Source organism: Podarcis muralis, chromosome 1 (assembly GCF_964188315.1).
Source record: "Podarcis muralis chromosome 1, rPodMur119.hap1.1, whole genome shotgun sequence".
NCBI lineage: Eukaryota > Metazoa > Chordata > Lepidosauria > Squamata > Lacertidae > Podarcis > Podarcis muralis.
In genome coordinates this window covers 25,678,420-25,822,598 of record NC_135655.1, presented here as the reverse complement: position 1 = coordinate 25,822,598, position 144,179 = coordinate 25,678,420, and the positions used below count along the sequence as shown (strand labels likewise).

Here is a 144,179-nt window from a genome sequence, read left to right as displayed (position 1 = left end):
GAGTTTTAACTGAGCCACAGCTTCCTGACATAGAGCCACTCTCACTGTAAATATGATGCTGATTTTATATGATGTTGGAGACAATGGCTATTCGAAAGAGAAGACCTTGAGACATCTTAGTCCATTTGACCTTTCCCTCTGTTTGCATTTAATTGCCATGACCACCATGCCTCTCTTTTGCACAAAAAGCCCAGCTCATGCCCTTTCATGCCATGGGGGGGGGGTGGGATATGTTGATTTCCAGCTCAAGGAACAGAAAGCTTAAACGCAAATGTTCCCACAGGTCATCCCTCTAAAGCCCAATTTATTTAAACAGCTGTACATCAAAGCTGGAAAAAAAAGCATTACCAGGATCTTGTCTTGTTAGCAATGAGGCATCTGAAAGAACACACTCTAAAATGTCATAACATTTCACATTTAATCTGCACGAGGACTTGTAAGCTGGCAAAAGTGCCATGTCTTGCAAGGACTACACTCTGCATAAAGAGAAGAAGGTCATGACATGAATTGGTGGTTTTTCCCCCCTCTAAAAAAAGGAATGCTAATGCAACAGTGAGCTGGTTCGCAACTAATGCTAAGCCATTACTGGTTTCATGCCAGTTTAACTGTTGCTGCTGGTGCTGAGGTGCAACGCGAGACCCCAGGCAGGTGGGTGGGCAGGCAGGCAGGCTCCTCTCTCTCCCTGCCTCCCACCCTCTCTCCTCTTCTTTTTTCTTCCTTCTTCCTCCTTCGTTGCCACCACCACTACAGCTGCCGCCACTGCTTCCCCTCCTCCCTCACTGAAAATGACCAGTGTCATAGTGAGTACAAGCACCATTTTCCCTAGGAAAAAAAAGCACTGCTCTTTGGGATTGTAATTTGGTGAAATGGGAGATGTTGCGATTTATCTCTGAAAAGATCCCTGGCTTTTCCTAATGGTACTACAGATTTCCTGGAAAAGGAATGACTCTTCACCCAGTTTGTCTTAAATCTGTAGCTTTTCAAATAGGTAGGCCTGAACTCTGTTAAAGTTTAGCCTTAGACTGAAACGAAAGGTTACCATTTCAATTGTACCCCCTTACTACATATTGGATTATTGGTCTCCAAACATGAAGTACTATCTGAAGTCTGTATCAAGATCACTCCCCCCCCCCACTCACCTCTCTTTACACACACATACTTAATTTTATGTGGTGATATCAAATATCAGTCATAATCAGTGAACTTAAGTAACTTAAAATCCCTTTTTTTTATTTCCACATGTCTACACTGAGTATAACTTTCTTGGATATCACCCATGGTTTCCCAAATCTTCATTAGCCAATATTTTCCTGAAGGATCTCATTTATCTTTCTGGCATTTCTGAAACAGTGCCATAATACTGTTTTGATACATCTTATTTTACATAACTTAGAAGAAATATTGTTGGATCCACTGGCAAGCAAAAGCGTAACATTTCAAAATGGCATTTACAACGACACAGCAGAAAGGTTTAAGATCAAAATCTGTAGCATGATTATTATCTAAGATATTCTACGTGACCTCAGGGCTAAGCAAATAAATGGTTTCTTAAGCAAAAACTGCTTTGTCCTTTGCTTTTACCCCATATGAATCATGCAGATTAATGGAGGATAATACTATCAATGGCTGCTGGCCACAATGGCTATGCTATACTTCCACTATACAGAGTCAGTGTATACTAGTGGTTGGAAATCACAGGTGGAGGAGTGCAGTTGCATTCAGGTGTCACTTGCAGACTTCCCATAGGCATCTGTTTGGCCAACATGAAAACAGAAAGATGGATTATGATGGGCCATTGGCCTGATCCAGCACAACTCTTCTTATTTTCTTACTACAATGCAATGGTGGCAGAAGACACCTAGGGGTTGTGCTTGTGTTGCTGCTGCTTTCAAGAACCTTATTTTTACTTCAGAGAGTTTACACCCAGTAAATTACACTGGATACAATACTCACTTTTAAGACCAGTCACTCTCCTATGTTGATTCAAAGGCTGAACTCCTGACTGTGTTTTTACCTGGTCGGTTTTCACCTTTTCTAATGCTTCAAGAGAAATAATGTTCTCAGGTAAGGTCAACTTCCCAAGCCTTTACAAGCAAATGCAGGGTTTCTACAGTCATTTAAGGTTAGCTTCACAAAACCTGACCTGCTATTACTACTACTACTACTACTACTACTACTACTACTACTACTTTATTATTTGTGCTCTGCCCATCTGACTGGGTTGCCCCAGCCACTCTGAGCAGCTTCCAATATATATATAAACATAATAAAAGATTAAACATTAAAAACTTCCCTATACAGGGCTTCCTTCAGATGATTTCAGATTATATCGTAACTCATCTCCTTGACATCTGATGGGAGGGCATTCCACAGGGGAGTTGCCACTCCCAAGAAGACCCTCTGCCTGGTTTCCTGTAGCTTCCCTTCTACTGTCTATAAAGTTTTAACTCCCCTTGCACACAAATTAAGGAGGCAATGTCTAGATGAGACTTCCTCAACAGAGCAGAATAGAAAGGAACTGTATCTTAACTAACAATGTTAAGTCATGGCAAAGCCCCTGTGTGCCTTTGCTTTCAGGAAACTGCTAGAAAGACATGTCCCTGGTCCTGTGAGGGGCAACCATACGAATAATCAAATCTTCATTCATGAATCTATTGCTGGCGAATCAGCTGATGAGGCTTTTATCCATATGGTAAAGGATGCATGGAGGGAAGCCAAGTTACTAGCCAACATGAAAAAACGACAAATTGCATTGAAATGGTGGTACTAAATGTAGGTTGGGGCAAAGGGAGAAGGCTCATTGTGGAGGAGCAGAAAAATGCACAGCAGGAGGAGAACGGGCTTTTATAATGAATGCAACTAAACAGAAAACCCTGATCCTGCAGTGCATGGGAAAACGAACAATGATCTCCACGACTTTCCCCATCTTATTCTACACACAGCACACATGCCAATCTCAAGAGGTGGTAAACTTGTTTTATTGCCCTTCTGAGGTGCTACTGTGTCCAATTAGTTTGGTGCTACACTATTCTCTAATTAGCTGTGAAAAACACATCATAGTTAATTATGCTGTATAGCTCGGGAAAGGCTGGAAATAATTAAGAGCATTTTCTTTATTCCGCTGGTGTAGGGAAAAAAGAACATGGATTTCAAGCAGTGTTCCTGAGAGTTTTACAGACCACAAATCAGCTGGATATGAACCATTCTGAAATCCCAGAGCTCTGACATTCCAGGCCTCAGTGTGTTGTGCATTATGTACAGTAATGTTAATCACTTTTGGCTTTCAGATTTATATGTACTTTACAGAGATTCTGTAGAGTCTCCTTCGTGTGTGTGTGTGTGTGTGTGTGTGTGTGTGTGTGTGTGTGTTTTCCAGTCCTTCTTCCAAAAGAGCACATGGCAACATACAGGGGAGCTTTCCCATTTTATCCTTGCAGCAACTCCAAGGGAAAGGATCTCTTGCCCAGGTCTCAGTTGAGGGGGCCATTCAACATCCTGGTCCAAGTCGAACACTCTCTGTACTACTGGGCTGAACTGAAAGGGCTGTATTAGAACATGGGCATAGCCAGAACTTTTTTAGGGGGGGCAGGACTTTTGTTAGGCGAGGCAGAACCAATGTGATTGGTCAGTTAGTTAAGTATTTCTATTGTTTTACTTGATGGGGGGGCAGCATCCCCTCCCCCCCTTGGCTACCCCCATGTATCAGAAGGAGGGCATTCCCACCCTTACCCTCCCACACCAGAGGACAATAATCAGTCATTTGATTGGCTGAGGTCAATTTCACCAATCCAGAAAGCATTATCCTAATACACATTTGGTTTGGTTTGCCCTTAAATGAAATTGTAATGTAGCAAAAACCAATAGGTTATATAGCATCATTGTATTACCATGTTGCTATGTGATCCCTGATTGGCCAGGATCACTCTAGGAAACTTTTAACTGGGGGGGGAATGACACAGAAGAGGAAGGGGCAAACAGAGGGGGGTAAACATAGCTTCAGGGGAAATGTTTTCATTTCAAAAGCAATTCATTCAACCTGAAAAATTGAAATGGGCAAAAATTCATTGTAGCTGTAACCAGGCATTTTAAAGGAATAAGCTGCCATAAATCAGCGATGTCATAAATCAGGGAACCAGGCAGAGGGCCTTCTCGGTGGTGGTGCCCACCCTGTGGAATGCCCTCCCATCAGATGTTAAGGAAAAGACAACTATATGACTTTTGGAAGACATCTGAAGGCAACCCTGTTTTGGGAAGTTTTTAATGTTTGATGTTTTATTCTGTTTTAATATTCTGTTGGGAGCCACCCAGAGTGGCTGGGGAAACCCAGCCAGATGGGTGGGGTATAAATAATATATTATTATTATTATTATTATTATTCCTCCAGATGATGTTGGACTGCCAATCTCAAAATCCCTGACCATAGACCATGTTGGCTGGGGTTTATGGGTGCATTTGGAAGTTCATATTTTCCTCATGCCTTCTGTAAACAGGCCATAATCCACAATGGGTTTCATTAAGGACTCAGGTTTGTCCATGAGTCCATTTGGAATGGAAGGAATATACCTCAGTGGCAGAGCATCTGCTTTGAACACAGAAAATCCCAGGTCCATTCCCTCATATCTCCAAGAAGGAGTGGGAGAGACCTGAAAGAGAGCTGCTGCTGACCCTTGGAAAGCTGCTGCTGTTTCCAGTCAGCATGGACAATGCTGAGATAGATGGACCAATCTTCTGACTCAGTATAAGGCAGCATCCTCCTTTGCACATCCATGTGGATTTCTTAACAGGGGAAATCCTTTGAAAATGCTTAAATTGAGTTAGGAAGGAGATGGTCCAAGGAGTTCCTTGGACTGCTTTCTTTTTTTCTTGCTTTAAAATAATTTCTAGCTGCTTGAAGCAGCTGGGAAGGAGTATCACTTGTCATGTTTGTTCAAAACATCACATGAAAAAGCCCCTGGAAACAGTGGTACCTCTTGCTGTGCAACTGTAAACATGCCCAGGGAACTGAAGAAATGGGTACCTACCAGATTTCTCCAGATTGCTCATATTTTCTGAATTTGTCTTATCATATTGAAGATCTACTATATTTAAGTATAGAATCATAGCATTGTAGAGTTGGAAGGGACCCCAAGGTTCATTTAGTCCAATCCCTTGCAAAGGAATATATCCTTTCTACCATTCAATTCCCTCTTGAGTCTTTTTTGTGGATGTGAGGGGAAAGCCAGGTTCGCAAAAGCTGCCCACATCAGGACTGGTGAGCAGTCATTCTCCCACATTTCTGGGTTGCTTCAACCTGAATGAAGTTTTGTGATATGCCTTTGAATGGTGATGACTGGACATCACCCATGACATCACAAACACACCTCTGCATACACAGCAGTTTGGGATTTTTGAAAGTGTTTTTAAAAAATAACTAAGGTGAAGGATGAACACATAAACAAATCAAAGTACACGTCAAGGAGAAAGAAGGCCTCTTCAACTCACTTGCAAAAGAACAACATGGTATTGGGTTGCTGGTGACTTAGAGCATTTCAAATTATCTGTCATCCTTTGGAGAAATGACAGGCGAGATTTATCAACTAGCTTTTTTCCCTATTTAAAACATTCATTTGTTATTTAATCTCATTTTTTTTTATTTCATGCTTTGTCAACAGTATTAAACAAAAAACGAAAACTAAACCTGAAACAAATTGTACATCTGCTTGTGATTCAGACTGCCCCCCCCCCCACGTCATCTAGGGAATCTGTAGCGCTCCCTTCACTGTCTTGAATTCCATTATATTCATTCTGTCAACTTCTCTCTCTCCCCCCCCCCCACTTCAGTGGCTGAAAAACCAGTGAAAAGGGTGGGTGCAAGGTTGCTGAGTTATAAGCACACACAAGACGTGAAACTGCAGAATGTTTAGAGTAGGGTAAGAGAGCTGAAAATGATGCCAATATAGTTCACATCCAACAACCAATGCGCCCCTTTGGTTTTAGATAGTACATGAGTCAACAAGTCTACAAAGCCCAGGACACAAATTTTCACAGCCCTCTAGCGGCTGTGGTGGCTCATTTACCAGAAGTTGTGTATTTAGTGTTAACTCTGGAAGAGTATACAGTGGTACCTCAGGTTACATACGCTTCAGGTTACATACGCTTCAGGTTACAGACTCCGCTAACCCAGACATAGTGCTTCAGGTTAAGAACATTGCTTCAGGATGAGAACAGAAATTGTGCTCCGGTGGCGCGGCGGCAGCAGGAGGCCCCATTAGCTAAAGTGGTGCTTCAGGTTAAGAACAGTTTCAGGTTAAGTACGGACCTCTGAAACGAATTAAGTACTTAACCTGAGGTACCACTGTACTCAATTCTGACAAAAATAAGCCTCCTGTGTATATTATGCTCTAGGAAGCTTACATTGATCAGAATCAAGTACCCATGAACCTGGAGATGCTTAGTATTGAAGCTAGGGCCCTTTTCACGCAAAGCAAATTCTCTACCATTTAGCTACAGCCTATACCTCAGACCCACCTCAAATCTGGAAGTTAAGTGTGACACATCTGACCAAAAATCCATGCAAAGTCAGAAGAGAAAATGGCTGCAATGATAAAGGTTAATATTTGGTTAGACATTTCTAAAGCAGACACGTTACGATCTCTTTGCTTCAACCAATCCAGAAATGTACTATTTTTCAGCTGTTGCATCAGGAACAGATGCCCAAAGAAAATGCTACATTCAATATTTCTCTGGGCATTTCCTGAGATGTGTCCACATTTCAGGACTTGTTGGTAACATGCTAATTTCTCCTCCTTGCAAATTAATATTAAAATGCATTCTGACCTGCATGGGAACAGGAAAATAAAAAGCCTTAAAACATGAATCTGTTCATTCTAGCAAGATTGTTTTCTACAGTTTTTGCAGCCTTGTTTTTTTGCTGCAAAACCAGGTGTCTGGTTTCTCAAGGGATTGTTAAAGAGAGATTCATAGTCTTTCCTTATCTAAAACCTAAAGTAAACTCAGACGGACCCAGACATCATCTGTATTGCAAAAGGCCCCACTTGACTAATCACCGCTGTAGACCATTCCCATAAAATTCTGTGTTTTTCTTGCATGCTGCATAGCAAAAGATAGCATGCGTCTAACCTCTGATCCCCCAGCTGTCCGGAGCAAGCTGGACCTACGCTGACCTGCCAATATCATCACTTCCTTTCCAGAGCTGTTACGGAAGGGTATCTCTTCCTAAGCAAATAGTGAAAGATCTGACCCCTTCCTGAGTCACCCTGCGGTCTCAGGATGCTTCCATCTCTATTTTTACAGCTTGCCAAGGTCCCTTGAATTAAAGGTGATGAAGGTGACATGTGACACATTAATGCTAGTAGGCATGTCATCTGCTAAATTCAACCCTGTTTATATCATTATCTCAGGCAAGAGGCATCCACATTTCGTGAGATGGTTTTGAAAATGTTTACATGCAGGCCAGTGTGAAGGATCTCCCTTGATCCCAGTGGGGGGAAAAGGACTGGGGCCATTAGCATAATGGAACAGGTGCATTCCCAGCTAGCACAAATGGGTACCGCTCTGTTGCAAACAACAAAACCTGGCTGATTTATCTCACCTGTGGATCTGGCAAGAATTTAATCACAATGGGCTGTGGTAGGTAGTCACTGAGATGCTAATGTTCCATCTGGTCATTATTTTTCCCCAAGCATTGTAAGATGCAGAGAGCAGAGATTTCATGCATTCATAAGCTGCAGTAAGCTCCTCTAAGCACCCTGCAAGCCCATTGTGCGGTTCTTTCAAGGAAATTTGCCAGAGGCCCAGTATCCAATCCCTTATGCAATGCAAGCATAGGGAGACCCATGCTATGCAGCCAAGGCATTGGTCCTGATCTCTTCTTTAAATATTGGCAAACAATGTGGCATGATCACACAGAGGAAATTGAATGTAATATACCAGTATGCAGCCAAATGATCTGCTGTCTAGTTTGATATTAAATCAATGTATGCAAGTTTTACACAGATCTCTTAAGAACTTCATTTCAACACCTAAGATCTATGTCCCCTGATTCATTCAACTTAGAATGATAGCTGTCTGTCTGCTTCTGTGATTGCCTTCGAGTCAAGTCCATTTTGCACTCAAAATGATGTCTACATGATAAAGCCCTACATTCTGGTGCAGATTGCCAGAGCATGGCTGGTGCATGGTGCTCCTTATCAGATACATATCATCCCAGTGCTGATATGCACTGTGTATTAGCCACCAAGCCAGTTTTAATGTTCTTACGTACAAATCTCAAATACCCCTGGATCGGGTTACCTGAAAAACAACAACCTGTTTTCTCCTCCACTGTCCAGTAGGGCACTATGATCAACAAATGGAATACTGTTAGTTTTGACATGACCTGATGATTATTGGCTCATAGGAATACAGAAACAGGCTTTTCTACTGGTGGCACCAGTTTTATGGAATGAATTCCCTGCTGAAATATGAGAGGCCCCATCAGTACTGGCATTCTGCCAGCTTCTGAAGACACACCTGCTTAGGCAAGCTTTCCCCTGAATTTGAACTTCTGATTTTATTGTTTAATTGCCATGCATTTTAACTGGCTTACTTTATTGTATATTTTAATTGAGGATGATTTCAAGCTCTGATTGAATTATTGTTGTGTTGAAATACGCAGCAATAATTTTGTATGGATTTTATCATGGATTCTGTGGTTGTAAACTGCTTAAAATCTATTTTTGCATAAAAGTGGCATAAATTAAAATATTACTAATAATAGGTTTGGTGGTGGCAGCTTGCAGCTAGGGATCAAATGCAGCTACCTAGGTCTCTCTATCTGGTCATTATTAGACCATGACCTTCAGCTACCCTGTTTTGTACTCTCCTCAGGTACTTTGCCAGGATGGAAGATATCCTTGAGCTCTGACCAATACCTCCTGCTTGCCTGAATGGAAGATGCAGATATATGGGTGGGAATAGAAACCTCTGACTCTTGCATGGCTCAAATGTAGCCTACTGTGCAAACTAAAAAATGGAAAGCATAATGCTGGTGGTCAACAAAAGAGGTTCAAAGGCTCTCTCAAGGCAAATCTAAAAAAATGTAGTATAAACACTAACAAGTGGGAAACACTGGCCTGCAAGTGCTCCAGTTGGAGAACAGCCTTTACCAAAAGTGTCATGGGTTTTGAAGACGCTTGAACTCAGGACGAAAGGGAGAAACACGCTAAGAGGAAGGCACGCTTGGCAAACCCTCATCATGATCAACTCCTACCCAGAAACCTATGTCCCCACAATGGACGGATGTGTGGATCCAGAACTGGCCTCCACAGTCACAGACTCACTGTTAAAAGTGTGTTTGTAGAATCTTACTCGGCTACGAGTAATTGCCAAAGAGAGAGAGAGAGAGAGAGAGAGAGAGAGAGACAGACAGACAGACAGACAGACAGACAGACAGACAGACAGACAGGCTGTGCAAATATCCATTCACCTGCCCACTTTCCCCTGGCACCACCAACTAAAAAGTCATCCAAGGGCAATAAAGCCCTTAGTTTGAAAATGGTTCCCCAGTCCCACCCTACGCTCTGGAGGTACACATTTTAATGGAGTGTCTGTCATAGGAATTTCCACAATTGTTTCAGTTCACTATATTCTTAAGTTTCCACATGTTTTCCTTCTTCATGGAAGACCCAGGTAACACATTCTGTTCTCCACATAAGAAGTCTTCCTGGGTCAGGCCAGGGCCCTTCTAGTCCAGCATCCTGTTCTCCCAGTGGCTAACAGGGTGCCAGCTCCTGGGGACCGAGCTGATTTGAGATTCCTCAATATCTTTGGGGGCCCCCTACGTTGAGGAGTGGAGGAGGCTAAGCACAGATCTGAGCATAGCGCAGCTCCAGTGGCCGGCTCCTCTTCCTGCTCCTGCTGCAGAGGAAGAGGAGGGTGGAAGCAGCTTCCCACTGGTGGAGGCACCAGGAGGAGAAAGTGGAGGAGCCACTGACCATTGATGCCAGGCTGCCACTACGTTTGGCTCTGCCCCCAACTGCTCCCAATATCCTGACATCACATATGCAGTGTTGCTCCCCACATCACTATCACAAGCTACAGCCTCTATTGGCCAACCAGATGTCTATGGGAAACTCACAAGCAAGATTCGAGTACAGGAGCATTCTCCTCTCCTGTGGTTTTCAGCAAATGGCATTCAAAAGAATTTCTGCCACTCGTTATGGAGGCAGAGCATAGTCATTGTGGCTAGCAGACTTTATGGCCCCATATATATATATATATATAGGCTATACACCACACCCCTCAACAGTATTTATAGGAACTCAAACACTGAGATCCTGCTCTGTTCCAGTAACAAGAAGCCGAAAGCACCAGCCTGAAGATGACGAGTGAGACCTCGTCGAAACGTCGCCTAGACACCCCAACTTTTACACGGGAAGACACCCGAGGACACCAAAACCTGCATATATATATATATATACACACACACACACACACACACACACACACACACACACACACATTTCAATTAAATAAAATAAAGTGAAGAAGAAAAAGTAGCCTTGATAGCCATATTTGTATCATCAACACAAAATGGTCTCTGGTGCTAGCATGATTCTGCACCGAAAGCTACCTACCCTCTCTTTAGCTGGAAAATGGCAGATGCATCAGCAATCCTGTTCATCTGAATTGTGTCTGAAGGTAATTATAAATGGCCTTTCTGATTTCATTTGAGTTATATAGTGGGATGTGGAAAAGAAATCATTTTGTGCTTTAAAAAGAAATTGAAATCTGGTTCAGGTGACACTTTAATGTCTCATCAGGCCCCATGATGATCTGTCGAAACTTCAATATTTGTTTGGGGGAAAGAAAAAAAAGCAAATTCCAAAGCATATTCATCATTATTATTCTTCATTGCTGCAAAAGAGGTCTGGAGCAAGAGACCGACTGCAAAAGCCCTGGGCTATTGGCATGTCTGTTTAATGAGTGCAGAAAAGCAGCCCCACCCTCCAGACATATCATAGACCCCATTTGAAGGAATGCTTTGTAAACCCCATATTGAATATTGAAGAGCTTTTTGTAAGTCAGTGACACAGACCTGGCTTTATTTTTTGTGGGCCCTTAAAGAAAGATCTTTTGGTACACCCTCCCTCCCCGACAGTGAAAACCTATTTCCTCATCAGATACATACAGTAAAACTCTATTGAAAGGGCTGCAACTCAGTGATAGAACATCTGCTTTGCAGGCAGAAGGTAGCAGTTTCGTTCCCAGGCATCTCCAGGTAGGTCTGCGGAAAAACCCCAGTCTGAAAACCTGCAGAACCACTGCCAAGCTGTGTAGTCAATAACAAGCTAGATGGATCAAGAGTGTGGCTCATTATAAGGCAGCTCCATATATTCCTAGCTGCTATGGAAGTGGACTAGCCTGCCCAAGATTCAACCTTCTGACCATTAGGTCCAGTTGTGACCAACTCTGGGGTTGCGGCGCTCATCTCACTTTATTGGCCGAGGAAGCTGGCGTACAGATTCCGGGTCATGTGGACAGCATGACTAAGCCACTTCTGGTGAACCAGAGCAGTGCACAGAAACGCTGTCTACCTTCCCGCCAGAGTGGTACCTATTTATCTACTTGCACTTTGATTGGCTTTTGAACTGCTAGGTTGGCAGGAGCAGGGACCGAGCAACAGGAGCTCACCCCGTCGTGAGGATTCGAACCGCCGACCTTCCTATCGGCAAGTCCTAGTTTCTGTGGTTTAACCCACAGCACCACCCATATCTGTATTTATAAGGAGATGGGACAGTGGTTCCTCCTTTCTGCCAATGTCTGGCCAGAAGAAAGGATCGTGTCCCTTCCTGGTGAGACAATGTGCAAAAAAAGGAAAGAACTGGAATGAAGGCTCTTGGACCTCCCTCCCTCATTCTTACATTGTGTGTATTTGTGTGTGTGTGTTGCCAAGGATGTGTGGGTCTGAACTACCCAACTGATATAAACTATAGGAATTCAGGATGGCTTCATACAATCATTACTGAGCACAAAGTTTCCATTAGAAGTTCACACAAACCCACACACATCAACAAAGGAACTTGTGACATCTTAAAGGCTAACCAACTTATTATGGTACAAGCTTCAATAGATTAATTTCTGCTTCCTCATATGTATCTATTTGTTCACCCACACAATATTGGCATTGTATAACTATTTATCATATCCTACAATTTAAAAAAAAATATTAGAGGAAGTTCATGTGACCATTTTTCACATGGTTATGTGATTATGGGGAGCGGGTGGCGCTGTGGTCCAAACCACTGAGCCTCTTGAGCTTGCTTGTCGGAAAGTCAGAGGTTTGAATCCGCACAATGGGGTGATCTCCCGTTGCTCTGTCCCAGCTCCTGCCAACCTAGCAACCTAGCAGTTAGAAAGCACACCAGTGCAAGTAGATTAATACTTTGTGGAGGGAAGGTAAACGGCATTTCTGTGCATAGAAGCAGTTTAGTCATGCTGGCCACATGACCCGGAAAGCTGTCTGTGGACAAAGGCTGGCTCCCTCAACCTGAAAAGCAAAATGAACCCCATAGTTGCCTTTGACTGGACTTAACTGTCCAGGGGTCCTTTACCTTTCTTACCTATGGCTGTGTAGCTGTTGCAAAGATGTTTGCTGAGGAAAATCCACAATGTGGAGAAACATACATATGGGGACAGCTTCTGATAACCCCTTGTCCCATACTGTCTTTGTCAACCAAACTCTGTGAAGTGTCCTCATCAGGGGTGCCAACTTGAATAAACTATTATGGGGGCCCAGGTAAACCCTGCCCATCGATCACATGATGCAGTGCATACGCACACAATATTTGAATGGGAATGTCCATCAACTTTGTGGGGGTCCCGCCCCCTCAAATATTTTATTGTGGGGGCCAAAGCCCCCACGGCCCCTAGGAGTGGGCTCCTATGGTCCTTGGAGCCTAAGTGGAGAAAAGCAATATATTAATGAACTTTTGGGTCGCAGCTGAAGGTTGCATCAGTCCATTTTCTCCTCAGTTGTGCCTGGAAGATTTGGCTAGACTCACTTTGCACTTTAGTCCTGTGGGTTGACAAGACTATCGACACTGTTATCCATGTTAATCCCCTTCCTAACATCATAAAGCCTGCCAGGAAGGAAGGGTTGTTCCCATGAGAGGGTCACTACTCGTAGCTTATCAAGCATGTTGCCACTCTACAGGTATCTGAAGTGTATATGTTCTAAGGAAGAACAGATGTCCATAACTGGGGGAAGGAAATAGAGAGCAAGATTAAGGGTCACACTAGATACTTGCTGGATACATAGGCTGTATCTATTTTTCTAGTTCTGGTCTGAATATTGAAAGTGGGGTTTTTTGCAGGGTGGGGAGGTTGTTTTTAGGCATTAAGGTCACAGTCTTGGGGCTACTCTGGGATGTGAATGCATTGAAATTTCTTAAACCGTACCTATTGGTAAGTATCATGCTCACATTTTGGTGTGTTTTAAATGATCTGTTAATTGCTGAGTTGTTAGTGTTTTGTTACTGCAATGTTATTATTGTGCAGTCATATGAGAACTTTTATTATGCATCAAGGGCAGGCATTAGTATAACAAGCTGTTAATTTTCTTTGTGCATAAACGTATTTGGGGGAAATGTGGGGTAGGAATAAACTGACTATGACTATATTAAAATGGTGTGATATTACTTCTAACCTGCTTGCTAGAAGAAGAAGAAGAAATCCCCTGATCTATATAATTTGATTTTCTTCACAGGAAAGGAGCTTGATTTGTAGTTCTGGAAAAACCTGTAAATCTGAAAGATGGGAACAGGAAGTGAGGCTAACTGGAACAACACGGTGGAATGTGCCATACTTTCTGTTTAACTAAACTTATTTTACATTACTTAAAAGACAATATATGGCACCCAGTTGGTCGCATGGCTATACATTTGTTTGAAAGGCTATATACAAAAAAAACACATAAAGGGATAGCTTAGTTTCCTCATTTTAGGCTGCTGCTAGGGTCTGGGGAATGGGGACTCTTTTAATATTTGAACTATATTCAGCTATGTATTCTCGTTAATAATCAATGGGCCTTCTTGTTTCAATTTCAGAGGTGGCCAACGCATCAAGCACAGTCCATTTAGCTTGTTTTTACCTACCTAGTTTCCCTTATAATTTGTTCATTTTATGCAGTTACATTTATCACCTTGCCCAGCCCCTAAGGGCTCACTATGTGCTACAGCTTCGATAAAAACAAATTTCACTGCAATAAAATATAGTAGATTAAAAGATAAAAATATATGAAAATGTGCATTTAAATGCTGCTAAAAGTGACTGTTGCACTGGTCTCCATTTAACAAACACAGTTGCTGCGTCTTGACGTTTCCTTAAGGGGAGATCCTGGGGGGACTTTATACATACTTCAGGCTATTCTAATGACTGTGTTGGTTGGAACAATAAATACTGTTCATTAGAAATGCTGAGCTGAGCTCAAGCTTGGCTAGGAACATAAGAGCCTCATCCAGCTTAGTTGAAAGAAGTGAGGTTTATAAACCCCAAAATTATTCTCACATTCAGGTCAAAATCTGAAGTCGGAGCACTGGAGTCCAGAGCACTGTCTAGCCCTGTTGTGTTGGATGAGTTTCCATTAGTAAAGCTCAAGGAAATGGCCTAGGTTTTGGCCCAGTTTGGGCAATCATTTGTGCTCTTGTCTTTTCTCCATTATGGTTGAACAAGGAAGGGACAGCCAGAGAGGTTATTAATGCTTTCAAGTAAGAGGGAGTGGTCCCCACCGGCCTGGATTCTGGGAATCCCTCCAGGATTCAGAAAACCAACATGATTTGTTGAGTTGGTAATGTTCCCTTCTTGAGTGCACGGTTGTGGGGCCATATCCAGGCTCTCTTGGGTGAAACCAATTTTCTAGATTCATTTTGATTGGGATTTAGACTGGTTTTGGAATGGAAGCTGCCTTGCTCATCTGTTCAATGACCTCTGCTGGAAGAGAGACAGTCAGAGTGTCCCTCCTTGATCTCTCAGTGGCTTTTGATACCTTCAACCATGGTATTCTTCTTCAGAGTCTGTCTGAATTGGGAGTAGGTGGCACTGATTCATGGTGGTTCCCATCCCATTGGATGACAATATTTAGAGGCTGGTGCTTGGGGAGTTCTGTTCAGCCTATGCAACCTTAAGTGTGGAGTTCTTCTTTTACACACCCACACCCAATTGCTTAACATCGACATGAAACCTCGGTACTGGTCATCCAAAGTTCTGGAGTGTGTTGTCAGCAATATATTGGTGATACACAGCTCTGTTTCTCCTTTACATCTGCAGGTGCAGCAGTGGATGAGAACCAATAAACTGAAGCTTAATCAAGTTAAGACTGTGGCGTTGTTAGTAAGTAGCTCCTTAGACCAAATGGGCAAGAGAAGACCTGAGGGAAGCCATATCAGTCACCTGAACTGATAATTATTTCTTCAGTGTACAATCATGAAGAAAAAAATGTTTGTTTATAATCTCCCAATTCATCACTTTGTCTTTTCTACCACTGAGTTTCAAGTCATGTCTGATAAATGTGTACCACTAACACAGATGGCAATTTGGAGGGTGTCACCCATCCAGTGTTTTTATTTCTTTATTCTACTGTTTGTGTGAGAAAACTAAAAATCAGTAATAAAAACAATTCTCTGCACAGAACTGGAATAACAGAAACTGTGCCGAAAGCTGACAATGTATTTTATTGTGGACAAAGTGGTAATTTCTCCTGATCATTCCAACTGTGAGCTTTATGGTTGCATGTTCAGTGCAGCTGTTTTTGTTTTGCCATAGCACATACAGTAGTAGACTTGATTGACACCTCTCATTCATGCATCGCATTGCAAGTTGCTTTGGAGGTTTGTTTGTTTTTCAATGCATCAGATATTTTAATGACTATATTGGAAGAACATCTATGGCAGGCTTCCTCAACCTCGGCCCTCCAAATGTTTTGAGACTACAATTCCCATCATCCCTGACTACTGGTCCTGGTAGCTAGGGATCATGGGAGGTGTAGGCCAAAAACATCTGGAGGGCCAAGGTTGAGGAAGCCTGATCTATGGAATGCTTTGGAAAGGTGAAAGCGATTGACAACTATGCAAAACTGAAATAATATAGTGTCCAAATCAAGGGGAGTAATAGTACCACTCTATTCTGCCTTGGTCAGACCACACCTGGAATACTGTGTCCAGTTCTGGGTGCCACTCATATGATTCTATGAGTCACACAGGCCAAATTATTTAGGCAATTCTACAAAGCAGCTGTTGATTCAAATCTTATACAATCTAAATGAAGACTCTTTCTCTGCAGACATCAGAGAGAGAGAGAGAGAAGATCTGACTCATCCGATGTCAATAATTTTTGACAGTGTGCACTCATTTTAATGGCATCATAAATACCAAGCAATAACTGTGTTTAATGCAAAGATTAAGAGGAGATAAACTATTCATGATTCAGAGTAGCTGACTGATGTATCCATGCACCATTTATATCTGATTTTACTCTACATTAAATACCTCTGCATTCTATTTTTATTTCCCGCTGGCTGTCAGAGCTGCTCTCCCAAATGTCAGACTTTCCATATTTGCATGTTGAGATTTATATAACAGAAAATGCAGGCATGCAGATGTCTTAGACAAATATGTGGTGTTAAGATGAAAAGCGACATGGGCAAGTGAAAGTTTACATTCTTCTCATAACATTATAAACCCAAAACAAGATTATTTGGTTCAGGCAGTGGTGTGTTATGTACCATCCTTGTCAGGGATGTAACCTTGTGCCTTATGAAGTACCCTTTGCCCTACATTCAGATCTTCAGAGCATAAGCAGAGTCTGCTGGAACAGGCCAATGACCCCCCTGGTCCAGCTTCCTGCTCTCACTGGGGCCAACCAGATGCCTATGGAAGTCCGCAGGAAGGAGCTAAGTGCAACAGCACTCTCCTGATTTGTGATCAACTGGCATTCAAATGCATGCTGCCTCTGACAGTGGAGGTAGAACACAGTCATTGTGTCTAGCAGTCATTGACAGCCTCTGTGAATTTCTCTAGTCCTCTTTTAAAGGCATCCAAGTTGGTGGCCATCACTATTTCTTGAGCATCAAGTGTGCTTTTGCTGTTATTTTAATCAGCTTTGAACAGTGGATTTATTCCTGATCCCTGTGCACAAAGTCATGTGACAAATGAGTGTGATAGAGAAGGTGAATAGAAGAGGGCATGGAGAAGGGAGCAGCTTGGTCCCTCTTCTTCTTCTTCTTCTTCTTCTTCTTCTTCTTCTTCTTCTTCTTCTTCTTCTCAAAATAAACTACAGTGGTACCTCAGGTTAAGTACTTAATTCATTCCGTAGGTCCGTACTAAACCTGAAACTGTGCTTAACCTGAAGCACCACTTTAGCTAATGGGGCCTTCTGCTGCCGCCGTGCCGCCGGAGCACGATTTCTGTTCTCATCCTGAGGCAAAGTTCTTAACCTGAAGCACTATTTCTGGGTTAGCGGAGTCTGTAACCTGAAGCGTATGTAACCTGAAGCATATGTAACCCGAGGTACCACTGTATTCCAATTACCATAAGATCCTATGGTAAGTTACAGCAAATGAAAAATAAAATATTAAAATGTGTTTAAAACAAATTATATTCAAGAAAATAGGTGAGAGAGAGAGACTAGGTAACTGTTGCTAAGCAGACTGTGAAGGGAGGAGAGGTGGCCCATTACACCACCTTTTGAATAAACAAGCACAAACACCCCAAGAGGCACACACCATCAATGACAGTGCCAAAGAGGATACACAGTCACATAAAATGTACTTACAGTAGATTAAACATACTGATGCAAACTTAGAAAGTATCACTAATTTATGTAAGAAAGACAATACATCTTGCCATAAGGAGGAATGCTGTGACCAAATTATGCTAAATTCAGCTGCTAATGGTTGACCTTCCTACTTTCCCATTTTAAGGTTGTTTATCTTTAAACTGGATTAGGACAAGACCTTCAAATAGTGGACTGACCTTGGTAGAGTAGGGCACATGGCCAGCCTAGCTCCCTCTTACTCTCAGTCTATTAACTGCTGGAGGGAGTCCCAGTTCTTGGCCCCTTCTTTTTCTCTCAAGTCTGGTTCAAGCAGACTCATCCCATGGTAGTCCCACGACAGGTCCTGAGGAGGAGAAGGCTGTATGTGTTGGGTGGGAATGAGTGCCTGGATGGCCTAATGGGTGGAGCAGAAGTCTTGAGTAGGTTTGTCGTGGCCCAATGTATTGCTGCATCCAAGGACTGAAAGAGTCTCCATTCCTTGTGCTTTGTATAGCAAGAGCAGGATAATGTCCTGTTATTTTAACTTCCCTTTGGGGTTGACATTGGGCTGGCATTCCTCTCCAGCAGAGAATCATGATTAGGACGGTCTTTAGCCCTTTGATTCAGAGTCTCAAAGTGTTAGTTATGCCTCCAAGGAGAAGATGGATGCTCTAGCTCTAGATTCCTCACCTGGCTGGAACCTTTGTAGATGTTAAGGAATGAACTGCCAAATCCTCTGAAGGTCAAGACTATCTATGACCCATGTCCCTTCAGCTTCAAACTCTTCTGCCTAGAGGAGTCAACAGCTGTGTCAAAGAAGACTGGGCCTTTAACTGGTATGTTGCAGGACTCAGAAGGTGGACCTCTCTTGGTCCTCCAGGCTAGACTGTAATGTCCTGCAAGTTGCAGCAAGACAGCATTATGGCAGCTTGTGCTTTCTGCTTTCAACTGGAGAACTGTTGTCTGAGGGGCTGTCCAGGGTCCTGACCTCACACCAGAACAAAGATGGCTTAAGGAGATCTGAGTCTTCCTCCCACCATCTTGTTTGAGCCATCACTTCTTCTGCAGTATGGAAATTGCTATGAGCCAGGACACACTTGCATAACAAATGAGAAGGGGGACACTTTCATAAAATTCACGCTCCATGCTGAGATCATTTACCTTGGTGAGCCCCAGGATATTGGTTGCAAACTGAAGAAATCATTCCATTTGCAGAACGGTGTTTGATCTAGTAAAAGGCTCTGCAGATGGAAGATAAGGTAATTATCTTCCTTATCTCTCCCCCCACCCATTTTCCATGTTGTTCTGGAGTGTCCCCAAAACTTCTGGAACAGATTTTTAAGAGGCATAAGAGGGAAGCAGAGGAGTTGGGAATTGATCAACATCTCCCTCCCGCAACAGATCAAAAGCCCTTCAGTTCATGGAATGGCCTTGGGCTTTCAAAGACATGCATTTATGCACTAAATATGCTCTTACAGGGAATATACTTTATGTTAGCAAAATTCTGTATGATGGATTTAGGAAAACAGTCACCCTGTGCTCTTCATACTTGAGAGCATACAATTTCCCAAGTGCTGTGAGTCCCTGAGCACAGCTGGCACATGAGCTCCTAGGGGAAGAGGGCCTGGCTCATCTGCTGTACTTTGTCCAGATTCTTTAATGCCACATTGCTTTGTATCGCACTGTATCCTAGGTGCACTTGGCTAGTCATTCAGAAAAAAAGGAGAAAGTTAATCCATGTGGATTGGACATCAGCACTTTTTCCTGTTGCGATCAGATTATTTTGGAAAGTTTAGTTGGCGATTTGTGGTGGGAGGCAAGCAGTTAGTAGTATCATGCCAGACCTCTTGGTAAAATTATCTCTTAAATTTTTGGCTCACCTCTATGATGCCTCTGGGTAAAGACTCATTCACCAGTCCTGTCCACAACCAGTTTAAAATAGCTAGTGGTCTCATTGATTGGGATTCTTCTGGAGATCTTGAAAGAAGCAACAAAGGTCTTTTGTAATCACCAGTCAACTCTTTGAGGCTTAGTAAGCTGCTAGATCCAGTGCAGTTCTACCTTTCTTCCTACTCCATAGAGGGGAGAAGGAGCAAAGGGAACACAGTGAGAAATAAATGTCATTTTGCAGTCTTGTCTGGGATATACAACCAGAAAGCCCATTTCCTAAATAGTTCACCAAGTACAGGCGCGGTTGGATTACAACTTCCATTATTCCTGGCCACTGGCTATGCTGGCTGGGTCTGATGGGAGATGGATTCCTACAACCTTCTCCTACTGGTCCACTTCTAGGACATACATCCTGCCAGTACTGTCCCTAAAGGGTGTTGTTTCATGGCCCCGGTCAAACTCAGAGGCAGGGAGATCTGCCACACACCCAGGTAAACTGATAGGCCCACAATACTAATATATGCCTCCTACTGCTGTAGGTGTCAACCTGATATCTTGGCTGGGATGGTTGATCAGCCAGAAGTCAGGCTACCTAAGAGCTAGATCCTTGCTATACGCTCTGTCATGTGCTGTGGGCTGTAACCCATAAATTGTGATGCTGTGACCCTAGCCTACATGTACCCACCCCCACTTCATGCTGCTGACACAATGTTATGAAGTGGGATAGGCAACATGGTGCCCTCCAGATGTTGTTGGGCTCCATGATCCGCAGAGAACATGGTCAATGGTTGAGGAAGATGGGAGCTGTTCTGCAGTCTAACATCTGGAAGGCACCATGTTGGCTACCTCTGCTATGCATTCCCGAGCAATTAGAAAAATGGGACAGACTGCAAAAAAAGTAAAAAGGTGCACATTTCCACAAATCTCTCTATTAGTTATCTGTTTGTCACACCAAAGTGTTTCTATTTTAATATATTTTATTACTTTCCAATAGCAGGAACAGAGGCATGAACATAAACATTATCAACATTATCCAAACAACTGGTTTCCCCCCTTCCATCCCTTTCCCCAGAACAGAAGATTAATGTGTCAAATTTTACCAGAACCCTTATACACATAGTTGGTGGGTGCATCAGGGTGTTCATTTGAGTATTTTATAAAAGTGTCATATTTCAACAAAATCACCCAGATCATGTGCTTTCTTAGTTTCTCAGCACTTGTCCATATATTCTGTTTCTATTGTGTGATGCATAGATGACCAAATTATTTCCTGTTTTTTTTCTATAAGTAATCATGCTGCTACCAGGAAAAAAAGTGGTAAGTTGCTTGTATAATAATTTAAGATGGGTTTCTTAAAAATTGTTAATAGACATATGCATGGGTTGCATTGAACATCCTGGTTCATACCAAAGCGTTTCTAAACAGCAACCATCATTTTCTGATTTGGGAGCTATGTAGAAAGCTCCTTGTCTAAATGATGGTCATCAATTACACAATGGGCTTTGTATGCTGTTAAGCAAGTTGTTGATGGGGTTAATGGTATAAGGCCTCCAGATTATGAATAGATCTTTGAAGCAAGTAAACAGCAGCTCCCACACAATAGAATCCATTTTACTGCCAGGTGACTTACTCCTAAGGTCAATTATTCTCATTAAATAGCTGTGTAAATTTGATGAACTCCATAAAAAAGAAAAGTTCCTTTCACACACCAAAGTGATGAAAAAAACAAACATGTTTCAATGCCCATTTAACTGAAATAATCACACAGGCTTTGGACTACAATTCCACCAACCCCAACCATCATGCTGTGTTGATGGAAATCATAATCCAAAATATCAAGAGGGCACCAGGTTGGTGAGGCAGCTGTAATGTTTCCTTTTGCAACCCCTAGATGATGTGTCAGATAAAATACTGAGGAATCAAATCCACTACATTGAATGCAGCACAGATTACAGCCCTTAATTCTAATTGGTCAAACAGCACTGAAATGTTCAAAGCTGCTGTGCAAGGTTACCTTGGATAACTTTGTTAAGATGTGGATTAAACTACCAGCATCTTAGTTTCTAATTCCTACCTGTAGCCTATTACTATGGGATAGGAGTGTCTTGTGGCCTTGAGTTTGTTTATTTACTTAGCTCTCTTGCGAGATAGAAAGGTGCTATTACCAACATTAAACAGATGGGAAAACGAGGAACACAAAGACTCAAGTACTTGCCCAAGGTCACACAACAGCAAAGCAGTCCATGTTGATTTTATTTATTTATTTCTGCAGCTTAGTCTTCTGATAACTAGAGATTGCTCAGTGCTCATGGTGTCATCTGACAATAAAGACTGGATGCCACAGTGACAGAGATGAGCCGTACTTCAATCAAATGATAAAAGGAAAAGAGAGAAAGCCACCTGGCTCCACCCCAAATTGTACTATTTGTTTTTATTAATTATTATTTATAAAATAATTTTATTTATTAAAATTGGGACACGGGTGGCACTTTGGTCTAAACCATTGAACCTCTTGGGCTTGCTGATCAGAAGATTGGTGGTTTGAATCCCCGTGACGGGGTGAGCTCCCATTGTTCTGTCCCAGCTCCTGCCAACCTAGCAGTTTGAAAGCATGCCAGTACAAGTAGATAAATAGGTACTGTTGTGGCGGGAAAGGAAACGGTATTTTCGTGCGATCTGGCTTCCGTCACAGTGTTCCATTGCGCCAGAAGTGGTTTAATCATGCTGGCCACATGACCCGGAAAGCTGTCTGTGGACAAGTGCCAGCTCACACGCATAAGAGAAACTTCTAAAAGCCTCTCAATGCCCATTTTTTCCTGCTCTCCAGGATTATTTAGGGGAAGTCATGAGCTTCAAAAGTTCCTTGGTGCATGCACAGCTGATAATGAGAATGAGGATACCTCTCAAGAAAGCCTATCAGTCAGTGTATCTGCTTCCCTTTTTCTGGTGTCTTTCCCAGTGAAGAACTTAATCAACAGTGGAAGGAAGCACGTCTCTCTCGGTCTCCCTGGATTCAGACCAGGTTACGAGGCTGCTGGGGAATGCAGAATAGGTGGAGCTGAGTTCCCTCAGAGTGGAGCATCCTCTCACAGCCTATCATGAGGCAAGCCAACCTGGATTGTGACATGGGATGAATACTTAGCCTGCTCCCACCCATCACCACAAACACAATTTCACCAGAAGATATAGGCTGCTCTCAGCAAAGCTTGTGACAGCTTGACCCTGCTGCCCCAGGACACTCATCTCAGGATTTCCTATAGTCCAAAGGAGTTGCCTGTGTCCTCTTCTCCTTGGACTTCTTGGTGAGTGAAAACTATATTAATTTATCTTTAATTAAATAAACTAATGAACAGAAGGCAAATGGGCTCAACGTTGTTTATGGCTTCCTAGCCCTTCTGTGTCTTCCTCATGTTATTTGAAGATGACCCTGTTTTAAGAGATCAGACCACAATCACTCTGAAGTCCTGAAGAATTGAGTGACTGGGTCAAGTGAACACGCACAGGAAATGTATTTCAGCAATCTTTGTCATAAATATCTACTTGCTCTTGAGCTGTAGAGAGAAGTTGTTTAATTTTAGAAAAAATCATCTCAGATGAGGAAGACAAGCTTCCTTGTTGCTATTTCTGTTTTGACTCTGTCAGGTTCTCTTTTGTCTCTCTTGTTAGCCTCTTAAAACAATTTCTCATTTGATTTATTTAGATCCCATTTATTTTCTAATATGGGCAAGATGTGTCCACTAGCAAAAAAAACCATGTATGATGCTGACATAGCAATGTGTGTCAAGAGTGGCAGGACTAATGCAATTGAACAGATGAGGAGACAAAATTTGTACTTCAGTGATTTTTACGACACGAAACACCAACATTTGTGCTTTGTTTTATTTTTCTGGTCTGTCTGCTTGGCATAATAACTGGGATAAGAAAAACAACGTCATTGCAAATATATTGCCCTGTTCTTGGACAACAAGGATATATTCTCTTTACTTTATGTGTTACTTTTACTGGACTGGTTACATTCCTGAAACTCAAGTTGTCCACTGTAAGTTATTTCACTTATTACGCAAAGGTAAACACAAGTTTGCCAGCGAGTACACTCTCAACAGGGAGCTATAGATAAGCGTGACTCCATGGTGAATGTAACTGTGCAATATATGTGTTTTAAAATACTTGCCAAAGTTAAGCATGCAAAATCCCATTGATTTCAGTGGAGGTGCTAAGCACATGCTTAGATCTCTGTCACTGAAATCAATAGGATTGAAAAATATTTAACCTCGCCTCAGTTGTGCCTTTGGTTGACACATTCTCACTTTGCAATTCTAACTGTCAGCCCAAAAGTACGGTATAATGTATGAAATGGCCCCAGAGGTGGTTGATATAAGAACAAGCATTGTGGCTCAGAAGATGGGTAAAATCTTTTTGGCTATGTTGGGAAATGAAATGAAGGAGTTTATTGTATGTAGGCTGCACCGCATCCGTTGCACTAGGGGTGAGACACAGAACAGATTTTCAGAACAGGGATGAGTCATAATGAAATTTAAAAGGGAAGTGGGAGGTTGGGTGAGGGAGGGTTTGGTGGGTGGGAGAGTTTGGTAAGTAGGTGGATAGATGAGCCAGGAATTATTCTGTGCTTCAGATTTAAATACTCATCTCTGCTTTAAGAAATGCATTATGAAGCCCCAACCCTCATACCTGGGCTTGAGTCCAGCAGACTTTCCTGGCATCTCTGAAAATGATCAACTCTTTGAGATTTGACAAGCTTTATCATACATTCTGTAGCTTCCAAAGTGATTGAACATCGCTAATCATTACAATGCTGCCTGTCTGAGCAATTTGTAGTGTGGGGACCAAATAGAAGGAGAAAAGACAAGCCAGTTATCACACAGTGATGTCATTTTATGATCTGGTGTCTCAGAAGAGCCTAGGAGAGTGGGGATTTTTTGAGGTTTCAACAGGCTGAGACATTTATTACAGGATCTTTAGATAACCTATCTTGATGGGGTGTTCCAACAGAGGAAGCTCAAGAGATCATGAGTTTTTATTGGTGGAGTTACCAAATAATCGTTCCATGGTAGGGTTTGTCAGTTTGCTTTTTTTATTGACTGGGTGATAACTTCTGATTATGGAACTCCTAGATTTCCTACATTTGACAAAGGGCAGAAACAAGTGTCCTTGGGCCTTGGCCATTAGAGGTGGAGTGTACAAGGGTCTGAAGAACATGTCTCAGTCTTTGCTGAGTTTTGTGGGGGTGGAGTGACAAAGGTACAATTCATTCCACCATGAGGGCAGCTCTTAAGTAAAAGGAAGCTGCCTCCCCTTGGATGCACATGGATTGGTTTCATAGACCACAATTTTCTTTATGGGTTTGTGTTCATGGTTTGAAAGGTGTCTTTGAGTTGACCTAGTCTACCACCACCACCATCTGGCTCAATGGCATTGTTCAAAATGAAAAACTAGCACATGCCTCCCATACTTTGAATTATTTTGTAAAGTTTGTGTTGAACTTCATTAATGGTTTACCCTCTTTTTTTCCTGATTTGTTTCTGCATATTGTTATATTGATGGAAATGTTATTTAAATGTTATCTTCTAATGTTTTCTTATTGTCATGTCATGAGCCACTGTAAGCTCATCTGCATTGTTGGAGAAGTTACATACAAATATTAAATCACATCAGCACCAACTATAGCCATTCACACATCCACAGAGCCTCTTGGGCTTGCTGATCAAGTGGTCGGCAGTTCGAATCCCCGTGACAGGGTGAGTTCCCACTGCTCTGTCCCAGCTTCTGCCAACCTAGCAGTTCAAAAGCACCCCAGTGCAAGTAGATAAAAAGGTACCACTGCCATGGGAAGGTAAACGGCATTTCTGTGCACTCTGGTTTCCGTCATGGTGTCCCGTTGCTCCAGAAGCAGTTTAGTCATGCTGGCCACATGACCCGGAAAGCTGTCTGTGGACAAATGCCAGCTCCCTCAGCCTAAAAAGCAAGATGAGTACTGCAACCTCATAGTCGCCTTTGACTGGACTTAACCGTCCTTCGGACAATGTGTAGGAGAGGAATGGTCAGGTCTGCTCTAATTCTTACATCCCACAGAGGGAGATGGAGTTAAGGAAGCCAAATTGAGTAATGTGCCTCTTCCATCCTAGAGGCAGAGCTACATTCTGGGGTATCTCACAGGTTGTACACTAGCAGAACAATCCAAATGTTCAGTGCTACCTGCTGGTCCTCTCCTGCATCCCATCCCATGTCCCCCAAGTGTGCCTGTAAGGGTGGCAGGACCAAGAGAAAGGCCTGTCCTGAAGATCTCAAAACCCAAACCCAACTACTGTCCTTCAGATAGCTTGGCCTAAGCTGTGTAGGGCTTTATAGGTCATAACCAGCACCTAACAATTCCACCAGAGTTCATCATTTTAAGCAGGTACTCCTAATTCCTGGATGTGTAACTGTGCCTATTCCTGGATCTTGATTATAGCCCTGGTGCATGGCTACACTGCACAGCTGTATAGCCAGAGCCATTTCCAGCTTGGCTTTAAAAATCACAGAACCGCAAAGCACTTAAATATAAGAACTTTATGGCACCACAGTCATATGTTGGGTGGGTTGCCCATTTCAATACATGCTTTCATTTGGCTGGTTTGCAAGGGAAATGAGACGACAACAGCATTTAAATCCGTCCGTTTGTTCCTCTTTGGGTAGGTGGCAGGGTACTAGGCAGCAGCTGAGGTGTGTGGGTGTTTGAAATAGTAGTTGACAATTTATTGGTAGCCAACAGGGTTTTTCAAAAGTTGCAGTGGGGGGAGCAATCACATACCATAGCACGGAACTAAATATATGTTAGCATTATCTAAAACTCAGCCAGTGTTAAATAGCTTTGCCTACTTTTCTTATCGAAAAGCAGACTGGGTGGCCTTGATCATGGGCTTCAGGCACCTACAGAAGAGAAAGGTGTTTGCATTCAGAAGCACCTTATAGCAGGTAAAGGCATAATGAGATTCGGTGGTTAGAATATTAAGCTAAGCATAATTCGGGCTCCAACATAATGTAGGTCTTCTGATAGTTGCCATGATTTACCTTAGACATCTCCTTGAGTGTTATTGGTTGCACTTCCTCTGCCCGTTAGTCCTATAGTGCTGGATCCAGGCTGAATGTCACAACTTGTCTGAATGTTTCAGTATTTGTGGCTGGAGAGTTTAATGCTTATCAGGAAACCTTAATTGGGATACTTTGGCAATTCTATGATATATGAAGAGGAAGCTTTGAAGTTAGGGCTTTATAGGGCCTGGTAAGCTAAGTGGCTTTGGGATCAGCTGGCTGGCTGGCAGGGGTGCCAATTTGAATAAAATATTGGGGTTGCCCGGGTAAGTCCCGCCCTGCATAATCGATTGCATGGTGTGGTGTGCACACACCATTTGAATGGCAATGGCCATCAGTTTGGGGGGCCCTGGCTTCCTCAGATATTTTATTGGGAGAGTCAAAGGGACTTTGGCCCCTGATAATTGGCTCCTAAGATAGGCAGGTAGGTATTGCAGCCTAAGTGGCACCCTTGCCACCCAGAGATCAGTCTACCAGTAGAAATAGAACACTGGTGGAGATGGAGATAAAGTATCAAACTTCTTCTAAGGACCTTAGCTTGAGACAGACGTGCCCCTTGGCACTTTATGCATATAAGGTTCTTGTTGTTTATGTTAGGTGGCAGGGTCCCATGAGAGGCCAGTGACTATCCACAAAGTTTGGATTTGAAGAAAGGAGCTAAATTTCAAAGTCAGGAGGGCTCTGACTTCCCCATCAAGCTTGAGCTGTAGTCCGTCTTACATTTCAAAACTAAGCACCGACTCAGTAGAACACCATTACTGTTGCATAAAACCCCTTAGTTCCCCAATCCCATTCTTGTGGCTTAACCAAACTTCCTCCTGTGTTTTGGCAGGCTCTGCAAGCAGATTGGTTGTGCAGATAAACATTCTCGTTCCTTGTGTAAACAAGGGCATTTTCATAAATTTGCAGAATGAAAATGTTAATAAGCGCCATCAACATTTCTTGCCTGGAACGGCTTGAAGGTTACGAGCAATGTTGATACAAGGCCAGAAAAACCAGCGGCAGAGAGGCACGAAAGCAGTTAGCAATCAGTAATGGATGATCGAGGAGGGGTAAATAATTAAAGCGAATTCCGACAAATGCAGAAAGATGTACAGAGAGCATTCAAAATGCTAACAGATGACAGACAGCTGAATGCCGACAAATGAATTGTAATTACGACTTTGACAAGCTTTTATGGCATAAGACTACTCTTTGTTCCTGATAAAATATGATAAGTAAAGAAATTGGGTCCCCCCCCCCCCCGAAAAGTCAGGAGGCAAGCCATTCTGTACCATTAATGAATGATGTGAATAGCAGGGGGAAGAATTTGTTTTTAACAAGAAGACTAATGAGTGCATTTAACTTTTTCTCTCTGTTTTAAAGGCAAATCAGTACATTTAACAATAGGTCAGTTGTATTGGGTTGTATGCTTCACAAAATATGGGTGTTGAGACTTCGGTATGAAAGAAAAGAGAGTTCTTAAGCTGGAGATTTATTTTGCTTTTTAAACTCATGTTTGCCTAGTTGTTAGCCACAACCAGAAATTGCAGAGTTCAATTTTGTATGTTATTGCTTTGTTTCTGTAGTAAAAGCATCCTTACACAAAACAGAGCTTCTGCTTTTCATTCTTTGCATTTTTGTATATTTGAGAAATGATGGTATGTACTTTCCATTCAAACCAGACCAATTTTATTCAGATTTTACCATACCTTGTAAGTCATTAACTCTAAATAACTATGTTTCAGAAAGGAACTCCCCCCCCCCCGACTTTTGTGTTCTTTTTCCATTTTAAAAACCTCATCAACAGGGAAGACCATCAAAAGAGAACCTTCTACCACTTTTTTTTAAAACTGCTTAGTGCCAAGATTCACATTAGGAAGGGCATGTATAAGAAATGGAAGAAAGGGAAAATCACAAAGCTTGGAATGAGCTCAGGCTTGCAAGGGAGGTTAAAAATAATAATAAAGGTTTCTTTGCTATGTTTGAAATGAGAAGAACAAGAAAATAGTAGGTCCTCTATGTGGAGAAGTGTGATTGGGTGATATGGAGCGTAAGCTACTTTAAATGAATTCAAATATCCAGAGCATGAGGAGCTCTAAGGGTTCTAAAGGATTCTAAAGAACCTAAGGGTTCTAAAGGAGCTTTTGGATTTAATCTCAGAGCCTATGCCTAGAATCTTTAAAAATTACTGGAGAAGAAGTGTGGTCCATGCAGACTGAAGGCGGGCAAATGCTGTCCCCAATCTTCAAAGGGGGGGGGGAGAGAGAAGACCCCGGTAATGATTGGCTAGTCAGCTTGATGTTGGTACCAGGAAAAGTCATAGAACAGACAGCCTGTGAGTAATTAGAAAAGGTTGTCGTGATAACAAAGACCCAGCATGGATTTCTCAAAAACAAGTCATGTCTATCTAATCTTATCCCCCCCCCCTTTTTTTATTGATAGAGTTACAAGCTTGGTGGATCAGGGGAATGCTGTGGATGTAGTGTATCTCAATTTCTGTAAGGCTTTTGACAAAGTCCACCATGATGGGAGGGTTAGCTAATGTAGAAGACAGAATCAGAATTGAAGATAATGTTAACAGATTGGCGAACTGGGCCCAAGCTAACAAAATGAATTTCAGTTGGGTTCTACACTTAGGATGAAAGAACCTGTTGCACAAATATAAGATGGAGGACACCTGGCTTACAGGTGAAAAGGATCTAGGGTTTAACAGTGTGTCAGTGAGTCAACAGTGTGATGCAGCAGCAAAAAAAATCAAAAAAAAAATCTAGTGCTATTCTAGGCTGAATCAACTGAAGTATTGTATCCAGATCAAGGGAAGTAACAGTCTTGCTCTATTCTGCCTTGGTCAGACCATATCTGGAGTACTGTGTCCACTTCTGGGCACCACAATTTAAGAAGGATATTGACAAGCTGAAATGTGTGCACAGGAGGGTGACCAAGACTTATGAATAATGGTTGAAAGAGGTGGGTATGTTTAGCCTGGAAAAGAAGAGACTGAGAGGAGATATGATAGACATTTTCAAATATCTAAAGAGCTGTCACATGGAAGATGGAGCAAGCTTGTTTTCTCCTGCTCTGGAGGGTAGGACTCGAACCAATCGATTCAAGTTACAAAAAAGATTTGACAAAGTCATATAAATGACAATATCTTCAATCCAGTTAGGATTCTTAATGCCAAATTGAGCAAAGTCATGCTTTGGTCCACCATTTTGATTCAGAATAGCAACCAGCATCCAAACAAAGAAAAAGATTGATGCCTGCCCTTTGGGAATGTTCATGTCATGTTGGGCAATGGAATCTTCAGAGGCATCTAAATTGGCACAGGTTGGAACTATAACATGAAAAATCAGGCAAAGTCACACTGAAGTCATGTTTCAGTCCACCATCTTGATTCAAAATGGCAGCTGGCATCCCTCTGTTGATGGAAACTGCTTCCCCCACCTCAGAAACTCTCATGCCAAGTTTGTAATCCACACAATTTGTACCCATCATGCCAAATATTGGGCAAAGTCACACCAAAGTCACATATGGGACTGCCAAATGACATCCGGCTTCCCAACAGCAATGAAAACAGACACCTGCACCTCACGAACTCTCATGCCAAGTTTGATGATGATAACTCAAGTGGTGACTGAACCTGTTGAAAACAAATGAACAACTCATTTCCCAAAATATATAGTAGATTTGGAGTGAGTTGCAGATAGATGTGAGATATCAACACGCAGGATATATCACATCAGGGTTTGGGAGAATAATGATATCCAAGAATAACAGTTTGTAGATGTACAAATTGCCTAGCTCTTGAAAGCCATCATGCATCAAACACATTGCAGACGTACCCATTAGAGTTATCAGGGATACAGCGCTAATCCTGCTGGTTACTAATAAATTGACAGTGTTTGAAAAAAGCAAAGGTCCTGACTTCCTTTGTCTCCTCAGCCTGGTCCTCGGACCCTTGTCAGCATAAAAGAGTCCACAAGAAGAGTGTCCTTGCAGAGTATTTTCTGCTTTTATTCTTAAAAAGTCTTTATCTGCAAAACGACCGACCAACTGTACACACATCAACAATACCAGCTTTCACCAACCAACCCACACACACGCACAACACTAACATTGACCACTCTATATATACAGGTACAATTAGGTGAAAGGTTGCATGAGTAATTGTAGGCCGCTGACTCATGCTGACTTAGTTCTTTTAGCATTAAAGAAACAGCAGCCAATTTTTAGCCATGACATAAATCCTGTGTGGCTACAGACAAAAGTGCATAGTCCAAACCTAGGCTAGAGTGACATCAAACACCAAGCACAACATCACCCAAGAGGACTGAGGGATAGAAGACGTTCATGAGTCAGTTGAGTTGGACAGCAGTGCACATCCCTCTGTGCCTGAAGGCAGCGTGAAATGAACTCCATGCGGGTTTTGTAGCTAAAAAACCTATTTTGCAACAGGCCTAGCTAGCAGCCCATCCCTGAGTTGAATAACTGTTGCCACCATCCGCATGAGTCAAACTGTTAAATGTGTGAGTCAATTCTAAAGGAAAGGGGGGGGGACGCTTCCTTTCTCTCTCATGATTGTAGCCTGACTCAAAGACACATATTAAATGCTCTGAATCCTTGTATCTCTTCAGGGAGGACTTGACAGATTCTTTCAAACCCCCAAAGAAAAAGTGCAGTTAAAACCTCTTCACTGTCTTTCTGCCTGAGGCATAAGAAGGAAAGAGGCATTCGTGGTTTATACAAAAAGGTGCAACTGTCCTAGGGATATGTGACAGATCTTGATGGCCAATCAGCTTGGAACTACAGTGTGTGTGTGTGTATCCTTCTAAATAAATCCACAGCTAAGAGCTTCAAGGGTTCCCAGCTGGAAGACAGGTACTATAAATTGAAAACAAATAGGAACTTAAGTGATCAGCAAACCCTGGAGATATTGATCTGAAATAGATCCTGGCAAAGGCACCAGTTTCTGAAAAAGATTAAGGGGGCCCAATGCGGCATCCTGATGTCACATGCGTGATGTAGCAAGGAACCAGGGGGTCAGTGGCGTAGCGTGGGTTGTCAGCACCCGGGGCAAGGCAAGTAATTTGCGCCCCCTAACCCATGGATTTGCGCCCCCTAACCCGTGGATTTGCGCCCCCTAACCTGTGGATTTGCCCTAACCCCAGATGTTGCGCCCGGTGCGCCCGGCCCCCCCTGCACCCCCCCACGCTACGCCACTGCAGGGGTGGAGCCGAACACAGTGGCAGCATGGTCCCATGGTCCCTGTCATGCAAGGGAAAGACGGGGAAAGCTGCCCCTAGCCAGTCACTGCAGCAGCAGCAGGAGGAGAAGGAGGAGCTACCAACCATTGAGTCATGCCATGCCCCACTCAGCTCCAGTATTGCCTGCTTCTCCTATTCCTCCCCCTTGTAGCGGGATGAGAAGCAGCTGCTGGCAACCAAAAGCCATTCTGCGCCCAGCTCCGCATTCACCCTCTCCACCCTCTGAACATTGGGCGGGTGGCCCCTAGCAGTCGGTGCCTATTGATCCTGCCTTTCATTGGTTCAGGTGATTCAGGAAGGGGTGTGGCCTTGGAAAACTTAGATTGATAGCACTGTTCTGAACAAGCCATTTGACGCAGCTATCCAGAAAAGTATAGAACAAATCTTTCTGTTGCCATGAGCTGCTTACCTGACACACGTTCTTGAGCCAAGAACAGCAAAGTCTGGACGAAAGGGAAAAAACTGAAATCTCATTTGCTCTCATCTAGCCTAACCTTGCTGAAGCTCGCTCTTAAGATTGCACATCCTTTGGGAAGATTTTGCAAGTGTGCTTATATACACATCAGATGGGTCTTCTCAATATGCTGAAAGACTAATAAAATCCAGAGTCTTTCACAATGCTTGTAAAGAATGAGTACAATGATATGAAAAAGGTGACTCCTATCAATGTCAATGTAATCTCTATACAACATCAACATGAAAACTAGCCTCATACCTTTCAAATGTTTTTTTAGAGCTCACACTTCATTAAACTAACTCTTCCCCATCTTTCTGCCATCAGAGATAAGTTTCTTGAATGGATGATGAATGTTTCAGTGACTCAGCATATCTGGACATAGTTTTCCAACACCAAAAGCTCTCCCTGGAGAGAAAGAAATCACAGGCTTTGCTTTATACGAATTAAACCTACAGGAAAATTAAAACAATGGACTAGCTGAGCCCATTTTTCTCCAACTAATTAGAAAAGTTTTATCTGTATTAATCTCTCATTCTACCTTTCATTGCACACAATTCTTACGAAACTCGGTTTACCAACTAACCAGTAAAAATGACCTCTCTCCTAACTTTCAGCAATTAGCAAATGAACCTTTTTGTGGCATTGGGATAAGAAGATTAATACCTGAGCATGTCAGGGCAACAGGGTCATGTTTAGGGAAGCTTTTAATGTTTGATGGATTACTGTATTTTAATATTTTGTTGGAAGCTGCCCAGAGTGGCTGGGCGGGGTATAAATAATAATAATAATAATAATAATAATAATAATAATAATAATAATAATAATTATTATTATTGGCACAGTAGCAGAGGATAGTAAAAAAAGTTGGCAACCTTATATACAATCTCCACTTAGGTAAAGGTAAAGGGACCCTTGACCATTACGTCCAGTCGTGACCGACTCTGGGGTTGCGGTGCTCATCTCGCTTTATTGGCCGAGGGAGCCGGTGTTTGTCCGCAGACAGCTTCCGGGTCATGTGGCCAACATGACTAAGCTGCTTCTGGCGAACCAGAGCAGTGCACGGAAACGCCGTTTACCTTCCCGCCAGAGTGGTACCTATTTATCTACTTGCACTTTGCTGTGCTTTCGAACTGCTAGGTTGGCAGGAGCAGGGACCGAGCAACAGGAGCTCACCCCGTTGCGGGGATTCGAACCGCCGACCTTCTGATCAGCAAGTCCTAGGCTCTGTGGTTTAACCCACAGCACCACTTGTGACATTTGCTGCAACAATTTTGGGACATCAGGAGAATTTTGTGACACTTATCTCCACTTAAGGTAAAGGTAAAGGGTCCCCTGACCATTAGGTCCAGTCGTAGATGACTCTGGGGTTGCGGTGCTCATCTCGCTTTATTGGAGGAAGGGAGCTGGCGTACAGCTTCCGGGTCATGTGGCCAGCATGACTAAGCCGCTTCTGGTGAACCAGAGCAGTGCACGGAAACGCCGTTTACCTTCCCACCAGAGTGGTACCTATTTATCTACTTGCACTTTGATGTGCTTTCGAACACTAAATAATGTGATACGGGTCTGGATCTGAAATCTCAGTTCTGTCATTTGCAAAGTTACGATAAAATTAAGCTTATAACACGAACTTTATTTATGATACTTATATCCCACCTTCCCCTCAAAGAACTCAATGCGGTGTGCATAGTTCTCTCCCACTCAATTTTATCCTCACAACAATCCTGTGAGGTAGGTTAGAGTGAGAGACAGGGACAGGCCCCAGGTCACCTGGGGAGCTTCATAGCCAAGTGGGAACTGGAATCCTGGTCTTCCAGTTCTCAGTTCAACACACTAACAGCTACACCACATTGGCTTTGTAGTTTTCATCTAAAACGAAGACTTGCTCTCTTAATTTTTTTCTGCTTTCAAAAATTAATTGCTAAGCCCACAGACTATGTTTTCTTACATGAAAACTGGATTTGGTAGAATTGAAGCCAGGTTTTTTTGTGAATTCGTAGGCAAAACTGAAATAGTTCCAAATGTTTCATAAGCACAAAATTCTCCTGATGTCCCAAAATTGTTGCAGCAATTTATCCATATGCAACATAGGTACCATCTGTTGAGACAATGTTGCTTGTTTTTATTTATTTATTTACATTTCATTGACCTTTCAAGAAAAGATTTGCGTTGCGCATAATGATACAGCAAAAGTTTAGCAGCACAATCCTGTGACTGTTTTACGAAAGAAGCAAGTTCCACTGTGTCCAATGGATACACAGTGTTCCCTGGCAAGTGTGTTTAGGGTTTTAGCCTAAAAGAATCATAGAACTGCAGAGTTGGAAGGGACCCTGAGGATCATCTAGTCCAGGCACAGGCAAACTCGGCCCTCCAGATGTTTTGGGACTGCAACTCCCATCATCCCTGACCACTGGTCCTGTTAGCTAGGGATGATGGGAGTTGTAGTCCCAAAACATCTGGAGGGCCGAGTTTGCCTATGCCTGATCTAGTCCAACCCACTGCAATGCAGGAATATGTAGCTATCCCATATAGGGATCAAACCTGCGACCTTGGTGTTATCAGCACCATGCTCTCGCCAACTGAGCTATGCAAATATACACTGGATCTCTCTCCCTTCCATTTGTGGAAGGGACACTCTAGATCCAACTCTTAGCTGTCAAAATCTTAGTCTGGATTAATAGGTATCAATGTGTGAGACGCACAGAAATCAATAGACTTCAGTTAAAACTTCATTGTGTCTGCTCTGAATTTGACTGCTCTTGAATATCATGCTAAGACTATAATTTGATACGTCCACTCAGAAGTAAACTCAGAAATAATTCAATGGGACTTACTCCCAGGTAGATGAATATAGGATTGCAGCCTTCCTTTCCTTTACATCTCCTTTAAGAAACAGCAGCTTGGCTTGATTTTCTTGTTTGCCCATCTGCCTTAGAAGAACCGTTATTTCTATTTTAAATCCTTTCAAAAATAAAGGCATTTTCGCACATGACATGCAAAATGCCTTTGAGCCTCTCTTGTGCTATTTGTGTGCATGTGTGAATATTGTTAATACAGGATAGAAAGTGGGAGAGGTTTGGGTGTTGCTGTTTTTTTAAATTAAATGTACTGGAACCATTATAGGTTTTGCGTTAACGTTGCAGCTGGTGAAAAGAAGTTTTGGTGTCATGTGAAAAAAAAATCCTTAAAAACAAATAAAAATTAACATTGCCATGCTGAACTCTGTGGATTAAAACCTCTCCACCTTAAAACTGCTTAGCTGGATCAAGCATATTCTATATAGAGTGATACAAATACATCAAATAATCAGTTACTCCAAAGAAGTACTGAGAATCTGAGAGTCTTTTGCATTGGCCTTCCTTTGGTCACCCTGCTCCTCACCAGAGCGATGTGGGGGGGGGGGAGGAATTAAATTCTGTTTGCATTTGAAGGTGGAGTTACCTAATTGACGCTTTTCAAAACAATAGATGACCTGAAACAGTCATTGTTCAAAATTTGCACTTTTTTTGCAGTGCAGTTCTCCAGCCATGTAGTATCACATGTACAAATATGCATATGCTAGGGTAAAGCGTGCCTAAAAATGCATATATTCGTGAAAAATCATACTGCCCCAAAAAGCTTTATAGTAGGAAAATTGCTTTGCAAAAATGTTCGTATTAGAAGTTCACACAAAAATGCTGGTGGATGTTCATGCAGACCTTTAAAAAACAACAACCCAATAAATTGCAAACTGATGTGGAAGCACAGAAAACTAAAGTTAAGATTGGCAAAAAGAGAAATGGGGAGAAACGAATTGGCAGAAATGACCGGCAGAATCCGAGACCAGGGAGAAGAGTCGGTGGAAGAAGATTGGAAGAAATTTAAAGACTACTTACAGAAATATTGTAAAATTAATGAATGTTAGAATGATGTTGGATGAAAAGTTATGTGGTTTTTAGCTATAATGCTATAAGGAGTATGGGGGGAAAATGGACTATTAACAGACAAAAATTTAATGTTACATTATTTTAAGATTAAAGATTAGATAAACAAAGAGGGGAAGGATTTGCTGAACTAACAAATTGAGCTGGAATACAAAAAGGGAGGTGTGAGGAGGTCCGGGAAATAAGCAAATGAAAGAAAGTGATGGAAAGATGGAATTGTTTTTTATCTATTTTTACTTTGTATTTTTCTTTTTTCTTTTTTCATTTTGTAAAATTCTAATAAATATCTTTTTTAAAAGAGAGAGAGAGAGAGAGAGAGAGAGAGAGAGAGAGAGAGAGAGGAGAATGGAATTGGACAGATTTGCTGATCCCTCTGCACAAGCCAGCATTGAAACCTCCCTTTGTTGCTGCTCACTCCAACTGCTATCGACATGCCTCCAGTAACTTGGTTTCGATACACTCTGACACATTGTCCCCCAGGTGGTGCATAGGAGCAAACACACCTACACATCTGCAGGACATGTTGACCTCAAAGTTGCTCTCCCCATTTCATGTCATTGTTTTATTGGAAGGGCCCAGCTTGCAAAAAACAACAAGGGACAAGTGAAAGCTGGAAAATCATTGGCACACACTTTTGAGGTTTTAAAGATGAAAGGAAATTGGTGAGACTCCCACGATGTCTGCATCCCTTGGGAACAGACACCGAGAAATTGCCAAACATATGACTGGCCATAATTCTATCAAAAGCTATTTATAAAAAATAAAAATAAAAATGAAGGAAAGAAGGAAGAGCCTGTCAAGTGAAATAAATTGCAGCACCTGAAGGCATGGAGTGGACTGTTATTGGGTGATATCTTGGTAACTCTCCAGTTAAAAACATACCAGGCAATAAAAAACAGAAAAGCAAAAAGAAAGGTCTTTCAAGGAAAATCGATATGAGATATCCCATATATTGCAAGGACTGTCTGGTGGCTGCTAGGTGTGCCGTGCACTATACCACTTGATATATTTTTTTTAATCCCATAGGAGAAAAATTGCTTTCTGGAAAAAGAGGTATACTTTTGAGGATGTAAGATAAACAAGGAGGATGTTTGAAATGCAACAAGAAATATAAAGAAAATATATTGTATCTATTGGCTCTTTTTCTTCTTTTGCTGTGACACACACACACACACACACACACACACACACACACACACATATTTATGCTCTCTTGACAGTTTTTTCTCCTTTAATTCCAGCACCAGTAATTCATAAATATGTACTTTTCCTGCAATGCACACACATTTTATTTCATTTACCAAAATGGCATGAGGAATCTGCCTAATGAAGAATCCATCTAACAAAACGGAATGGGGAAACTTTGCTTCTCTGAAGTTTAACCAGAGCAAAGCACTTAATTTATGACCTAGTCCTATGCATGTTTCTTTAATAGGAAGTACATCTCACAGGTCTGCAACCTAAAAGCCTAAAGGCCAGTCCCATTTTGCCCAGTGGACCTTACTCCCAGGTAAAACTGCATAGGACTGACCGCAGTGTATGAGTAATAATGACAATGATGACAATAGCAGCAAAATTGTGAGGAATATGAGACTTAAATGTTACAGTGTTCTTGTACAGCATGCTTAAAAACTCTGCATGAATTATTACTATTGTTATAATTAATTTGACATCCATTCAAGTAAGTGCAAAGACTCATTGACTTCATGATATCATTATTTGCAGCCTCAAGAGAAATCCCATTATTTCTTCTTACACGTTGCTGCTTGTTAAGGCAGAAATATTACTACTGCATTTGGTCCAGTTTGGGTGGCAGGCCTCTCTGTTCTCCACTCATGTTATTTTATTTCAGTCTTTCCATTTTAGTGCAATAGAAATGCAGCCCTTATCCATTTGTTATTCACGGGCCACTGTTCCCCCCTGATCCTTCCATTTATTTACCAAGTTTATATTCTGCCCTTGATCCACAAAGAGCCCAGGACAGCAAATGTGTGTGTGTGTGTGTGTGTGTGCGTGTGTACAATTTGAAAACAACAATAAAGCAAAAACGTTCTAAAGATTAAAGCATTCTAAAAACAATTACAATTAAAAACATTTAAAAGTCAGTTTTAAAAATATTCTAAATGCAATTGCAATTAAAAATCTACTTCCATCCAATGGTCCCAGGAACAGTGTTCTTCAGCCACCAAATGCCTAGGTGAACAGGCATGTTTTCAAATTCCTCCTGAAAGTTAATAATGAGGGATACAGGCACACCACACTAGGGAGAGCATTCCACAACCAAGGAACCACCAACAGGACAGCCCCTGGTGTTGGACCACCAACAAGGTCTCACCATAGAGTCTGAGACAGTTGGCACTGGCAAAGTTGCTCAGTTAGGCCCTATAAGCTATGCATATATTTATTTCTTATTTTGCCTTCTGTGTTTCCTTGGATAGAATTAGGGAGCCACTTGCTGCAGTGCTGTGATAGGGAGGGAAAATACAATATTTTTCATCCCTATTACAGTGCTGATCTTGGAGAAACACTCCAACACCAGCACTGTAATAGGAATGAAACAGAGAAGTACTTCTTCCTGCTTTTCTGATCCTCGCTCAGACCTTCTAGCAACGCTTTCCTTGTCAGAGGGAGAAGCGGCACTTTTGAAATATAGGATGCTGCATGTGATTTTGGAAGAGGGTGGCAGGCCATTACAAATGGCTTCATGGGCCAGCATTGGCCCACCTCTGGCATAGGTATAGGCTGTTTATTTTTTTTTGGGGGGGGGGGGTTGCATATACAGTGGTACCTCGGGATGAGAATGGGATCTGTTCCGGAGCCCCATTCGCATCCCGAATGGAACGTAAGATGTGACAGTGTGTCTGTGCATGCGCGCGTTACATTTCACCGCTTCTGCGCATGCGCGTGACATCATTTTGACCGTCCGCGCATGCGTGAGTGGTGAAACCCAGAAGTAATGCACTCCATTACTTCTGGGTCGCCACGGAGCACAACCCAAAAGCGCTCAACCTGAAGCATATTTATCCCAAGGTATGACTGTACACAATTGCTTTCTGAATGGTTTGCAATCATAGACTAGAAGATCCATCTCAGAGCTACAGTTATCAGCTTCCAGCACCCAGAATAAACTACACTTCCCAGGATTCCTCAGGGGAAAGTGATATAAGGGGGCTTTAAATGCATGGTGGTTGATGTGACCTTTGTTCCAGTCCAATGAGGCTTTTGAAACTTTTTGGTGGTCGTAACATCCTAAAGCAGCCTTGGCATTTGTTCAAAATAAAAATGGCAGTCTAACTCAGCCATGCCTGCAACTGCAACCTACCTCATCCTCTGCTTAGCTTATTTTTCCAGGGTTTTTGTTTTTTTAATGGGGGGCGGGGTTGCTTGTTTATTTGGCTGGCAAATAACACCCTAAGAAAAGGCATAATCATTCCTGCTCCACTACACCACAGACTGCCTGCGTTTCTGTGTTCCCCATTCATGCTTGCAATAGAAAAATAAGAATAAAAATATTATGAAAAAATTCTACGCTGCGCTCTCTCTCTCTCTCTCTCTCTCTCTCTCTCTCTCTCTCTTAAAGGCAGCGTTTAAGGGCTAAGCAATCAAACGATACCCAAGATTAATATTTCAGAGGAGGGGAAAATAAATCAACCTAAACGAAAGGAGGAGAGGGGCGGGGCGGGAGTTTTGGGTAGGTGGTTAAACGCTGGCGAGCCCGGGCTTGCCGGCTTTCCAGCTCGGCGCTGCAAGATGCGCCGAGCTCCGCCTGTGCTATACTGCCACCTTGTCTAAACGCGGGGATTTGCACCGCAACGGTACAAAGCACGTTACGGGCGCCGCTCGCCTCCTGCACTTCTTCTCGAATAGCTATAGGTAGTTAAATAGAAAATTTCCACAGCCCTTACAACTATGATCCGAATATTCTCAGGCGATCTGCCCGAGATCTCTGCTTTGAAATCAAGGAAGCAGAGATGAGAGCATGTCAGGGACGGGCAACACCTCTCCGCTCCGTCCCAACAGGGTTTGATTATGGAGCTCTTTAGCAGGTCGCTTTGTGCAATCTGAATTGAAATGGGCCCAGGCGCACCAGGTCGCAGCGGCACGCCATCCAACAAAGCGCTTTACTTCGGCGCAGCTTCATTGTAGCTTCTGGTGCTTCCACGGAAGAAAGTGAGTTATTTGCACGCCCCAGTGCCCCCCTCCCCAATATATCTCTGCCATAGTTTTTGAGATACGCGGGGGAGAGAGAAAAGCGACCCCTCCCTCTCCTGCCTTTCCTTCGAGTTAACGCTCTGCGCGCGTCACTTCGGAAAGGCTGGAGGAAGAAATCGGGAGCTGCAGCCTGCGCGGAGGAGCTTACCGCTTGGATCTCTCGTTCTCCCTTTTAACTCCTTTTTATTCGGCGTTTGAGAGCAGGGAAGCTTTTAGGCACGAGTTCACGTATCTCTTTAGTGATGTGGCTATCAGCGTGCTGATGTTCCCTATGAACTCTCCGTTGCTCCACCGTAGCAGAGCCAGTACAAACATTAAAAGCGCATTTCCCTCGCCTCCAACAATCCCGGGAACTGTAGTTTGATAAAGGGTGCTGGGAATTGTGTAGCCCCGAGAGGTAAACTACGGTTCCCATGGTTCTTGGGCGGGGGGTGCTGTAAATATATGATGCGTATGCTGCTCTGATAAGTTAATTCTGCATTGAAGGGGGTTGGACTAGATGGCCCTTGGGGTGCCAGTTCTATGATTCTATGAACTATTGTGCCAGGAAGAGAGGGAGACCCAAGGCCTAATCCGCATTCGGAGTACATCCGGAGCAGGACTGGTTCTCTCTTCGACTTCTTCACTAAAGCCCCAACGCTGGATGAAAGAGGAAGGAGGCTCGTGGGGAGGGAGGAGGTTATCTTTGTATGCCTTCCCCACCCCCGTGCCTCAACAGAATACCTTTCCACAGTTGTAGAAGCGTACACACGTGCACGCTGTTAACGCACATTCTGCTTCTGCTTGCGGAGCCCCGAAGGCGAGGAGGTTGGAAAGGCTGGTGCCGGTTTGAGGTGTGCCGGGGGTTGGGGAAGAACTAAACAACTACAGGTTAAAGTCATGCCACACGCACGAAATCCAAGGATCAGAGGCGAAATCCCTCCGAAGTGGCTCCTAAATCCACGTATTGTTCACGGGAAATATTTTTTTTAAAAGGTCTGTAAGTGCAGAAAATAAAGATCCCAAGTAGAAACACTCCCCACCCGCCCCTATCCTCTCGAGTCCAGTGGCAGATTATGCCTGTTCTTTCTTTTCCAAACCCACCGCTTGAGACGAGACGAGGCGGCACGTTTGCAAAAGAGGCACGCAGCTGATCTCCCGAAGGATATCTCTCGTGTGTGTGTGTGTGTGTGTGTGTGTGTGTGTGTGTGTGTGTAAGTTTCCCCAGGCATGCAAGCATCTCACTTTCTCTCTCCAGACATTCTGTGCTGGGCCAGCCACAACAGAGCGACCTCTCTCTCTCCCTCTCTTGCTCTCACAGGCTCGGCTCTTCTTTCAGCGTCCCGCCCTCAAAGGGTTAAGCGGCCGCTGCCTGCCGCTCTTTGCTAGACGGCTGAGTTTCGAGGAAGGCGCTGTTTGAGGCAGGCGTCGCTGCGCGCTGCTGTTGCCGCTGCTCTTGCAGCCACCCGCTTGTGAAACCCGCCAGGCAGGCTCGCTTTGGGAAGACGGAGGGGCACGCATCTGGTGCATCGAGGATCTGCTTTGGGGAAAGAGGGGAGAAAGAAAGAGGGAGAGAGATTTGCGGGCCGGAGGCGGAGAAGAACGAGGCATTTGGTCATGCTCGGCTGTCTTTTGCATCTTGGCGCTCTGGGTTGAATGACCGGCTGGACAGCGGCTCCAGAAGATCCCTCCGCTGGGCGCTCTTCGGCGAGAGAAGCCTCTTCGGCGGCGGCGGTGGAAGCCGGAGATTATGAGGACGGCGAGCGTGGCTCTTGCCAGCTATGGAACAAAGCCAGACCTTGGCGGTGATCCTTAAATCAGTACAATGCAGGAATCGAGCGGCTGCCCTCGCCACCTTCCTGACCCAGTGGGGTTTGGGTGAGCTCCAGCGAGAGGAGAAACGCGGCGCACTCTCGTCAGGTAAAGCGAATTCTTTTTCCTCGCTGCCTTCGTGCTGCAGGCGCCACCATCTGAGATGGATGGATGGATGGGGAGAAAGAACTCGGGCCATTTCATTTGCCCAGGGTTCCAAGTTTCATTCGGGGGGGAACCAGAGAGGTGTGCAAGGTTAGATTCGGTATGACTCCGGAGCGAGCGAGGGAGAGAGAGGTGGAGGCTGTGGATTCTCTCTCCATAGGCAGGAAGAGTTGTGTATGCATGCGGGGGGGGGGGGGGCATAATAATGATAATGATAATAATAATAATAATATATCTGCGATCCTGAAAGTACCTACTCCAGAGTAGTCCCCTTCAAACCAATGACAGTTCGGTTTCTGCATGGCAGATTAAGTTTGGTGGTGCTAGTTCAAGTACACACACATTTTCTGGGTGAATTAATGACGGTGTCTCCTTTCCAGTGCCCACCATTCTCGCGCTAAAGGTCCACGTGGGTGGATTCTGATGGCTTCTGTAAATCAGGCCGTTCCGTGCCTTCAAGTTCAAGTTCTCAAGCCTTGATATAGTGACAATCGTGTGTGTGTGTGTGTGTGTGTGTGTGTGTGTGTGTGTGTAACGTTTCAAAACGGTGCCTCTGCTCCGCCGGTTCGTCTTTTGCGTCCGGAACCTGTGCGCCTTTACGCGCAAGGAAGCTCGGGCGAGTTCAACGGGACTTTACGTCCCTGACAAATCTGCACCAGATCGGGCTGCAAGAGTGAGGCGCAAGGGTTTAAGAAGAGCAGCGTCCTCCCTTCTCTCTCTCCCTCCCTGTGCAAAATAAAGATCCAGAATCAATCGGTTGGAGAGCTCTGAGTGGCTTATTCCCCCCGCTGCCTGCACTCCTTCCTTTTAGCGCCCCTCCCCATTTTAATCCAGATCTACTGCTGACGGAAACAAACCTCCTTTCTTCCCCCATCAGTCAATCACTGTCTGGCAAATGTCTTTCCTCCACCACCCCCTTTTCGCCTCCGCAGAAGAGGGGTGCGGGAGCGTTAGGGCTGGGTTAACTCCTTCGAGTCCGGACCCTCATTCATTCCGAGTTATCGGGATACCCTCCCGCACCGTCTTGATTTCGCCGAGACCCCCCCCCCCCCGCTTTCCTCTCCAGCGGCGATTCTGCTTTTGTGATAACAGTGCCAGCAGCACTGCGTGCCAGGCTCTCGTCAGCGCTTCCGTTTCAGAGACTGGCTGGATGCTCCTTCTGGCTTTCTTCTCCGGGGTCTGCGTACCAGCATTTTCATTTTTCGAAGGCATGGGGGCGGGGGCTGGACCCCTTTAGCGGGTTTAGGAGTTCCTCTGTCTTGGAAAAGTACATAGATTGCAGGCTGTGAACCCCGCGAGAGCCATGCCAGGAATGAACGTGCCATGATCCCCAACCTCACAGATGGGCTGTGAGAGAGAGGGACATATTTTTGGTCTGTGCCCAGGCTTTGATAACAGTGTGTCTCATTAGGAACATGGGAAGTTGCCTTAGTCCCGTAGCGTCTACAATGATTGGCATCAACTCTCCAGGGTTTTGGTCTCCTACAGCCTTGCCTGGAGATGCCGGGGATTGAACTCGCGATCTTCTGCGCGCAAAGCAGGCGCTCTGTCACTGGGCTACAGCCCTTCCCTCCTTGAGCTGATTCCATTTCTCCGTGTAACCTGGGCAATATCAGAGCCCTCTGCTTTGGAACAGCCATGCGTGCTGCCTTCCCTTGCCATATATGTACCCCTTTTCCTGCGTTTGGGGATGTGCCTTCGGAGGTAGCTTAGGCCGTGTCCAAAATGCCCAATGCGTCTGTATGCACCGCCAACACATCGCTGGGGATGGGTGGCTGAGGCATGGAGAGCGAGCGTGTGGCTTGTACGTATGATCGAAGGGAGAAGGGGAAAACGGAAATACCTCTAACTGGCTCTTAGCGTCAATAGGACGTTTCGCTCAAGGGAATTCTCAGTAGTTTGAGTCCAGGCCTTCTTCACTCCAGCGTCTGTACTTGGGTTTATTTAGTTTACACTTGATTGCTGTACACTTGATGGCTCTCTGCGGAGGGTGTGATCTGGCTTCGTGGAAAAGCCTCGCGCTTGAGGCCATGTGGGCTTTCTCCTCGTGGCGTTGGGTCTGTGGTGGCCCACTCACACCTTCAAGGCACCCTTTTGCGTTGCAGTCATCAGATGATGAGAAGGCAGGTGTGAAATCCTCCCTTTCCCTGCAGATGAACCAGGAATGAGTTCGCGACACTAGTGTCAATCCACTAGGCTCTTTAGCTCTAGAACCTCGAGTCCAGATGCTCGGAGGAGGGAAAACAAGTCAGCATGGAAAAAAGCAAAATCAGGAGTGATTTCAAACGCTTTTTAAAAAACTTCCCCCTCCTCCAAAAGAAGAATTTGTAGGATCCCTGAAATTGACAAATTTCACCGAGTTCCCTCCCTCCCTGGTGCTAAAAATTAATGTCAGAGACATGCAACCCGATAATGTATATTCATTTTTTACCAGCAAAGTCTTGCAGGTACAGCCACCTTTTTTTCTCCCTCCGCTCCATTTGTTTCCTAGCAAAGCTCTCAAAGAGTATAAAAACGATCAATTTCATTTTAGTCTGGTGAAAATGTGCCCTCCGTGCAGTAGCCGAAAATTTAAATAAAAGGGGTTTACTGGCTGCCCCTCTCGCGAATGTAGCATTTGGGGTTGGAGGTTATTTATTCAGTTATGAGGCAGAGACGTCTAGATTTCTTCTGTCCTTTAGAAAAGTCAAGATAACACAAAACAGATCTCTTCCTTCTCCGGGGATCGGCTGATGTATTTATTGATTTGATTTTGCCAGGTAAAAGTTCAAAGGTGGTGGTGGGGATCTCACCGTAGGCTGCAGACATTTGAAATAACACCGCTATGGTGAACATTCTGCCTCTTTCCTCCCTTCCCCATTCCTATTGACTACAATTAATTCATTTTATCCCAGCGAAGGGAGTTCCTTTCCCTGCAAGCGGGGCGCCTGCTCAGCGCAGGATAAAACCAAGTGGCTTTTTATTCTTAATGGTCGGGATCCTCAGGGGAAAAAAAAAGAGCCAGCAGAACTCAAATCCTGCCTGCCATGGAAGCCCTGCTGATGTTTTTGTCGGGGAGCCTCTATTGGGGCAATTAAAGCAGCTAATGACACGCGCGCCCGCCCGCACGTCCAGAGCCGAGCCGAGAAGTAGATCAGGCTGAGCGCCTAAGACGCCGCTTGGTGCTGTTTCCCGTATTCTATCTGATAGCTGCGCGCAAAAGGGGAGGAGGGCTAGAGACTCCTAATAAGAATCGAGGCAGAAGCGCCTCTTTGGCTAAAGAACTTGATGGTGAAGGGTGGGTTAAATAATTAAGGGGGGGGGGGAGAGAACCCGAGCCCGACTTTGCCTCTTGGAAAGCTTTCAGGCTGCAGCCCTGCCTTCCAAGCATTCTTTAAACTCGCCATGTGGGAGGAACTCCAGGAGAGAGAGAGAGAGATGGCTATCAACCCGAATTCATTACTGTAAACATCTCCCTGGGGTGTCAGGCGAGCAAAAGGGAGAGAGAGGAGAGGGAGAGAGGGGTGGGGGAGACAGAAAGGCTCGGCTGCCATTAGAGTCCGATCGGAGATCTCCTGACGCCCAGGATCAACCTGCCAGCGCGGCTGGACTTTCCGAGCCCAGAGGGGAAAGAGGCGCTCGAGCGCACACGCGCTCACGCGTGCACGTCTGCATGCGCCCGGCGCGCCCGGAGGCTTCTGGGGTGCTGCTAGCCTGCGCTTCCTCCTCGTGGGATCCTCTCTCTCCTGAGCTCGGAGGACCGAGGGGAGAAAGAAAAGAGAAAACCCAACCCCAGGCCAGGGGAAAACACCACCACCAACTGTTCTCTGCAGGCTGATTAGAGCTCGCTCCTCTCCCGGACATCTCTGTTGATTTCGAGTTTTTGGCGTCCCTCTCTGCCTTGTGTGTCCTCTCTCTCTCTCCTTGAGAGGTGGGGATCGGAGAGAGAGAGGAAGAGGTGTGTGCCTTTGCGCTTGCCTTCTCGGGGATGCTGGAGCCCCGGGCTGCGCGTTGGAGGCGAAAGGAGGAGGATGTTGCCGCTGCCTCGTAAGCGGGGAAGGCGGAAGAAAGTGCCGCGCTCGCTCCGCAGAGCAGAAGCAGCAGCAGGCGGCGGCCCCGGAGGCGAGCGCCGCCCGCAACCTGCGGGCGAGGGCAGCAGCAGGAGGCGGAGGACAACGACGACGACCCCACCGCGGCGAGGGGGCGATCCTACCGTTGCTGCTCTCCCAGCGCCTCGGACACCGTCGTTACTGCTGCTGCTGCTGCTGTGGCGGCGGCCGCCAAAGTTTGGGGGTCTTCGCTGGAGGGGGGCAGAGACTCCCCGGGGATTATGCACACCCGAGGACGACGCTTCAGGATCGGAGCCTGCAGGTACAGTCGGGCTCGCGTCCCTCTCTCAGGATTCCCCCCTACCCCGATTCAACGATTCTAACATTCCCCCCTTCCCAGAAGGAGGGAAGCCCCCCTGCCATTACAATCATCGCCCCCATAGTGCCAGATGCAGAAAGTTCGTGGCCTGGGATCCAGGTGTCGACGGGATGAGGGGCAAATGGCCAGCCGCCTGCTTAGGCTAGAGGGGTGGTGCGCGACTGACAGGGACACACGCGCAGGCATCCCCACTGGGAAATTTATCAATGGCTGTATGTGACAAGTGGAAAGGGAAAGATGCGATCGCTGTGCAGCAGCTTGTGTATTTCAGCCTGTGTGTGTGAGAGAGAGGATGAGAATCCAGATGAACGTAGAGGGCAGCTTTTTACTTTTTCTCCTTCATCCCCCACCTGACTCTTGACTGTTCCAAATGTGCCCTCTGGCCATTTCCTAGCCTTGAAAGGGACGACCCGCCTCTGTCCCCTCCTCCCATCAGTATCCTCACACCATCGAGCAAAGAGCTACTACTTGGCATTCTGGAAGCAAGTGAGGTTTATATTTTGGAAGAAAGAAGGGAAGAGATTTCCTTTTGTGTGTGTGTTATGGAATGGAGAAGTTGAGCAGATGAAAGCCAAGCTGGCAAAGAGAAGATCAGGTTAAGTCAGTGCTGACAAGCATTATGAAATTCAAATGGAGGGGTGCGGGGAGGCAGCGGTAAATTGCATCAGTATTCATCAGATTCCCATCAATAGCTACATAAAGGCGGATCTGATGGCTTGGGGGGAGGGAGGAGGAGGCAGAGATGGCATTTCAAGTCCATCAAGTGGACAGCAGCCTTATTTCATGAAGCTGGTCTGAGGGTTACTGACAAGCCAGAGAGAAAAGAGAGGAGGGGGTTGAAGCAAGCAGTTGGGGAGGGGGGAAGCAGCCTGAAAACTGAGGGAGAAGCCATCAACCTTCCTCTCTGGAATGGAGAATCAGTCAACAGGAGCTTTTAATTAATTTTAATGGAGGAAATCTGTTTTAAGGCTTACAATAAGCTAATAAAGTCCAAGGCAGAAATCCATACAGAAGCCTGGACTTGTGTATAGAAAGTGCTGATTAGATTTTTGCCTTTGTGGGATTTTTCATTTTTTATCTGTGGTTTAGGAGAGAAAAAGAGAGAGATAGAAGGAGAGAGCATTTGCTTAGCATAGGCAAAGCCTATCCTTTTACGCCCAAGCTTATTTACCTTCTCTTAGTGCTTACAAACCAATCATGCCAATTGGGATCTGGAAAGTAATCTTCTCCAGGCAGCTTAATCCTGCAGTCCTCATTGAGACAAAACTCCCATGGAGCTCATTCATGGATTTATTTACGTAGCATGTACTAGAGAATTCCTGCTCCAGTGGGACCGGCAAATCCATTCTGGATTCAAGAGGGACAAAAGGACAGTCAGGCCATCCCATCATGGTCTGTGTCACAGAAATGCACTGAAAGTGGCATTTTTTGACCAAAGACTGCAGCATCTTAATATTAACAGAAAGAGTACTATACTGGCGTGCTTTTTTGTTTCTTTGTTTTGTTATCCTAGGAGGCAGGGACTCCTGCAAGCACAGGAGGGGCAAAGCTGGGCAGGAGGCCTTCTGAGATAACGGTGATTCATTTTCCTTCAGAATTGCAATAACCTATCTGATCTATTGAACAGAACACAGAATAAAGGCAGGAAAATGTTTTGCAAGCCTTGTGCAACTAGCCTTTTGTGTTTAGATATGATGGGACTGTTTCTTCTGATTCTTTTTGCCTAAATTACTTTAAGATGCACATAATCCACACACCCCACTATGCTTATATTTCAGCAAACAAAAACCACCACCACCCGCACCTACTCAGTACCTTTCAAAGATAATTTTCACCCATCACACTTAGAGAATCTCCATTCCCTTCTCCTTCTGCCAGTTTCCCCTGCATTAAGTTGACCCATCAAAATATTGCACTTGGAACACTAGGCAGCCTCAGTACTTTTCACACTGCTCTGAGCTCACAAACGCCTTACCCAAAACTTCCCATGAGTCCCAATAAGTGGTAAAGTACCTCACTTTTTGAGAGGATGTTCTGCTCCTATACAACTGGGATTTTACCTTGGTTTTAAAACAGGCTTGGTTAGTTGCAGGTGGCATTGCAGTGGTTAAAAAGAAAACAAAAGAGGATGGTTGGACTAGATGATGGGGGTGTTGGTTCTTCCAACTTTACAATTCTATTATTCTATGAGATGCCAGCCAAGCCCCACTGAAAATTGGACCTCCTTGGCATGGTGATAATGTTCTGTTTGCAAACTGGCCTCTGATCAGAATGTTGGACACGGTGTGCAGAAGTCTAGGACTTGGATAAAAGATAAATTGATGGAATGCAAACAAGCTAAGCTAAGGATTGACTTGTTCATATGTATATGTGATTTTTATCTGCATATGATTTTCAGTCTCTGGATTTAATTTGAGCCATTCCTATAAGTCATGATTATATCCTGGTCTGCTGGAGAGCCTAATACAGAGTTAGGCTTATCTGCTGAAAACAACCCCATCTCCACCCATTTCAAAAAATGCCTTACATGGGCTGTGGTTTCAGGCGAGAATCGGCAACGCAAACATGTCTGTAAGTGGTTAGAAAGGCAACTCTCAAGTATGTAGAGCCCTGATGATTTGATTTTCCTCTCCATTCCCTGGCATCACAAAACGTAGGCTTCCTTGTTTGAAAACAAGTAGGAGATCAAGCACATTAAGGGCTGTGGCTTTTATTCTGCTGTGCTTTATAGGCGAGGGAATAGCCCCTCTTAAGAGAAAACTGTTTGTTTCCAAGAAGGACAGCTTCTTAGTCACCCCTACACCCTCTGCTCTTAATCTAAAAGTGAGTTCATTTTTCACTAGATTACTTTCATATAACTTTGTGGTTTCTGCCACAGTGATTCAAATTCAGTCCATTAGTGACCTCTATCTGTGAGAAGTATGCAATCAATGCATGCATGGTCTCTCTCCACTCTCACTCTCTATCTTGCTCCTTTTCTTCTGCAAAGTATATTATGGCAGCGGGGAAGGGGGAGAATGCAACATCTGACTTGCTTGGGTTTTGGATATGTTAAATTATTCAATTTGCTCATTGGATTAAAAGATGGTGTTCACTCCTAGCTCTTCTCATGTCTGTTGTTCTATAGCAGAACAACATTCAAATGAATATAAGGTAACTCATACCCATTTGCCACTAATGTGAAGAGCAGTGGACAGTGTTCTCTTAGTTTGCTGGTGATCATAGGTCGGCTCACTTAACAAAATCAAGAGTCAAAATGCAATTTGGTATGTCCGATAGTTCATGTTTGCTCCAGAAGTTCTGTTGATTGCGTGACTTTTATCACCCCATAGTTGTAACTAAAAAAATGCATACTTAGCAAAGATGTACAGTGACGAGCATTTAAGTATAGTAGCAAGATTAGCTTTGTAATGAAAAAGGAAATAAAATTCCATCTGTGTCTGTATTTTGAATACCCATCAGAGATGAAGGGAAAAGATTGTTATTAACAGATGGTCCCTTTTTGGGGATTATTAAACCCAGCTTTCAAATATCAATTTGTCTCTTGCTTGTATCCAGATCCATATTTCATGTTTTAGTTAATTATTGTGAATTGCGAATCGAGGGCTCCAACAACAGCATTGCTTTGATGAGGGGGATAGTTTGGTTTGACATTTTCCAGATGATATTTGATGCATTTAGTGCTGGGGTAATATGGTGGCTTTAGATGCTTAATGATTCCTTACTTTTCTTCTTTTTCTTTTGGAAGCAAATTGTGCTATTTCAAGAAAAAAGAAGAAGGAAACCTCACAAAGTGACTATTCTTATTTTATTTAAAAAACTTGCAACCTGCCCAATTTTCCAAGGAAATCAAGATGGCTAACCACCAAAACCCACAAATTACACCCAATTACAAAATCCAGATATCAACATAAAAGCACGAGCCAATTTAACGATTTCAATAAAAGCCACCAACACAAACCATGTGAAGGAAGACTGTCAGCTTCAAGCTGATGGCATCAAGCTGAATTCCCTAAAGCAGTGTATGACCTATAGATGCATCTGTCGGCTTGCTTTTAAAGAACAAATAAAGAAATACGTGACCCAAATAATTATTACATCTTTGGAGTTCTTTTAGAAACAACAGTTAAAAAGAAACCCATAAAAAAACTGACGGCTTACCAAAGGCAAATACTTTTGTGGGAGCCAGAGTCCAGTCTTTTCTGAATCTCTTCCAGTTTTGTCCTCTATGAAAATGCTTAGCTAGTACAATGAACTTAGTTATATTCAGCCAGTGGCCCAGACTGTTGCGATCTTCCTGTTCTTTGGTGCTTTACTGGTGATTTACTCAAGCAGCAGCCTTTATTTCTCTTTGATTCCTTCTCCTGACATGGCCCTTTGAATTGAATAGGAACTCAGTCTAGTGAGGTCTTAAAACAAATCTGTCATGTTACATTCAGGATTCCAGAAAACTTAATGATCCATAAAGAAATCTGTAAAACATCTTTAATCTTTTTTTTTAAAAAAACATTCTGTGCTTTCTGATCTGCTTCTTAAAGGTCCCTTGTCTACTTTGTAACAGGCCTGATACATGTGGCTTGTTTATTTTTTAAAAAATGGCTCCTTCTGATCCGGTTTAATGGGAATATTTCTTCTTCTGTGTATAAATGGGTGAAGGTAGAGTTATAGAAAAATGGATCATGCACTTAGGTAAACCAGCCACTGAGATTTAGGTGTCAGCCCCCAAATTGTTAACTCATAGGTAGCCTTAATGAGATTATTCCACAATGTGTGGACTGCAGCATTTGAACAACAGAATTTCGGAAACTTTTGCTGTGCTCATGTCTTCAGTGGCTGCAGAATCCATCTCCTTTACTATCAAATCCAATGGGATTTCATGATGGGGATGATCCTATGGAGTCTTGCAAGTTATCAGAAAAATGCCATTGGCCAAGGGCTGTACTTGCATCATTCCTGAGTCCCTATCAGCACATTTTGATCATGCTTTGAAAGGGGTGGAAGATACTCAGCACCTCATAGGATCAGTCCTCCCCTTAGATCAACGCCCCAAAGGTCACAACAAAAATTCCGACATGGCTTTTTGAGTCCTTCATAATTATTAATCACTGGGCAGCTAGTCAACTGATAAATTAACAGAGTAATTCCCTGTGACAGTTTATGGGCTAAGGACCACAGTCATAGAAATTAACATAAAGGAAAATGATTTGCAAACTTATTGGGGGTGATAACCTTTAAATAGTCATGATAATCAACACGTCAGATCCCAATAAGCTCTCACTCACGTGGAACCAGAGTCTGTGAAAAATGATTTTCAGTGTTGGGATGTTTCATTTTTGATCTCTTCAAAGTTCTGCCCGTGCAAATTTAAATAGGTTGTATCTGATTTCCCCTCTTATATTTTATCAGTTTGGAAGGAGTGGAATTTAATGCTTACTATTTGTATTTGTTTATCATTCTTTCCTGAATCTGAAAGCTGAAACAATCCTTTAAATTTAATGACAAAAGACCCAGTTTATTTGGAAGTCCTTGTGTGTGAGTCTTGCTGAACCATGAAAGCACATTTTTCAGTGGGGCACAGAAAAAACATTTCCTGTTGCATTGGGCCATATACTCCTCCTGACTTCCGAAGGCTCAGAATTCTAGCCTTGCACAAATTGCATCAAAGGCCTCTTTAAATCCTTTTGTGCTTGCCTGAAAGACTTATTTCAGACCCCTCGATTTCTGTTGCCCTCTGTGCCCATGGTCAGAGCCAGCCCTTGTCATTAGTTAAAGTAAGGCAACCATGTCAAAAAGCCCATGGTTGTGGACCAAATAGCAAGAGCCCCTTGATTCTTTGTTCTAAACTCCCTAACCGTTTGCCTCCATTGTGTGCCACACAGCAAGCCCTGGCCCTCCTAAGCTAGCCAGCTGCCTCAAGCGCCCTGGATCTCAGAATCAGCTGCCGTTCCAGTTGGTTTCTGTACGTGGAATGCATGGAATGGGGAGAGCATGGTTTTTTTCTTTCACCATGGGCAGCAAAATGCTGTGGGTTGACCCTGCCTTTGGTAAGGAGCCTCCCCTCTTTGGTAGACCTTTCATAAGGAATTATCACTAGTCACCATTTCAGACTGCGAACTTGAGGCTGATACCCACAGTTCAGACAAGGCTCCTGGAGCAAAGCATAATGTGAACATAGGAGCTTGCTGGATCAGGCCAGTGGCCCACCTAGTCCAGTATCCTGTTCCCATAGTGGCCAACCAGGTGCCTGTGGGAAGTTTCCGGGCCCAATTCAAAGTGCTGGTTTTGACTTACAGAGCCTTAAATGGCTCAGGACCACAATACCTCCATAAGACTGCCTCTTTCCATATGAACCTACCTGGACCCCGAAATCATCTTCTGAGACCCTTCTTCGTGTGCCTCCTTCATGAGAGGCCCAGAGGGTGGCAATACAAGAGCGGGCCTTTTCTGCAGTGGCTCCCTCTTTGTGGAATGTTCTTTCCCGGGAGGTTTGTTCGCTTGGTACCTTCATTATACACCTTTAGGCACCAGGCAAAAATGTTCCTCTTTAACCAGTCCTTTGGCCGAGTGACGTCCAATGCCCTTTTAAAATGTGTTGGGGAGGAGGGGGCTATTGGGTTGTTTTTGTATTGTGATTTTATGTTGTAACTGCCCTGAGACCTGTGGTATAGGGCGGTATACAGTGGTACCTTGGTTACAGACGCTTCAGGTTACAGACTCCGCTAACCTAGAAATAGTACCTCGGGTTAAGAACTTTGCTTCAGGATGAGAACAAAAATTGTGCAGCGGCAGATGGGGGCCCCATTAGCTAAAGTGGTACCTCAGGTTAAGAACAGTTTCAGGTTAAGAATGGACCTCCAGAACTAATTAAGTTCTTAACCCGAGGTAAAAAGGTAAAGGTACCCCTGCCCGTACGGGCCAGTCTTGACAGACTCTAGGGTTGTGCGCTCATCTCACTCTAGAGGCTGGGAGCCAGCGCTGTCCACAGACACTTCCGGGTCACGTGGCAGCGTGACAAAGCTGCTCTGGCGAGCCAGCGCAGCACACACGGAAACACCGTTTACCTTCCCGCTAGTAAGCGGTCCCTATTTATCTACTTGCACCCAGGGGTGCTTTCAAACGCCGCGGGGATTCGAACCGCCGACCATGCGATCGGCAAGTCCTAGGCGCTGAGGTTTTACCCACAGCGCCACCCGCTGAGGTACCACTGTACAAATTTAATAGATGATAGAAGATGATAGATAGATAGATAGATAGATAGATAGATAGATAGATAGATAGATAGATGATAGATAGATAGATAGATAGATGATAGATAGATAGATAGATGATAGATAGATAGATAGATGATAGATAAAATAAAGCCCACCAGCAGGACCTGAGTACAACTGTGCTGTCCTCCCTTGTGCTATCCAGCAACATATTCCCAGCAAACTGTCTCCAACAGTGGAAGTAGAGCATAGCCAGGAGGAGGGTTTTTGTTGGTTTTGGTTTTTTTGTTTTGTTTTGTTATTATTTTTTTTTACAATTTAGCCAGTTTTATTTTACAAAAAGAAGCTCAGAGCTACAGGTAATGGTTAGTAGCCATTCATGGCTACAGATTTGTCTAATTGCCTTTTAAAGCCATCCAAGATGGTGGCCTCTTGTAGAAGGAATGTGGCTGGAAGAGATGAGGTCCACAGATGATGTTCTTTCTTCTTGACAGGGAAGTTTAGGACTAGCACCAGGAGTGGCTGCTAATAGACATATCACGCCTGTGTCCCTGGAGATTTTTGCCCTTCGAATATTTCTGTACAGTGGGATCCTAGGCATGCCTCTCAAAGTAGCTGCAAACTGTCCACTGGCTATTACATGATACACTGATGAAAAAGGTCAGAGCCCAGAATGGAAACTAAATCCAGGACCTTATTGGGAGAGAAATGGGTTAATGCTGCCAGGAGTTACACTCCCAACAGCAGCTGGTGGTGCATGTCATTCTCATAAGCAGAAACAAATGGGCAATGGCAGTTTGCAGGGAAGGAAATGTTCCATTCCTTAACTGTAGCATTAAAAGGGTTTGTACGCACTGTGTATTTTTGACATAAATGGGATGGGAAAGCATTTCCATTAACAGGACAGCGACCAATAATACACATGTTGATGATATCTCTCTCAGTATAGCACAGATGCTGCAGAACTCTTGATTCCATCTTCTTAATTGTAGGGGTTTACAGTGTGCTACAGTTACAGTTCTTTAATTAAAAGCTAAAGTGTTTGCGTTTTTGTTTTGCATTAGAAAGTAACCCAGCACAGTGGCCTGGTTCACCCACATATAAACATTGATGCAGACCCTCTAAGTGTCCCTATTTTCCAGGGACAGTCATGGATTTATAGAAGTCATCCCGGTTTCTGATTTCATCCTGGAATGTCCTGCTTTTCCTTAGGATGTCCCTGTTTACATCAGAGAAATGCTGGAGGGTACGGAGTTATGTGATCCCCCGACCCAAGGAGATAAGTAACTATATAACCTTAAGAAGACATCTGAAGGCACCTCTGTATAGGGATTTTTTAAAAATAATGTTTAATGTTTTACTAGGTTTTTGTATATGTTGGAAGCCACCCAGGGTGACTGGGGCAACCCAGTCAGATGGGCGAGGTATATAACAACAACAACAACAATAATAAAAAAAGAATAGGACATCACTATTTTCATTGGAGAAATGTTGGAGGATATGTTGATGAGGAATCCTCTGTGTAATGGGGCACGTTCATTTGTGCTGCTCTTCTGCTACACACACTATAGGGAAAAAGTTTCTGTGAATTGGGTGCAGTACCCGCACCACAAAGTGCATGAAACATGCACTGGGAAGGGCACTTGTGTCTGTTTGTGTCATGGTGCCTACAGGATTCCTGGTCACTGGGTATGTGCATTGGCAGTCGGTGCATTTTTGCCAACTAAGTCCTACCCAAATAGAAGCAGACCCATTGAAATTAATGAGCCTAAGTTAGTCGGATATGACTAACTTAGTTGGATACAGCCCAGTATATACAATTATGTGTAATTGTAGAGCATGTGATATTAATCTATTTCAAGACATTGAATTAAAAAAACAGAGGCTGGCAACCTAAAGCTCATTTTGTTTTGCATAATGGCATCTGGGAAGTGTAGGCTGCTGGCTCTTTTCTTCCAGCCAAGACGGTAAAATACATTTAATTGGAATGCAGTTTAATAATGGAATGATACTCACCAAGGTTGGATTCTTCTTTTCCAATGGCAGGGCCTTCTTCTTACCAGGCTTTCAGGGATCCGTCTCTGAAATTCAGATGAGAGTTAACACAAACAGAAAGGATATATTTGCAGAGTAAATATATCCAAAAGACTGAAGGAATCAAGTCAGTCCACATGCTTCAGTGAAGGTAACTCCTTTTCCCCAAGTCCCAAGTTATCTAAAATGCAAGCTATTTTGACTTGGTGTATATGGTGCATCTGAAGAAAACCCATGATGATCTGAGTCAAATTCCCTTGATGCTCCTGAGAATGAGGAGGAAACTGAGAACATTTAACAACTGGGAGATGTGGTTGATGGTCCACAATTTTATCAAACAATAATATTTTAAAATTATGTGGAAAGAGATGCCATACTTTGATGTCTCATTTCCTTTTAAAGTTAGAAGCAGAGAAAGTTGGTGGCTCTTTTTTAAAATTCTTTTTCAATTGTTTTTTCACTACTTCCCATATATTTTCCAGAATAATCAAAGGTCTGTGGAGTGGCCTTTCCTGCCTAGAACAAAAGGAATACAGTCATGTAAAAACAAAAAGCAACAACAAAAATGCTTCCAATTTTCTGTAATAACATCTCTCTGTTTGGCAGGCTCTTGGGAAGTGAAGCGGCAAACTCCAGAACTGGAAGTGCAAGGTTTTTTGTAGTCTGAGCAGATGAAATCTGAGCTTTTCTGGGCATTATAAGGAAAGAGTAAGAACACTGCAAGAGAGAGAGAGAGAGAGAGAGATGTGCACCCTCTTTTCACACTTCTGGTGTAAATACCTATGACGGTGACTGACGCATCTTTTTGGCAGTGAGATGCACTGAGCTGCTAAAGATGCACAGGCAAGATGTGTGAGTCACTTCCATGTTGTCTTTGCGAGTTTCTTTGTAACATATGAACTTAGCTACTCTCTTTTAGGGATATAATGCAAAGATGGACATTGACTTTGGACTGAGGGCGGTAGTGGAACTGTGAGGGGGTTCCTAGAACAGCTCTGCTTTCCAGAACATGTTTCCACTCTGTTGGAGGCATGACAATCTCTCTCTCTCTCTCTCTCTCTCTCTCTCTCTCTCTCACACACACACACACACACACACACACAAACACATCCCACTGAATTGCAAATTGTGTGTCCCTGCACAAAGGCAGAGATGTTAACATCACAAGAAAGCTATCAAATCACAAGACTCCACTGTTTGCAATAAGGGTGTGACGAATACATGGATCCTTGACAAATTGACTACATGGAACTGGCCTTTGTAGCACTTTTGTTTCACTCCCTTGAAAAGTAATGCCTGATGATCAGTATCCACCTTATGATAAACATTGGACATATCCCCTTATCTTGGTCTTTTAATGCCTCCCAGTTTATAAGCTCTTATCAGCCTGAATGCCTTTCCTGGGATGTAATCCACGTTGGAGTTAATGTCTGATTTCTATTAAATGATTAGGGTGATGAAGAATGAAAAAAGCATATAAAGCATTGCTGTTTGGCCATATGAAATGATTTTTCTTGATCACACACTTGCAAGGAGCCAAGCAAATATATTAATGTTCCAATTTAGTAGTGCAATTTAGTAGTGCTCCAATTTAGTAGTACCTCCCAATGAATGCTGCAAAGGGTATCTTGAAACAGATTGTTTTCTAGTGCATATAACAGGATAGATATGCACAGTGAATTGCTAAATTGTTTGCATCAGATCAGCCTGTGCCCACTGGTACTTCTTGCAGTATCTGTTGCCAGAGTGCTCAGTGCAAGTCTGCCCTCTTCTTTTCAATTCACTCCTTTCACTTTCTTAAGGCTGATCTGCAGGTCACCAGTAAACTGTTAAGACATCTCTTTGCTCGTAATAGTCTGTTTTTATTTGAGAAATTACTTTCGCCATTTGATGAAATTAATTTCAGTAACTTCCCCTCGCAGAAGTCGCGTATAACACAATCACAGTCTTTGCTCAGGGTGAAAAGTGTCTACTATTACTGCTTGGAAAATAGCTAAGCAATAAAAGGACACAGAGGCCATCTCTCTTCTTAAAAATAACACCCTAGATGCCTTGGAGCAGGCTTGCAAGGATAGATCCCCCCACACCATTTGCAGATACTTTTCTCAGTTAGCATTTGCCGTGAAGCCTCAGACAACACTGTTGATTTTAATTGCCACATCCCTGCAACCCTCTAACCAAAATAATTCTGTGTATACAATAGCATCTCTAGAGAAGGAATATATAAATGTCAAAAGCTAAGCTCTACACTCTGCACAGAGGACCTTTATAAATCCGGAATAAATGAGGTGTTTAGAATTGCTGCCAGCAGCCCTGGCAAGGGGGATGGGAAGAGGGGAAAAAAGAGAGAGAAAAGTCTGTTGATCTGCCCAGATTCTGTTTTTCTTGCAGAAATTTCTTATCAGCAGATGCACACGCATCCTACATGATGCAATTGTGGATCTACCGATAAGGGAATAGTTTGACTAAATGTAGATGGATTGGACCAGTTATTTGGCCGAGTGTTACGATGTGAAACAGCTGAGTCCAGAGCGTCTGTGCATTTTCGGCAGCCAGCCGAAGGATAAGTAAGGAGTTGTCTTGCTGGAATTGTTTGGCATGGATTCTTTGCCCTTCATTTGTCCAGCGTTGTAAGTGTATAAATCAGTTTGTATGGGCCATGATGACTCCAAGATTCACAGCCACTCATCTCTCTGTGACATTGATGGAATCTTTATTGGATCAAATGCATTGGAATTCTAATTATGACTCTCTGCTCTTTAGTGTTCCCCTCCAGCCATCAATATCTCGTAAACAATCATATTTTACAAGCTTGAGGAAGATAGTTTAGGCAGATGTGTGCTGACTAGGACAAGGCGCTAACCAAATCAAAGCAGAGGGATCATATTCCTCACTTTCAGTGATTGAAGTAAAATCAGAAGGAATTGAAAATGGTACAGTCATCGTCCTCTTTAACAGGGAGGGGGAGATGGAAAGAAAATAAATAGCCCTTTGGAAACATTTCTGAATTCTCACAAAGTTACATGAACATTGACATATATCATTATTCAATATACAGCAATTTTAAAAAATGATAACGTTATTCCTTCCAAGGAAAGAACTCCGCATAAATTTATGCAACATTATGGAAGTTGTTGTTCAACAATTTCTGGAGGTCTGTGAGTTAGCCATCCCTGATGTAGAGCCATCACAAGGTTACCTACTGCTAAAAAAAACCCTTCGTTCAGAATCCCATGTACATCTATCATCATGGTGGCCTGGTGTATTTCAGCATAGTTGGCTATTATGAAGTAAAGCACAGGAGCATTAGAAGCTGCCTTATACCGAGAGCATCAGACCACTGACTAGAACTGGCTCTCTAGGGTTTTGGAACTCCCTTGCCCTACCTGGAGATACCAAGGATTGAACTAGGAACTTTGCATGCAAAGTATCTGCTCTACCACTGAGGTATACCTGTGGCCAAGGGCCAAATAAACCTAGAGCATCCTGAGAGGTGAAGGTAGGAAGACTCAACTCCTGGTACTCCCCCATCTAGAGAGGGAACTAGTTAATGAGGCTCTGGCCAAGAATATATAGCAATTTATTATTTATACCCTGCCCATCTGGCTGGGTTTCCCCAGTCACGACCCAACAGAATATTAAAAACATGATAAAATATCAAACTTTAAAAGTTTCCCTTAAACAGGGTTGCCTTCAGATGTCTTCTAAAAGTCAGATGGTTGTTTATTTCATTGACATCCAATGGAAGGGTGTTCCACAGGGTGGGTGCCACTACCAAGAAGGCTCTCTACCTGGTTCCCTGTAGCTTGACCTCTTGCAGTGAGGGAACTGCCAGAAGGCCCTCGGAGCTGGATCTCAGTGTCCGGGCTGAACGCTGGGGGTGGAGATGCTCCTTCAGGTATACATCTAACTTCTTTTGTCCTATCAGACCGATGCACAATTCTGAAGGCATTGGGATTTATTTATTTTTTAGCCAGGGTGTTAATAAAAGGGTCTGATTTATAAAACTTACCGTAAGAATGTAAGAAAAGTCTGTGGGATCAGGCCACTTATCTAGTCCAGCTGTGGAGACAGAGCACAGCCATTGTGGCTAGTAGTCATTCATAGCCTCTCTTCCACGAATTTGTCCACTGCTCTTTTAAAGAAGGTGAAAAGTGTGAGACCTCTTAGTCTGAATCTGAACTGAAAATAAATATGGAGAGATCTTTTTCTTTTCTTTTTATATATATATAAAAATATTTAAAAAGTAATAATCCCACACCAATGTTGGATAGTGGGAAATAGTTTCACTCATAAACAAGTGCACCAAGTGTTCATGACAATGATTAAGACAAATGAGCCAGATACTTCGTGTGGGCCACTGGAATCTGCTGCCAAAGAATTCTTGAAACATTCACTTCCAAAGCATTTTTCCTGTCAGCCCATAAAAAGAATTATGTTCATGTGTAGAAGTCATAAATTTACACATTTTTGTTGTCCCACAACATCTTACTCTGGCAACCCAAAATATTCCAAGTCCTGATATTTAATACAGACAACAGAAATGTTAAGATCTGAAGTCAATCAGAGTATGGCAGGCTACTTTGATATCAAAACTGATATCAGTTAAGCAAGCCTGCCTAAATATGGGGTGCTCGTTCTGTACCTATTAATCACAGGTACATACAGTGAGAAAATATATCCTGTAGCTATTAAAGAGATGCAGTTCCTACAACTTCACGCAGACCATTACCAAGTCGAAGTAGCCAATCTGGTACTCTCCAGATGTTCATAGAATCGTGGAATTGTAGGGTTAGAAGGGACCCTGTGGGTCATCTGGTCCAACCCCCTACAATACAGGAACCAGCAACTATGTTGTTGGACTCCAACTCCAATCTGTCCATGCCAGCAATGCCAATGGCCAGGGATGAATGGGGATTGTAGTCCAGCAACATGTGGGATGGACTATCGCTTGGTCTGGGTGTTTTTGCTCTAAGAATCTGAGAATATATTTTGTACAAGTTTCTGAGTATCCAGCATGGGCGTCTGCAGCCCTTGCAGTCTTTTACGTGACATAATGGAGATTTCCACCAAGACAGGAAGAGATTTCGCAAGGGGGACTCATAATGGAAATAACTTGTAATGCGTAATGATTGCTTTCACTTTGTAAGTGATTTTTTGAAAAGGAAGTTAATCATCCTGGCGATGGTGCTGTTAAACACTTCTCTAGAATTCTCTAGTATTCATGAGCATATCTGTGCTGTCATGGTAGATCTAACCTTTCGGCTGGTCTTATGGCATTCTCATTCTGTATGATCTACTTGATTCCTTGGTATGGGGGGATATTCAGTATATTGTATTCTTACATGGCATGCAAGGAAATGATGGTCTTGAGGTTGACAGGGAATGAATCTGAAACGTCTGCAACAATCAATTTTATCCATTGCATTACACAACTTTTTCAGCCCTTTTCTCTTTGTAGAACATAGATTTCTTGGGGAATAATAGAAAATGTTCTTCTGCAATTGCTGTGAATCACTCAAGGCGGTGTTGTGGTTCTCCCCTCATTCCATCGATCCTTAAAAGAATCTTGTAGGTTAGACTAGGCTTTCTCAACCTTGTAGTTCAAGAACATCTGGGGACCCAACTCCCATCATCCCTGACCACTGGCCATGCTGGCCAGGTATGATGGGAGTTGTTGTCTAACAACATCTAGCAACCCAAGGTTGAGAAAGGTTGGGTTAGACAAAAATAGCAGTGGTCAAAAGCCATTCAGTAAGTTGCTGAGTGGAGATTTAAATCAGTGCTTATCCAGTCATAATCCAACATGCTAAGCATTAAACAACACTACACTATTTTTGTGGCAGTGGGAGGAGAAGTATTATTTTGCTGTACTGCTTGTGTTCCACATGATTGTACAAATATTTTTTTGTGATTGAAACTCACTGTGAGAGAAATGAATTCATTTGAAACAGCTGTATCTGTGATGCTGTAATTCAGTGAGAAAGGGTGAGAAAGTGACAGCTCTCAAAAAATCTTTACTTGAAAGTTGTTGTAAGTGACTACCTCAGTGTCAGTTTCCAGTTTGATATGTGGAGACTATTATATAGGCTTGGGGGAGCAATTAGATTCAGTTCAAATTCAAAGGCAAATCTTAATAATTTGCAATTTCTGAAACACTGTGCAAACCGAATCACACTCACCCTTAGAAAGGAACACCTCTCTGAATTTTGCAGTGCATGTCTCCAACCAAGTAGCATATATAAAATGCATTACAAAATGCATATACTAGTGAAAATAATTCACCTAAAGGATTGCATTAGGAACATATAAATATTAGGGAAAACATGCTTTGTAAAAACTGCCTACTAAGCGTGTGTGTTAGAAGACATTTGCACTAAAACGCTGGTGAATCTTCATGAGGACTTTTTGAAAAATAAAAAATCACAAACTGGTGTGGAAATGTAGAGAGCAGAATTTAAAATTGGGTTAAAAAACGAGCAAGTGGGAGAAACCAAAATCGACAGATCTGCCCATAGAAATTGATGGATCCCTACTTCCCCCCTGGCTTATAAGAATGTTTTGCAGACTAGTTGTAACTGCCTTTTGCCCCTCTTAACCTGCAACATGGGGAAACTTAACATTGCAGGATGATTTTCTTAAGCCACTCAGAGATGTAGCTCTCCTTCCTGCATCATGGACATAATATACATACAGTGGTACCTCAGGTTACATACGCTTCAGGTTATATACGCTTCAGGTTACAGACTCCGCTAACCCAGAAATAGTGCTTCAGGTTAAGAACTTTGCTTCAGGATGAGAACAGAAATCGTGCTCCGGTGGCGCGGCGGAAGCAGGAGGCCCCATTAGCTAAAGTGGTGCTTCAGGTTAAGAACAATTTCAGGTTAAGTACAGACCTCCAGAATGAATTAAGTACTTAACCTGAGGTACCACTGTATTTGATATTGTCATATAAAGAGCTTTTTTCTCTACACACAAAAATAGGAACTGCTCTCATCACCTGCCATCCCTAAACACAGTAAGACCTGTGTTTGAACTTGTGCCAACTCCTGTTTTTGCCTCTACTTTTCCCCCTTGGTGGCAGGGAGGTGGGGAAGTGGAATGATGACACTCTGCTCCAGAAGCACAGCTATGCTCATGTCTTGCCTTTCCCCACTGCCTCTTATGAGCAGCTGCCACTTTCACTTCTCTGACTGGAATGCAACATGATGTCAAAGGGAACTAGGAAGTCCCGTCTCAGACAAAAGAATTGTAAGACTAGAACTTGTTTATGTCTGTGGTTGTGCCATGATGAGTAATGCATTTTCCCCAACCTCAACACTCCGAACATATTTGGAATTTTTTTAAAAAAAATCAGTGCATGCAGATATGGATATATTTATCCGTTTATTTCCACACGCAACACAAAAAAGAGAGGGGCACAAATGCTCAAGGTCACCTCTGTTGCTTGGCAATGCTCTGTCATGCAACAACTTCCTTTGTATTTGTTTTTAATCTTCTTTCTTCACCCTTAGGAGCTAATGCCACTCTAGCAGAAAGAGAGAGATTTCTTAGAGTGCTTCCTGGTGAAATAATTGTACATAAATCAAGGTGCCATTTTTCCTTCATCTGGGGAAAGGGTGGCCGGGAGAAGCACACAAGCTGACCCAGCTATTTCAGGCAACCTTTTCCATTTTAGAGATCAAAAGCAGGTATCACAACAATGGTGAACATTCAAATTCTCAAATTTCAGTGGAGCCCTCATGCTGAATTTAAGCACCCCTTGCTTCTGGCACTGCACATTATTGTGCTCCCCCACTCACTGCAGTGTGGCACCCAGTGTGGCCAAACAGGTCACACTACCCTAAATCCACTTCTGCTCACAAATGTGAAGGAACTCCTGAAGAAATGAAACAAAGCACAGAACAGTTTTCTGGAGTAGCTCTCCAAATTCCATATATGGTGTTGCTTATTTTGCATATGATTTGGCACAGTTTCCAGGTAAGGATTGACAAGTTCCCCATGTCAGAGAGCCACGTCAGCTTTTGAAGTCGATGATAGGGAGAAGGCAGAGATGATTCGTAATCCATATACCACATTTGATGCACTAAAAAGTGGGCTTTTTCTGGGCACTTGCAGTTGCTGGCTGTTCCCTCAGGAGACAGTATAGCCTTCTACTGGGGAGGCCAGGGCTTAAATCGTTGCTCATCCATGGATGGGCTTGAGGCCTTGTTATGAGCATTAGGGGAACATACCTGCCACCTTCATCTTCCTAATGGAAGAACAGGATTTCTTTATTCTTTTTTGTTTAAAGGGTGCTTGTGGTGAGCAAAACAGAGGAGAAGGAAAAGAAGAACAAGAAGAAGACAGGGGTGTTGCTTGTTCTCATCAAAGATCCAGCAAAGGAGTCTCTGTCAAATCTCACAAGTTGAGATGGGAATTCTCGGCAGCCAGAGGCCCATGTTCTAACAAGACTTGCTTGCATGGGTACACTTTGCTACTGAAACGCTTAGCTGAGAGCATCTGCTTTGCTGGAGCCGCATGACGACATGTTCAAATATTTGCTTGTGGTTGCCAGCCCATGCTTTTCTAAGCAATCCCACAAAAGATGAAAAGATTTTGTTTTGTTTTCATTTTGTCATTAGGGAATCAGATCTAGACTCTGCGGCAGCATCACACACCCAAGATAATGCAGTGCCTCTGTGGCAGACCCAGGTAATGATGGATTCAAATCTCCTCGATTCCACTTACGTGCTCTAACCTGAAGACTGTCTGTCATTACAAATTACATTAAATTGTGCAGGTGTGGGAGCATTAAATCTCCTGCTGTTTTTACGATGGCCTTGTTCGCTGATACTAGTTACTAATCCAGATTTGTTTGAGTTAGTCCATCCGAGTTTATAGGCCAGACAAAGAGCAGTATGAAGAACGAGTTTGCTTCTATCCTGTGTGAAGGGTGATACTTAAAGCTCTGTGTCTTGACCTTTGTCCAGACCTTTGTATGGGGTGGAAGCTGTATGGAGTGGAGACCGAAGGCATGTAGTGATTTTCTTAAAGTGTTAGGAAACTACCTTATACTGAGTCATAAAAGTGCACCATCTAGCTCAGTATTGTCTAGCAGCAGCTCTCTAGAGTTTACAGGCAAGATTTTTTCCCCAAGCCCTAACTGGAGATGCTGGGCACTGAACTTGAGACCTTCTGCATGCAAAGCAGATGCTCTACTACTTCCCTTTCCTTCCCTTCCAACCTAATCTCCAGTGTAGAATTGTCATTCTGTTTGCCAGTTGTTTTCAAAATAGATTGATTATGCTTGCAATGGTGCCCACCTGTTGGTCACTGTTGGCTGTAGCAAGGGGAAGAAGTGTATGAAGACAAGACAAACATGTTTGAAATGAGAAAAGGCTTAAAATGCCCCCACTCTTGAGATTTAACACTTTCCCCTAGAGACCACCCTGAGAAAGAGGCTGAAGCCCTGAGATTCCAGGTCATGGCAGCCTGGCATGACCCTGGCAGCAGTCAACTGTCCTGTCCACAAAGCTGTCACTCAGAGCATCACTCATATTGCCACTCTGTCCACAGATTGTTCAAGACACTTTGGTTACTGAGGCATATATGATGCCCCTCAGATGCTACAGTTCATGATTATCTGCTGCCCTTTTAGGGTCACCCCAAACCTGCTGACTGAGCAGATCTTTCCCAATGGTAAGGCTGGCTCTGTAGTTGTATTGTTCTTTGCTTAGCTGTCCTTTTTAACTTTATTTTATTCAGTTTTGTTCATTTGCTGTTGAAATCATTTTTACTCTTCTGCATCTGTACCTAAAATGGCTTTGAGGCGGTTTACAACATATTTTAAACTATGTGTTAAAAACCCTTTAAAATGGCAGTAAAGCTCAAGCAACCATATGCTGCAGGCAGAGGTATAAACAAATCAATCACCCAATGCCTAGGGGAAGAAAATTGTCTTTTGAAGCCTAAAAGGTAATAAACCAGGTTCCAGTGGAATGTCTCTGGGCAGGAAATTCAATACCTGAGGACTATTGCAGAGAGAGTTTTAGCCTGGCCCTAGTCAACACCTGCCTAACTTCCAAATCTTTGGTCACCTAGAGAATACCCTCCAACATTTTTCCAGTGTAAATAGGGATGTCCCATTCCATAATGATAATTTTACTATTTATACCCCCCCCACACATCTTACTGGGTTGCCCCAGCCACTCTGGGCAGCTTCCAACATATATAAAAACATAAACATTAAAAAACTTCCCTATACAGGGTATGCCTTCAGATGGCTCAGGGGTCAGATAACTCCACACCCTCTCCAATGAAAATAGGGACATCCTAGGGAAAGGGGGACATTCCGGGATCAAATCAGAAACTGGGACGGCTTCTCTAAATCAGGGACATCACTGGAAAATAGGGACACTTGGAGGGTCTGCTAGAGCAGGGCATTTGAAGATGATCTTAGCAGCCAGGCAGGCTCAAATGGATTCTTCAGTTATATTGGTCTCAAGTCATTCAGGCTTTATGGGTCAAAACCAGCAGTTTGAACTGTGCCTGGAACAAATTATGACTGTGAAGAATTTTGATGCTGGGTAAGTCCCAGTTAACAGCCTGGATACAATGTACTGAATTCATCAAAGTTTCCAGACAGTCTTCCAGGGCAGCCTCATATCCAACACATTGCAGAAGTCCAACCAGCATTTTGCCAGAGCACAGATACACATGGCAAGGCAATGTCACTTGCTATGTGCTTTTCATAGCATTCTTTTGTGTTGTGTGTGCACTGTCTGAAGGCACATGATGCGGCTGCTTTGCTGGAGCTAAGTAAAACCTGAGCGTTGCCAGGGTGTGGATTGTAGAGTGCCTGGATATGCTCCCTTGAATTCCATAGATATAAGCGAAATAAATAAATGTGCTATCAGTAGCTGAATTATTCAACAAAGAGGGGTGTCTATTTAACTCAAGTTTCTCTTGTGATCCTCCCCTTCCTAATCAACCTCAAGAAACTTGGCAACCAAGGTACATTCTGTGACCTTTTCCAGCTGCTCCTCAAATGCATTTGATCATCATGGACATGTAATAAGGCTCTGAAAAAATTACCAGGCTAACCTTCATCTGTGTGTGTCAGAAGATTGCAGGTGTAATGGCTTTTATGGATGCTGCTGTAGACATTTGGCACTCTGCATTAAATTTCAAGTGATGGGTTTTACCGATTTAAATGCTTTCTCTTGCAAGAGGCACATGCCACAGTGCTCAGAAGGTGAAACGGTAGCTGGATCTTCTCTGCGATTCCATTGCAGTCTCTTGGAGGTGTTTGCCTAATGCAGCAGCAGGGCTAAGCAATTTGCTTTTGTTGCGGTAGAGAGAATCCAGTAATGCAGAGCAGGTATGCTGTAGTAGTTCTGTTATCAGAGTATATTAAACCTTCACACACAAAGTCTTTATGGAGCTATCATATCAGAAGCTGTAATTCCCAGGATGGTTTAACAACCAATTCCTCTTCTCAAGGAGCTCTGGGAATTGTAGCTCTGTGAGAGAAACAGGAGTCTACCAGCAACTCACAGCAACTTTATCAAACTGGAACTCCCAGAATTCTTTGGGGGAAGCCATAATTGTTAAAAGTGATATCACAGAGCTTTAAATGTTCGGTGTGAATGTGGCCATAGTGTAGTGGGACTCAAAATCTCACATCTAAGAACTCAAGATGGATTGTTGTGAACTCCCTCTAGTAAAGTTATCTAAGGAGTCATCTTATACTACCAGTAAGTCTTAACCTGATCCAACAAGCTTTTTACTCTCTATGTTGATAGTAACTAGGCAGAGGGCCTTCTTGGTAGTGGCACCCACCCTGTGGAATTCCCTCCTATCAGATGTCTAGGTGATAAAGTATTTATATACCTCCCTCTCACAAAACACCAGGGAGGTTTACAGCAACTTATAAAAAATAACATTTAAAAGCAATATAGAACAATCATTGAAACAAGTGACTGCTCAATGCCAATGTAGTCTTTGGGATGCATTTTGCTGATCTGTATTAGCAGGTATCATAATTCTATAGAGTGATCATAGTTTGCTCTCCTCATAGTAAGTCCACAGAACTGGGCATCCCTTATTTCCTTTGCTGAATACTACAAACAAATATGGCACGTGGCTAGAGCCGTGGTCTAAACCACTGAGCTTTGGGCTTGCCGATCAAAAGGTTGGCGGTTCGAATCCCCGCAACGGGGTGAGTTCCCATTGCTTGGTCCCAGCTCCTGCCAACCTAGCAGTTCGAAAGCACACCCAAAAGTGCAAGTAGATTAATAGGTACCGCACTGGCTGGAAGGTAAATTGTGTTTCCATGCGCTGCTCTGGTGTCAGTGTTCCATTGCGCCAGAAGCGGCTTAGTCATGCTGGCCACATGACCCGGAAAAACTGTCTGCAGAGTAGACAAATGCCAGCTCCCTCAGCCTGTAAAGCGAGATGAGCGCCGCAACCCCAGAGTCATTCGCTACTGGGCTTAACTGTCAGGGGTCCCTTTACCTTTACAAACAAATTACCCAGCCTGTTGATTTCTGCGTCTCTCTCTGTCACAGGATTTGGCCAACACAGAGAGTTGCACAGAATGCAAATTGCTTTTATATGTGTGCTTTCCTTTACAGCTAAATTCTTTGTACTTTCAGAGACCAGGAGTGCATTTCACTGTGTAGGCATGTGGGTTTTTGCATGCGTATATGTGAATGATTATGTGTCACACAGTGGTTTGCTGCAACAGTAAAGTGCTGTTCTTTTTGTATATGCACTTGAAATACGCTCTACGCAGTGATGTGGATTAAGCACCTTGCTCATTATCTAATAATGCCTGCCTGACACAGATGGGAATCATTCTTGCGGTATAATTGAAATCCAGAGAGACTTCAGGTCCCAGTGCAGGCAGAGGGGTCACCGAGGACAGCTGCTAAGGTGTAGGAATGAAAATAGATTCGTGTGGCTCCCTTGGGACTAACACCCAGAACAACCTTCACTCAGCAGCAGCTTTTCAAACTGCTGGGAGTATCTTGGAGCATAAAAATGGAGCACTAGAACTTTAAAGCTTCATGTTATAAAATCTGCTTAGATGCAATAGGGGAAGTAGCAAACTGTGGTTGCCAAGGGGTGAAAAGCTAGCATTCTCACATAAATCTTCCTTAATAGACTGAATCAGGCCTTGGTTCATTAGCAACACCCACACCAAACATTTAAAGCACATGAATCCTGGGGTGTGTGGTTAAGCTCTCACAAAGCTACAATTCTCAGCACTCTTCACAAACTACAGTTCCCAGGATCCTTTGGGGGGCTTTTGACCAAGAATGGAATGGGTTAAAGTCACTGTATGAAATTTGAAAGGCAAAACACTCATCTCCCACCACGTCTAGAGGAATGCGGCCTCGAGAGACAAGCAAAATATTTGTCATGAGAATGGTCAACCACGCCTTTTATTTGGAGTGGCGTTGCTGTCACCGCCCACAGATTCACGGTGCCTTATAATAAAAAGTCATAGGAATGGACAAGAGGCTTGCGGGTGTACAATAAGAAGCCAGGCACAGGCTGATCTCTCCGGATAAATGTCAATATGCATTATTAAATGAAACAGTGGTTAAAATATGGACTGCTAGATGCGTTTTCCTTCTGAGGACATGGAAAGAATTGAAATGCCTTTTCAAAGCAGATGTCGATGTCTTTGCTTTTTTTGATCAATTCTTCATTGTGTGTGCATATAGTTGCAGATATCTAGTTTGAAGCATTAATTACAACACTGCTCTCTCCCCCCACCCTCTGCCCCAACCAGCAGAGTGGAGGCAGATCACAGGATTAGAGGAGGACTTAAGACAATTTCCTGAAGTGTTCATCGGAAGGTTTTGGGCCACCTGATATCCTTTTAAATCAGGGATATGTTTCATCTTCTTTAGTGATCCTTGCAGCATCTGACGTGCTGGGTCGCCTTAAGAAATACTTTCAAAGGAGATGGGATTGCAAGATCAGTAGTCACCTTCAAAGTCAGTATTTTTTTTTTACCTCTGGCATGGAAATATTGCAGTCTTTTGAGACCTTTGTGGACTCACAACAGAGGGTCCCTGTTATTTCTGTTGTGGATGTACCTATCATTCCTTTTGAAAAGAGAGGTGGAATGTGGACATGAGAATGAAAAACAGTCTAAGTTGCAGCTCATCTTATTCTGAAATGTAATTTCAAACAAATGCATAGTGGCATGAGCTGCTAGCATAGCTAATGCCACCCCCTGGTTTGAAATTCTGTACACGTATATCTCCTCCCCTTCTGCATTGAGTTTAATCTTGGTTTGTACGAGAAGGATGGTTTGAACAAATCATAGTATTCCTGGTTCTAACAAAATTGCAAACCATGGTTTGCTATGAACTCCGAAGTAAGTTAAGAAATTACTGGGGGTTGGGGGAAGATTGAGGGATACATAACCATAATTTGGTGTACTGCTTGCATAGGCAGTGGTCTGAGACGATGAGAGGTGCACTTTGGAACATCTGGAGGGCATTAGGTTGGGGAAGACTGGTGTAATATGTATCTAAACTTGCACTATAAGTAGTTTTTGTGTGTGTAAGAGAGAGAGAAAGAGAGAGATTAAATCAAAATAACACAGGAAGCTAGGAAAGTCATTTTTGGTTTTGAAAGAAACTTCGGGGTCATCTATAGTGCTGTTTAATGTGGACAGTAAGTTTCCTGCACTCCTATTAATTCTCCATTATCCATATGATATTCTTCTCCAAATCACCACCTTACTACATTTCCCCTTCTTTTTGGAGAATCCCTGGTGTGAGAAAATCTGGATTGAGGGAGGGGTCAATATGGAATGCAGTGGTTTGGAGGAGAGCATCCTATGGGCAGTGAAGCTTACTATCTGCATGAAACGGCGGTATGGCTGAGCCCTCAGGCCTGAGGGTAGTCATGTTTTCAGGAAATCAGAGTTGTGTGGCAGATATTGAGAAGACTCTCCACCTTCTGTTGAGGCTCGCTGGGGCAGATGGGAGTCAAACAACATCTGGGAAGCCATCATTCCCTGCCCGATCCCAGGGCCTTAATGCATCTTATCTTGCAGTGCCCAAGCGATCTCTGTTCTTGTCCTTTCTTTAAAACAGAAAGAGAACAGAACAGCTTAGAGTGCCACTCACTATCTCATTCCTAGTGTTCTGGCTCAGGTGGCCTCTCGTTCCTCAAATGCCACCACAGGGCTGTTCAAAAAGCACGTGCCCCATGGAGGAGCAGAGACCTGGTTTTCAAAATGTCTTCCCTCTCCATAAATTGCCTTTGCTGTTTCGTTACACAGTTTTAATTTATGCTTATTGTTTTCAACAGTATTATGTAACCTGCTCCGTGAGGCTCGCTTGAAAAGCAGTACATTAATACCTTTAAAATAAATAAATAAATAAATAATTGTGGAACAGACGGCAGCTAAAGGGGAAACTCTGAAGGTCTATATTTGGCCTAGCTGAGGTGGTAGCATCTTACAGTTTTAACATCACTTTACACGATCTTGTGCATATACTGGTATTTGCAAGAATAAGTACATAAAGTTTGAAGGAGATAGACATGTCCGTAAACATCCACCCTCCCTTCTGAGGGCCTGTATGTAACCTTCAGTGAAGTAAGAATCTCACACTGAACATCACTCGAGGTTATATTTTCTCATCCCAGGCAGGCTAGCTACAGAACAGAGTGATAGTAAGGACATCTTTTCTCTCTGCTGTGTCATTGCTGTCAGCCCTGTGCATGTCTCCTTAGGAACAGAGTTTCTAAGGCAGGGTTAATAGCTCCCAGTTAGGTATGTGGTCTGCAGCTCTGAGTTTTGTTTTGTGTGGGCTTTTGGTAGGATATGGTTATAAGTCTGGTCACTTTGAAGAGGTGAAACGTTCATCCATGCAGATGCCTAATGCATTCCTACTCTGCAGTTTCTGCTAAGCTAGAGAAAACAACATAACCTGTTATTCGTGTGTGTGTGTGTGTGTGTGTGTGTGTGTGTGTGTGTGTGTGTGTATGTTTAAAATCCTGATTATATTTTATTCTGATCTCCTGGGAATGGTATGTTTGGCAATGGCTTCTATGGAGAACTATAAACTAAGAAGCATACCCCCTCTCCAACTCCTCTCAGCTGTGAAAATTGTACAACTCCAATTACTCTATTACTTTAATTATTCATCCAATTTTAACCATAATCTTGTCACTCTTTGCATAACTCAAGCAATGCACTAAAAAGCCAACTATCCAAAGATAGCAACATTTAATAATATTGGTAATATATTATCAAGGTGAAGGAACTTATTAATGTATCTTTTAGGTTTATCGCTGTCTGTAAAACAGTGCTCCTCTTACAGAAATATAAACCGTAGGGTGTCACAGAGAGTTTGAGTACAGGTCTTAATGGATCTGGTCCCTGGGGAAAAGGTAGCATTCAAACTTCATGCACCATTGATTATGTAAAATTGCTACCATGGAGGGTGTTTTGTGAGGAACATAGAGATGGACTGAGGCATTCTGAGTCCTGAGATGGAAAACACAAATAGTACCTACCTACCCACCCATAGTAAAAAAACACAGCCATCAACAATAGCATATGCTGCTTTAAAAAAAAGGGGAGATCAGTATTGGTAACCTGAGGCAGGTTACCTCACTCTTCCTAATGATGTAGCCAGCATTACACAAATTCTCAAAAGTTTCCTTCAACCCATAACATGTATGAAGGTTGCCATGGTTCATAACACTAGCTTTTGATTCAGGACAGACAAAAGAATAAGAGAATCATAGAATTGTAGAGTTGGAAGGGACCACAAGGTTTATTTAGTCCAGCCCCTTGCAATGCAGGAATCTTTTGTCCAAGGTGGGGCTTGAACCCAGAAACCTGAGATTAAGTCTCATGCTCTGCTGACTCCATCACCTCATATTACTTAAGTATTTCTTCAAGCAGTACATAGTTAAATTATGGAATTAGCTTCCACAAGAGGCCATGACAGCCAGTGACTTGGATGACTTTAAAACTGGGATTAGATAGATTCATGGAGGAGAAGACTATCAGTAGTTACTAACCCTGATCGCTATGTTCTGCCTCCATGATCAGAGATGGTATGCTGCTGAATGCCAGTTGCTGGAAATTGCAGGAGCAAACTTACTAGGGAGTGGGTCCCATTGAACTCATTGGGACTTCTGAGTAAACATGCTGTGAGGAAAAAAAAACAGTTTAAAGAACCTTTCCTTGATGCCTCGAAGAAGATTTATATTTCCTGATGATCTCAGTTTATGGGGATTGAACAGAACTCTGCCGACTTCATAGTGTCTCTTGTTTGTTTTACAATTTGCTGGAATGTAGGGCAGAATATGTTAGCATCGTATATTAGTGCGAATCCCTTACAAAGCAAACAAAAAGTTGTCGAAGCTGCTTCTGGGTCACGTATGCCAATGCGATACATTATCTCTCTGCTATTTGGTGCAAAAAAAGAGGAAAGTGTTTTGGCTTGGCATGCACATTTTTTTATTTATAGCTGTCTTTGATCCTCTTTTGTTTTTTGGCTGTTATGTGTTGCATTCCCTTCATTAAGCTAAAATGAAGCTGAAAACCATCCGAAGGATTATGATCCTCTGGCAAAATGTTAAATTGTGCTGCTGACCTAAGTTAATGTTGCAGTAATGGGGGATGAGCATCTCTGAGAAATTGCAACAGAATACATAAAAATCTACAGCGGTATCATGAAGAATTTCTAAGTGCCAGATTCCAAAGGCTCTCATTAAAGGGATTGTGCTCCCACAGGCAGAGGAGGAGGAGGAAAACAGAGGGTTAGCATGAAATGCTAAACCAAAGTTTAGCATCAGGAGGTCAAGCCATGGCAAGTTTCAGGCCACTGTACCTCCCTTCCTTTTCCAGTGGTGTTGGGAAACGGTCATCTTTGGATCAAGCAAAGTCTGTTCTTAAACAAGAAAGCAGATTCACTTAAAGGAAATTGATTCAGGCCTTAACTACTAATACAGTGGTACCTCTAGTTGCGTTCCGCTCTTGTTATGGACTTTCAGCCATCTTACATTTATCAAGCAGCACTTGGGTATCTTATCCATTGGTTATAGAAGCCTTATAATAATCAAGTGTGATGTTAACAGTTCACACCCTTGTGTGCTAGAGGTGCAGCCCAACCACACCAGTAAGCAGAATGGACTTTGGTTCGACTTATCTTTTTTAGTTATTTTTAATTATTACACATATAGCCTATTCTTCTTCAAGGGAGCTCAAACCTCCAATTTGCAAAAGGGTTTCTAGTTGGCTTCCCTTCCCGGCTGTTTATGGGATCAGATCTTTTTAGTTTCAGCAGTAGAACCGCATCAAGGGCCTTCAGACTATTTGGGGTGGGGATAGATATGCACATGGATCATTATGATTTCTGTTTTAGGAACTGAGCTGTCACAGGGCATCCAGTGTGTAATTCAAACCTCCCAAGCCCCCAGCGAAAAAAGCCACCCACCCGATCATATGTAAATAGTACGTTCCATTTAAGTTCTTTCCACAATCCAGAAGCAAGCCAGGCCTTCAAAAATTACCAAAATAGAACATAGTTTTAAGTGGGAAAATACCAGCCCATTGAAATTTAATATGAGGGCAATCACGAGAGGTTCCCCAACTCCTCCTCTGCCCCTCAGATTAATAGAATTGAGTTCAAGAAGGTGATCTGCATCAGGATTGCATCTGGGGGAAATAAGGTTAAACCTCCTTTCCGAAAGTTCTGTGATCATGATGAAAATTAGGACTCTCCACCCCTCATATTAAGGTTGTTGTTGTTGTTGTTTTAAATGCATTCATTGTTGCTTGCTAGCTAATAAAACACAAACACACACACACACACACACACACACACACACACAGAGTGGAACCTCGGTTTTCAAATGCCTCCGTAGTTGAACGTTTCGGCTTTCGAATGTCGAAAACCTGGAAGTAACTGCTCCAGTTTCCAAATGATTTTCAGAAGCCAAATGTGCTACGCAGCTTCCATTTTGAGTTTTCCTATTGTATTGAGGCTTCTGCTTTCGTTTTTCAGTTTTCAAACGTTTCAAACGGATTATGTTCGAAAACCAAGGTTCCACTGTAGCACCTGATGGGACTCAAGGCGGATTACAGATAAAAACAAGAATCACTAAAAACATTGGGGGGGGGGACCCCAATCATTAAAAAACAATTAAACATTAATAGAATTGAAGCTATAAACACATATAAAATCTGCTTAAAACATACAAATAATTACAATAAAAACAGCACAGCTGCGCAACTAATGAAAAATGTAGTTTGACCCTGAGAAAATACCTACAGCTGCCAGACTATATTTGCACTGAGACTGTTTTTAGATTTTTTAATTGTCTTATTGTGCTATGCCACCCTAGGCTTCTTGGGGGTAAGAGTCGGATAGAAATTTAACAAATGAATAAACACAAAATCATAAGAAATGTAGTAAACTGACTTATACTGTGTCATGCCATTGTCCCATTTAACCCAGTTCCATCTACTTTGATTGGCAGTAACTGGGATGCGGGCAGAAATTTGTTTCAGTTCACATTTTAATGCAATCTTACCTACTTCACAGTTCCTGAAATAATACGCCAAGCGAAGCACAACTGCCCTTTGAAATGTGCATGTTTACGAATTTTGCAATGCAGTTCTCCCACCAAGGGATGTGTACAACAGTGCTTATACTCAGGTAAAGTGGAAGTGTAAATGCATCTATCATTGAAAATCACATGCAAAATCACTTCTAATTAGGTAACATTGCACACAAAAAATGTAAATATTAGGTAAAATTGGCACTAGAATGCTGGCAAATTTTTAAGACATTGACAGAAAACCGCAAGCTGCTATGGAAAGGTTTGGAAGTAAATTTAAGATCTGAAAAGAATGAGAAAATGAGAGAAACTGAAATGAACATATTCATTCCATTTTTAGGTGGAATGAAACTTTCCAAGCTTTTTGGACAGAGGGATTTTCCAGACTTACCTAGAAACTCAAAGGATTGAATTTGGGACCTTTGGCATGCAATGCCTGTGCCATGTCCCTTTCTCAAGTTTTTAGATGGTTGCCCAGGGCATACACTTAAGAAGAGATTTCCCCAGTGAGCATTTCTTATATAATACCAGCTCAGTTGCAGCTTGGTGGCCAAATTCATAAAAGCGTCTCTCGTGAGTCTCCACTACTCTCAGAACATCGGCACGCCTGGGACAGAATTGTTCCTCTGCACTTATAACAACATTGGAATCTCGGTAAACATTGCACAGTTGAAACTTGTAGGGTGCAGCTGCAGGCTTTTAAACTTTTTATATTAACTTCCTCTGTTATTTTTAGCGCTAATCCTCTCCTTTTGGTCTAGTATCATGGAGCCCCCCCCCCCCCCAGGATCTACTTAACCAGGTTTAGTGCTGATTAAAGCTCCTTTATTTGAGCTGCTTCTTTGTATTACGCACAGTTGCCTCGGGCAAAGATGTTTGTGGAATGCGATGCAAATTAGGCTTCTTCTGTTCCATGCTGAACTGCACCTAGGCCATAATTTCCTAGCGTACACATTTCCTCCTGCTGCCACTGTCAGTCATGAAAGCCGGACAGCAAAACCGGATCTTGCTTTGACTCCCTGCTTGTCAGTGGAAAGTCAAAGCTGCTGCAGTTACAGTACGATCATTTCTTACTTGTGCAACTTCAACCTTGAAGTCTGGCCAGTTAAATTAAATGCATGGCAAGTTTTCCCTGGTGAAGAGAGCTTTTAAGCTCATTGCCTTGTTTCCTGGGCAAAGCCCTCTTGGTATGCTGGTTCCAGAAGACTGGGGAGGATTGCTTGAGATCTTGTGGGAACTTGGATGGCCCTGTGAGATCTTGTGAGTGGATCCCAGAGCTGGTGTGTTGAGCAGGCCTTGCCCCAAAAACAAGGCAGAGAGGCTAACCTTGCCAGGCAAGGTCCATTCAGCACTCCACTTCCGGAAGGCTAGAGATGCTCATACATTGGTGGTTCCCAGGATTTGAATATACATATTTCTGTGTATACGCAGAACCCTTGGAACTGAACTCCCACATAAAGTGCATTGCAGTTCCTTTGGCGTGGGACCTGCCTTAGGACTTATGCTTCATGGCCTCTGAGTTCCAGCACTTCCTGTACCTGTTGCAGTGAAGATGGGCAGGGGAATTAGGGTCCATTAGTAGTCGCATTAGCAGCCACCATGTAACAGTGGGAAAAACATCCCTTTCCTAAACTGGGCATCTCGCCTTTGTACATTAGCAAGGCTCAAGAACAGAAGGTGACAGGCTTTCACAGAGAATCACGCTGTTATAATAACACTCTCCCCTGTGCCATCGCTTCTGGCATTGGAAGCTGCCGTGGTTTTGAAAATTGCTGTCATAAATAGGCTGTGATGTTAATACTATTTCCTTAACCCCTTTGAAAAGTTGCCTATGTGTCAAATTCTCAGGCAAAGATGGGGTGTAATGTCCCCCCCCCCACTTTCTTTTCAGGAGTTGGTGGACAGGCCTTGGATATAATGCTGGTGTAAAGTAATGGGGGGGGGGTTTACCATAGAAGCCAAGACTGAATGTTTTACTTAGAAAGGGGCCTGCCTTGCATCCCAGGGACATAAGCTCCCTCCTGTGGAAGCCAAACAGTTATGAATGCAATTTGGCTTCCAAAGAAGGATTGGTACATTTCTGAGTCAATCTCCACAGCCTCTAAAAAGCTTTCCACACCTCGATGGGGGATGCTGCGCAGCACTTTCTCTTATCAAAAGCCTGAGGTGACTGTTCTTGTGTGTTGTGTGTGTGTGTGTGTGTGTGTGTGTGTTCATAGAGCAGGGGTCAGGTCCACTGTCCCTCAGAGCTTGTGGTGAGCCGGCCTATATTTTTTTTTTTGGTGGGGGGATGAACGAATTCCTCTGCCCCACAAATAACCCAGAGATGCATTTTAGATAAAAGCACACATTCTACTCATGTAAAAACACATTGATTCCCAGACCGCCCACAGGCCGGATTTAGAAGGCCAGATCCGGCCCCCAGGCCTTAGTTTGCCTAACCATGTCACAGAGGATGAACAAACATTCTCTTTACAACCCTCGTCTCAGAACAGCTTCATGGATAACACTGGAAACTTGCAACCTTTGGTACCTCCTTTCCTTGAACTAATTGCAACTAAGGACTTGAACCTGAGTTTGCTTATTTCCTCCTCCCTCTCAGTTTATGTTCCTTTCCTGCCGTATCTTTTTAGAGCGTAAGCAAGGAGGGAGCTTTTCTTTTGGTTGATGAGCAAGAATTAAAAAATACTCTAAAAAAATAAAGTAAAGTAAAATAGGTTTTGGCAGATGCCTTCAAGGTGACATATACAAAAATACAAGGCTGGTTTGGAATCCAAAATAAAGGCACAGGAACTGCAAAAGGTACTTCTGGTGTCACATGTGAACCTGCTTTAAAATGTAGATCCCCACCAGGCAGATGCTCCAATTGATAAATTTCTTCACTCAGCAATTTGAGCTGAGAAACGCCTAACAACATATACAGGCTAATGTAGTGTTAGCTCTCCTTTCCCCCATAGAAAATCCCTCTAACCCTGACTACTGCAGCTGCCTTTGCTGCCATAATGCTCTTAGAGGGTCACTAAGCAGCTTGACCTCATTGCCCTCTTCGCCAGACAGCTCTCCTGGGTCTCCATTCACAAAGTCGCTGCAACTTCATTCATAAACTAGAAAGGTCCACCTGTCTTCAATAAGCTCCAATGCTTAGTTACTGGATTGGGAGACTTGTAATGACCATAAATAAATACTGACAGCATGTGATCACTAATCCTTACAGCAACTATTAAAGCATCGGGAGACTTCAATCCTTAACAGACTTCTAGACAAGACGTAGGATAGTTTTGAGATGGGGAAAAAAAACATTAATACATACTAAGGGGTGGGGAAAATTCCTTTGTGTTGGTGCCTTTAATATTCATGCTGAAGTGTTGACAATTGCACTACATTTTTGAATACTTCAGCTCTGTGAAAGAGGAGCTAGGATTTAGCATTAAACATTTTACTGCCATGAAATTAGAATCCCATCCCTGAAATAAATGGAAACTATGTAGTAATTAGGGGCGCGGGTGGCGCTGTGGTCTAAACCACAGAGCCTAGGGTTTACCTTTACCTTTCTTTATGTAGTAATTAGGGACGTCAACAGTTTAGATAACTTTAGATTGTGTTTTAGCTCATTAAGAAATTAAAATGTACATCATAATAGGTAAGAAGGGGGGAGCGCTGCAGTTAAAGGGATGGGTTAGAAGAGAGATACCCCAGATTCAACCCCCACTCAGCTATGAACCTCATTGGGTCACCATTGGACAGTTACTTGCTTGCAGCCTAGCCTACTTCACAGGGTTGTTTTGGGGATAAAATTGGGGTGAAGAGAGCACCTTGGAGGAATATTTTTTTAAAAAAATAAAAAATACAATTATGCAAAAATAAAAGCGACTACTCATTCTACCTAACCAAGTTGCCCAAATATCTGGTTTCATGCTATACTATGAGGTTCAGGAACTGGGGGAAATGACCCATGGGGAAGGACAGGGACACAATCATTGCCTGTGCGTTGGAAGGTGCTGTCCCAAGTAAGGAAGCTGCCTATATTCATGGAGAATTTCACATGGTATAGATGCCTGGAAAACCAGGGTTCTACATCAAATGGGGAGCCTACGGAAGTGGAAGGAGACCAGCCCCCCCTTCAAACAGTCACTGTCCAACTTATAGAGAGCCATGTAAATGAGCCTGGGAATACAAGGTGGCACAAGCTTATCCACACAGTTCTACCCTAATGTACTGCTTTTCCTAGTTCTTGAATGCCTGAAGAGGGTTTTTGATGCAGCCTTGCTGTGCTATGCATCCTCCAGTCAATTGCTATTCTTTTATTTGTTTCAATGCTTCCTTCCTTCCTTCCTGGTGGCAACTCTGTGAGTGAGAACACTTCCTTCCTTCCTTCCTTCCTTCCTTCCTTCCTTCCTTCCTTCCTTCCTTCCTTCCTTGTGTGTAACTAGGCTATAGAAACGACCCAGGAAAAAATAGGTATGCTTAATTCTTGCTGAACTGGGCATCAGATCAAAGCAGTGCTTTTTGTTTAACAAGCCAGGATTTCAGTGCCGAAGCTGGGCACTCAAAAGACAGACCCACACCATATCTTTAAGACACATTCAAACCACATTATCGCTCCCAAACAATCCCAGGAACTCTAGTTTGCTAAGGGTGCTGGAAATTGTAGCTCTGAGAAGGCTAGCTCTTCTTAGGTTTATTTGAGCCAAGAAATCTGCAGTGAATGTGCTGGAATTGTATGGTGTGAATCTGCCCCATAAATTCCGAGTTTACCTCAATCTGTGATTTTTTTAAAGAAAAAATATCTTCTCACATACATATTTTAACATGTACTTTCTCTCAGGATACATATTTAAATACATATTTTGATACATGCTGAGAAATGTGGCACAACATTCAGAGCAGTGTAAACTCCCAATGGATAGCTGAGTTCTGATCCACACTTTAGAGTGAGAGGTTCAGATCAGGTCACATTGCATATGAATTTGCAAAGATTGCTCTCCTTAAGCATCCCTAACTGGGGTTCTGAAAAAGCAGCCTTCCAAATGGTGTGTACAGAGTCCTCCACATCTGCAGTTGTGCATCTGGGGGCTCTTTCAAATCTCATAATAAATGTTTGGAGGATGGAGGCACATGATCTTTCCATGCACATGTTCAAGTGACTTTCATGGCTGAAAAGGATGTTAGACTGTCTATTCCACCAAACTTACAGCACCAAAACCCATATTGTAGCTGGCAAAGATCTCCACTCTTGAAGCTGCCGGGCAAATCCCAGCAGTTTGCTGTATCCCTCCTTGAAAATAATCTCCTGCTGCCTTGTCAAACTTGTCTGGCTACAGCCAGTCAGGCCGTTTTGACACGGAGAACATGAAGCTGTTGAATTAAGGTGGCAGGGTTCAGAAGGAAATCTTAAATGGCTCAGGCTGCCAAAGAGCTGCTTTGCTGCTGAATTGGTTCCATTTTCTTTTTAACAGCCCATTTACCGAAGGGAAAGGAATTCAGCAGGTAAAATAAAGTAGATGTTAAAAAAAACAAAAAACCTGAGCCATGATTGCTCAGTCAAATCCCACTTAATGTACAGCAAGCTGCAATCCAGCCTTGTCATTTCCATACCTGTTGTGCTGCTTCTTATCTTGTTTGTCAGAAATGAAAACAGGTGTACGAGGTTCTCCCTCCCCTGATATTCAAGATAGTCATAAAAATGCATACATTTATATAGTTAATGTGTCCTTTTTCTTTTGCTCGGAAAGAGGCAGTTAAGGATAAAGTCAGTGCTGCGATTCATGAAGCCTTTTGTTATTCAGTCATGCAGGGCCGTGATGTAGCAATGCTTTGTCACCGGACTATGCTATCGCACCATCTTCGTTTCAGGGTGATATTTACACGGTGCTTGATCTGAACCTATTCTACAAATCAGCACCAAGGATTTCTGAGGGCAAATGGAGTTTTGCTATATTTCATTGACGCTATCCCCTTTTAACTCGTTCTGGCAGCCAAATGCACTGCTCTGTATTAAGTTCCACCTTAGCACAGATGGCTACAGAGTCACATATTGGTGGGCCAGCACTGGTCTGCATCAGAAATGGCAATTATCTCCCCCTCTGCTGTATCAATGAATAGTCAAGCAGATGAAGTGACATCATCACTGCAGTCAGAAATGAGGAAGCTCCAAGCCTGATGATGTGACATCATACACTGACTATCCCTTGATTTTATGTGTTCATTCGTTTATTTCTACATTTATATTCCACCTTTCCTCAAAGAAACTCGGTATCAAAAAGGATATTGCAGAGGTTGGAAAAGGTTCAGGAAATGATCAAGAGAATGGACCAACTCCTCAGTGTGGAAAGCTTGCAGCATTTGGGGACTTTTTAGTTAGAAATGTATGAAATTAGGATTGACATGAAGAAAGGGAATAGAGAAAAGCTTTTCTCCCTCTCGCAGAACACAAGATGTCATGGACATCCAGTGAAGCTGAATGCTAGAAGTTTCGGGACAGAATAAAGATAAAAGTACTTCTTCATGCAGTGCATAAACTATGGAACTCACTTCTTCAGGGGATGGTGATGGCTGCTAATGTAGATGGCTTTGAAAGAGGATTAGACAAGTTCATGGATAAGGTTATCGATGGCTACTAGCCCTGATGACTGTGCTCTGTCTCCATAGTAATGGTTTTGAATGACAGTTGCTAGAAGCCACAGGAGGAGAGAGTGTTTATGCGCTCAGATCCTGTCTGTTTCCCACAGGCATCTGATTTTCTGAAAACAGGTTGCTGCACTCGATGATCCAGAAGACTCTTCTTATCTACTTATATTGTATACACTTCTCATGCTCCCCCTTTTTAATCCTGGCCATAACCAAGTGGTGCAGGTTAGCCTGAGAGACTGCAGCTGGACCCAGGTCACATAGAGGGATTTATGTCAGCAGAGATCTGAACCCTAGTCTTCTCCCAGGTCCTAGTGCAACACTTTAGCCTCTACACTGCACTGGCTGATACCATCCCATTGTTGTTACGAGGGAGGGAATAGAAGCAGAGATGAGGCTTGTGGCCAGAGCTGATGTCATGGGTTGGCATAAGTAGGCAACTGCTAAAGCAGAGCCCTCTGGAAAGGCAAAGAATTCCTGCCCTTCTCCCTCACCATTGGCACCTGCTCACACAACACATGCTTTACTTTTTTTGGGGGGGGGGGAGACAGACAGACGGATGTGCCATCACGTGCTCACCCGCTCAGCCAAAAGTTCTTCCTGGCAAGTGATTAGGCAGTGGTGGGACAGAAGAACAACCACAGCAGCTGCAAAGAGGGAAGGGTGCTCTAGCGAAGGTGTCTCATCCAAGGGCATCTTGTCCAAAGCCTGGAGCCAGCATTCTTTCTGTGTTGATGGCTGCAGTCCTTAGGGAGGACATCCAACTTTCCTCCGCCTCTTTGTACTTGGAGAGAGTGTTTCATTGAAGCTAATCACCCAGGATTTTCTTCTCATGTTGCAATATTGTAGTCATTGTTTAACAAAACTCAGGTATTGTGGGAAGAGGAATGGAAGAGGGATGTAGTTTCAGCTGCAGTTGTTAGTGTTCACAAACTTTATCATCACCTTAGAATTATCCCCACTTTGCTAACATCTTTGATTACATCTTTCATTTACAATAGGTGATTGTCTTCTTCTGTTACTCAACCAATGGTGTTAGAACTGCAGTGAGATTTCACACCTACTCATCTCACAGAAGGCATTGAGTTGTTGTCAAAACATCACAATGTCTAGATGGTGATTATAAACCTAAACTAGAATACAGGCAGTACTCTGAATCTGAAGGTTCCTTAAGCCTTTTTACCAATCATTTGAGCCATCCAATCACTTAATGCTTTCTTATTCTATTGCTAACCTGGACTTCTTTGGGTGGAAGGGTGGGATATAAATTAATTTTAAAAATAAAAATGGGTGGGATCGACCTAACGAGCCCCATCAGTTGAAGTCCTGTGCAAGAACTTCCGCTTGTGCAATGAGGCTTTCCCCCTCCCCTCTATGTGCCCATGTGCACACCAATATTCGCTGGGGGGGGGGTCTCCCCAAACAGCTTGTGTGGGGAGGAGAGCAGGGATTGTTCTTTCTGGAAAGCTAAAATTCTTGCATAGACAGAATGATTGGATGAACTCAGTGTTAAATTCCACGCATTGTTCCCAGGTCAGAAATTCTGTTTTAGACAGTGATGTGGAAGCCAATGTGAGGCTCGGTAGAAGAGGCTGGTATTAGATCACTTTGATGTATAATAATTTGAGAAGTTGAATGCTTTTCATTCATTGTCCCTCACTTTTCACTCTGGAAATGGTGGATGCAGATAAGGTGACTCCCGCAGCACTGAAGCCAGTTCATATTTGAAGTTTTTGGAAGTTAAAGGACATGCCCAAGTGGGAGTAGAAGCAGTGGAGAAGCAGGAGCCGCCATGTCTTGTAAGATGTTGGCTGGCTGGCTGGCTGCAGAATGTTTGTTTCAGGCCCAAGAAATGCAAAAAAGTAAAATGCTGTTCATGTCCATGTGGTAGAATTTTTTCTGTGGCTTATAAACTACACGGAGGACAGCAGAAATGGAAGGAACAAGGGGAATCCAGCAGCTATAAAATGTATCAAAGAACAGCACCCACCCCCAACGCAATAGCTGATCAGAAAGAAGCTGTTTTATTTTTGTATAAGAACTAGTATGAAAGAGGCCTCCCAGCATTCTCACAGGCCCATATAAGAACAGCGTAAACAGTTGGGCCTGATGAGCATTGACTGTTCCCAACCCTAATCCTGAGGAAAGCCATCTAATTAGATTTTAATTTGACCCTGACTTGTTTTTTAGGAGGTAATTTAATTATTGCTTGATCTTATACCAATGTTATATATTTGATGTTAGCTGCCCTGAGCCCAGTTTCAGCTCATTAAATGAACTTTAATTTGTATCCCGCCCTCCCCGGCTGAAACTAATAGGGACGCGGGTGGCGCTGTGGGTAAAACCTCAGTGCCTAGGACTTGCTGATCGTAAGGTCAGCAGTTCAAATCCCCACGGCGGGGTGAGCTCCCGTCGTTCGGTCCCAGCTCCTGCCCACCTAGCAGTTCGAAAGCACCCCTAAGTGCAAGTAGATAAATAGGTACCGCTTTATAGAGGGAAGGTAAACAGCGTTTCCGTGTGCGGCACTGGTGCTGGCTCGCCAGTTGCAGCTTCATCACGCTGGCCATGTGACCCAGAAGTGTCTTCGGATGGCACCGGCTCCTGGCCTCTTGAGCGAGATGAGCGCGCAACCCTAGAGTTGGTCACGACTGGCCCATACAGGCAGGGGTACCTTTACCTTTATTATCATTAATATTATTCCCAGTGTATTAAAATGAACCCAAGAACAGACTCCTAACTGGCAGCTGCTTTTTAAAAGGTTGCATTAAAAATCCCCAATGAATACAAAGGTCAACAGGTTTTGAACAAATGCAAACTTTACAATCAAATCTAAAGGTAAAGGTAAAGGTACCCCTGCCCGTACGGGCCAGTCTTGACAGACTCTAGGGTTGTGCGCCCATCTCACTCTAGAGGCCGGGGGCCAGCGCTGTCCGGAGACACTTCCAGGTCACGTGGCCAGAGTGACAAAGCCGCATCTGGCGAGCCAGCGCAGCACACGGAAACGCCGTTTACCTTCCCGCCAGTAAGCGGTCCCTATTTATCTACTTGCACCCGGAGGTGCTTTTGAACTGCTAGGTTGGCAGGCGCTGGGACCGAGCAATGGGAGCGCACCCCACTGCGGGGATTCGAACCGCCGATCTTTCGATCGGCAAGCCCTAGGCACTGAGGTTTTTACCCACAGCACCACCTGCGTCCCCACAATCAAATCTAGGCAATTGCATTATTTCAATCATGACTTGAAAGTGGATTTTTCATCTGAGGGCTTTTTCACACATGTTGGGAGACTCAGGGCACACACACAAACACACACAAAAGGAATTATTTCACACAGCACAGAGTTAAGCTATGGAATTTACTCCTACGAGGATAGTGATTGTCACCAACCTGGATGACTTTAAAAGGGAGGTGAAACAATTTCATGCAGGATAAGCCTATCAGTGATGCGTAGTTGTGATGGAAAAGGGACATGGCTTAGTGGCAAAGCATTGGTTTGCATGCAGAAGGTCTCAGGTCCAATCCCAGGCATCTCCAAGTACAGATGCAAAAAACCTTCCTGATTAACCATGTCAGCACAAGCCCTGCTCAAGGGCTTCCATATCTGGCCTTTTCTTCCTCTGCATCCCCCCCCCCCCCACTGCACATCTGCTACCCTGCAATTGGTGCAGGGTGTATGTGCCAGGAGAACCCCCAGAATAGTGTACAGAGGGAGGGGCAGAGGATTGTGTTTTTGGACAGCCTGATACGCCTGAGCAGATGGAACTTATAATAGTGGGACATTGAATTCCACCCAGTGTCTGGAATCCTGGAGATGCGCTGACAGTCATTGCTGACAGTCCTGTGCTAGATGGCCCTATGACAACACACACCACAATTGCCTCATTACGTAAATCATGTTTAGAACACTGCAACACACACACATCTGGCTATAAAGTAACATAACTTTATATGCAATGAAACTGTAATTTAATCGTCATATCAAAAAATGGCAAAGCACAGTTCCTGATGGCAATAACATATCATATTACTATTAACCTTCTATATATGTTATTGTCATAAAGTCCAAGGATTGTCAAGTCCAAATTGAACTTTTGGTCTGAACCAGCAGGACTCTTCTTACATTGTTATGTTTATTAGGTTTTGAGGTGCATACCTAAACACTTCAGGAATGAGTGTGACCAACAAGTTGGCTGGAAGGCTTTGACTAGATGTCCTCATCAAAGAGATGGACTTGACAGAACCTCCCCATTGGGTGTACTCCCAGTGGGAAACATGGACTCCTTTCTGTGTAGCATATGAACTGGCTCTTGATAAAGAGTAAAACTCAAAAATGCAATGTCAGTTATTGCTAGTCAGAATGGTAGGCTCTGGGTGGTTGGGCAGCAGAATCTACTTGGTTACACAGTCCAAGGCTGCATTCAAATAGCAGTTTATTCTGTTTTTCTGACGTTTCCCTAACTGTTAATTTCCACATTGTATATGCCCCTTTGAACAGCATAGCCACCTTCTAGAAATATGGAGGGATATATCATAAGCTTAGCATCTGTTTCTGTATCATTTGCTTCTAGGAAATACTTTGCTTACAAATAACAGGGGAATGAGCACTAAACTTGTGCTATATTCCACTATATGTCTGGAAGAGGCTTATATGTCATGCAAAAGCTCAAATATAATGCAAAAATTGACAGGAAAATGGCAAAAAAACCAGAATAAGCTGACATGTGAATGCAGCCTAAATGATAGAGAAGTGTTATAGAAATGTTGGGCTCAGTGTCCTGCAAATTCTTTGCTGTTTTTGTTCATGAAGGGTTTCACCACACTTTCATTTTAAGGCTTAATTTTCTAAGTAGCTAGACCAGCCTTCTCCAATCTGAAGTCCTCCAGATGTGTTGGACTACAACTCGCATCACTCCCAGCCAGCATGGCCAATGGTCTGGGCTGGTGAGAGTTGTAATCAAAAATAGCTGGAAGGTTCCAGGTTAGAGAATGTGAGCTTTCCATGGTGGTACTAGAAATCACACTGCTGATCTTCATTTTTAGGTGATGTATAGAACTTAATTTTTGGCTTAAGAAATACACACACACACACACACACACACACACACACACTAAAGAACAAGCAATATTTTACAACTCTTACTGCATGACTAGACTATTCCATAGCTAGACTACTGAGAAAGAGGTATAAGAGGTAGAGCTGTAAATACTTTACATTTATAGAAGTAAGACCTGACTTTCCTGTTTCGGTTTGCTAATTTTCAGAAGGCAGCGCAGATACTTTGGCATTCACTCAAATACTCGGTAACATTTCATTCCCTTAGTCACAGATATAGTTATTTGACCTTTTATAAAGCTCTTATTACAATTTTTCAACGGCAAAAGTGTGTGGGGGGGGGGGACTTGTCCTTTGAAACCATATTTCAACATTATTTTGATCCAGAACTTTCCCAGGGATAAAGAAACTCCGAACCTCCAGGTGATGTTCTGCATCAACTCTCATCACCCCCAAACATCATGGTCAGTGGTAGTCACTGTAGTCTATCAGCATCTGAAGAGCCACAGATTCCCCCATCTTACCACAATAATGCCCTTTGTCTATTTCCACTATTTCCTTGCATAACCTAACAATAGGATTCTGCACCAATCATTATCAAAGTCATCAGATTCCTTGTTGTAGAGTGGTCTTGTGTTGATGTGATAGCTCTGAAGAAAGTGGTTCAAGGATTACAGTCATAAGACCATGCCTCCCCCCCCTTGCTTCATTTTGTGACTCCAAGGCTCATTCAGCTGTCAAGTTTGCCACCAGGAAAAGAGTCATTATCAATTTGTTGCTAGTCTCCAAATATATATAGTGAATAGGGTACAGCAGAGAAACAGTACATATGTAGGGAAGGTATTATTTTATACCTGTCCCTCCATTAACCTCAGTATAATTTTCAGGACACCAGGAATAGGAAACCTTTGGCCAGAGGTGCCCACTTGGGCCCCAGACTGTGAATGCCCAGTGATGTCATGTCATGCACGCACTGCTCGGCTGCCACCCTCTGCCGCCGTGGCAGGACAGAGTCTCCACCTCCACTGTCTCTGTTGGGGCCTGACATAGTTGCAGATGCACCCCAGAAGCACATCCTCAGCCACAGTGGGCCCCAATAGAGGGCTTGTGGTGAATGCAGAGGCCCCAGCCCAGCTGCTGCGGCCGCACCAGAGAGTCAGAGGTAAGGCAGCAAGCAGTGGAGGCCAGGCACCCACAGTGAAAATTTTGTGGGTGCCCAGGCACTCAGGGACCCCTGGAGTTGGCAACTGTGCCTGGTGGGCCTTTCACAATAACATGAAGGGCCAACTCTCATCAGGTCCTGGTAAGATGGCCAAAGGTCAGGAACGATCAGAGTTGTAACCAGTGCCATTTTTCTAGAAAAAGAGGTGCTAGAACTTACCTCTTGCATTCTCCTAGAATGGCAATGGTGCCCACCTGACAGGTGCCAGTACCAGTGGCATTGCAACAGGGGGGCGGTGCACCCCAGGTGCCGTGTCTGGGGGGGTGTGACAAGAAAGCACTCCGCAGGGGCTTGCGGGGGCGCAAGCAGCCATCGCACCGGTGCAGCCACATGTGGAGGATCCTTCATTCGTGGCTGCAGCCACAAGCAGAGGAGCCCAGCGCCGGCAGTAGACTGCTATGTACAGTGCATGTGCAGCGTCACACGCATGTGCTGTATGTAACGATGCTGCACATGCGCTGTACATAGAGGTTTGCCACTCGAGCGCAATACAGACAGTGGTGGGATCCCTCCGTCGCTGCTACAGCCGTGAACGGAGGATCTTGGCACCGTCCGTACGGCGCTGGAGCAGCGCCACCGGCAAACCGCTATGTACAGCACATGTGCTGTACATAGCTGTTTGCTGCCCCGAGTGTCATGACGCCTTCAATCGCCCCTGGCCAGTACAGTGGCATCTTGGTTTAAGAACAGCTTAGTTTATGAACAACTTGGATTAAGAACGCTGCAAAGCCAGAAGTAGGTGTTTTGGTTTGTGAACTTTGCCTTGGAAGCAGAACATGTTCCACTTCCTGTTGAGTGTGTTCCATTTGTAAATTGAGTCCCCCACTGCTATGGCAAAGCACGTCTTGGTTTATGAACGCTTTGGTTTAAGCAAGGACTTCTGGAATGGATTAAGTTCGTAAACCAAGGTACCACTGTACTGCGTTCTGGTGAGTTCTGGCAGGAAAAAAAGTTCCGGGTTATAACTGCAACTGGAAGGCCATAGGTTCCCCATCCTTTCATTAAGCCAACCTCATTATGGGAATTGCTCTATGTGCTATAGTCCTGACAGCCAAATATAACATATAATTCCCACTGGACTCCACACGCTAATCTCTACTGCTGTCTCAAGCTACTGGTGTCAGGCGACACAAATCCTAAATATTTCAGTGGAGGAGCATCCAAGATGAATGTCAGCCTACAGCTGTTTTTATGTATTTTCTTAGTTTTGCTCTTGTTTTAATTATCCGTTGCTTGTTTTCCTACTGGGCTATCAACTCCATGGCTAATGTTTGCAAAGATGCCCGATGTACCATGGGTGATAAATGCTACTATTATCTTAAGCAGGGAGAGGCTGGCTGCCCTTTTAGTTCAGAGGATCTTCTGGAGGGATGGGGTGGAAAAGGATGGGTGGCAGACTGTTTTCTCAGTGCTGTTCCTTTGATACCATCTTGGCAAAATAGCCATATATTAAAGACAACACAAAATGTTGGCTCAGTTCCGAAATCTAAGGGGACCCGACTAAAGTTGCTTGCTTTAATGTTCAAGGGAAAGGAAAATACTTGGAAGTGCTGTTCTGAACCATTATGAATCAAAGGGATACTCTATTTCCAGATGACACATCATGAATGTGTTTCTCTCAGAGATGCAGGGGGCAACTTTGATTTGTGCTAGTCACAGGCGAGGAAAGCACAGTGGCTTTGGGCACAATTCATCTCAAACCAAAGGCTTTTTCTAGTTTTGCACTGTACTACTGCACTGTAAATTGGGGGAAAGGACCACAAGCCAGAGGTTCCAACTTAACACAGGGCCATTGCTTAATAGTTTTGAGCAGTGTTGCTTCCTCATACTCTAGTGCATCATATGAACTAGTGGTAAATGTCCAGATACTTGGAGTATCCAAGCCCCATATCTAGAGCCAGGAGGAGAGAACAGTAGTTGAGCAATTGATGGGAACCCATTCAAAAGACTGTTTATCTTAAGGGTTTACCATCCTGCTTTCATTACTGCCTGGATCCTCCTGGCTTTCTGGGTCATCAGAGGGAACAAGCCTTTCAACACCTCCTAATCTCATAACATATTCTGCAATTCTCATGGATGTTTTAAGTCGACATTGCTCATGTCTTGCAGGTAATGAATTGAGAAACTTAGCAATTCTATAGTTTGTCCAAGTTAAAAGGGGGTCTTTTAAAAACTCAAACTGAGGACCTTGTCTCCAAGGACATCTTAGAACCATTTTTTTTCCTCCCCTGAGGAGAAAAAGCAATAAAACTTCTCTGAGGCATGGTGCAGATGATTATTTAAATAGATAAATAAATAAATAAACCACTGACTTTCTAAAACAATGAAAGGACAGAAGAAATGTCAGGCAGAGATTTCTGCCAACCAGCCTCGTGAGAAGCTTCTTCCCAACATACAGCCATATTTTATCCTTTCATCAAATTGAAATCAAAAGAGGGCTGTTAGATTTTATAGTGTGTTTGATGGTGCATTGCATCACTAGCTGAATCTTCAGCCTAAATGTTCATTTTGAACAGTGAATTAACTACTTAAGCATCCTTTAGAAGAGGCTGAACCCATTACCTTTGTTTTGTTTTTCAGGTCTTTAAAGAATACCTTGGTGCAGTCATAATTGCCTTCCAGAATTATCTGGGTTTTGGAAGCAAGTTTTAGATGTTTTCATCAAAATATGTTTTCAAGCCTATTACACACAGTGTTCAAAATGGTCCCAAGAAAGGAAGAGGTGATTATAATAATAATAATAATAATAATAATATCTTTATTGTCATTGCCCCCTCTCGGGGACAACGAAATTACTTGGCTGCTCCATCCAATTGTTTCATTCCTTTGCTCTCCAATGTTTAATATGGGTTCTGTTGCAGTTTCATATTTCTTTTATTGTACTGACGGAGAAAATTTACGAACCAAGCCATTTTTAACCATCAAGATCATCATAATCATTGTTGAGTTATATGATATGAATTGTAGAATGGACTCAGGAGATAACGTGATGTGATTGGCTACACTGGCATTGATGCAATTTAACACTAATGAGGGCTGTTGGGTTTTGATGTGAACAGAGGCAAGAGAAATAAAGTGAAGTGAAAGCTTGAATGCAAAGTGGGAATCTAGATGCATAGTCTAGAACAGTGTTTTTCAACCTTTTTTGGGCAAAGGCACACTTGTTTCATGAAAAAAATCACGAGGCACACCACCATTAGAAAATGTTAAAAAATTTAACTCTGTGCCTATATTGACTATATATAAACTTACCGGGCTGCTGCTGCTGCTGCACAGGGCTGGACTCACTCGTCTCTCTTCCGAGACCCGACCATGACCGACTGGTTCCAGATGACCTCCTCACCTCACGCTGCACCTGCGGCCTGGTCTGGATCCGGATGCGGTCTCTCTGAAGTGCCAACTCCCGCCGAGTCCTGGTCTCCGTCCATCTCCTCCTGCTCCGGTCCTCCTGGTGACTTGAGTCGCGATGTCTTCTTCTCTCCGCTGCTGCGCACACTGTGCTTGGGCAGGAAGGAAGTCGGAAGATGATGTCCTACTGTGATAGGTCCAGGCTGGAGTCTGGACCAATCACAGCCCGGACATCAGAAAAGTGGAGGGTGTCCCCCTGAGGAGCGCCAATCGGCGCCCCTGCTGGCCGAGGGTGGGGTCAACCCCCCCATACCCAGGACACAGTCCGGCGCCCGCCTAGTGGGCAAAAATTTGACATTTTTTTTAAAAAATCTTTCGAATTTTTCAATTTTTCCTACGGCACACCAGGCAACATCTCGTGGCACACTAGTGTGCCGCAGAACAGTGGTTGAAAAACACTGGTCTAGAAGACCGTGGCAACTAGCCTGCACAAAAAAACAACAACAAAAAACCAGACTACAGATTTCAGGGTGGCAAATTGTTATGGTAAGAGATCAGTTGGTATCTTGAAAAGAATTACCTGATCGTGACTCAGCAAGTCTTTGAAATGAATGGCTGTGTTGAGAGTGTTGTGTTTGCAGTTCCTGCCTTTGTCAGATTTACAGTAACCTCTCTCTGTGTGATAGGGGAACAGAGGAAGGTAACAAAAGTGATGAGGAGCTATGTACATGTTCAGGACAGGAAAAAGTTGCTAGAAGATGCTAACCCTGCAGCTTACTTACAAAAGGAAGGAAAATACATATAAGCAATGTACAAGATGAGTAACAATGTAGACCGCGGGCATAGGGAACTTTTCTTTGCCAGGAAGAGAGTTGTGCATTGAAAGGAATAAAAGAAATATTTTCTGATGTGTTCCTCCCCTGCTGTGGAAATCTGTGTATGCCATACCCATGTGTGGCTGATGAGTAAATCAATGGCTATTTGGTGCAGGGGATAGAGGAAATATGATGCTTTTGTTTTTTCATAACCTTGGAGTTAGCACTGCACTACTACATCCTACTGTGTTGGTCTATAGTATTTCAGATCCCTCTCTGTAAAATTACTTGAATACACACCTTGTGTTAGATTCTCCTTGCACAAGCAAAGCAAACTGAAGATGTGAGCTGGAAGCTCTTGTTTAGTTGGGTGGCTCATTCAATAAATGAGTAGTACCTTCTCTGTATGCTAACCATCACACAGGGGAGATTATAAGGGTAAATTACCAGAAGCTTATTAGCAGACTCAAGGTTGCCATTTTAGGATGGTAATGATGAGATGATAATGATGATGATAATACTGAGGAATTAGGTTGCACTTTCAGTTATTCAAAGCGCTTCACATACATTGTCTCAATAATCCTTACAACAATCATGTAAAGGTAGATCAGGATTACTATCACCACATTTCAGATCAGGTGTTGGCATGGGACACATCCCGCTTATGACTACCAAGCAACTTTGAGGGAAAGGTAAGATCTGAATGGGGAACTTAACTGGCTTACAGCTCAGGATCTCAGGCACAATGCTTTGCCAGCTCTCAAAGTCTGCTTGCATTAGTGAGGAACTCCAAAGTATTGTGGCCCTGCTCCTTTGATGGTTATTTTAGATCCATGGAATTCTATACTGTGTAAGCCATGGGAATCAAGAAACCATTTATTATGCTTATGATTGCTATTCCCATGATTCAAAAAAGGTGAGCTGTGATTCACTGAACCTGTCAGGCTTTACTGACTGCCTTTCATCTCATTTCAAACTCTGATTCATCCCTTGAATGAGAAAACAAATCAGAAGTTCTAGTGGAGAGGGAGCCAATGTGATGCTCTCTAGGGGTTGTTGGACTACAACTTCCATCATCCCTGACCACTGGCCATGCTGGCTAGGGCTGTTGGGAGTTGGAGTCCAACAACATCTGGGAGAAATCTCATTGGATACCATGGTTCTTGTTCATGAAGTGATTTCTATCTTGTGATAGTGAGAAAAACAGGTCCTATAGAAACAATTTAGCTTTTATTTGTAATTATACAGCAAATACCTCCTGGAGCCCAAGGCATACACTTTAAAAGTTACTTAAAAGTTCCTTTGATTCAGGAGGCACTTTGGAACAGATTTTGATCTGAATTATTCTGTTGTTACTGTACACCTCTGCAACTGAGATCTGAATCTGTTCTTTACATTTCATCCTCATTCCTTAGAAATGGAAAGGTTATAACTTATAAGTGCTTTGGAAATGATAAACAATCCTCCTCTTTGCATAAAATCTGAAACCAATTATCCTTTTGAAAAGCATATGGTTACCCCCACCCACAAACACCCTTGTTTCCCAAGCCAGGATATAGTAAAACACACACACACACACACACACACACACACACACACACACACCCCATCTAAGCTCTGCTTCTTAAATTCTGGAGCACAGCCATAAATTTTAATTGGTAGTGCCAACCTTTGTAATTCAGACTCTCTGAGTCAATTGCACAGAGCATTCCTTCAAGGAATTTGGCCCTCAGAGTAGAAATTGCAAGGTGCCGTAAAGGAACTGTGGCAAATATTCATTGAATTCCGTACATAAACCCTACATAAAATCCCTTCAGATGTATCCAAACCCCTTTTATCTTTACTGCCCAGACACATTTGCATGACTGGCTTCTGAAGAAGCTTGCAAGATGCACATTTCAGGCTCTCTCAGATAGTTAAATGGCATTTTCTTGAACTTTTGGAATATATACTCAAGACTAGAAATGCTTCTAATCTGTTGGTGGTGGTAGTCTAATCGGTAGCAGCAGCAGCAGCAGCAGCAGCACTACATAGCCATTACTGAAAAGCCATTACTGCTTTAAAGTGTTTTCAAAAGCAAAAAAGGAGAGGTTCATATCCCATGAAGCTTACAATCAACAATAGGTCAAACAGCAGACAGACGGGAGGAAGAGGCAAGGACAGCAAAAACTTTCCCCCAAGACTGGCTGTTAAAGGAAAATTTCCCTTTCTCTTTCTGAGACCTTAGCTCTGATTTGAAGAGCTACAGCAGTTGTTCTTTGCAGAGCTGACAAGTAAATCAGCTGGATGTGGACGCATATGGCCCTCAGGTTTAATACGATTGCAAGCCCATGATCTAATACATTGTAGAAAATATGAAAAGAAGACAGGAAAGGAAGAAAAGGGGGAATGGGCGAGTTTATTTGTTACTCAGCCTTTACGGCCAGAGAACTTGGCACATTTACGGGACTTAATAATAGTTTAATATAACTATAATTATTCATAATTTAATGATTTGTCTGCAATTTCTGGAAATGGTTGAAGACATTCTTGTTACGGCAGGCTTTCCCAGTTGGATAAATGGGTCTTTACCACAAGTGCCCACTTGCAGTGGTTTTAGTCTTGTTTTAAAGGCACTGTATGTGTCGTTTTTGTGTTTTTAATTATCTTGTGCAGATCACCTTGAGATGGTGGTTTAGAAGGCAATTAATAAATCAATTGTAATAGTAGTTGTAATAATTAGGGAGGTGCCAGAAACTTCACTATAAGGAAATGGCTCCTCTTGTTGCAAGACCTCCTGCCATGTACAGAGCAAGCTTACCTAAATATTGGAGCAGGCTAAGCTGAATATCGGGTAATTATATGAACAGAACCCAAATTCTTGCCTGCAGGCACTAGCTTAGCAATACCTGTATATTCACCATCTACCTGAGGCATGTTCTTACTGGAATAAAAATGCATGTCTCAGTGTGTATCTTGCAGTTGTTTATGGCAACTCCAGCTACTCCCAACATTTCTTTTAGCTTTACAGTGTTGCAAGCTCAGGCACCACATGAGATTCATTATACGCTGAGAACAGGACTGTGTGTGGACGGTTTCTCGAAATTCTTCATGCTATTTTTGAGCAGGGAAAGAACACGTGCACTAGTTCACTGATTTTCTCCATCTTCTCCCTGTTAGCTGTGACAATCCCACAGTTTCTTTCTCTCCCCCGCTTCCTTTTTGTTTTTATGCTGCCACTGCAGAAGCAACTATGCCGACAGCCCAGACACCATTTTGTTTCATCTGCTTTGCCTCATCGTCTGTAGCATCATTCTGGGGCAGTGTGTGATTATTTATTTTTATTTTATTTTATTTATACATCACCTGATTTTAGAAACAACCCTCAAAGTGGTTTACAAAAATGGACAAAGCAATAAAGTTATCAATACGGAAAATCGCCAACAACAGCTTAAGACTTTCAAAAAGTTACAATAACAATGAACTAAAAAGAGATTAAAACTTGCATCAACTTTCCAAACATTTGGGTAGGCTTGCCTAAACAAAAATGTTTTTGGCAGGTGCTGAAAAGAGTACAGCAAAAACACCTGCCTGAGATCAATAGGCAGGGAGTTCCAAAGTGCAAGTTCTTACAGATGCAGAATGGGTATTATGTAGCACCTGTAACAGAGCCAGTTTCACCAATTGAATCAGTGAAGTGGGACCTTCTGCTTGCTACCCGGAGTGGCTGGGACAATCCAGTCAGATAGGTGGGGTATAATAAGTATATATTTATTATTACTATTACTATCATCATCATCGTCATCATCATCGTCACAAAACCTTCGTGTCAGGCTAATGGACTGGTGCCATGCAGGCTGTGCATTGCTTTACAGTGGTACTTCGGGTTACATATGCTTCAGGTTACATACGCTTCAGGTTACAGACTCTGCTAACCCAGAAATAGTACCTCGGGTTAAGAACTTTGCTTCAGGATGAGAACAGAAATCGTGCTCTGGTGGCAGCAGGAGGCCCCATTAGCTAAAGTGGTGCTTCAGGTTAAGAACAGTTTCAGGTTAAGAACAGACCTCCAGAATGAGTTAAGTTATTAACCCGAGGTACCACTGTACCTGCCTTTCAAATCAGCGAAATGAATCAAATAAACAATAATTAATAATTGGCAGCAGCAAAGATTGTGGGGCTCCCCTTCTTGAATTGCACGAATTGATTCCCATTGCTGTTCCCCAGCATTGCTGTTCCCCAGGGACAACCATTTAATTGTGACATTCTAAATCACACTCCCCATTTGCACTCTTCCAGTAAACAGAGGAACTTCGGCCAGGGCTTTCATAACAGCGCCTTCCCCACCGGGACTCCAGTTCCCGGCCTTCCACTTGCATTGAATTGCCGTGAGGTTGGTACAAGAGGCTGAAGAAAGGAGAGCGGGAATACAGCTGAGCTACAAGCATAAAGGGCCAAGTTTTTCTAAGTGTAGATTTCTGAGCCTGAAAAGAAGTGTTGCTTAGTGGTTAAAGCCCGGGGGGCACAGAGACATGAACTCATGACTTTAGAATCTGTGTTACAGATGCATATTTCTCCCTGAGCCTGTCTCTCTTTCCTCTGCCAGACACTTTCCTTTTTTATTTTTATTTTGGTAGAGACTCCAAGAGAAGCAAGGAGAAAAGTTACCACTTCCGTTACAGAAATAGTAGTAGCCTTCCTGCCTACGCCCCGTTTGCGTGCACTAAATAATTTGAAGGCAAGTCAATTTTAAGAGGCTCTTTGGAAGCTGAAGACAAGTGTTCAGGCAGATGGCGAGAGAAGCCTCCTCAAGGAGGATTAGAGCTCATCTCATTGCCTATAACAGGCCTAACCAGCGTCTGTTTGGGGCAGAGATCCGTATCATAACTCCAATTAGCTGTGTTCAGTTAATTGTGTGTGAACAATTGCATGCATGTAAAAAAAATGTAACAGGGTGGGGTGGTAGCAGGATTGAAATCATGGTACATGGAGAAAAGGGTGAGGTTAATATTTCTCCTTTGTCATCACCCTGACAAAATTCCTCATAGCACAAAGCTCCTCTTATCTCAGAGTGGTGGGGGTGGTTCAGTTTCCATAAAGCTATGCTCTATCTCCTGCTGAGTTTGGCTGTGTGAGGCATGCGAAGGAACAGCAAGAATTGTTTTATCTCTCAGAAGCATAAAAAGCCGGGTGAAAGGGCCCTTTCTGGGCCTAGTAAGGATGACATGCTGTTGACTGGGGCCAGTTCTAGGGAGCAACCAGACTGGCTGCCAGCTTGTTTCAGAACACAGGTAGGGATAGACAAACCAGCCAGCTTCAATTTATGTTGGTTTCAATCCCTCCTCACAATCTTAAATTCGGTTTGCCACATTTCCACATCAGTTGTGATTTATTTCTTTATTTTAAAAGCATTTTGTGGGCCATTTTGCTGAATATACAGATTCTTGCAAGCAATCTCACCTAATATAATGCACATATTTATGCAATTTTGAGAAATATGCCCTAATACACACATTTTTATACATTGAGTTTTTGTAGTTGGAGGACTGCATCAGACAATTCTGGCACAATTGCAAATCACGGAACACACGTTGGACAAAATTATATGTATTATCTGTGGCCATAAGGCATATGGGAGAGCTACCTTGTCTCTGCCACTGTTCTACAGTGGTAATTAAACATTACCTGTCTGAGAATGTTGTCCTGAGGATTAGTTAGAAGCCCTACCTGGCAGCAGAGCAGGGTTCCGTTTGTCCTCGATAGGAGACATGAGGTGGCAGTTTCATTTTATTGTGGGTAGAAATCCCCTTACCCATCCAGCTAGTGATGGGATCTCAAATGAACCAGAAAATTAGCCAGTTTCTCCGGTGACAGTTGCCTCGTTAGACAGCACGCTGCAGGCAAAATTTGCCATGCACAAATCCCAAACCTGCCCATGCAAATGGATACTGTATTTACTTAGGCAAATCTGATATTGATACACTAAAACGTGGCCACTTGAAAAATGAGATGTGGCAGGGTTTGTATGCAAATTTGAGGGCTTTCTACTTAGGTTCTGCTTTAAACAAATAATTAGAATTATATTTTTTATAAAAAAAATCAGTCCAGATGGAGCGAGAATCAGTAGATATGCTACTGAAGCCCTCTTTAGATTATGGTGACAAAATCCTGTATTGCAAAAGTGTTGCTAAGCACATTCCCTTTCAGTCTTGGGCTATGCCTCATTGAACACAAGCCAGCAAAGGATACTCTATCATGTTTGCTTTCATTACTCTTGCAGTAAGATATCTGGGACAGGCTGGCTGTGTAGTTTAATGGAGGATGCTGTTTAGCTTCATTTTACCTTCTGTTGTCCAGGGAGTGGGTGGGATCGTGTTACTGTAAATATTTCACTGGAGGGCCAAGTGGGGCAGTTGGATTGATGATCAGTCATATTTACTTAATGCTTACCTTCAGCAACAGAAGCTCTCAGCTGCTGGTTGTCCCCCCCCCCCCCCCAGGTTTTTCACTGGTGTATTCTTAGGATATCTTCTGCCCTTTTGCTTTTCTCGTGACATTATTTTTCAAAGCTTTTGCTCTTATTGAGCTTCAGCCTAGATAAAATAGGCAAAAAACAAACAAACAACCTAGTGCACTATGTGCACATATGGTAGAAATTATATAAATCAATAGGCTGTATATATATATGTATGGTAGCAACTAGGTGGAGTAGCAAAGAAAAGATGAGGCTATAATGGGAATGGGAGAGAAGGAATGGTAACAGGGAGACATGTTGCCATGTTGTTCAAATGGTACCAGTTAGAATATAATGTTGAGGCTGGGTAAGATTAGCAGGTAAATTAAAGGTAAAGGTAAAGGAACCCCTGATCATTAGGTCCAGTCGTGGCCGACTCTGGGGTTGCGGCGCTCATCTCGCTTTATTGGCCAAGGGAGCCGGCGAACAGCTTCCGGGTCATGTGGCCAGCATGACTGAGTCGCTTCTGGCGAACCAGAGCAGCGCACGGAAACGCAGTTTACCTTCCTGCCGGAGCGGTACCTATTTATCTACTTGCACTTTGCCGTACTTTTGAACTGCTAGGTTGGCAGGAGAGCAAGTCCTAAATGTATTGATCATTCAGCATTCATCTATCCCATAAAAATAGATGGTTGAACCCTGGATGGACACTCAATAGGCCTCTGGGATGGCAGAGAATTAAGCACAGCTTATCCGTGCAAGGTGCTTTGTTCGGTAATGCACATAGTGATCAGTCTGTTGCCCAACAAAGGCTGCACAAGTATCTTTGATGGGAATATTTTGCTTGCAAGTGTAATATTTGCTTTTCACGGTATGTGAATGTGCAACTTTGAAATTCACTTTCTCAAAAGATTAATGTCATCAGGAAAATGGGACAGCTCAAGCTGACAGAGGAATTGACATGAGACATAACAAAAATGGAAAGTGAATGTCAAGCAGTGCATTCTCAGGATTAATTTCTGGGCTGGCGGTGGGGAGGGATGATGATGATGATGATGATGATTATTATTATTATTATTATTTTCCAGCAATCATTTGCACCTATAATAACTATTATCACTATTAGGGAAATTATTTTCCAGCATTCATCTGTTTCTAACAGAAACTACTTGGTTATGTATAATAACAACCCCAGACTGTTAAATGAGCATTGATTTAACCTGTGGGATCTCTCCAGTAGTGGATTCAAGCAATATCCATAGGTAATTGCATTGACTGGGAATTTCTTTCTCACCCTCTTGTATACAAGAGGGTGTGTTTGTGTGTGTGTGTGTGTGTGTGTGTGTGTGTTTTGCAGCACTTTTCCGAGTGTCCAAAAGGTCACGGTGGGATGGGGCATGTACTGGCATTTGCTTGCATTTGGAACAGACCATGTGATAGTCTCTCTGAGGAAGCACAGAACAAGGAAATAAGATTTGTTTTGTTTCCAGCTTGCGAAAGAAAGTGTATGTGTGCATGCAGACACCTGCCTCCTCCCCATCATGCACTAGACAGGACTAACCGAGGATGGCTTGAGGCAGGAAGTTTGAGCACTTTCTTTTTAAAATTCATCTGTTGTATTTTAGCCACTTGTGTTTAAAAATGTGTAAGAGTTAAACTGTGGAAGTGGCTGGGTGATTCCACACACTTGCCTGGTGCTGGATTGACTGAAACAGGCTTCAGAAGTGGAGGTGGAAGGGTTTAATGCAGACTTGGCTCCATAGTTCTTTAGGCCCTCATCAATGCTCCGCCATGACCTCCCTGCCAATTTGGATACAATAAAGGAACTGGAGGCCCCTCGACTGTCCTCGGGTCCAGTATTGGACCACTTTGACCGGATATCTCCAGCCGATGTGGACAGATTCCTCCAAGCTGGAAAGCCCACCACCTGTCCTCTTGACCCGTGCCCGTCATGGCTAATTAGAGCGTGTCCAGACGAGGTGCGGCCCCCCCTGGGGGATATCATCAATTTGTCCCTCGGCACCGGGATATTCCCAGGGGAACTGAAGGAGGCGGTGGTGCGTCCGCTCTTAAAGAAAACATCATTAGATCCCTTAGATCTATCCAATTACCGCCCGGTCTCAAATCTTCCATTCCTGGGTAAGGTGATTGAGAGAGCGGTTGCTGAACAGCTCGGTAGGTTTCTGGATGAAACATCTGCTCTGGATCCATTCCAGTCCGGCTTCCGCGCTGGGCATCGGACCGAGACGGCTCTGGTCGCCCTAACAGATGATCTCCGCAGGCAGCTGGATCGAGGCGGGTCGGGGCTGCTGATTCTTCTTGATCTGTCAGCAGCCTTTGACATGGTCGATCACGAACTCCTGGACCACCGCCTTGCCGACGTGGGGATCCAGGGCACAGTCCTTCAATGGCTGCGCTCGTTTCTCTCTGGTCGGGGACAGAGGGTGGCGCTTGGGGGGGAATTGTCATCGCGTCACTCCTTGGTGTGTGGAGTGCCTCAGGGTGCGATTCTCTCCCCACTGCTTTTTAACATCTTTATGCGCCCCCTCGCCCAGCTTGTCCGGAGTTTTGGGCTGGGTTGCCATCAGTATGCTGATGACACCCAACTCTATCTGTTGATGGATGGCCATCCTGACTCGGCCCCAGACACACTGACCAGATGTCTGGAAGCTGTGGCTGGATGGTTACGTGGGAGCCGGTTGAAGTTAAATCCTTCGAAGACAGAGGTCCTCTGGCTGGGGCGGGACGATATGGGATCGAGGGGGCAACTCCCATCTCTTGCGGGGGTGCAATTAGTGCCAGCACCGTCCGTTAAGAGTTTGGGTGTAATCTTCGATACCTCCCTCTCTATGGAGGCGCAGATTACAGCTATAACAAAGGCGGCATTTTTTCATCTCCGCCAAGCTAAGCAGTTGGCCCCTTATCTCTCTCGCCCTGATCTAGCCACTGTGATCCATGCGACGGTCACCTCCAGACTGGATTATTGTAACTCGCTCTACGTGGGGCTGCCCTTGAAACTGACCCAGAAACTCCAGCGGGTGCAGAATGCCGCGGCGAGACTCCTTATGGGGTCTTCGCTGCGAGATCACATTCATCCGGTACTATACCAGCTGCACTGGCTCCCGGTGGAGTACAGGATCAGGTTTAAGGTGCTGGTTTTAACCTTTAAAGCCCTATACGGCCTAGGACCCTCGTACCTATGGGACCGCCTCTCCTGGTATGCCCCACAGAGAAACCTACGGTCTGCAAATAACAACACCCTCAAGGTCCCAGGCCTCAGAGAGGTTAGGCTGGCCTCAACTAGAGCCAGGGCCTTCTCGGCTGCGGCTCCAATCTGGTGGAATGCTCTGTCACAAGAGACTAGGGCCCTGCAGGACCTGACATCTTTCCGCAGGGCCTGCAAGACAGAGTTGTTCCACCAGGCCTTTGGTCAGGGCGCAGCCTGACTCCCTCCTCTGGCAACCTGCACAGAATTTTGCCTAATCGGTTGCCAACAATTTGATTTTAATTAATTTTATAATGAAATGTTTTTAGAATGTTTTTAGAATTTGACTGTTTGACTATTTGACTGTTGTTAGCCGCCCTGAGCCCGGCTTCGGCTGGGGAGGGCGGGATATAAATAAAATTTATTATTATTATTATTATTACACTAGTGCAACTGGGCTGAAGTGGCAATGTCCTATGGCTGGTAAAAGAAAAAGCCTCTATGTTTTGACCCTGCTGGACTTGAAAGATCCAAAGTTGTAACAGTTTGTTTCCTAGGTTTCAGTTTAACCTGGCAGAGTTGTATCATAGCTGATAACTCTGAAGGGAAGAGGGCCCCTCCCAGCTAAACACATCAGCACTATCAGAGTGCTGATAATCTACCTCTTTCTCACTTAAGTTCACTATTTAAACAAAAGCGTGGAAAAAGAGCATGTTAATTCTTTGGGGTAGGGTAGGAAATACCAGATTCAGTCCCAGTACCGTTTCCCTCTCTGGTTAACAAGTGCTCTACTTCCACCTGTGTCAGGTGAGCCTGTGAAGATGCTGAACTAGTGACTAGAGGCAGTAATGGGCCAGATGAAGCCAACTTAAATTGTGGCAGCACAGAGGCATTGTGGGTAAATGGTGTGCAGTAAGTTTTGAAGCTGGAGGAATGAAGGAAGCTCGATTGTATCATGTCCTTCAGTTTGCAAAAGGTCTAAAATTTCTGTCTTTTGAGCCGCATGCATAGATTACGTAGGGCATTTAATTTTTTGCTGTTTTCTCTATTCTTGAAGGAGGAGGGTTAAATCAACCATGGGATATAATGGTAGCAGTAGAAAGGTTTTATGCCTTTATAGTATGTGAACACCTAAGGCATATTGAGGAGAAACCACTGTGCTTGTTCATAGTGGGTGGCCTATTGGGGTTAAGGAAACACAGCACATATGTCAAAACTCCTGTTACCCCGTTCTTCGTGGCGAGATTGTATATGGATAACTCTGGCCTTCCCAATAGAACTCAGGTCTTGGTGGTAGGCCAGGCAGCAAATCACATTAATACAACGTCAAAGACCTGGAAAGAGATAGGGAAATTTAGGGGGGAGGGCTGTCAAGTTCTTTTTTCTGTTTCTTTGTGAGCCTGACAGTTTGGTTCAGTACAAAGACCTTGGATTTGAGTGCAAGAGAATTGCAGAACTTGAACTACACAAACAGAATGGCAATTTAATAGCCTATATCTGTAGAAGTTGGCTTTGCTGGTGAGCATGCATGAATAAAGGAGTTAATTTTGCCAGTGTATATAAACCAGAATCCTTACGGGAGAGGTTAGGCATTTGCTGTCTTATCACCGATTCAGTTCTTGGCTGGGCTGTGTCTATGTCCTGCCAAATATGCTATAAAGTGAACATGACACTTTGGCTTCACTGAAGTCTAAAAACAAACTTGCATTGATTCAGTAATGCCAGGTAGAGGAAAAATTGTACACTGGGCAGTCCATACACACCCAGTTTGGTGATGACTTCTTTTTGATTTGATTTATTATTTAAATGCAATTTCTGTGCTAGGTACTTCCCCTAAGTAACAACACACAAAATCAACTTCAATCAAAGAAGGGGGCATTTAAAGCAATATAGAACCATGCTTTGTGTAGGTCTCTGACTTTGTATCTGGTCCAGAAACTGCAACTAGTCCATAATGCAATGACCAGCCTGCTCACATGCTACTCCATTGCTAAGAGAGCTGCACTGATTGCCAATTTGCTACTGAATTAAGTTCATGGCTCTTGTGTTAACAAAGCCCTGAACAACTTGGGCTGAAAGTACCTTAAGGGCCACCTGATTCCTTATGTGCCACCTTGATCATTGAGATCTTCTGATGGGGCAAAGTTGGCCATCCTTCATGCCTGAAGGTTAGCCAGTCTTTACCACTGGCAAAACATTAGTGTTGCAGGCCCTGCCCCACGGAACTCCTTGCCAATAGAAGTCTGGCTTGAGTCATCTCCACTTACTTCAGATGTCTTCTGAAAACTCTGTGGTACAGAAAGGACTTTAGAATTTGACTTTTTTTAAAAAAAAATGCATCATTTTTTATTGACATGTTACTGATGTTATTACTGTTGAACACTGCCTTGTTATATTTCTTATGAGAAGGTGGTTTATAAATATAAACAAAAAAGAAAGCCAAAAGTACTGGTTTGTCAAAAAAAATTATGGCATATGTATTGCTTAGCCATAACACACAATTTCGATAGTGGTAGTGGGCTCTCCAGACTGGTTGGCCCCTTTTCTTTTTTTCCGGATGTATTCTACAACAGTTCACTAACACGGGCCACATTCACACCCTACATTTATACAAGGCTTACACCAAAGAATTCTGGGAACTGTAGTTTGTTGACGACATTGGGAGTTGTTATGGGACAGGAAGCTGTTATGAGACAGGAAGTGAAGCAATTTGTCTGTCCCAAAACTTTATCAGGTACAAACAGGAGTGAAAGTGGGATTGCATATAATTATCCTGATACCATCATGAGCACAAATCATCGTGAATGCAACAGTAAAAACAGACATCTGGAGGGACCAATAGAGATAGAAAGAGGGAGAGAATGAACAAAGTGATAAAATACACAGTGTTGATTTGGGTCAGAATAATAATAATAATATCAAGAATAATGCTGGGCTTCATAAAATTCAAAATTTTAACAGCCGGCCTTTCAAGACTGTGAAAAACTACTAGTACTTTAACTGTTTAATGCCACAAGGGCATTCAGGCCATAATGTACCACACATATGTGTAAAGAAGAGAATGAGGTAGTAAATCTCAGCATGGTCACCAGGGCTCAATGATTAAGAGCAATAAAACATGTGCTGAACTATATAAGACTTAAAACCCCGAACACCAGAAAGTACATTTTATTTTACTTTTTTAGTTTAAAATAGCAGTTGAAAAACCATTGCAATTGAGAAATGGCAGCAACAGGAATAAGAGTGTGTATTATTTTATCATAAGAGATTATATTATATTTGTTTCCCCTTACCTAGCAATATTTTGGTTTTCTGTGTGGTGACTAATAACATTCTCTCCTGCTGCAATTTCTCTAACTCTTTGTGATGTTAGGAAAAGCCAAGAGATAATTAATAACCGTCCTGTGATGATAAGAGGATGGCTCATAAGGAAATGAAAATGAATCACTAATGAGGTTCAGATATTGTAAAATAGGGGGTAAGATGCGAAAAAGGGGTTGCAGTCATAGCATACCATATGGGTAAAAGTGTTTGGCATGTCCTGAGGAGTTATCTTAGTTCCATATCTCTATCTCAGTTGTTCTTCAAAACAAATTTACAAATAAGCTGCTGGAATATGCTAATCTCTGACACATCTTTATTTTAAGTGGTGTGGTTTTTGATGTGGGTAGTGATCTATCAGGCAGGTAAACCTATTGCACCTGAGCAGAGGTCGCATGTCCCCTTTCACCACTTGAGGCAATACGGGAACTGCCGCCTTGCCCTGCTGCTGCTGCTGCCACCCCAACCTGCCACCATGGCCTGTTCTGCCACAGCTGCACACCTTGCTGCATCTGCATGGCGGTGGAGAAGCAGCGCTGCCCATGGCACCAATTTCATGCAAGATCACGCCAATTTGGGCACAAGATCTCATCCAAAATTATGTGAGAGTTTGCATGTTCCACAAGATCTCACATGATTTCGGGTAAAATCTCACCCAAAATGGGCGCCATCTTGCCCCAAATCAGCGCTGATGGCAGCAGTGCATGTGCACCACTGGCAGAGGCAGGGGCCAAGTGGGGCACCCATAGGTGTGTCTCCTCAGAGGCTTCTGCCGCCTGAGGAAGTGGCCTCATCCTGCCTAATGGCTGGGCTATCTCTGTGCCTTAGAATACATTCACGATAAGCTTTGTGGAGGGTACCGTTCTATCACCTCAATTATTTTTATTTAAACTTTTATATCTGTTAAAAAATATTTTCTGTATATATAAATTAGCAAAACCCTGTTACAGTGCAATGCTTTTTTTTTTTTTAAAAAAAGGAGGTGAATGCTTTCTCACCACCATTTTAACAAGTTTATTTCCCCACCAATTAAATACTTTCATTCGGCAATAAATGTTAGAAACTGTGGGTTTGTGGGCATTTCCTAGTTAGCAACAGGTGATCTAACTTAAAGGAATAAGCAGTTAGAACTAAACAAATCATTTACTTAAAGGTCACTTTGATTTTTCTCTAAGTGACCACTCTGATGAATTGGACTTTCTCCCCCTCCCACAGCAACTATATGTCATGCCTACTAAAGTGGAGTGAACTTTCTAGGAGGAATATGCAAAAATATCCTTGATTGTGTGGGAAGTTGGATGCAATTCTGTTTGTAGTGTACAGCAGAAGAGCAATAGTAATTAGCGCCAGGAACATCAGCCTTGAAGCTGGATATGTGTGGGTGTTAAGCACATGCAGCAGTCATTGGAAAGTGGCAGCCTTTCTGCTTGAGGGTGGTGCATTTGGGCCCACGGGCATTTCATTTCCCTCATTTCGTGATTCTGCCTCCCACAAATAGTTGAGCCAACAGGAGATCCAGCAGGTGTGTCCTCAAGAAGAAAATGTGGCCTGTAGGGAAAAGCTGCAGATATTCAGCAGTAAATCATGCCACAAATTAGGCTTGCTCTGGGCAGTGCTTCCAGTCAGAATTATTGCAGCCCTGCTTGGAAAGGTGTTTGACCCCTCCTCTCAATCCCACCAAGAGCTTCTATGAGTGCAGGTGATATTTCAGTTATAAAGAAGGTTAAAATACCATGCATATGTATTTCAACAGTCTCCTTTTTGTTCCAAAGCATCCCTGCTGATTATCAAATCAAGATATTATTCTTATTCTTATTAAAATCAGTTTTATTTTCCCTTTTCCCCCTGTAGTGTCAAACATGTATTGTTACTTCAGTCCCTGGGTCAGTTGAGTCATATCACTAAAGCTAATATATAGAGCATAGATGGGCAATCTGTGACCCAAAGGCTGTCTTTGCTGCAGCCTTCACTGGCTCCTGAAACTGTGCTATTCTTCCATTCTATCACATATCTTTCCTTTCTTCTTGTTCATTCCATCCCTTTTTTTCTGTGGTGTTGTCAAACAATTGGAAAAGGGAAGTACTTTACTCAGTGAAAAGGTTTACCAAAATGGTTGTATCACTTTTGGAAAAGACATCATCTCCAACTGCCTGTGCACAAATTGCCCCCCTCTCTCTTTCACCCACCCCCACCCACCCTCAGAAGGGAATAACTTCCAGAAGAGTTGCTATATTGGTCTCTTATACTTTTAAAAAACATAAATCCTTGGTGTACTAATTTTAGAGTAACTACATCAAACCTATTGGGACTTACTTCTGAATAGACTTGCATAGGGTTAGGGATTCATATCTGAGGCAGCCATGTTGAACATTGAAGCAGAGTAGCCTTCATACTGAATTAGTTAACACAGAACAATTTTGTATATGGCACCTCCACTTTCGCCCACCAGAAAAAGAAATTGTATGTGATTCCTGACAGATTATCCCTTGACAGAACAGAAAAGAAAAGTTTGCCTGCTGCTGATTAAGAGTTTCTCTGAGGAAAACCAAAGAACCCAGTAGTGGTCTCTTTTCAGTAGCCTCAAGTAGTGTCAGTGGGAATGCAAATATAATCTCACAAGAGTACTCTATCAAGAATTATTTTAAGAATAAACACTGCACAGGAGGAGCATTTAATCAAGTGATGCTCAAAACCCACAAATTAGCTCCTTGTGAAGGAACACTGGAAAAGTCATGGTCTTTATACGGCTGAGGTGGAAAAGCTTTCGGCGTGCACTGTGTAACACTTGTCATTTTTAGTAAGCCAAGCATCTCAGACAGGAGCTCGAGGAGTGCCAAAGGAAGCCTTCCAAAGCTCAAAAGAGAAAAAGCTCAATCCTCTCCTTCCTTCCAAAGTTATGATTAAAGAAAACATCCCCACCAGCAGAGCTCACTCGTGTCCCAAGCTAGAGTGTTGGGGGGGGGGTGAAAGGAAGATCTCTGTGAAATCTTCTGAAAACACAAGCTGGTGGCTCCATTAGACTCCTTCAGCTGGGGGGTGCAAAGCCTTTGCTCCCCAGCTGAGCAGCCTGTGTCTTGCCACTGCACCCCCATTAGGAATGCAGCGCCACGCGACATGATACGCAAGTGTCAAGATTATGTCTCTGCAGATGCAAAGTTGAGTCGCTTAGGCCAGTGAAAGCAGCTTTTCCGAATTATCTCCAGACATTTTTGCTAGGCTGCCTGCCTCTCTCTAGATAAAAGCAAACAGGGTAGAATAATTTATAGGTAGAGGCCAATTTGCTTGCAAAGACACAAAAGACGGCTCCCTCTCTCCCCCCTCCCCCTTTTTCAAAACAAGATGCATTGTGCCACATGTGAAATGGATAATTTAGGTTAAAAAAAGGCACCCCTTGCAATTTACTTTGGCCCTATTACCACATGGGCAGGATCACATCTATTATTTTTTTAAAATCACATAGAAAAAACTTATAAAGGAATAAACAGAAACGGAATCTCTCATTTTTATTGTCAGATCTTGTAGAATTATTTCCTTCTGCAACACTGACTTCTGTTGACACAGTGCAGAGGTATGTAGCCATGAGTACTGATACCAGCCTGAAGGTACTTGTGGATTGTCAGTGGAGGCGCAGGTGGCCTCCCTGGCTAGCAGTGCCTGTTTCCAGTTCCAGCTGTGTCACAATCTGCAGCCCCTTTTGGACAGAAAGGACTTGGCGGCTTTATTCCATGCTCTGGCAGCTCCCAGAATGGTTTATTGCAAAGAGGTGTACATGGGGCTGCCCTTGAAATGGACTCTGACACTTTCACTGGTCCAAAACCCAGCAGCTGGCTTGCTGGCCAGGATTCCATTCAGGAGAGTTCATATAACCCCAAATTTCAAAGAACTGGACTCATTTCCAGTTCATTACCGGGCTCAATTCAAGGTGCTCACATTGGTGTTTAATGCCCTTAATAACTTAGGCAGAAAATAACCAGAATACCAGCTCCTTCCCAGTTTGTGTGAAGACTGACAGATGATCTGCCACCCTCAGAAGTGTGGGGAATGATGGCTTGGGAGAGGGCTGTCTCTGTTGCAGCCCCTAAATTGTGAAAATCCCATCCCACAGATGTATGTCTAGAATCATCGTTCTATATCTTCCACATGTACAGAAGACATACCATATATATTAGAACGCAGCCTGTTCTTCTGATTGTAAAATGTTTTAACTGATTTCAATATTGTATTTTTAGATCTTTGCAACCCATCCCATGAGCTTATTTTGAAGGGTGGCTAAGAAATCCAATAAAATAATTCTAAAATAATCATAAAGGGGTAAATACCATACTGGCTTTATCCCTTCCTAAATTTTCACCAGTGTTTTACCTGCGTTCAGGTTGGATAGAGAGTGTGACTGTTTCAAAGCATGCTTTTCTTGTGTGCTCTGGATTCTATCACGGTGTTCCGTTGCGCCAGAAGTTGTTTAGTCATGCTGGCCACATGACCCGGAAAGCTGCCTCTGGACAAATGCCAGCTCCCTCAGCCTGAAGCAAGATGAGCACTGCACCCCATATTCACCTTTGACTGGACTTAACCTTCCAAGGGTCTTTTACCTTTTTTTACCTTACTCCCAGGCACACAGGTATAGGATGTAGCCCGTCTTGTCCAGGGGTCCTTTACTCCTTTTTGTGTGTGCGAAGTGGGCATTTAACTGATCTCTGTATAGAGCTACAGCTGATGCTTCTGCAAAAATATGCTCTTGTATGTTTATTTCTTATGAATTTATTTTACATAAATACATACATATTTTTCACCCCAGAGCAGCTTGTACAGATCATTGCAAACAAGATAGCTCCTGGCTCAGACATACAGTCTAAAAGACAGGGCACAAAAGAAAAAGGGGTTGGGGAGGCAGAAGGGGGAAACAAAAGCAAACTCAGGTACTAGTTCCAAATGTTTATTATTTATTTATTTGTTTATTTAGTTCTCTCCCCTCCCCCCATTTTACCCTGGGATAGAAACCATTTAGGTAGCCACTGCTAAGTGACAGTTAAGGAAGATGCACAGACAGTAGTTCTCTCAGCAGAGACAATGGAATCACTTGGCTTCCTTTCTCTCCTTCTGTTCTGTAGCCTGATTTCTGGGCTCCTCGTAAATAGAAAATCTCCATGTATTCCTTTTTGCCTAGGCACACCTGAAGGATCCGTATCTCTTGAGCTGGGAAATAATGCCAGCTCTGTGTGTAACAGGTACGTGCAGCGCACTTTCTTGAGAAATGAGTTGTCACGCTTGTCTCCTTAGCCCACGCCATTAAAAAAAAAAAGTTTCAATTTTACAAGGTTTAAACTGAAACCACCTTGAGAAATGTGGCCTTGAGGGAAGGTGAATCAAGACACCAACTGCTCTGTTCCGTAGCAGTCTCCTCTTCGTGAGGGAACACAGTTTAATATCAGTCCTGGAGCTGATCATCTGTTCCTTTCAGCCCAGTGGAGTGAAAATGGCATAGTGGTGACCATCTGGAGGGAGATTATCTGGAATAGCAGCGCTCACAGTTTTCTATATTAGAGGAAGCCGAGATCCACTCATTCACAGGTGAACACTTCATCATTACGGACTCAGGGTTGACACCAGAGAACTCTCTAAAGCGTCAAGCTCAAGCAGGACGCTGGAACACATTTGCTTAGCGGCACTGAGCAAATTACACCTGTGTTTCGCATGCTGCCCTGCTCTGCCATCTGCTTCCGAATGTAGTCAGAAGTATTTGCTTTATTTTGAAAAAGAGGAGCCCTTTGCAGTCTGTGCTCGATGCCATATCACTTGCAGTTTTGAAAATGAGATTGCGTGAGCTCATTCAGTCCACAGACATTTACATTCAAGGTCGCTGCACAGGCCAAGTTGAGAAGTGGCCTGAGCCTTAACAAATTATTGGTTCCCATGGTGTGGTGTGTGCAAGTGTTGTGAAATAAGGTGGCCCACTGGCAAAAATGACTATACCTTTAGGAACAACTTGTTTGACCCAGTCTTGAAGCTTGACTTCTTTAGTCTGCATATTACAAGTTTATGACACAATGTGTTGAATTAGCTGTCATTTGCGATGAAGGATGGGATATCAATTTAATAAAAGAAATAAATTTGTATGTGGGGGGGGGATAATGAAATACCAAATAAAGGTGATAGAGGTGTATAAAATAATTCAAGGTGTGGAGAAATTGGATAAAGAAAACTTTTTATCTCTCTCTCATAAAGCTAGAGCCTAGGGCTATCCACTGAAGATGAATGCTGGGAGATTCATCTAAGAAGAATGTACTTCTTAGTTAAACTATGGAATTGGTCTCACAAGAGGCAGCGATGGCCACCAAGCTGGGTGGCTTTAATGGAGTATTAGCTTTATCCTCCATGAATTTTGTCTATCACTGGCTTTTAGCCATGAGGAATATATTCTAACTGGTCCAACCCAGGGGATTATTCTTATGTTCTTATGGAACATCTATCAATACTTTTTTTTTTTTGTGTCTTTCTATTTATAAAAGGAGCTGTACTTATTAGCAATGTGCAATATTTTTCACTGACTTTGAACCATATTAAATGCTGCAAAGAAATGCAGTAAAAAGAAAAGGCAGAGCCTGAATGTTGACTCTGGTCCACAAAAAATTAAATAGCTTTTTTAGCCTTTAAGGGGGGGAGGCATTGTTAGGAAGTGGAGCCCAGGAACATGTCCCAGCTCTGTGCTCCTATGTCTTTTGGGCTAAGCTATATCTTGCCCCCTATTACCCTCTTTTATTTTATTTTTTAGATTGCTTACAGGGCAGCTAGGTCCACTGCAAAGTGAACCCAATGTCTTAATCTGCCAGAGGCACTCTGTACATTTCTGTGAATTGGTGTCGAGGGCCTATACCTCGAATCTTTTACATGGTAGAAGTGTGCCCTTAGCAACCAGTCAAAATAGTATGAGGAATTACTCGCTGAGGTAATTTGTGCCCTGATTTGCTGTTCTGTTCTGAAGGAGTTTTCCCCTATATGTTTAGTGGTTAATGATGTCTGCTATAGATGAGGCCTAAGCTAAGAAAGGCAAAATCTCTCTGTTTATTCCTCTTCATATTATATCACGTTTTTGTAGAGTTTATCCTGCAAAATATTATCCACTCCTTTTCTCCCTGAACTCCATCCATGTTATTCAAATGACTCAGCTGACAATTGTCACTTATTCAATGGCATTTGATAAATAGCAGAGGCAAACATTTTGTTTTTGTTTTTTATAATATTTTATTGGTTTTCATTATAACAAACATCTTATAACATTAAAAAATAAAATTTTTAATAACTGTATCATTTTGCATAATGTTTGTACATTCAATACAGTACCGAAATATGGAATTTCTCCAATCCCCTGACTTCCCTCTACCCCCTCCATGGTTCCATTATTTCATTGTTAAATCGTTCATGTCCAAATCATATTTACATCCATATCTATTTTTATCTATTATGATAGTATTGCAAGTGTTTTTTAGAACCCTGCTGATGTATTTACTTGTATACAATGCTTTGTCATATATGCAATAAAAGTTTCCCATTCATTTTTAAATTTGTTATCATCCTGATTTCTAAGTCTACCAGTTACGGTAGTTTGGCCATCTCTGCATATTCCATTAACTTAATTTGCCAATCTTTCTTGAGGGCATTTTTTCTTCTTTCCAGCATTGGGCTATTAATATTTGTGCGGCTGGTCTGATGGTCTCCCTCACTACCTCCAGAAGCAAACATTGTGGAGGTAGCACTGGTGAGGGAGACCATCAGTCATGATGTAACTCAGGTGCACATCAGAGTTTCATTGTTGTTTTAAAAATGTTCCTTCTTTGTTCCCAACACCACCCCTTAAAGAAAGCCAATCTTGCAGACCTGGGGAAATGGTAGCAATAGATGACTTGTTGTTTATCTCATCAAATACTGTAGCAATGCTGGAAACATGTTTGGGTTTTGAAGAAGTAACAAAGGGGGGGGGGGATGAGACATTTGCAGCTGTGTGAGAGCTCCCCCTACTGCTGGTCAGAAATAAACTCTTGTGGGCTCCTCTTGGATGGTGAATTCAAGGCATCAAGGTGGCTTTTCTTTCAAAATATGAAGGTGCTGTAAATAGGTTTTAGTGAGCGGGTGTTGTGTTATGCACAAGTTTTCAGTAGTTTGCATCATTTCAGCAAATGTTTCTCAGTTTGGAATGGTTGAAGCTGAACTAAAAATGAGAAAAGCAAAGGGAATGCAGATCAAGCAAAGGGACAGCATCTGTGGTCTGTGCTCTAACGGGATAAATAATGGTTGACTTCAATGTTTTTCTGGTAGTGCTCCTTTCTAGCCTGTCTCAGACAGCATACTACAATTCCCAGAATTCCCTGGAAAGAGTGGTCAATGGTTAAACCACTCTGGGAATGGACGCTGCTTCAAATGTATAGTGTAGATGGAGCCCATGACTAACTCAGACCTATTCGTTTCAGTGTGCCTTCTCCAAGTAAAAGTTAGTTGAATACAACTCACTGTGGTTGAGAAACCAATGTGAGTATAATGAATGAATAATCAGTCTAATATGATTTTAATGAATGATTTGATTAACAATGCATCTGAGATCTTTAATAATGGAAACGCATGGGATTGAGAAATGAAAAAAACACACACCACCACCACCAGATTTATGCACCGCTATCAAATATGATGTACGGGATAGGCATATAAATCTAGATGCTCCCTACTACAATGGTGGCTTGTGAAAAGACATTTGGATGTCATGGCTGACCAGGATTTGAATCTTGGATTCCCAATAATCTATTCACTCTGGTACTTGAGAACTGAATTCAGGGTCCCTGAGCTTGTCAGGTTTGAGACAAATAAGCTATGCCAGCAATGTAGTGTAATGCTCTAAAGCAGATACTCAAATATGCCATATTTTCTTCCAGAATTATCACTCATTATCGGACAGACAGGCAGCTGAGCTTGGGAGGATACTGTGGCCCTTGTGTGCAAGTGGTTGTCATGATTAAGATGGAAGAATTCAAGTGAAATTAATTATAGGAACCTTTTTTTTTGTCCTTTTGTTATGCAGTTCCGTGCATAGTTTTCTCATGCAGCATGTGGCCTATTTTCACTCTCCAAAGATTTAATTAGAAAGCCTGGTTAAAAGCAAATTAATCTTACTCTGATGTCATACTCTCCTACATCTTCACATGCAGGATACAGAATATAAGGAGAGATCTCATGTGCACTCAAGCATCCAGCACACGTAGATCATCTTTGGAAAATCAGATAAACATGCAGTGAGTTTTAAGTGGGGTTAAGCAGATGTGATCCCCACATATTTACGGAAGATCTGAAAAGGGATATGAAAAATGCTTCCTTTAAAATTACCTCCATCTACTTGCCCGTCCACCAAATAAGAGGTAGAAATGTGCAAAAAGATTGAGATTGTTTTAAGCTTTAAAGTTTTTGTGTTGGTTCATAAGTTTGTTCCAATTGTATGATCCCATGGCTACCATACGGGGAAAATACAATTAAAAAGTTTCTCAGTTACCATCAGGAGATAATATTAAAGGAAGCTTATGAAAGTGAAAGCTCCCCTCCCTTAACATTTTTTTTAATTACTTCCATTTTTTAACCACTTCCCATAAAATATCTTGATGTGGTTTCATATCAACAATAAAAACAATGCAAAAGAATTCCATATTAAAATGTCCATATTTGCAAACAATTAAAACATCTCTCTGTGTGTAAATATCTCCACTTTAAAGGATTATTGAAAAAGGAAATTCTTCAGTAGGTGCCAAAAAGACAACAAAGGTCCTGTCTGATATGTAACAAGGAGTTCCAAAGGGGAGATGCAACCATGCTAAAGGCCCGATTCACATTTTACTGTATCTGCAGGAGACCCTGTCAGGGACGCGGACTTATAAAAAATATTGGGGGGGCCCGGGAAAGCTCATGAATAATAAATAAGCTCATGAATATGCAAATAAAGTGGCGCCGCCTCCTCGTGAGCGAATAGGGGAGAGCGTGCTGCGCCTAGCCCCATGGAGTCGGCGCCTATGAGAGAGCCAGAGAGAGAGAGAGAGAGAGAGAGAGCCCGAGAGAGAGCGAGAGCGCAGCCAAGCCCCCTTCACCGCCTGCCCCCCCCGCCAGCCCCCTCTCCCCTCCTCCCTAGGCGGCAGCTCCGCCATGACCACAAACGGCGGCGGCAGCAGCAGCAGCCGCGCGCGGCCCGGGCTCCCCTCGCCGGCCGCGGGAGCCAAGGCGCGCGATAATTTGCTTAAATTATGTCAGCGGCGCCCGGCAGAGCAGCCCTCTCGGCCACGGCAGCCCGGCTCTCCCAGCCCCCAGGGGCCGCCCTCCTCCCTCGCGCAACCGCAGCGTTCCCGCCCGGGGAGGCGGCGCCCCCAGGAGAGGCGGCAGCAGCAGCCGCGCGCGGCCCGGGCTCCCCTCGCCGGCCGCGGGAGCCAAGGCGCGCGATAATTTTTTAAATTATTGGGGGGGCGGAGCCCCCCCAATAAAATTTTTGAGGGGGCTCGGGCCCCCTCAGGCCCCATGGGGTCGGCGCCTATGGACCCTGTCCTGCAAAGTACAGTGATCAGTTAGCTAGCTATATATGGCATGAAACAAACCTTTTAAATACATTTTAAAAAGAATAAGAAAGGAAAGTTTGTTCATTCTTGCAGCTTACGTGTAGCAAAATAAGATTATATGATAGCAAAACAGTTTGAAATTGTGCAATAAAAGGAGCAGGAGTAGATTTAACTCAAACTCAAAGAATCTGACACAATAACAACTGCCTTTAGAAAAGGAACCCCAGTGCAGGGGAAACAGCTTTTGACCGCTAAAGGAATAGAATATGATCGCACCTTTTCATGACTATAATTACCTAGCTCTAAACTTCTGTGTATGAGAGATTTAAGCAATTTACAGCAAAAGAGCAGCACGGCAAAAACATTGTTGCCACAGTGGGCAGAAAAGTAAGCAAAGATACGGCATAATTCCTCTCTGTTTGCTCACAGGCACCCTGGATATTTATTATTAAACTTAATGATGGGAGGGAGAGACTTCTCAGCCTTATTAATGTAATTACCGTAATCTATTATCAGCTTGTGAGAATAAGGAGGTATTTAGTCTGAAATCTGAGGTTGCTTCCAGATGACCTATTTATTGAGCATTCATCCATTTGTTGGAGATGCTATGCCAGCCACATTCACTGCATATATTTAGAGCGCTATGATGCCACTACAAATGGTCATAGCTTCCCACAAAGAATAATGGAAACGGTAGTTTATTATGGATGTTTAGAGTTATCAGGAGGCCCCTATCCCACCTCCCAGAGCTACAGTTCCCAAGTGGTTTAACAATCAGGCCCTCTTCACATAGAACACTAGAAATGGCAATTCTGGGAGGGAACAGGCAGCTCCTAAACACCTCTCGGCACATTTAGCAAACCACAGCTCCCAGAATTCGTTGGGGGGGGGGGGGACTCTTGTTTTCAAGTGCTTTCATCGTGTTTTCATTGTGTGCTGTGAATACACACACACAGTACCAGCTATTTATTGAACATTCATCTGGCTTGTTTGTGGGGAGGTTCTATGACATTATGTCATGCAATTGTTATCCCACAATTTCCTGTGCACTTTATTGTCACTTTTCTTGCCAGAAAGTCTGATTTCTTTTTTTTTCCTTTTGGCTGGGGGAGGGCAGATTTGTCCCACAAGAGCACCAAATCCATCTTAATAGTGAAACCTGAATTTGCCAATATGAGAGTGAGGCTGTGTGCATACACGTGTATATTCAAAGCACATTTTCCACCCAAAGAATCCTGGAACAATAGTTCACCCACCCACCCACCCCACCAAGCAACAGTTCCTGGGACCCTTAACAGAATCCACAGAATTCTCTTGGGGGGGTTGCTTTAAATGTATGCTGTGTATGCAGCCTGAACCCCACATGCAAAATGGGAATTTCCCAGAGAAAATAATATCCAAACCAAATTTTGGCATGCAAAGCCCGCGAGAGTAAAAGCAACGGTGCACAAGTCCTAATTTCCCTAGCCCTGCTCCCTTTCCTTTTAAATGTGTTTGCATTGCGTTCTGTACCTTGAAAACCCAGGTTGGTTCTTTCTTCTAACACATAACGAGACATCCCCTTGTATGTATTTACTGTCGGTCATTAAAAATGGAGCTAAGCAGTTTGCGGCTCAATTTTACAGGGCAGGTCTAACTTTCTTCTCACATCTGCGAAGACATGCTAGCAGCCAATAACACTTTTATACAATACTCCCCCCCCCCCCACCTCCCTGTTCTTGATTACATAAAGATTGTGCTAATCACTTCGAAAAGCCAAAACACATTTTAAACAGTCTCAGGGGGATGACTATTTTCAAAGCTAATCCTTCTCTACAATTAAACAGTTATATGCTAAGCCTGTGAGAAATTAAAGGAAGCCTCGTTTTCCTTCCATCTTCTGCACCTTGAGTCAATAGGAGAGTGGTAGGTCAGTAGATAGGGAATCTGTGGCGCTCTGGATGTTGCTCAACTCCAACTCTCATTGGCTGCACCCAGGGCAGTGGGATTCACAGTCCAACTGAATGGCCCCTGGACCCCCAACCCTGTTATAAGACACCAGGACAGCACTGAATGAATCAAAGCAATGCAAACAGAGCTTAGTTCCTAGGCATCAGGCAAGGTATATTTCAACATTAAAAAAAAGCTAGACAGAAAACCCTTGCTGCTCTGCAGCCAGAGCCCTCATGCTGATGCTTCAGCATGAAGAAGGGAAAGGATTCATCAGAGCACATGGTTTGCATGCAAAAGGTCCCAGGTTCTCTCCCCAACATCTCCAGGTAGGGCTAGGAGGGTAACTCTGAAGAGCTACAACCTGTCAGTGTAGACAGTACTGAATTAGAAGGACTGGTGGTCTGACTTTGTATACAGCACCTTTTATGTATCTACCACTATGCTGGTGAATGGGACGCGGGTGGTGCTGTGGGTAAAAGCCTCAGCGCCTAGGGCTTGCCAATCGAAAGGTCGGCAGTTCGAATCCCCGCGGTGGGGTGCGCTCCCGTTGCTCGGTCCCAGCGCCTGCCAACCTAGCAGTTCGAAAGCACCCCCGGGTGCAAGTAGATAAATAGGGACCGCTTTCTAGCGGGAAGGTAAACGGCGTTTCCGTGTGCGGCTCTGGCTCGCCAGAGCAGCAATGTCACGCTGGCCACGTGACCCAGAAGTGTCTCCGGACAGCGCTGGCCCCCGGCCACTTGAGTGAGATGGGCGCACAACCCCAGAGTCTGGCAAGACTGGCCCGTACGGGCAGGGGTACCTTTACCTTTTACACTATGCTGGTTATGGCATCAGGGATTTGCACCACCAGGGCTCCCAGTCCCAAGAACAGTTCTAAGTGCATTCAGTGAACATGCTCAGAATCCCCCTTGAAGATCAGAAATGAAGCCGGCAGGGTCTGGCATGTTAGGGGAAGCACTTTGCTCCCCCTCGGCATGTTCTTTAAACTTCTAAATACTGACTCCAGCCCTTTGGCCCTCCAGCTTTTCTGCAAAACCATTACTCACACGTATCAGGGGAAGCTGCCCCCCCCCCCCCGGATTTTTGATTAATGGCTTTAATGTAAGCTTCAGGAAGAGAACCCTGGTGAAGATTATGTGTGATGTAAATAAGTCAGTTTTAAGTTTTGATTCGAATGACTGAATGGATCAATTAAATCAGTACATGGAAGCAGCTTACTTAAGCAGTGCCTTATACATAGTTTACAACACATTCTGACACAGAAAAGCAATCAAGGCTTTGAAAGGCTGGAAAAAGGATACAGTTGAATGATGATCCTGTCTCCACTATTAAATGGAACAAATTTATTTAAAATATACATTTGTACAAGAGTATTGGCACACTGGAATAGATTTGCGTCTTAAGGTTTCACCAAATTGTGTTTTCGAGTCAGAAGTACAGATCCTTCAGGATTTGATTGATCCTGTAGGATTTGATTGGTTGTTTTGCTACATCATTTGAGCTGCAGTCCTAAACAAAAAGGCATACTTTGCTGCCTCCATTGCATCCTCATTATACTATTCGGCAGAGCTTTTCCTGGTAGTATGAGGCCTTTTACAGCCTGGCCCAAAGGAGGTAGCAGAAACAATAGCTCACTGTGACTTGTTTGCAAAGCATTTTGAAGATTACATTGCTAGCATCCGCTACATGCTTTATTCTGCTGTTACAGCATATGAATCTCAAGGGGTGTCCAGAACACTATCCTGTTGTGTTGGCTGAGTTTCAATTAGTAAGGCTGGGGTGAAAGGACCCCTGGACGTTTAAGTCCAGTCAAAGGTGACTATGGGGTTGTGGTGTTCATCTCACTTTCAGGCCAAGGGAGCTGGCGTTTGTCCACAGACAGCTTCCCAGGTCATGTGGCTAGCATGACTAAACTGCTTCTGGTGCAATGGAACACCGTGACGGAAACCAGAGCGCATAGAAACACTGTTTACCTTCCCACCGGAGCGGTGTCTATTTATCTACTTGCACTGGCATGCTTTCAAACTGCTGTGGGAGCAATGGGAGCTCACCCCATCACAGGGATTCAAACTGCCAACCTTCTGGTCGGCAAGCCCAAGATGCTCAATGGTTTAGACCACAGCGCCACCCACGTGGTCAAGGTGTTTGGATCAGTCAGGGTGGCTGCTTGCCCTCTGGATCTATGCCCCTCTTGGTTGATAAAAACTAGCAGGCAGGGGACAGCCGGCTGGGCCAGGGAGGTGATTAATGACTCCTTGTGAAAGGGGGTTGTCCCTGCCTGCTTGAAGGAGGAAGTGGTAAGACCACTGCTTAATAAACCCTGCTTGGATTGTACAGCTTCCAATTGCCCTTTCTTGGGCAAGGTTCTTGAACGGGTGGTTGCGGACCAGATCCAGGTGCTCTTGGAGTAAAACGGATGTTCTAGATCCATTTCAATTGAGATTTAGGCCCAGTTTGGGCACAGAAACTGCTCTAGTCACCCTCTATGATGACCTCTGCCTGGAGAGAGACAAGGAAACGTGTCTCTGTTAATTCTACTTGACCTTTCAGTGACTTTTGACCATGGTATATTTCTGGAGCAGCTGTCCAAGTTGGGGGTGGGTGGCATGGCTTCTAGTCCTACTTGGATGGTCTTTTCCAGAGTGTGATGTTTGGGAAGTGCTAGTCAGCTTTGTGGAGCCTTCATTGAGGGATTCCTCAGGGTTCGTCTTTATCTCCCATGGTGTTCAACATCTACATGAAACCACTGAGTGGGGTCATCCAGAGTTTTGGAGTACGCTGTCTGCAATAAGCTGATGACACGCCGCTCTACTTCTCCTTTACATCTGCGGGTGTAGCAGTGGATGTGTTGGACTGCTGCATAGACTGGATTAGAGCCAATTAACTGAAGCTCAATCCAGATAAGTTTGACACACTGTTAGTGGGTGGTTCCCTAGACCAGATGGATGGGAGGTACCTGAAGAAGAAGAAGAATTTGGATTTGATATCCCACTTTATCACTACCCAAAGGAGTCCCAAAATGGCTAACATTCTCCTTTCCCTTCCCCCCCCACAACAAACACTCTGTGAGGTGAGTGGGGCTGATATACTTCAGAGAAGTGTGACTAGCCCAAGGTCACCCAGCAGCTGCATGTGGAGGAGCGGAGACACGAACCCGGTTCACCAGATTACGAGTCTACCGCTCTTAACCACTACACCACAGCTGACCCTACACTTCCTCGGAACGTAGCTTGGGGATACTCCTTTTGTCTATGCTCTAGGGTAGATGTGTTATACGTGGGGCCGCTTCTGATGACGGTTCAGAAACTTCAGCGGGTGCAGAATTCAGCAGTCAGGTTGCTCACTGGGGCAAGACGATTTGAGCATATAACACCGATCCTGGCCTGACTGCACTGCCAGTTATTTTCCTGGCTTGAAGCACTGGGAGTAAACCCCTTTGGATCTGGCATTTCTGAGCTGATTTGCATAGGATTGCTACTGTGGTGAAAAAAGCTCCAGCTATCATTAGTTTCAAGCTACTTTTCTCCCAGTACTTTCCCCCCGGCATCGAATCACTGCATCTCTCTGCTGCTAGCGGCTTGCTTTATAAACATAGTGGGTGATACAGCTTCTGCCCTGAGGAATGTACAGTTGACAAAGGTAATTGCAGAGGGAAACAAAGCAGCATCGATCAGGCTGACAGTGGACACATGCACACTGAAGCCATATGCGCTGGTTATTGGTTCCACTTCCACTCCACACACTTCGTCCTGCATTCACCCCTCCTCTTCCCTTCCTCATTCATCACGTTTGTCTTCTCTGCCTCATGCCTGTGGCTTTGGCCTGTTCCCTTTCTAATTCTAAATTCCATTAGTAATGAGGCAGAAAGGCAGGTGTAATTAAACTTGTGTCAAGAGGGATATGAACAAGGAGAATGCAATATTCTGGTGAACAGGCTTTATAGGGTAGTTTCCTATTAATGTACTAAAATGTGGGTGAAGCTAACCCAGACTTTAGCTAGAGACATAATATTTCTTGAAAAGCTTTGTTGTTGGGGAGAGACATTTAGGGGGGGAATGAAATATATCAAATACTGGATTTCTAATCAGACTTACTTTACTACTTTAAGAATATGGAATGTACTGTGTATGACATAGCACATAAAACTGCATTTTTGGAGGGGTATATTTGGATCCATTTAAAAGTATAAATGCCTTTGAACCATAGAGATCCAAAATAGATATATCTTAGTCTCTGCCTATTAGGAAAAATAGAAGTGTCAAATTTGTGAGAGAAAGGATAGCCATAGAATGAAGCAAAGACAAATATCAGAGGCTGAAAGGAGAAAACTGACATTCATAGAACAGGCAACAAACCACAAGGAAGAATGGGGAAGGGGAATCATGTCATTGGAAAAGAAAGATATAATGCACAGTTGTTAAAAACGAGGAAGTTGGAACATTTTTCCATCTAAAGAAAATGGAAAATCAAGAGAAATAAAGTCCTGATAGACAGAAAAACTTGGATAAGGTATGAATGTTAGAAGAGCAGTAAAAAAATAAGTGCTTCAAAGTATATTGTGTGAGCTTCAGTAACAATAAATTAATTATTGTAATGATATATACATAAAAGTATAGAAACCCTGTGATGGGGGTGGGATAGTAATACGCAGGAGAAACAATAAATTAGAAAGTAAATAGAAAATGCTAAAAGAAAGAATGGAATAAGTATAGAAAATGGGAGAAATGGAGACATTATAACAGTTTGAAAAGGGGAATATATGAAAATGAATGACAGCCATCCATATGTTCCATGAAATGAGACCAAGCCAAGTTACAAAGTTAATAGAATGAACTCAGTGAGCGGAAGAATTGTATAAGTAAGTAACTGAAAGAAAACCAGAGGCATTTAAAAAGCATTAAAGCATTTTGACATCTCACCCTGAAAAAGCAGTAACAATAGAGGAAAGACATCAATAAGAAAAAGAACATTATTCGTTTCAAGCTAGGTCACCAAGTATTTGAAAACAGTTCAGAGCAGAGTAGCATATAAAGTGTAGAAAAGAAAAGAAATGAAGGGGGAGGAATCACAAGCGTTGAAAAATACGCTGAAAAATATTATAAAATATTTAAAACACTAGGGATGGTTGAAGCATTTCAAGTGAAAGGGTCAAAGTTGTGCAAGAGAAACTAGTTGAATGGGGTGGGGGATTTTAAATGGGACCCAGTCCACTTTCAAGCTGGGCTAAATTCATAATAGAGCTTTCCTCGTATTTCATCTGCTCCTTTGCCCCTCCCTCTTAGTTACTTTTCATGCCCATTCCTTAACAGACTACAAGGACAAAAATAAAAACAGCAAAATATAAAACCCCACCCCATATCCCCTTGTTTTTAATAATTATTTAATGTAATTATTTAATGTGATTTGATTTTATTTTTATCTCACTACATCTGAGTAAAGGGCAAATCCTTACAAATAGTACTGATATTGCATAGAGAACATAATATCAGAAAGATCCATAACTTCTTATTCTTTGACCACGAAGTTCATGGGCTTCAGAAAACAGATTTCTTAAAGTAGCATGTGCCTCTCTGAGGGGATTCTCATTTTATTTGGAATGATTGAACGGAAGGCAAATGGATAGACCAGTGTAATGTGGGTAGATTGTCACTCTGGGAAACCTGAGCTCACAGCCCCATTCTTGTGTGCATCGCTATCTCTTAACATAACCAACCTCACTTGGCTTTTGAGGGAGTAAAATGAGGCGGTGAGGTAACTATGTGTGCCACTCTGTGATCCTTGGAGGGAGGGTGGGGTGAAAATGAACATAGTTTAATTGGGTTTGCTTTTTTAAGGGAGAAGGCAATTGGGAGACGTGTCGTTGCACACACAAATGTAAGGTTGTGGTCATCCAGCAGGAGCATTGTTGTAAAAGTGGGTTTAAAGGTAAAGGGACCCCTGACCATTAGGTCCAATCGTGACCGACTCTGGGATTGCAGCACTCATCTCGCTTTATTGGACGAGGGAGCTGGCGTACAGCTTCCGGGTCATGTGGCCAGCATGACTAAGCCGCTTCTGGTGAACCAGAAACGCCATTTACCTTCTTGCCGGAGCGGTACCTATTTATCTATTTGCACTTGGACGTGCTTTCGAACTGCTAGGTTGGCAGGAACAGGGACCGAGCAACGGGAGCTCACCCCGTCGCGGGGATTCGAACTGCTGACCTTCTGATCGGCAAGCCCAAGGCTCTGTGGTTTAACCCACAGCGCCACCCACGTCCCTAAAAGTGGGTTTACGTGGCTGTAATCTGAAGACTCTGAAAACCTTCCTTTAGTTTATTTGTGTGTGTTTTTAAAGGGGGGGGGGTCATGATGGCCAATCTGGTTGGTATGATTTAGAAGGGAGCCCAGGCACGTTAAAGAATGATAAACTGTCACAGAAGATGTGTGTTAGAATGTAATCCTGTTAAAAATGTCTCTGCAGTATCACAGCATCTTACATAATTGAAAAGGAACTGGTCCTCTATGACAGAGGCGGCTTGTAAGAGATCAAAGCCTCAAACAGTGCATTAGGTAATCTGTCCATTTCCACAGGAGCACAGGGCACACCAGTGAGGCAAAAATTGAATGTTCTGCCTTAACCAGGTGTGAGGCTATGATTTGGATTGTGCTGTGAAAAACAAAATAGATCAGTTTATTTAGCTAGCTAATGTCGGCATCTCCCCCCTCTATGCGCACACGTACACACACACACACACACACACACACACACTCACACACACACACACACACACACACACATTTGATACAGTTTGGGTAAAATCCTGGCAGCTGTTAATTACCTACAATTCAATTAACAGTGGGAGCTTAATGTGTGCCATACTTCTCTCTGTACTTTACTCTATTATATAAGTTACTGTAAGATCAACTAATGCCATCAGTTCAAACAAATGTATTGAAATGTAAGTAATGGAAGCATTGCCCCTTATTAGAAAATACAAATTAATCATCAAGCGTGAGATCTTTCATAACCAGCATTATCCCAGCATGCTTTAAGGAACTAAATATTTCAGCTTTAAATTTAAATAATGAATAATGCCAGAGGGAGAAAGCAAAATTAGGACTGCTTTGAACATTACTGGCTGAACTGCATGGTAAAACCTTTCCAAATGGAACAGAACACTCTCTCATTTATCATTCCCAACATCAGGTCATCAAAGATACTAGAGGTAGTATTGTCAGTGTAACTACTAGCCGTTGATAGCTTTGTCCTCCATGAATCGGTCTGAGCCACTTGTAAAGCCAGTCAAGTTGGCGGCCATCCCTACATAATGTGGGACGAAGTTCCACAGTTACATTGTACTACGAGAACAATATTCTCAGGGCTGGTGCTACCATTAGGCAGAGTAAGGAAGCTGCCTCAGGTAGCAGTCTCTGGGGGGCAGCAGGGGCAGCCCCAGCCATTTGTCTTTGCATGATATCAGAGCTGTGTGTTCTACAGAGCCTGTCACTGTAGGTAGGTAGGTGTACATATTGCATAACATTTATACACAGCTTGGTTGTACAAAACTTCAAAGCGGTTTACATTAAAATAAAGAAAAATTCACAACCATACTTTAAAACATGTGTGCACCCTCTAAACTAGCCTGCTGCTCTCAAGGTCAGTGGAGGATGCTATCCTATTGCCAGTATTAAAGTAAGATCCAATCAGCTTCTTGTATGCAAAATGGGGAGGTGCCATCTTGTCCTCTGCTTCAGGTGGCAAATAGTCTTGGGCCAGCCTTGCATGTGCGGTGTGAAGAATTACTTAGCTCACTGGAAAAGCTTTGTATGCAGAAGGTCCCCGGTTCCATCCTCAGCATTTTCAGGCAAGGCTGAGAGAAGACTCTCAGTCAGAAATCCTGTCAGAAATCCTGGAGAGCCAGTGCCAGTCAGTGTTAACAATACTGAGCTAGATAGACCATTGGTCTGACTTGCTATAGAACTGTTTGCTATGTATTGGATGGGGTGGTTGGGGGATGTTTGTCCTGAATCTCCCAAACACCCAACCTCATTAGATGACTCCACTTTCTGGCGTTTTGAGAGGAGAAGAAAAACACCACTCCCATTTTCTCCACACAATGCATGGCTTTATTATGCACCTTGGGGTAGGGGTAGCAAGCAGTACCTAACTTTTAAGTGCACCAGAGTCACTGCTGCCCCCAAAATCCTACCAGGAACTCTGTGCAGCTTAGAACTCTAACCTGAGCTTGCTGCCCACTGCTATGTCATTAGCCTGGGAACCAATTATCCTTCTTGCTTCCCCAGCTGATTTTTCCACTTGGTTTTAGAAGCTGGAGGAGAGGGAGAGGGAGAGAAGCCGCCTAGATTATTTATGTTACCATTTCACAAAGTTAATGAATTTCTGTGCACAGGATGTTTGTCAGTTAACAATGCCACATTATTTATTTTCCCTTCTCTCCCTTTCTTAACAGATTTCTCAAATCCAGCCTCAAGCTAAAATGAATGCCTTGCCGACTGAAGGAAGCTGAGGACCCTGTCACCGCAGCCAACAGAAGTACTAATCCAGCCGTCCTGTCCGTCTCTGGTTGACGTTTGGCACCTTGCTCTGGGTTACCTGTACGGGACACAGTTACCTTAGCATTCAGCATACATGGCGAGAGGCAACAACATGTGTAAGCCTGGCTAGCAGGACAGCGACTTTCCAAGTGAAAGGCCATCTAATTATAAACGGATTATTTTGCATTTCGCCTCTGGGACGTTACCTCTTACCTGCATAGAAACACAGCATCTCTTTCCGTTTTTTTTTTTTTACTTCTTTTTGCTAGCATTTCCCCCCTTTTTTCAGTATTTTGTTTCTTCATTTAGAAATGGGCCCGTGGACTAGAATGTGGCCCGTGGACAGGGTTGTTTTCTTTAAATCATGGCTTGTCTTTTCTCTGGGCCTCTCCATGCAGTTCTCCAAAGCTCTGGCCTGTCCAAGTGTGTGCCGCTGTGACCGGAACTTTGTCTATTGTAACGAGCGAAGTTTGACCTCAGTGCCTCTTGGGATACCGGAGGGTGTAACTGTACTCTACCTCCACAATAACCAAATTAATAATGCTGGATTTCCTGCAGAGTTGCACAATGTCCAGTCTGTGCACACAGTCTACCTGTATGGCAACCAGCTGGATGAATTCCCCATGAATTTGCCCAAGAATGTCAGGGTTCTCCACCTGCAGGAAAACAACATCCAGACCATTTCTCGGGCTGCTCTAGCACAGCTCTTGAAACTGGAAGAGCTGCACCTGGATGACAATTCCATCTCTACCGTGGGGGTTGAGGATGGGGCATTCCGGGAAGCTGTTAGCCTCAAGCTTCTATTCTTGTCCAAGAACCACTTAAGCAGTGTGCCTGTTGGCCTTCCAGTGGACTTACAAGAACTACGAGTCGACGAAAACCGCATTGCCATCATATCAGACATGGCCTTCCAGAATCTCACAAGCTTGGAACGTCTCATAGTAGATGGCAACCTCCTTAATAATAAAGGCATTGCAGATGGCACCTTCAGCCACCTATCCAAACTCAAAGAGTTCTCTATAGTACGGAATTCACTAACATACCCTCCCCCTGAACTCCCAGGTACAAACCTGCTTAGGCTTTCTCTACAGGACAACCAGATTTCACACATACCACTTTCAGCCTTTTCAAACCTCCACCAGCTGGAGAGACTCGATATTTCCAACAATCAGCTCCGGATGCTGTCCAGAGGTGTCTTTGACAACCTTCGCAACTTGAAACAACTCACAGCAAGGAATAATCCCTGGCTATGTGATTGTAGTATTAAGTGGGTCACCGAATGGCTCAAGTTAATCCCTTCCTCTATCAACGTGCGAGGGTTCATGTGTCAAGGACCAGAGCACGTCCGAGGCATGGCTGTCAGGGAACTCAACATGAATATGTTGTCATGCCCCACAACCACCCCTGATCTGACGCTGGTTACCCAAGCTCCCTCTACATCCCTGCCAACCACAGTAACCCCTACGTCACCGGTCTTTACACCAAGTGACAAACACACTCCTCTTCCCCACACTGTAGCCACACTCCCCACTGTGCCTGAGAGGGACGACGAAGAAAAAGTGACCCCTCCCATTACTGAACAGTTCCAACTTTTCATCCACATTGTGAATGACACTTGCATCCAAGTCAGCTGGCATTCCCTTTTCAACGTGATGGCCTACAAACTGACCTGGGTTAAAATGGGCCACAGTCTGGAAGGCGGCATCATTCAGGAACGGATAGTTAGTGACAAGAGGCAGAACATTAGCTTGGCGAGCCTAGAGCCCAAATCCACGTATCGGATTTGCTTGGTCCCCTTGGATGATTTTAATAATTACCGAGTTGGCGAGGACACCGTCTGCTCTGAAGGCACCACCAAGGCTTCCCTGCTGAGCAATGGAAGCAACACGGCTTCCAGCCACGAACAGACCACTTCTCATAACATTGGGTCCCCGTTTCTCTTGGCAGGCTTGATCGGGGGGGCCGTGGTGTTTGTCCTGGTGGTCCTGCTCAGCATCTTCTGCTGGCACATGCACAAAAAGGGACGCTACACCTCTCAGAAATGGAAATACAACCGGGGCCGGCGGAAAGATGACTACTGCGAAGCAGGGACCAAGAAGGATAACTCCATCCTGGAGATGACAGAAACCAGCTTTCAGATTGTCTCCTTAAATAATGATCAGCTCCTTAAAGGAGATTTCAGACTGCAGCCCATTTATACCCCAAATGGGGGCATTAACTACACAGACTGCCACATCCCCAACAACATGCGCTATTGCAACAGCAGTGTCTCAGACCTGGAGCACTGCCACACGTGATAGTTGAGGGGGTTGTGTGGCGAGACACCTGACGCTGAGAGCAAAAACTCAGAGGGAGGAAAACAAAACAAACCTACTCACACAAAACAAACAAAACAAAAACAAAAATTACATTTGATAAATGTTACACAGATGCATTTGTGCATTTGAATAATCTGTAATTTATATGGTGTACTATATAATGGGATTTAAAAAAAAGTGCTATCTTTTCTATTTCAAGTTAATTGCAAACAGTTTTGTAACTCTTTGCTTTTTAAATCTTAAAAGAAAAATATATTGCTGAAGTACTGTACAGGGTTGTACAATAAGAACCCAATGCCATGGCAAAGGAAAGAACACCTCATTCTTCAAACATTAACCACTTTGCTTTCTTGGAGCTGTTTGGGGGATAGCAGCTCGTACATTTTCCAGTAGTTTTAGGAGATAAGTTTGTATTAAATGAGGAATCATGTGGAATGTCTAAGGTAGAGCAAATGACAGGAGAAATACAAATTAACCTCCTCTTTTGGTTCATAAAATCGGAGTAACTCATGTTAAACTTAGTTCATCACTTCTACCTGCCTCTGTACCTTTTAATTCCCGCCCCCAGCCAGAGAAGAAATTAGGGCCTTTTGGGTATCAAACACTATGAATCTCCACCATTGTTTATGTTGGTATCTTTTCTTCCCCCACAGGATGCTCATAATGCATCTGTCCCTCCTCGCAAAAGCTGATGTGAAAATATTCAAGGCAAAATCTTAGTTTGTTTTTAAGTTCTCATAAAAATCAGGACATTATTTTAAAAAAGAAAATCCTGACCAGTCTTGTCAGAACTTTTATTCTACATTCAGATTTTTATATTCTTATTCTCTCCACTCCAGCCCAAAAGCACATTTCTTTAGTTCTGGCCAAGACCAGAACTAAAGTTGGCCTTGAACTTATTGAAGAGTATTCATTCCAGCAATCCAAACAGATGTGGTTAGTTGGCCAGGGCAGCTAGCAATACCGATTCTCATCACTAGAAGGATAATCCCAAACACTCTTAACTCAACAGAGGAATTCATGTTGCTATTTCTTAGTTTCACACCTATCTCTGGCTAACTTAGACTGAAATCTGATATACATGTACCTGGGAGTAAGGCCCATTGGCCTCAGTGGGGCTTAATTCTGGGCAGACATGGTTCGGATTGTGCTCTAAAAAACCAATAATTTCTTTTTTACTTCACTCACTGAAGTTCGCCTGCTCCATGAGGAGGAAAGTGAATATTGTGAGGCATTTAAACCATATAAACAATTCAGTGAGGAGTGTTCCACAGTTCTCCAGAGAGATAAAATCATCAGGCCTAAGTTCAGTTTTAGCCGGGCAGAAGATAATGTGTCAAGAAAAAGATCCAGTTAAATATGTTTTAAAGGATTTGTGAGGCGCATGTCACCTTAAATGCATTCCACATCCTTTGACAATCCCACTTTGGTAGAATGTGTTTGGTCCTTGAGGCTACAGCAGTGCTCCCAATTTTGTCTGATTTCCACCAATATTATTTTGAGAATGTTGTACCTCTGCAAATGACACCCTGGGAATGTATGCTGTACAGTCCCTATTAAAATGAAACAGAAATTGACTCAACCACTCCTCCCTTTAAAGCTTGAACACACCCACATAATCCCAAAATATGTGATATCAGAGCACAACAAAAATCATAAAAACAAATTCTATTACTTGCTCTCCTTGACTTACATTGATTGGGGAGGTAGAACTTTTATCGAAACCCTTTCCTAACATCAGAAAGACCAGACACAAGTTGTCATCTCAATAAAATACATTTTAATTGAAAAGTTAACCACAATTACTTTTGAGAAACTGGAATTACTTAAGGGGTTGAGCTGAGGGGGCAGTTAGTACTTGCTCTGCTCAGTCTCTTGTTCATCACAAAACTGAATTCTGCACACAGCTTCTTCAGTTCCTTGACAATCTTCACCCGCCACTCCAAGGAGATTGATCAGCACTTTGGCGTACAAAGGCAGAGTACAATCACTTCCTGAGGAATTTTGTCCTTTCCCACCCAACACCTTTTATAACCACATTTTGGATTTCCATTCTATATTCTGTATATTTGCTATTTTCTCCAGCTATAACAGGTATTTTAGGCAACCTGTGTGGCTACTGTAATAGTGAAGTCACTGAACCTTTGCTAAATAAAAGGCTGCCGTATGGTTTGAAATGGTGTAATTTTAGCTAGAAACCTTTATGCAAAGCGTTTTCTTTTTCTTCCGGCTATATAAGCTGTTTGGCTGTTGACAAAAGGAAATTCTTTTTAAACATAAATAGTGGTATGACTCTCCACAGTGAAAAAGTACTTGCATGTGTGTGCATAAGGAATCCTAGAACTGTAGACTTGGAAGGGACCCCGAGGGTCATCTAGTCCAACTCCCTGCAATGCAGGAATCTCAGCTAAAGCATCCATGATACATGGCCATCCAACCTCTGTTTTAAAACCTCCAAGGAAGAAGAGTCCAGTACCTCTCATGGGAGACCGTTCCACAGCTTTTACTGTCAGGAAATCCTTCCTGATGCTTAGTCAACTGGTGCTTGTTGCAAGCATGCTCAACAGGGGTTACATTTAATCTACCCCAATTTAATATATAGATTTCATTTCAGCAGAGAGATGAATGAGAACTGGTTGGTACTAAAGGTGTCACAGCGCTACTAGCTGAATAGTCTAGGAACCAGTTTTCTTTTTCTTTTAAAGGCTACAAAAGGTAAATGTGGCTGATGTTCAAATGTATGCCTGAAAGACTAAAAGTTAAGTGTAGAAAACATCAGCTGCATGTTAGTCCTCATTGCTCAATAATGCAGGCACGCACAAAATTCAACCACAGATGTGCTGTTCCTTCTCACAGATCAATAATGTGGTCATGGTGATGGATAAGCTCAGCCTTCGGAATTAAAGTGAAGTGTCTAGACAGGAAGGCTGTTTCAAGGCCCACATAATCTCAGAGGCCATGCAGAAAGGGATCCATAATCTAAACTAGTGCTGCGCTGAAATCCAATTATTCAAAAGTTTTATGCTCCTGGGAAAGAGGCTTCCATTTTCCACCCACATTATGAGGGCACTCTAGACTTTCTTTAGAATGTCTCTGGAAGTTCAGCAGGTATAGAGTTCTCGGTTTAACTTATTTCTGTGAAGTGGTGGTGTGCGTGTCTTCCTTCCTAGTAAACATTTTGCAAGCACTTTGCAGCCTCCCTGGCTGTCTCAGCTTCCTAATATCAAAGAAGCCCAAATGGGAAGGTTATGACACAACATTTCCCCCTTAATAAAAGTGTAGACATTCAGGGAAGTTGCAGAGGTCTATTACTAGAACTCATTTCATTTATTACCCATCCTTCACCCTAACATCACTAGGTAGGTCATGACAATTTAAAATACAACATTAAAAGCACATTACAAATACAAAAGTAGGGTGGATCCATATATCTCAGGTATCAATGGCCCTGGTGTCAATGGCCCAGTTCACCCAAAACTGGATAGTAGAGGTGCCAGGTACAGCTTTGTGAGGAGGGAATTCCACGACTTAGGAACTTTCACAAAGAATGCCCTCTCATGTGCCATTACCACCCTGAGCTTCTGAAGACAGTGTTTATTGCAAGATTGAAAAGGTCTCACAAACATCCCCAGCCACCAAAATAGCAAGTTGACCATGGAAAACCACTGCACCCTACCCATGACAATTTCACTGATTTTTTTCTTTCCCCTTTGATGATTTCTAATGGAATTTCTTTTCTCAATAATTGATTGTTGTGGGAGGAGGGGAGAGAACATGGGTGAAATCTTCTGAACTGAAGACATAATGCTGTAACAAGTCAGGAGTCACATGAATGTGGTGTTTCAGAGCTGTTTTAATTCCAGATCAGCCTCCTGTCCATAGTGGCTGGCATGCCTCATAATATAAGCTCTCTTCAGAAGAAGCCTAAAGCATTTAGTAAATGTGGGAACACCTACAGACCCTGCCCACAACATCAATGTGTCCCACTGACTCTTCATGTTTTCGGAGTAATGTCTGAAGTGGGCATGGCATATGTCTACACTGCGCATGTCAATACTCCGTGTGCCTGGGCCCATGGGCACACCCTTCAGACCATTGCCAAATGCATAAAGCCAAGGTGTATGCGGAGCTGGTGGATACAGAGATGAGATGCAGGCTCCATCCCATCTTCTGAAGAGGCCCTTTCCAAGCCAAGCCAAATTCAACCAGCCTTCCCACCCACATGACTACCTTCCTTACAACTCATCTTCGGTCCTCATCCTCCTTTGTTTTTAAACTCACATATCTGTCTTAGGTGGCTAGCAGTCAAGCATCCTCAGAGAGATAGAAGCTGGAGTGGACGTATAAAATAGACGTATTTTAAAAGCATAAGAGAATTCCGTATAGATCAGGCCAAAGCATAGCTGTCAACTTTTTCCTTTTCTTGTGAGGAATCCTATTCAGATTAAGGGAATTTCCCTTTAAAAAAGTGAAATGTTGACAGCTATGGGCCAAAGCCCATCACTGCATTTTCATGGTGGCCAATCAAATGTCCATGGGAAGCCCTCCAGCAGAACCTGAGGGTAACAGCACTCTTACCATACTGGATTAAAATTCAAGCCATCAAATAATTTGGACTCTGAATACATGCCTTGTGCATGACAATCCCTTGAAACTCATATTCAGGCACTGGAAATACATGTTCTGGTTGCGTCTCTAAGGTCAGGTAGTATAAACTATTTCAATTAGAGAACAAGTTCAAGCCTTCCTGCATCAGGATATGGAGGGCCTAGGCCAGCCTTGAGTCCCCAGATGTTGTAGGACTACAACATCATTCCTGAGCACTGGTCCTGCTTGCTAGGGAAGATGAGAGTTGTAGCCCTACAACATCTGAGGTCCCGAATTTGATAAAAGGCTGGTCTAGACTATTACTCCAATTGCAGCTTTCAGATTTTTTTTAGTTCTCCTGTGGGACCAAGAATTATCCAAGGCACACAATAAGAGCAAAAATGCTGCAATCCCCATAGGTTCTGAAGTCTCAGACATAACCCTAAGGGAAACATGAGCTTCCAGAGCTCTCTTGGGAGCAAGGGAAAAGTGTATAGCCATCTACCTAAAAGCCATCAAATGTTATCCTCAAAAAAACACTGAGGACTGACTTCCCTAGCCAAATGATTTCCGATACGCAATTCTGTAGGTACATTGTGGGACAGCTGAAATCTCTGCAAGGGCCCCATCAAGGATAAATCAAGATTGATGCAGGATTTAAATTGATGCAGGATCTAAATTTGCAGGATTGGGAGTTCTGTTATCACCACTTTCAATCAGACTGCATGAAAACACAGAGAAGAAACAAAATAAGTCCCTTGGGACAAATATATCCTTCTTAAGTTCTATATCTGCGACAGAAGGCGTGTCATCTCCTGTTTCCACCCAATTTGTCTTGCCAAGCTAACAATAGAGAATGTTTGTTTGTTTAAGTATTTTTTATACCACTTTTCATTTACAGAAAATACCAAAGTGGTTCACATTATAAAACACACAAAGTTCAATAAAAACAATAAATGTGAGTCTCAGCATCACAGAAACCAAAGTGAACAGGAAATGGCACCAGCAGTAAAGCTTTGGTGAACAGATGAGTTTTAATTCATAGAGGAGATAACCCACCAATGTTATCCACAGAATCTCAAATGGAGAGCATTCCACAATATTGTGGGCACCACAACAGAAAAGGCCCTTCTCTGGATCCCCACCCAATGGACACCTGCAAGCTGAGGAAGGACACACCTGCAGGCTTTAGTGACCTGGGCAGTCTATAGAGGAGAAGGTGGTTCCTCTATAGGACTGCATGGACTGCAAGACAAACCCATGAACCTCCATTCAGAGATTCATGATACACTACACAGTGTGTTTGCCATGGTTTGGTAGTTTGGGGTGGAAAATGTTGCTGGCATACTGGCTATATAGCCTTTGATAAGTTGATCTATTGGTCTGGTTGTGAGGTAAATATTGATTTGGGATTGTTCGTACTTTAAAATGGTGGATTTCAGTCTTTCAGCCATCAGGGAACCCTTTCTACTGACTCCTCTGCTGAAGAATCCTACCCTCTGTCATGGAGCCATGTACCTTGCCTATTATTCTGAGATGTGCTCTAGAGCTCACACTTAGTTTATGAGCCTCATTGGCCAAATTTCTGAGATTTCAGTATCACCCTGGGTGAACTAAAGTACAAACAACACTGTCTGTGCATGGTCAAGCTGTCTCTCAGGGATGCTCAGAGCTGGACCAAGACATTTTGCTGCCTGAGGCAAATATGGCACCCCCACCCCCCAATTCCATGTACATAAGCTCATTGCACTGGAAGTTGAATGTTACTTCAATACTGGCAATGGGACAGTGCCCTCCACCACATCTGAGGAAAACAGGCTTGCTAAGGGGGCTCTGAGTAGGCTGGGATGGTGGGGCACCCACAGCTCCGCTCTCCAACACCTCACTACCACTCCAGTACCTTTTGCCTGTGGTTCCCTCAGTCTAATGCTGGGGATTCAGAAGGTTCTGGGTACCTTCTGACATAGTCAGCTATAGAGAAGTGAGTACAGCCCTGGAAATTCTCTCAATCCCGGCACAACCCATGGTTGGTGTGGAGGGGGAAAACCATACCCACTCCTTAATAGCAACAACATGTGACCAAAAGTGCAGACAGTCAACTCCAAAGTCACTCTTAAAAACATTGGGTCAAATGTCAGCTATGCCTTTATGAAAGGCAAGTGCAGAAAGGTCCCAGCATTTTGAATATACTCCCATTTAACAAAACACGGCATCTTTCATTATGTGTAAATGTATTTGGCCTTCAGGAAAACAAAACAGCACCCCACAGAATTGACTCCCTGCTCTCAGTCAGCAGCAGGGCAGGGAAAGGAGAGCAACATCACAGCTGTATGTTTTATTAGATATTATTTATTTTAAATTCCTAATTAAACATAATCCCCTATAAACTAGTCTAGGACCGCATCCAAGGCAGGACAGGCAGGTTGGACCAGATTCCAGGTCCCTAGGTCGAGGCCATGTTGCAGACCAGGGGGCTGTGCAAAGCTCAAATTAGGAGAGGCACAATGCCTTATATTTAAGCCCTATGAAACATATGTTGCTTAACTTTAGCCTAATCGTTCCTTGTGTGTTCTTTAAAAGTGGAGCCGTACCTAAAGAGAATGTTAGAATGCCAGATGCAAATGTAACCTTCATTTTCAAAAACCCAGCAGCTGCGCTTCCACTGAACGAGCAGGTGCCACTTATATAGGTGGCTATAATTGTCATGGGATAAGCTGCACAAATAAATGTGCTTGCTTGGTAGTTTTTGTTTTAATCCATCACATGCCTTTTGCCCTGCAATCTAATTCTCCGAAATTCACTTTAGCATTCCCAATGAGGGAATTGCATGTGGCTGAGCATAGAGCAACAAAGTTGCTTCTGCCGTAATCCATTGCAGCCGAGTCGCGCTGAATGCTGAAATCAATACTAGTTTTACTTATTTATTTCTAAGACATATAGATTGCCTTTTCACAATCCAGGGCACTGCTGTGATAAACAAAGCAAAACTAAACAGAAACTACGTATGTAAAGGGGTTGCCATTAGTAAGGCAACTATAAAATAGTAATAGTAATAAAACCAGTCAGCTCTTCTGTCATAAATCCAGAGAAAATAGATCAATCAAGTAAACAGTAGCATGGTTAATTCAAATTTGATTCTCTGGAAGTCTTGTGGAAAATAAAGGTTTCCACTAGGGCTGCGCTGAGAAGTGTCTCAGTTTGATATTTACTTCAAAAATAGCATGTTATATCCTATAGCCTGGAGAACCTCTCTGGGGATGTAATAATGTAGAACCCCCACCTTGCAGGTAGAGGCTGTGTTCTGATGATCATTTGTCAGGTTAATAAGGTGAGATGCAACTGAGCCTCTGGGTGCAGTCGAGGATCCGTAACAGCTGCCTACCTGGAGAAAGTGGTAAGCATCCATTTCAGAGCAGGAGTAACAGCAGTATCATATACCAGACTTTCCTTAGGAGTGTGTCTAAGGACTCTCCTAAGAGACATCCCAATGAGGTTTATTGCAATGACCTCATCCACTTCACAATTTACCGCTATCTCAGGTGTAGGGAATGGAATCTTGGTGGCAGGCCAGATCCTGACTTCTGCCATGCCCTTCTGGCCCCTTCTTACAGGTGGGAAGGGCTGCCCAAATGCCAGTCACCTGATGCCACTGTCAAGTGGCAGCTTCAAAGGGGCTCACTGTCAGTGCCAACCAGCAAATTGGTGCTGATAGCGAACCCCACCTGCAAAGCTCTCTCCAGAGGAGTCTTCAGGCATGATTTGAATTTGAACCATGCCTGAATGTGGACAGCTTCAAAGGGGTTTGCTGTTAGCACTACTGTTAGTGTAAGAAGGCCTTATCCTGACTTATTTAGCCAAACTATGATCATCTGGGGACACGGGTGGCACTGTGGTCTAAACCACCGAGCCTCTTGGGCTTGCCGATCAGAAGGTTGGTGGTTCGAATCCCCGCAATGGGGTGAGCTCCTGTTGGTCGGTCCCTGCTCCTGCCAACCTAGCAGTTCGAAAGCACACCAAAGGTCAAAGTAGATAAATAGGTACCGCTCCAGCAGGAAGGTAAATGGTATTTCCATGTGCTGCTCTGGTTTCGGTGTTCCATTGCGCCAGAAGAGGCTTAGTCATGCTGGCCACATGACCCGGAAAAACTGTCTGCGGACATATGCCGGCTCCCTCGGCCTGTAAAGCAAGATGAGCTACACAACCCTAGAGTCGTATGCGAATGGACTTAACTGTCAGGGGTCCTTTACCTTTACCTTTATGATCATCTGATTGCAGTCACAGAGTGAACTTCCATGCCAGTGAAATGCTTAGGGGGGGGGGGGGAATCTGGATCATTTGCCTCATACACTTGGAATATGCAAAACTGCTCAGGTAGTTTCTTCTGTGCACTTAATTTTTAGTTTAGCCAGTGTGTTAGAGCATTGAAAGTGAAAGATTTGCATCCCCCCAGTGATATAACATGGCCCTATTCCCAGCACAGGCAGGCTTGGAGATGTCAGACTTTACAGCTATGACATTTTTTTATGTCAATAAAAAGGTCATTTTTGAAAGCCTCCTGCACGGCATAGTACTTCCATTCTCTATAAGCTCCGTACAAGTCGAATCACGGAGAAAGGAAGCATGCATAACTTATGCATGTGTAAATGTCACCTTTCCCCACCAAAGTTACTTTTAACCCCCCTAAGATATTAGTACAATAGGGGTTTATTAATTTATTATGGCCAAATGCAACCAAGCAAAATGAAAGGTATGTTTCAAATGGGCATTTATTACCTTTCTTTTCTTGCCCAAAATAGATATTACACCCCACCAAATCACTTCACCCACTACCTCTCACATTATGTCAGGCAAATGTAGCATAAACAGTGGAAATCTGAATATAGCTTTAGGGAACATTAGAAAAAGAAAAGTGGCCTCTGAATCAACAAAAGTATGCTTAGTTTCTCACTGAAGGTATTCTGCATGTCACCAAAATAAAGAGGAGTAAGCTAAACAGGAGAGTCAGACCAGAAATCCAGATTAGAGATGCCAGTGAGATGTTTCCCAGGTTTGAGGACTTAAATATTTCAATGAATATACGGTAATTCTGTGCTTGTAATTAGGCTTTCAGTGCTTGTTGGATGGGGGAGACCAGCAAACCAGATTAACATGTATACTTCTTTGTACATTTTCTGCAGTGCTTGATGCGTTTCACAAATGTCCTTCCTTCCAGAGGTCTATTATCTGTGGTTACAATACAGGGACGGGCAGGTTACCATTAATGCATCTATAGGGTTTAGTATGAAAACCATGAACCCTGAGTTGTAGCCATTTCCTCAGTCCATGATATGTGGCAGGAGGTGGCTGTGTGGGGGGGGGGGAGAGGGAGGGAGAAAGAAATGCACCCTGCGCATGCTCAGAGCCTCTGTGGTCTTTATTATGAATCGGCATAGTCCAGACAGGGCTGAATGGTGCTTGAAACTGATTCTGGGGCTAAGCCACTACACCTTGGCCACCTTCCACTTCCACTGTTGTAGTATGCCTCTGAATGCTACCCCCAACAGCCTCACAAGAGGTGAGAGAGCTGGTGTTCCCAAATCTGGCTTCCCACACACATCTGGTTGGCTACTGGGAGAACACGATGGTGCACTAGATGAAGTCATTAAATGATCAAGGATGTAGTCCAACAACACACAAGGTAGAGAAACACTGGACTCGATGCACCCTTGGTCCAATCCAGCAGGACTCTCATGCTTTTATGTTTACCAGTATATGGTCAGATTATTTAAATCTTCTGTTTTTTTGCACATATAATGAAGTATTAACTCTGGAGAAAATCTTTTTCTCAAAATATTTACACTGCACCATCATTCCACTTCCATGATATTACTGTGTCTTTATTCAAATGTGCAGATCACTCTATATGCATAACACTAGACTTATTTTTCTAGGTGTTGACATTGTACCCAGTTAAGCTATTCCTACGGATGCAATCCTAAGTAGCCTGCATTCAGTGCACACATCTGAATTGCAGTCAAGTGCTTTGTTCTCCTTGTGAGCTATTTACATATTCTTCAGACATTCTCAACATATTCTGTGTCTGGTAAGTTTGAAAATAGGAAAAGATTGTCACTTTGCAAACCATCACCATTATCATGACCACACACTGAGGAATGAGTTAAAGCAAGAGACAAGATGTAGACAAATTTGTTTCACAAACTTACTCTTCCCTGTGGTTCTCATGGTTCCTTGACCCCGAACCAAGCCACCTGCTCTGCAAGTCCCTGCGCACTGCGCTAAACCGGCACAGCATGGTGCCTTGCTTTCATGGCACCAGAAATTGCGTCTGCGCAGATGCCAATGCCGGAAATCGCAGGTGCACATGCGCACACACGATCCAGCCCATGGAGGGATCTCCACTGGAGTGAACCGACCCAGGTGAGGTAAACCTTGCCGACCCCTGCTCTGCACACTTCCACATGACCAAAGTGGAACTGACTTCTTATGAAAATGCATAAGATTGGGTTGTTCATACAGTATCCTAAACCGACAACCCTCTCACCACCTGCAATCCACAGCAACTATCATTCAGAGGCACAATGTCTCTGACAATAGAGTCCAAAAATCCTGATGAAAATAGGACATCCTATTCCATAATAATAATAAAAAACTTTATTATTGCCCTAGCCACTTTGAGTGGCTTCCAACATATCGAAAAACATAATGAAACATTAAACTTTAAAAAATCTTTCCTATACATGGCTACTTTCAGATGTCTTCTACAGGTGGTTCTAAAAGTTACTTATCTCATTGGCTTGGGGGTCGCCTAAATCCATACCCTCCAACATTTCTCCAGTGAAAATAGGGATGTTCTACCATACCCTCCAATATTTCTCCAACGTTTTCTCCATAAGGAAAAGATGGACATTCCAGGATCAAATCAGAAACCAGGATGACTTCTGTAAATCTGGGGATGTCCCTGGAAAATAGGGGCACTTGGGGGGCCTGGAGGTAGAGCATAGCCATTGTGTCTAGTAGCCACTGATAGCTTTATTCTGCATGAGTTTGTCTAATCCTCTTTAAAAGCTATGCAAGTTGTGAGCCATCACTGCCTCTTTTGTGCAATTTTATTGTTGCAGACACATTTTATTATGCAATCTTGCCCACCATACAAATGCTTGCAAGTGAATTTCCATAATACAATGCATTTAATAATACAATGTGTACATTTTCCTACGTGTTATTTGGTTGGAGAGGTGGATCGCTAAATTTGGAGAAGTGTGCATTTGGACGGAGAGCTGTATTCCAGTTCACATATTTTAGATATGTTCCCATTAAAATCCAAATCAAACCACATTTATTCCCCATTCCTCCATGTGAACCCATTTGTTTCCCTTCCCCAACACCATATAATTGGAACGGCTAGACAGATACGTACAAGTTTTTGCTGCTTAAGTAGGGAAAACTTGATGCTCGGCTACTGTTTTTGGCAGAGACCCCATGTTTATCATCACATGCTGTTCTGCCATCAGACACTGTAAAAAAACACACACTCCCAATTAGTGCTTTCTAATAGAAATGTTTCTTCCTTCCATTGCATTTTATATGACCAGTCTTACTGAACAGAAGCCCGGAAGCCAACTGCTTTGCCAAACATAATAAGAGAGACATCTGTAATGGGATCCTGTGTTATTGTTAAAGGCTGTGCTCCACTACATCCTCAGCTGTACATTAAAGGGGTAGCAGACAATAGTAGGATGCCTCCCTTGGATAATTAATTAAACAGAATCTTTAATGTCTTTGAACTGTATGCATTATTGTGTAGTCTGTTTCCAGTCTCTTTAATCTGACAGCTCCAAAAGACTGTGAGATCCCTTTGAAAGGGAGTCTGCCTAGAGCTTTCTCCAGCTTTGTCACACCTTTTGTTTTGTTTTGTTTTTTGTGTAATGGGAACAACCTAACAAAGCACATGTAGAAACTGACACCTTGAGGACAGTAAAGGCTGTTCCTGTAGACCCCGATTTCCATATTGATTGCCCATACTATTTATTTGTTGCATTTATATCTCACCTTTCCTCCAAGGAGGTCAAGGTGGTGCATATGCTTCTCCCCCTTTCCATTTTATCCACACAACCACCCTGTGAGGCAGGCAAGTTTGAGAATGAGAGACTGGCTCAAAGTCACCCACTTGGCTTCATAGTTGAACAGGGATTTGAACCCTGGCCTCTCAGGTCCTAGTCTAGCATTCTGAACACTACACCACATGGGCTCTCCTATCATAACTTCTAATATCATTAGAGATGCTGTTTAATTCCATCCCAGTCAACCCATCTGGGCCATGCTGAGTTTTGTAGAAGCATTTTCTGAAATGAACCAGGCCTGAAGGGCCACCAAAGTGCTCAGAAAAACCAAAACCTTTTGAAGTTAGAAGAGAAGATACCTGCTAGATGACAATGGTATTACTTGAACCTGTGGTAAGGTAAATGGCCTGCATTTGGAAGATCTTGTGAAGAAGGTCCTGGACTTCAGTGCCAAAGTATTGCCCTGATGGCACTGCAGCAGGGTGAGGAACCTCAGGCCCAGGGACCAAACCACAGGCCTCTCTATCCAGCCTTTGGGACTCATCTCAAGGCCACACTTCCCTTGCCCTGCTCCAACCCCTCTTTGAGTGTCATCTCCTGGCCAGAACCATTATAAAAAGGTAAACGATGTCTGACAGTTAAGTCCAGTCACGAACAACTCTGGGGTTGCCGAGGGAGCCGACATTTGTCCGCTGACAGTTTTTCTGGGTCATGTGGCCAGCATGACTAAGTCGCTTCTGGCAAAACCAGAGCAGCGCACAGAAATGCTGTTTACTGCTAGGTTGGCAGGAGCTGGAAGGGATCCCAAGGAGCATCTAATCCAACCATATTGATAGCCACTTTCAAATATCTCAAGGGCTGTCACATGGAAGGGAGAACAAGCTTGTTTTCTGCTGCTCTGGAGGGTAAGACTCAAACCAATGACTTCAAGTTGCACGAAGTGAGATTCCCACTAAACACCAGGAAGAACTTTCTGACGGTAAGAGCTGTTCGACAGTGGAATGGTCTCCCTCAGGAGGTGGTGGACTCACCTTCTTCGGGAGTTTTTAAGCATAGGTTGGATGGCCACCTGTCATGGATGCTTTGGCTAAGATTCCTGCATTGAAAGGTTGCCCATGAAGCAATGTGTCACTCCGGCTAAAAATGTCACCCCAAGCTCTACACTATTGCATCCTTATTTTATCTGTGAGATGCTGGGAATTGCATCACTTTCTTGCTGCACCTACATCTATGCCAGTGGAGTCGTTTAACGTAACTCTTTATAAAAGCAATCAAACACCAATTTGTTCCTCTCACCCAAAAAGTGTCATTGGAAACAGATACTTTCTTCTTTAAAGCAACAGCATTCTTCTCTTGGGCTCTTTTTGCCTGCCGTTCAAAAGGCATACCCCCCCCCCCATGATAGTTCGTTAATACCACCAATTCTGTTTAAGGCAGCTGCAAACATTCCACATTGTAAAATTATCGCAGTAATTGGCCAGACCTATATTAGATTTGTCCTCATTAAGACTTTATTATGGAAACCTTTTAAGCAGCTGTCTGGGTTAAAACATTGTTAATAACGAGGGCCAAAAACGAAAAAAAGGAAGAAGAAAAAAAGGACAGAAAGACTTCTAAAGAGGCGGCTTTGAGATTCGCTTCTGGAATCATCCCCAAGCAAACAGAACAGAAAGTTTAAGAAAACTGGAGCAGAGCAGAAAGAAGCCATTCAATTCAGGATCCCACACATTGTCTACACATCAGGCCTATTATCACTCCATACCTTATGGCTCAAATATCACTTGCAAAGTGTCTTTAGTGCTGAACATATGTTAAAAAAATTATGTAACCAAAATACATGATGGTTTTATTACAGATACTGTAATGTCTTAACTGAGTGAGAAACAGATCTCTCTTTTGCCTTTTTTAAAAAATAAAAGTGCTATACATTTCTACAGCATTAATTTAATCACCGCTCATACAGAACTTGCCAGAAACCTAAGCTATTGGCTCGGAGACACAGTGTTTGCTTTCTGTTAAGCCAAAACCTAGTCCTGTCAGCTTTCCTTCCCTGGACGCTAGAATGTTAGAGTTAGTGATGGTCACCAAATGGAATGACCTTAAAATGGGTTTAGACAAATTCATGGTGGATGTTAATGGTGGCTATCCATGATGGAGTTGGTCAGAGGTGGTATGCCTCTGAATATTAGTTCCTGGGAATCCCAAGTGGGGAGGGTGCTTTTGTGCTCAACTTGTGTTGAGGCATCCGACTGGCCAATGTGGGAACAGGATGCTGGAATAGATTGGCCTTTGGCTAGTACTAGCTAGATACCTTATGTTCTTATTTGCCTCTTGCAAGGCAGATGTTG

At 43.3% G+C, this 144,179-nt stretch overlaps 1 protein-coding gene across 6 annotated transcripts; it reads left to right on the top strand.

Moving 5' to 3' along the window:
• Positions 1 to 41,791: 41,791 nt before the first annotated feature.
• FLRT2 (fibronectin leucine rich transmembrane protein 2) lies at positions 41,792 to 131,361 on the top strand. Of its 6 annotated transcripts, none has more exons than XM_028718142.2 (3): positions 41,792 to 42,503; positions 91,282 to 91,423; positions 126,782 to 131,361. In XM_028718142.2, exon 3 carries the CDS (start codon positions 127,178 to 127,180, stop codon positions 129,161 to 129,163), a length of 1,986 nt encoding a protein of 661 aa, XP_028573975.2. In that variant the 5' UTR covers positions 41,792 to 42,503; positions 91,282 to 91,423; positions 126,782 to 127,177; the 3' UTR covers positions 129,164 to 131,361. The 6 variants fall into 6 exon arrangements, with proteins under 6 accessions (XP_028573975.2, XP_028574009.2, XP_028573986.2 ...); XM_028718176.2 differs by lacking the exon at positions 91,282 to 91,423 and adding an exon at positions 70,114 to 70,200; XM_028718153.2 differs by lacking the exon at positions 91,282 to 91,423 and adding an exon at positions 64,834 to 64,903.
• The last annotated feature ends 12,818 nt before the right edge of the window (positions 131,362 to 144,179 follow it).

What these genes read in the sequence shown, in the direction of transcription:
- FLRT2 (XM_028718132.2), top strand. Translation starts at nt 127,178, where the DNA reads ATGGGCCCGTGGACTAGAATGTGGCCCGTGGACAGGGTTGTTTTCTTT.